General features: G+C 46.3%; 4 protein-coding genes and 1 long non-coding RNA gene across 11 annotated transcripts in view; 2 read left to right on the top strand and 3 right to left on the bottom strand.

Annotated features, from left to right (window-relative positions):
• LOC149349446 (serine/threonine-protein kinase haspin-like) overlaps window positions 1-10,270 on the top strand; it is a 39,090-nt gene extending 28,820 nt beyond the window's left edge. Inside the window, exons 9-10 of the mRNA XM_089575456.1 lie at window positions 2,050-2,146; window positions 10,099-10,270. Coding sequence (XP_089431582.1) covers window positions 2,050-2,146; window positions 10,099-10,270 — 269 coding nt within the window. The remainder of the gene's footprint in view (window positions 1-2,049; window positions 2,147-10,098) is intronic.
• Window positions 10,271-39,820: 29,550 nt separating this feature from the next.
• On the top strand, window positions 39,821-42,668 carry LOC149349445 (uncharacterized). The gene is made up of 2 exons (XR_016290086.1): window positions 39,821-41,937; window positions 42,301-42,668. It is a non-coding gene; the product is annotated as an uncharacterized LOC149349445 (long non-coding RNA).
• A 5,900-nt stretch (window positions 42,669-48,568) lies between these two features.
• On the bottom strand, window positions 48,569-120,899 carry LOC149349442 (uncharacterized). Of its 7 annotated transcripts, none has more exons than XR_016290084.1 (13): window positions 120,659-120,899; window positions 111,727-111,764; window positions 111,620-111,654; window positions 110,781-110,926; window positions 99,935-100,015; window positions 89,890-89,969; window positions 78,446-78,468; window positions 74,098-74,174; window positions 71,755-71,914; window positions 66,956-67,129; window positions 51,955-58,640; window positions 51,335-51,405; window positions 48,569-48,663 (listed from the first exon to the last, which is right to left on the bottom strand). XR_016290084.1 is itself a non-coding variant. In XM_089578388.1 (13 exons), the coding sequence occupies exons 1-12, from the start codon at window positions 120,755-120,757 to the stop codon at window positions 51,379-51,381; spliced, it is 1,026 nt and encodes a 341-aa protein (XP_089434514.1). In that variant the 5' UTR covers window positions 120,758-120,898; the 3' UTR covers window positions 48,569-48,663; window positions 51,335-51,378. The 7 variants fall into 7 exon arrangements, 3 of the variants coding, with proteins under 3 accessions (XP_089434514.1, XP_089434513.1, XP_089434515.1); XM_089578388.1 differs by having other exon boundaries at window positions 58,555-58,640; window positions 120,659-120,898; XR_016290085.1 differs by lacking the exon at window positions 51,335-51,405 and having other exon boundaries at window positions 51,933-58,640.
• On the bottom strand, window positions 67,173-70,297 carry LOC149349444 (uncharacterized). The gene has a single exon (XM_089578390.1). It carries the CDS (start codon window positions 68,926-68,928, stop codon window positions 67,969-67,971), a length of 960 nt encoding a protein of 319 aa, XP_089434516.1. The 5' UTR covers window positions 68,929-70,297; the 3' UTR covers window positions 67,173-67,968.
• Window positions 78,851-82,764, bottom strand: LOC149349443 (uncharacterized). Its single transcript, XM_089578386.1, has one exon. The coding sequence runs from the start codon at window positions 81,945-81,947 to the stop codon at window positions 79,950-79,952; it is 1,998 nt and encodes a 665-aa protein (XP_089434512.1). The 5' UTR covers window positions 81,948-82,764; the 3' UTR covers window positions 78,851-79,949.
• Window positions 120,900-144,179: the final 23,280 nt, after the last annotated feature.

The following is a 144,179-nucleotide window of genomic DNA, read 5'->3' as shown; positions in this document are numbered from 1 at the left end:
GCCGGATGCATACCAGAAGACGACTCGGTTCTGTGTTGACGCTCGCCATTGCATATTTGAAGCCTCATAGAATCCACTTGATAAGGAGCTTCATTCGAATGCTCCACAGGCGGCCGTTTGCTCTAAAACCGTGTTTGATTGTGTGTCGTGAACCCTCCAAAATACACATGTATCAGAAACGTCACTGGGAAAGAGTATATTGGGTTAGGCCGCTTCGTGTCTTAATACACACTGCGCAATAAAGAGATTCTTTTGCTTTTCATCTGCGCATTAAAACGTGGCCAGTGCAGTTGTTTATAAAAAATGCCATTGCTACGGCTCCGAGGACGTTTTAGTATTTGGACATCATAGGAAAGGACCCTGATTAAGCATTTATAGGTAAACGCAAAGTAGTTTTTTACACTTGTGTGCAACCCTTTTTATTTGGCTTTAAACAGACGAGACCGCTATTGAAGAGGCTGAGAGGGCGAACGCGCCTCATCTCTTTTTTTATATTTTATTGTTTTTTTTGGTAGGGGTGGGGGGGGGGGGGGGGGGGCTTGTGGGGCTTCACTTCCCGATGCAACCACCGAGGGTTTCTTGACATTCTGACATCGCACAGAACACGGGCCTCTAGCATTCCGCCTCCATCCAAATGCGACCACCGCGACCGGTACTGAACCCGCGTCTTTCGGGTCAGCAGCCGAGCGCCGTAACCACTGAGCCATCGCGGCGACTCATTCAGACCACTTTTCCTTTTCCTTTTCAGACCACTTCTTTGTGTAATAGGAGTCCCCGCGCTTGAAGCTAGGGTCCTGTGCCGAGCTCGGGCCAAGCTCGGGCATCGGAAATGGGGCCCATGCAGTGTTATATCCTGAAGCCGCAATGGGTTTTTGAGCTGTGTTACGTGTGAGCCGTATCAAAAAAAAAAGTAGCATTTATCGCTTCGAAGAGAACCCACTTCCGTAGTGTACATCGGAAGTAATGTAAAGGCCTACCTCGGCAATTGCTCTACGCTCAATAAGCAAGGCGCTGTCCATCGCTCTAACATGCAGAGTGCTATATTTTGAAGAATCTGGCCTCTGTCGACGAATGTAGATGCACAGAATCTACTTTCTAGGGGCGGGCGTCACCGAAAACCGTACCCTCGTAGCCCATTTTGTGGATGTCGATGCCCTCACAGATGCAGTGCTACCCGTGAGAAGGAAAGACTGCAAATTACATCGCTCGACGTTCGAAAAATGTAATTTTTTCCATGAATATAATTTTCGCAATTTTCTCAAATCCCTGACGATCCGCCCCAAACAGCGGAGGTAAAAAACCGAACGCTCGAGCTCATTCTTAGCTCCGAAAAACTGATGTCCGCAAATTATTCTACAACTGCAGCGTAAAATGATCCCGGCAGGGCGAGTTTAAGAAGAAAAAAAATGCCAGGTTTTACGGCCTGCCAATTGGGCCAAAACAGCGAATGGTCTACTAAGGCTGAACGGCGTAAGGAATCAACTTCGTAGTATATGGTAGTCGCTCCCCTGGCGGCCTATGCGAATCTTGTGCATCCAGGGCTGCCTCAGTCGAAAGTGTACACTTAGTACGTAATTATTCATTATTTATCTTCTTCGTTTGTCTTCACTTTATCTCTCCTCAAGTTTTAAAGCAGCTTCGCTTACGCATATACTTTCACCATAAGCGCTCCTGGCTAATTCGCTGTATTCGATGCCACTGTCTAAAAAAGTTTTGTTAGGTCGCTTTTTTGGGGGCTTTCCATGCCAAGTTTAAAATCATTCGTACATCGATCCACACTAATGCGCGCGCAATACGTGTTCCAATTTCGGTTACATGCGGGAGAAAAATTTTCTCCCAAACGTTTCACCCCACTCCGAGGCGAACAGCAGCGCCTTCAGCGTTTGCCTTATGGTTTTCCCCTCATACTCTGAAATAAGCCCTATACCTGCGCTGAACAGCAGGCGATCGACCGAAGTGAGTTGTTACGACGTACTTACGAGCCCGTTCACCCATAGGCCCTCAAAGCAGCCTACGGGCTCTAATTGTATTCTAAATCTCATTTCGCAGACACAAGGCCTGAGTACACAGACCTGGGGCGCTTCCGCGAGTTCGTCACGGGAGAAGAGGCGATAGCCGTGTTCCGCAAGATGGTCGAGTTGCTCAGGCAAGTCGCCCGCTAGTTTGCGTCACGGGAGAGCCACACCGCCTGCTGGCGCCAGGTTCAGGGCCTATACTGTGCTTCTGATCCTCTTGGCGAAACAAATGAGGCACGGCACGCAACATGAGTAAAGGAAGCATAGTTGTGTCTTTCATTTCACCATGAATTTTTCTTTGCATATAAATTCAATGAACATCATTGAAAATCCCGCTGCGTAGTAAGTAATGTGTCATGCATGTGCGCTGCGTGGGCATGTGCTCGTGTTTACTGTTTCAAGAAAGACCAGCCAACTGCCTCATATCACAACTGTCTTAAAGGTGCACTGAAGAGGAATCTGAACTCGTATTTTTGCCGCGGGAACTCGATCTACACGTTCCGAGCGTTCTTAGAAACTGGGGACTATTGTCCTGTGCGGCCGATTTCCATAATTTAAATCGGATTGAATGTCCCGGCTCCCATCTTTTTTTTTTTTTGAACTCGCCGGAGACAGTAGGAGGAGTCAATTAACCTTTCAGCTATTCTCAGCCAGTCCCGCGGCGGCTTGCCGCTCTGCCATCGGCGGAGTGATACGTTGCGATCGGCGAAAGCAAAGAGTCCACGTGTATTTTTTTTTCCGTGGGCCTAATTTGCGCCTATGTAGTCTGCGACTGGGTTTATTTCTTCACGGAAACCTAAAAAACAAACTAAAAGCGAAAGCGAAGCCGTCACGGGACTGCCTGAAAGGCACTCCACGCGTAGTTGACTCCTCCTACCGTCTGCGGCGAGTCCAAAAAAAGGCGGGAGCCGGGGCGTTTAATCCGATTTGAATTATGGAAATCGGCCGCACAGGACAATAATTCGAAGTTTCTAAGAATGCTCGTAACGTGTAGATCCATTACCCTGGCTAAAAGACGAGTTTAGATTGCTCTTGAGTGCACCTTTAACTGAGCACAGAACACATTTCCTCCATATGTCAAAAGCGTAGCGGTCGTGTAATTTCCTCTGATAGGATAAAAAAAAATGTCCTGTCTTGACAAACTGTACCACGTGCCTCTTGCATACCGGAGCAATGGCGTTCTGGAGCGCGCTTCCGTTTTACGGCCTGAGCAAAGATAAATGATTTCCATCGATAGACGCCGTGTGTGGTTCTAGGCCCTCCTGCCGTAGAGATGGGGTCAGTTCGAAAAGAGCGGCGGCGCGCCGGTGAGCGGAGGGGTCGCTTTGAGATGTCGCGCGCGCTGTCTGCTACTCCCTGCATCCGGAGCGTCAGCCGTGGAGGGAACAGAAACGCCACGGCGTCACCAGACGACGGCTGGCGTGCGTACAAAAACGTATTTAAGGAACACAAAAGTAGTTTTAGCCTCGATCTCTTACGAATTACTGAAAGCAGACGGTTTAGTAGCATAGCATTTATAACCACTTCAGTAGAGTTAGTTCTTGGGCTAGTTGGTATACTTGATTTGAACTCATAGTTTTTCAGCGCAACGCGCACGGCCAAAGAAAAGAAGCCGGAAGAGAAAAAAGACGAACAGCGCTGTGTTCGTCCTTCTTCTCTTCCTGCTTCTTTTCTTTGGCCGTGTGTCGTTTGCGCTGAAAAACTGGGTTCAAATTTATAACCACTACCTCACCCAGGCGCGTTTAGGGTGCGTTGGGGCGAACGGCTGCTGACATGCGCATGAGATGCCCATTCAATAGAGGAAGCTGTTACATCTGAAATTCACATTATATTTCTGTCTTGGCACGTTAAAGAGGCGAAGGCTACTGAACTAAAGCGAGCATTGCCTGCGAAATAAAAAAAAAATCACAAGACAAATTGGTCCTCATTTTTCAAATTCTCTTCCTATTTTTCAATTTACAGTGAAATGGTCAAGATCAGCCGGCTTCAAATATTTAGGAATACACGTCTATGAGCCATTCTGACCCACATAACGTATTCCGATTTTTGTCTTAGCGCTTTTAGTGCTGCCCTGCTTTATCTATGTCACGCACGCGCGAGAGCATGGCCGAAGGAAGCACAGAAGAGGAAGAAGCATGTGCGAAAGCCAGCGCCTTATGTCCGAAGGCCTCTTTTTGTCCTTTTTGTGAGAAACATTTCCCTCAAGCCCTTTTATTATGAGGCTGGTACCAATCGCGGTTTTTTTTTTTTTTTCTTTCTTGAAAGACGGGCATACCAAGCAGCCTAGGCAGCTTTTGAGTTTGAAACACCGCGAAAAAGTTCGTCCTGACTTCATAGCTGTGTAAATTTCAGGGAGCCGGTAGTGCGGGAATTCCGTGATCCGTCATTGAAGCCTGAAAGCTCGTTTTTTTTTTGTTTGATTTTCTTTTATCAAACTGTGTGCATGCCGGGGCAAGCATGTTTCATTACCCGCTTCTAAGTGCCAGATTTCGCATTTAACGAGGTGACTTTAAAAAGTAAATGGGAGTTTTGCACCCTTAAATTACTGCCATGTAAGGTCAAATTTCGGGTGGTCCATGCCATATTTGGGTATGGATCATGTCAGGTTATGCATAATCACATCCCCGATCTTCTGGCCAGAGCCAAATTTCTTCACAGCTTCTTTTACAGCCGCTGCAAAAGTCACGTGACTTTCCAAGAGGTTTCACTCATCCCACGGCTTCCGCCTAGAATGCAGCTAGCTGTGCTTTCGATCTAAAATAGTGGCTCCGAAGGAAAGAAATGTCGCGGTAACTTTTTCGCTTCCCGGTGGACACCTCAACCGCGCTGAGAAAGAAGGGAGGAAGGTGGGAGCGAAAGAAGAAAGAGAGAGAAGAAAATTCGGAAGACGCAATTATGCTTACGTGTGGGAATGCGAAAGTATGTTGTGGACGTTAGACGTAGTTGTTTGGTCGCTGCTTGAGGACTGAGCTCATTTCTGGCGATGAGTATTTTTTTTTCAAAGCATCACCCCACCCACACACACATGCGCTCGTATGACACTACCCGGAACGCTGTGCGACGAACGGTCGCATCACAATTTTGATACAAAGTCTCTGAAGGCATGCAGTTGAGGGTGCATATGTCGTCGGTTCGAATCCCTGTCGCAAGTTATAGCCAAGGTAGATTTACAGTGGTAGCGCTACTTGCATAGAAGCCCATACGTTCAAAACATGGCGGCTTATGGTGTGTTCCTAGCGCCTTCTTCGAAGGGTGAGGTGAGGCATACTAAACAATGTTGCCATAACTAAAAAAAAAATCCCATGACGTCGTAACCACGTGTATTTTGGCGGCAAAATAAACCTTCCAACGCCTCGAGGTTTCTTGCGACACACGAGGTGAGAGTGATGACACCACCAGTGCCGACTACACACCCAATTTTTCTGTAGTCAATTTTCGTTGTGTCTTTCTCCTATGCCCCCGCCTCGTGCGTCACGTTGAATTACAAGGTCTTAACGTACCAACAGGCCAGCTATTTATCTCAATACCTGAGAGATACATTTTATATATATTTATCACTGATTGTATGGGAGCTGTTTTTACATACCCAAGTTTGCGAGCAATGCGTTGTAGCAAATTGTGTTTACGGATTTTTGCACACATAGAAACAACAAAGCAAATTTTTTTCTGAAAGTCTATTTATTTGTTGCAAACCACAACACAGACTCAAACTCTGAATAGCAACAGAATAAGAAGTGGCTCAACTAACCCACGAGACAAGTTGCATGTGCGAAGAATAAGCTCTTTGCCTGCTGCGCATAAACGGCATAAGACTGCTTTAAATAGCGCTGCACTTTTCTAGTGGAATATACGGCTGTCTTTTATAACATATGGAGGAAAGCGATTTTCATCAACACAATCAAAACCTACGCACACCAGATGAGACATACAATCAAGCACTCACACAACAAGAAAGCGAGGGGAGGGATGGGAAAATATGAATAGTCACCTTGCAGTAGCCGGAAACGTTCAAGCAACCACATGCTCCAGGAGACCACCAAGTAAGATTTCAATAAAACAATGACCTCATTACAGATAGCACACAAACAGAAATCGCACCTGAGCATCCGATATTGTGAAAGGGCCGTGACACGTGACGTACAACACTCTCTTCTCTGATCTACAATAATAAATCAATATAAAATCGCGGTATCCCGTCAGCATAACATCTACAAAACTCAATGTATACAATATCCTTTTCAGATGAAATTATCAGTGCTCAGTAACATGCAGGCAGCGTGAACGATCAAGGCAGGATTCATTTCGTGTTTGCAAAGGATAGGTCGATAGATTTCTCGGATTATCAAAGCGTTCCCCAATAATTAGAGGCGCATAAAGCATATGTATTCTTCAAATCAATGCCAAGTGCACTTTCATCACAGTGTTTCTTCACCATGAACCCATATTTCTAGCCCCCGCGGTGGCTCACTGGTTATGTTGCTCGGCTGCTGCTGACCTGAAAGACGCTGGTTCGATCCCGGCCGCAGCGGTCGAACTTCGATGGAAGCGAAATCCTACAGGCCGTGTACTATGCTATGTCAGAGCATGTTAAAGAAATCCAGGTGGTTGAAATTATTCAAAGCCCTCCACTACGGCGTCCCTCATAGGCTGAGTCTCTTCGGGACGTTAAACCCCGTAAAACCAAAACCAAACAATGAATTCTCACGCAGTAGTTCACAAAGTACAGTCAACACAAAGCACAATCATTCACTCCCATTGCAGGTCCCAAGAAATTAATAGAATTCACAACGTAACATACGCTTTCGCACAGACTACCAAGCGAGCATGCAAAAGTAACATCTGATACCTTCAACAGAGATGTTTTAAGACACCTTTCTGGATGGTATAGGCACCCAGTGGCAGCGGCATACCACAGTACCAAAGCGACTGTCACAGCCTACCGTTGCAATGTGACGCCAGCGCAGCAGTTCTCGCTCTGACGCTTTCCTGCCGAGCACCAGTTCTTCGCGTGCTGTGCTCTCTTGTCGGACCAAACCGTCTTTCCGAAGGCAGCAGCGTCAGAGCTCTACGACTGGAACTGTGCCCGGTTTGACAAAAAACAAGCGCGCAGAAGTTAACGAGGGGAACAAGTAGCCAACTGCTTGAAATTAACGCTGATAAAAGGCGATCGGGCGCACACAACGAAGTCATAGGACGTGGACTCCGCGATCAAGCGCGCCAACGCTCGATCTTGGGGACCGCGCACAGGATGGCGAGATACGCCGGTCTGCAGCTAGCGGCGTTGCGGCAAGCAAGCCGCAGAATAATCAAGGTGGATATCATAAAAGCCGCTGCCCGCTTTTGTAAGGGAACACGATCATAAAATTTTTAAACAAGCTTTGTTCTTTCGAACCAAATGTATACAACCAATATTTATAAATTAAAACCAGAAATTATAGTGGCGTCTGATATCCTTAAAAAACCACAAATATATAACCACTTATTTTTCTCTTATTCGTGTCGTCCTGACCGACTGTTTTGACGCTTCGGTTCCACTAGCTCCTCAGATGATGTCGCTGGCAATTCGTTCTAGACCGCTATCGAGCCCCGCCTTCGCGGCAAATTAGAATTGACCTTGAGCAAGCCTCCAGCTTAACTATCACATGTAAACTATATGCAACGAGAAAATGCTATGACCCCAGCCGGAACGCTGTATTACAAACCTGTGCGTTACAATTTCGGTACGGATGTCGGGAAAACTGGCCCTAGATGTGGGTCAGCCAGTGGTGACCGACATATATTGGACTGTCTGAAGTGAAGGTGCTCGGCTTGCTCTGTGCGTCATACGGCCGCTTAATGTCGTCACCCGAATTTTCTTGCCATCGCTGGGATTTTCTGTACCATCTGCGAGTACACACACACGCCGCCGGCTTTTCTCGTAATAAAAAAGTCGTAGTGGAGGGCTCCGGAATAATTTCGACCACCTGGAGATCTTGCACTGACATCCAACACCTCAGCAGTCATGCACACATTGCGGAATCAGGGTGCAGAAGATTCTTATGTGAAAATACTGGAAGATATCTATAACGACTGCACAGCTACTACAGTCCTTCATAAAATCAGCAATAAAATTCCAATGAGGAAGGGTGTCATGCAGGGAGACACGATCTCGCCAAAGCTACTCACCGCCTGTTTACAGGAGCTGTTGCGAGGCCTGTATTGGGAACAGTTGGGGATGAGAGTTAATGCAAAATACCTAAGTAATTTGCGGTTCGCTAATAACACTGCCTTGCTAGGTCACTTAGGACATGAACTGCAAAGCATGATCAATGAGTTATACAGGCAGAGCAGAACGGTAGGTCTTGTCTTAAAGTTAGCATGCAGGAAACCAAAGTAATGTTCAACAGCCTAGCAAGAGAACAGCAGTCCGCACTTGGTAGCGAGGTGCTGGAAGTAGTACTAGAATATGTCTACCTAGGGCAGGTAGTGACCGCAGATCCGGATCATGAGAGGGAAATAACTAGAAGAATAAGAATGGGCTGGAGCGCATATGGGAGGTTCTTTGAGATCATGAATGGCAGTTTACCAATATCCCTCAAGACAAATGTATACAACAGGTGCATATTACCGGTACCCACCTACGGGACAACAACGTGGGGCCTAACGAAAAAGGGTTCAGCTTAGTTAAGGACAACGCAGCAAGTTATGGAAAGAAAAATTATAGGTGTAGCGTTAAGAGACCGGAAGCGGGTAGGGCAAGTGAGGGAACAAACGTGGGTTAATAACATCCTATTCGAAATCGAGAGAAGAGGAGAAATGGGATTGGGGCAGGGCATGTAATGCGAAGGCAAGATAACCGCTGGTAGTTAAGAGTAACGGAGTGGATTCCAAGAGCAGGCAAGCGTAGCGGGGGGCGGCAGAAAGTTAGATGGGCGGATGAGATTAAGAAGTTTGCGAGAATACGATGGCTGCAGCTGAAAAAGGGCAGGGTTAATTGGAGATACATGGGAGAGGCCTTTGCCCTACAGTGGGCGCAGTCAGGCTGATGATGACATAACACAACACACGGGCGCCTTTTGCCTTTCGCCGCCATCGGAACACGGCCGCTGCAGCCGGCACTTGGAAGAATGCCGTTACTTGCAATACATGCAAAAATGCCAACGCTACACTCTCAGACATAGGTTGTCTATTAAGTCTCTTTATTAACTTAAAGAAATGGTCAAGAATTACTGCGCGCGAATGCACATTAAATGACTGACTGCAGCATGCCGCTCTCAAGCGGAGGGCATCATAACACCCGTGTTGGCTAACAGCGCCACCACCAAAGAAGGCGGACGACAAGGGCAAACAGCGCTTGCACAAGCCATAAAACGGACGCCGGCCGTGGTCGGAGGCAAAAAAACATATATATACTATGTCATTTTCTGTTTCGTGCGGAACAACAAGTGCAAGTACGAGGGCTGCCCAATAGCCAGCCGTGATTAGGAACACGTGATTGTAGACTACCACTCCCTAGTGGACGCTTACGCACTCGCACGGAATTCTGCTCAGCAGGGTGTCTTTATGGTTCTTCGCCCACCCACATCACAGCATCCTCGCTCGTCTTTCAGCAGCGGAACGTTTGTGGGCCCACTCTTTGACGCCTCTGCCACGGAGGGGGTTCACAAACGTCCGTATTACCTCCCATTTGTTCGACTTGTGAAATATGTCGCACAAAAACGCTGCTTTTTAATTATTATTGTTAACTGTCGCATTTTTCATTAGTTATTCGTCAGTGAGGATAAAATGCAATAATTTTGATTTAATAGAATCTCTCAGAGAGCGACGTATGACGCAAATAACGAATTCGGTTCAGTGCGACAGAACGAATCTCCATATTAGTATCCATGTAGCGACTGCCGAGCCCTGCAGTGCGGCTGTCGAGAACCGATGTGTCTGAAGCCATTCCTCGCAGGGGTGCTGAGGGCAGTGCTATTTGCAAAATGCATTTCTGCCACTTTCTACCTCGAATAACTCGGTGGTTTTCCCGTAGAAAAATTGGGCCCTCCCCCACCGTGCCCTCCACAATTGAGCTGTCGCCAAAACAATCGGCTCGTCGTTGCAGCAATCGAGCGTCCCGGTTCCAGCCGCTGACGAACGTGCTGTGGCTGCAGCACCTGGCCGACTGGTTGTCACGACGGGACCCGAAGGCGTCGGCCGCGCTCGCCCACTGGCGGCGCCAGCTGACAGCGGCGTCGTCGGCGCAGACTGCGGTGCGGGCCGGGACGCCGGCTTAGGACCGAATCGCTATGCACACCGTGACGACGACTCCGGTGCTGCCCCACGCCTAATATACCATCTGCACTGCAAGTGCAGTGAGGCTGTCCAATTTCCCGTTGCGATTAGTAGTGGAAAACGTTCAACTAGTAATAAAGATAACAATTCAGGCGTCCTGTGAACTGCGCAAATGACGTGACAGCAGCGCTGGTCCTGCCTTTACCTTGCACTCGTTTCCGTCCAAAATGAATCTGCCTGAAAGTACGCAGAGGAAGAAAGATTTTTTCCCACACCATGTCTGCCATGTTTCTACCACTCTCCTGCCAGCGCATCATGATTGGGCTTTATTGGTGAAAGCCAGCTCTCACAAGAGGTAGGACTCAACTTTTGTAGAAAGAAGCCGAAGGGACGGCACCTTGGGCCGTCCAGTGTTGCTCTGAGCGCGCCCAGCTGGCACCACAGGCTCGGGCAGCAGCCTGGCATTCTTCTGAGCGGAGCACGCGCTCTTGAATCTTCGGTTTCGCTATAAAATTAGCCTATGCTCTTTTGCGTGTTATTTGTTTTTCTGCTTTGCGAGACGACGCAACCCAGGCACCTCCCGCTTCCCGGGTAGCAACGGGACGTTAATTCAATGTTCTTAATTACCTTTTTTTTCATGGTTTCTGTAACGTACCAAATGAAAGTTTAAATAAGCTTTCACCAAAGTTAAGTAAAATTTTAAAAATAAAGTACAACATTCTCGGCATAACATAAGAGAATTAGTTGCAAAGTACTGCCAGTTGAAAAACATCCCTACCGCAAGTACAGTGGGAAAGTTCTAGGACGCAGTGCTTGAATTGATTTGGAACGTTAAACTAATGTTCATGACACAACGTACGGTGTTACTATTAAATTTTTAAAATTAATGTCGCCTTCTAATTCAATAATAACATTACTGCAAACTGAGATAAATATTTTATAGCATTTTTCGAATCTTCGGTGCTACCTCGGGTCGGCGGGTGCTCCACCCGGGGTACGAGACTCGCGAACCCGGCAGGAGAGGGGCCACAGGTCGAAGCGACCGAGCAGGGAGCCCCTCCGCCTGGAGGGTCAAGGGAAAAGAGCAGAATGAGCATAGAGTTCCACGAAGAGCATGTGTTGTGTTTTCGAGCTCTTGCTCCCCTCCTAACGGACACTTAGATTTTTTCTTGCAGTAAGCCGCACGACGTGAAACCACAACAGTCTACTGTCATGTAAATATTTAGTACTAAACGGGAACCTACTAAATCAGTTAGGACAAAACTTTTGGTGCTGAAACCCGGGAACCGATTAATCCGGATTATTGACCGGACTCCAGCCAGTCTACAACGACGCTGGTTGTCCTTAAAGGTGCACTGAAGAGGAATCTGAACTGGTATTTTTGCCGCGGGAACTCAATCTACATGTTCCCAGAATTCTTAGGAACTTCGATTCATTGCCCTTTGTGGCCGATTTCCCTAATTACATCGGATTAGCGTCTCGCCCCGAATTTTTTTTTAATTCTCCCCGCACGGTGGGCGGAGTCGACGAACACGTGGAATGCCTTTCAGCCAGCTCCATGGAGGCCTGCCGCTCTGCCATCGGCGGAGTAATACGTGGTAATACGCGAAAGCAAATAGTCCGCGCGTATTTTTATTTCTGCGGGCTTATTTTGCGGCTATATTATCTGCGAATGAAACTATTTATTCACGGAAACCTAAAAAACAAAATAAAGCGAAAGCAAAGCCTCCACGGAGCTGGCTGAAAGGCACTCCACGCGTTGGTTGACTCCGCCCACCATACGGGGAGAATTAAAAAAAAAAGGCTGGAGCCGGACGTCAATCCGATTTAATTAGGGAAATCGGCCACACAGGGCAATAAGTCAAAGTTTCTAAGATTGCTGGGAACGTGTAGATAGAGTTTAGAAGAACTTCTTGTTGGGCGAGTTGGTGCATTGCTTTGAAGGAACCACGTTGCGCTATAAAAAAGACAGCCACAGGAAAAAGCCAAGGAGACAAGGAAAAGCCAAGGATCTTTCTGTCTCCTTGGCTTTTTCCTGTGGCTGTCTTTTTTATAGCGCAACGTGGTTCCTTCAAAGTGTAGATAGAGTTCCAGCGGCAAAAATACGACTTCAGATTCCTCTTCACTGAGGGAGTTAAGACGAGGGGGGGAACGGGGTTGGCGTGCGGTGGCTCTGTCAGCCCCATAGCCATCACCGCTCGGCCCCGCGGGGCGAGGGACGCCCGTAGGTCCCGGCGCCTTCGCGCACGGCCGCGTTCCGGAAAGGCTTCTCTTTGAGTGCACCCAGCCGCCCCCTCACGCCGGAGGGGTCCATTGAAGACGGCAGCGGCGGGGTTGTGAGGGAGGATTACCGGGCCTAATGACCCCGCGCGTATCACCGATACCTTAGAACACCACTTGCATTAATGATAATAGCCAAATTTGTTGTCCACAGTGGACGCCGACGACTGATGCCGGCTGCCGACCTTCAACACGCATGCTCTGCAGACTGGGTCACATCGGCACTCCTCCCTTACTGCACGGGCGTCCTGCGATGTAGGCAGTCATCGCTTTGAAGTCACTGTAGCCAAAACTACACTCAACAGCTATCTGCATGCGCTAAGAGCTGTGAATTCACTCTCCGCAATCGCTGAAACCGCGCACACGAATCCTGCGGACTCGCTAAGCCTCGTCGCAAAAGGGACCGGCGGTCTGCCGTCCACCGAAATTTAAGTATCTAGCAAAAGTTCGCCGAAGCTAGCTCTACGCTACTCCGATACGCGGACGTTGGTCGTGCTGGCGTCGTTGTCGGTTCCAGCGTGACATACCGGGGCTTCAGCCACAGCATCTGCATACCAGACCAGCCCACCGACCGTTGATCGACGTCGTATCGGCCTAGTGTGACCGGACCCTACCGTAAAACTACGTTACTGTTATCGCTTTTGCGGCACTAGTCACTCATATATGCGGGACGGCTGCTCTTGCGATCGCTCGCGAAAGTACAGGGGACAAGAGACCTCGCTGTCCGCATTGCATCAACGAAAGCAGACGACGTTGCTCCGTGTATGCCATAGTCACGTCACGAGAGCAGAGCATTCAGTATGGCGGTCGATACCGGTTAGAGGAGTTTCCTGGTCTCAATTTCGATCGCATATTTTTTCGAATATACAGTGCGCCCTGGGCACCGAAATTTTGGAAATTAAATCAGAGGGTCTTGTATCAATTGCTTAAGCACAAAATTGAAATATGAAGAACGACCCTGTCGTGGCCCCTTAACTGCGTAGTCCACAATTTCCTGTCATGTCTGGCTATTCTTCGTCTCAAATTAGGTCCCATCTCTGTGTGCGCAGACGCTTTTCTATGCCCCGTTTAGCTTCCCACACGTGCAGCAGTTCGCTGTCGGCGGACGCCGGCGTGTCATCCTCCTGTAATATCGTGGTAGCGGTCCTAACGTGGCGCATGAGGGCCTCTGCCCATTCGTGAATATTCTGAATGTTCCCCTCTACACCGGAGGTTTCCCGGATTTGCCTGAATTTATCGCATTCATTTACGCTGGGTCTCCGCGTCTTACTTTGACTCCCCGTTTAAGGGTTAGTGCGAGGATATAGTGATCGCTCCCAAATTTGAGCTCGGTGTTTCTCCAGCTAATCTTTTCCACATGTCACGAAGTTCATTAATTAGTTAAGTTTAATTAGCTAACTTTTAATTATTGACTTCTCGAAGAAAGTGTCAATGCAAAAGTTTTAGATCACCTCGAAAAACTGCTAGTAGTGCTGTTTCCGTCAAGTTACGATCTACGTAGCTTCATTTATTGGGCTTAAAAGAAAGTTGTCACGTGACCAGTTTCTCGCTCACTTCTCTGCCCCAATGTGCACCCAAAGTCTCATCGAAGAGAGGACTTCAGAAAAAAAAACGAATTTTATTCTTTAAGGCGCGTCTTGGGACGTTGAAGTGGCACAGTTGTCATGTGGAAGTTTTTTCTTATTGTGCGGGTTATGGTTAAAGGCCGGTAAAAAAACTACTTTACGTAAATACTACTTTGCTGCAAATGTCTCAGTAAGCTGTTTCTCAAAGTGATCTACAACTTTTCCATTGACACTTTGTTCCCTAAGTCAATAATTAAAAAGGTAGTTAATTAAGCTTGACTAATTAGTCAACCTTGAAGAACGAAAAAAATACTGCAGACTAGGTCACGCGACTCTGAACAACCCTCATTTGGTTTCAGACGGCTAGGACACCCTGTGTTTTTTAAAAGCTTGGTTACAATTAGCTGGGGCACCTGGTATATGTGCACCATTTATGTAACTTGATACTGTTCATGTAGCCAAGATTAAGAATGTTTTGTAGATTTGTGTCTATCCTAGAAGATAGGCAATGAACATTTTTAAATTTCACACTGATATTTTTCGTCTCATTTCTACACCCTTTTCCTGGTTGGTCAGTTTTCGTACAGGTCAAATCGCAATCCAGAAGCGTTGTTCTGTGACCTTATCAAACACAAAGGACATTTTTAATAAATGGACATTTATGCTACCCATTGTGCCACGCAAAGGTTACACAAGTTGAAGCAAGACACATCTTTCTGAAGGCTGTATACTTTTCTAAAGGTTACACTAAAAATCAAATAGTGCAACATATATAAATAAGTAACTCTTACTGCTGTGTTTTTACAAAGGTTAGAAGTGAAAAAGTTACATTTATGTAACCTGCATATAGCAGCACAAATATGTAAAAATGTGCACCCTTATAAAGGTTACCATAAATATGTACAAAGGTAGGGGTGCAGCCACTGCGCGTGAAGCTGGCATCCAATGAACTGGCATGGCCCCACTATGCTAAGCCTATAATGGCTTTAGCATACTGGAGACGTATACCGGCTTACCGGACGCCGGCTACGCTCACGCAGTGGCGCCGCCTGGCCTCACCTATCACTGCACGTATGCAGGCATCGTCCAGTAAACCAGTATACATCTCCGGTTAAAAACACTTTTAAAGGATTGCAACCAACTACCAATGGCTAAATAAGTTTTTCCTCCTCTCCCCACGCAAGAAGACCTTGCCCTATGCAGGAAATCGGAGACAATGTCATTGTTTGGGGTCCATAGCTCTCGGTCAGTCGTTCTTGGCCTGCACAAGAATCCCAAAACTAGCATTTTGGCGCAATTTCATCAAAAATCACCAATTTCTGGCGGCATGCACCAGGTTTGTGCCACAAATGTGCACAGCATTTGCGAATTCTGCATTCGAAAGGCCGATCAGGGAAAAGCAGTCGCAGATATTTATAACCCCCTTAGACCATTCTCATGTAGCTGCTCGAATCTGGTGTTAGGATGTCATATTTGCAGCTTCCAGAAGTGGCTACTTCCAACTTTGCAGTAAGAAATGTCAAAAAAGTGTTACACTTTCTTTTTTGTAAAACATATTTCAGCATTTAAAACCTCACTACAAAATAAACATAGGGCCCTTTGTGAATTTGGGAGATAATCAGGCATTATTTTTAGCGCGCTAGTACTTATAGTCGCCATTCCCCACATTTAGCTGTTGTTTGTCTGAAGCCAGTTTTGTGGCAGGCTGTTCACGTGCTCAATGGGTGGTGGGCAACTTGCTCATGTATAAGGGTGTTTCACATAACTTGAACCAATCATTTAAAAGAAACGGTAAACCGCAGCCACTGAAACCAACGATGCATTGTTTCCCATCATGTGGCGCTCCTCAGAATATTTTTTGATTGCGCTTAATTAGTTACTTAACTAAGATGAATTATGCAAATTTTCAAATATTCATTTTAGTGCCAAAACCACTACATTAGGTTGCACAGCAGGTTTATCAACAACCGATCCAGTTTATTGTAGCATCGTATCTCCTACGTGGCCCTTTTTTCCGGCATCTAAAGAAAGCCCGCGAAATATGAAAAAATAATATGTGACTACGCTCGTGCGCTACTAGAGTTACTGTATACAGTAACTCTATGCGCTACCATATTGCAGCGCTCTCAACGGCACTTCGAGCAAACTGAGCGGGCCCGCTGAACGTGGCGAAGTGAACGGCCGCCGCGCCGATGCGGAAAGTGCTGACGCGCTGTCAAGCCGCTGCTAAGAGCGGCGGCCGTTCACTTCGCCACGGTCAGCGGGCACGCTCCGTTTGCTCGAAGCGCCGTTGAGAGCGGTGCAATATGGTAGCGCACGAGCGTTGTCACGCGGTACTTTTTCATATTTCGCGGGATTTTTTTAGATGCCGGAAAAAAGGACCCCGTAGGAAATACGATGCTACAATAAACTGGATCGGTTGTTGATAAACCTGCTGTGCAACCTAATGTAATGGTCTTGGCACTAAAATGAATATTTGAAAATTTGTATAATTCATCTTAGTTAACTAATTAAGCGCAATAAAAAAATAATCTGAGCAGCGCCACATGGTGGCGAACAATGTATCGTTGGTTTCAGCGCACTGCGGTTTGCCGCTTTTTTAAATCCTTGGTTCAAGTTACGTGAAACACCCTGTATATTGTTGCGAATCTATGTAGTGTTTGTTCGTGCTTCAAGGCTGCCGGCACGCTGCTTTATCGCTCCGTTTGTGATGCAAGCCGCGCCTAGATTTATCTTGATTGATCGCATCTAGACGGAGCCAATTCTACTTTGCTCCAGAATGTTCTATTAACTTTCCAAGCTTTATCTCGAAAGTTCTCTGTCAGCTTTAAAAAGAGCACGGCCGAGAGCGGCGGCCATTCTGTTCGACAACCGCCGAGCACGCTCGTTGTTACGCCGCCGCCGAGTGATTCAGTTCTTTGCGTGCGCGTCAGCTTAATAAAGGTTTCGTTTAGAAGACATTCTCGCTGTTTTCGTCTTCGCCGGACTGCAGTCACGACTATGTGACATCTAGTGGAGGTGCCGACGGATGTCCCTGTCGCCCTCACCCTCTGGGAGCCGCCAAAGCAGCCCGAGCCGTCTCGATGATTACGAGAAAGCAACAGAAGCCGCCCCAACCGAAGACAAAGTGCGAAGCAGCCGTCGTCTCCAGAGACGTTCACCTGAACACGGACTACTGCCGGACCGCACGCGAGCAAAGGACTCGTCAATTCCAATGTCAACCATGGTTACGACACCGGCCCCCATTATTTTGCACCAGCCATGACTGCCTCCCACGTTCAACGCTTCACCAGGCGAGGATCCTGAAGAATGGCTGGAACAGTTTGAGCGTGTCGCCGTGTTCAACAGTTGGGACGACCAGACTAAAGTGAGCCATATTTTCTTCGCCTTGGAAGGACCAGCGAGAATTTGGTTCGAAAACCACGAAGCTTCCCTGGCGACGTGGGAATCATTCAAGCGGAAGTTCCTGAAGCCGTTCTCAAGCAACGTCAGAAAAGAAAGAGCTCAGCTGCTTCTACAATCACGCATCCAATAACCGAATGAAACTGTGACCGCGTACGTAGAAGACATTAAGCTGCTTTTTCGACATGCCAATCCTGACATGACGGAGAAGAAGGTGGAGCTTTTGATGCGTGGAGCTAAGCAGGCACTTTTCTGTGGTCTGACCCGCAATCTACTGAAGACGGTCGCTGAATTCACCAGTGAAGCAGACGCCATTGAGAAAACCTTGGAAACACGAGCCCGACATTTTCCTCGACAGCTCCAAGTGACCTCGACTACCCCTCGGATGGCACAGCGTTCGGAGGCAACCTGCGGGATGCCATCCGCGAAATTGTACGGGAAGAGCTACGTCGCCTGTTACCATCTTCCAACCAGCCACAAGTGGCGACCCTTGAGGAAATCGTCCGCGAAGAAGTACAGCATGCACTTGGCTCCCCGTCAAAGACGACACCAACGGAAGCAAAAGCTATGACCTACGCCGCCGCACTACGCAGTCCTGCGCCCCGACGAGACCCCCCAAGCCATCTTCGACGGGCACCAGCTCTACAAGAATGACGACCCCTTGCTCCCGCCCGCCCACTTTACGAACGACGCAACGGAACAAGGAAATGCGGCCAGTGGGGTACTCCCGACAACCGCCCACTGTGTTTCCATTGCGGCCATGCCGGGCACATACTTCGCCACTGACCGTACAGATGCATCGGCATGCGAGGTTTTGCCATCGACGCCCCACGACCGCTCCCCGGCCAGCGGCCACGGGAAATCGACGACTACCTGCGCAGAGGGGAGTACATGTCATCAAGTCATCTTTCACGCTCTCCGTCGCCGTTCACCGCACGCTTTGCATCACCGATCCGCAGCTACGCCGCGGCTGTCCGAGGAAGGTCCCCTAGCCCCCGTAGGGGAAACTAAACAAAGCCACCTGTGGAAGTCAGGTTGCTTGCCGAGGAAACGACGAAGATCCTCCAGAGACCACGCCATATGAAGACGTCGCACCCACTACGCCGACGCCGCATACAATGGCAACCTCGACCATGACGCGAACCGCATTCAAAACGACGCCGTCATCAAGAAAAGCTTCGACCACAACCCCACCTACAATTCACCTACCCGACGAAGCCACTGGACACTTACAAAGCTCATTTCATTGCCGCTCTTTTTCCTTTTTTCCCCTTTGATCCCCTCCCCAACTGGGCATCGCCTGGTTAACCTCCCTGCCTTTCCGTCCATTTTTTTTCTCTCTCTCTCTCCCGACGAAGCCATGACCCGACGCCAAGGACGACGTGCAACGCCAGAGCCAGGATATCCGACTTAGAAGTGATCATCGACGGCCGGAAAGTCACCGCTCTGGTCGACACAGGAGCCGATTATTCGGTGATGAATGGACCATTCGCTGCACAGCTGAGGAAAGTAACGACCGCTTGGGATGGCCCAAAAATTCGCACCGCAGGGGGCCACTTCACTATGCCATCAGGACGATGCACAGCGCGAGTGACTCTCAAGGGACATACCTAACCCGTGACCTTCGTAGTGCTACGGCGATGTTCGCGCGAAGTGATCTTGGGCAAGGATTTCCTTAATGACCATCAGGCGATTATCGACCTATGATCCAAGCTGATCACACTTTCCATGGACGAGGCCATCCCTTCTATGAGAACTTCGGAACATCACGTTGCACTAAGTGTCCTGGAGGAACAAGTGAGTGTCCCATCCCACTCAAGCGTCATCGTCACCGTAGGCGCCACGGAAGCGAACAACACTGAAGCCATTATCGAGGGAAACATGCAATTGCTTCTCGACCGAGGAATCTGCATCGCAAGCGGCATCGCACAATTCCGCAAAGGACAAGCGGAAGTGCTGCTAACTTTAGCGAAGAATACCGGCACGTTAACAGAGGAACGACGATTGCGTTCCTCGACGAAATATCCGACGTACAAGACTTCCTCGCCCTCTCCGACCCATCCATAGAAGATTCGTCTGGCCAAAAGAACTCGCCCACTTTCGACATAAACCCAGCCCTGCCCCGGAACAAACAAGACCAGAACCGCAATCTCCTCCGAAGCTACAGCGAGTGCTTCTCGTCATCACCGAAGGTCCGACAAGCGCCGATTGCAAAGCATCGCATTATAACTGACCAGCACGCCCAACCTCTCCGCCAAAGCCCCTACCGAGTATCGCTGCGAGAACGACAAGCCATCCGGGACTTGGAAGAAATGCTTCGTGACGACGTCATCGAAGCAAAAAGCCCCTGGGCAGCACCGGTTGTTCTAGTGCGAAAGAAAGACGGCTCACTTCGATTCTGCGTTGATTACCGCCGCTTGAACATCACAAAGAAGGAGGTCTACCCCCTCCCCCGCATCGACGACACACTGGACCGGCTCTGCAACCCTAAGTATTTCTCATCCATGGACCTCACAGCGGCTACTGGCAAATTGAGGTCGATGAAAGAGATCGCGAGAAGAGTGCATTCATCACTCTGGATGGCCTCTCCGAGTTCAGGATGATGCCATTTGGTCTCTGTTCCGCGCCACCGAGATATCAGCGAGTAAAGGTACGAACACACTAGCAGCAAAACGCGCGGCATGCCGCTAGCGGCGCCACCCCCGCCGCGAAAAGGACGGCCACACTTGCCGGCAAAGAGTATGCGGGTAAGCGCCGCCGCGCAAAGCTGCCTTCATGCCAAACCGGTCGAGGTCTGTGATTCTGCAGGAGCGCGCGCGGCACCGGTCGCCGCTGGCATGTAACTTTAGCAGGAACCAAGAGGCGGCGACACAGACGCTCCCCACGTGACAAAGCCGGGCGCCCCTCATTGGTCGCCCTGCTCCACGGCACGCGGCAAACCGCCGAAAATGGCTCCTCGACCATTCGCTGCGCGGCAGATCAACCCGCCACCGCGGCAGGTTTCGTGGCAAGCGGGTGGCCGCCGCCGGCGTGCCGCGCGCGTTTTGCCACAGTGGCCACAGTGCCACAGTGGCCAAAGTGGCAGATTTGTCTGGTTAGATGATGGCGTTGGCTTTGCCTCGAACTTTGAGGAGCACCTGAAGTCTTCGAACAGTACCCCAATCAACCAGTCTACATTCATCGGACGAAGTATGTCCTTTACTGGATATACGGATATCCGTGGGAGATCCACCGATGTGCAACGGCTCTGGCATGGACGTCCAAGAGAGGTACAAATATAATTATTTAGACTGCTGACAGATATCCATCTCGGATATCCGCCGGCGGATATTTTGAGGATATTCGCAGGTAATGCATTCTTCCCCATTACGAGCCAAGCCAGAACTACAACCACCAATTAGTGCACCTCGCAGGGCCAATGGGCTTATTAAAAGCCCGCAAAATGTCTCAAATCGGACATACGCCTTGCCGTATGTAATTTTCATGATTCTGTAAAGCAATCAACGACCAAAATGACAAAGCATATCAAATTCGGGATGATTTTCTTATGACATAAATGCCGTCTTCACTCTTGACGAGGAATTCATCAAGCTGGCCATACAGATGGTTAACGCAGCAGGAAGGATACTCTACAGACCATGATGAATTTGTAGCCAAACTGGAGACGTCTTCTGCAGAAAACAGTGCACACTAAGTTCAGAATAGCTAATCAAATTTGACAGACCACAATCAGTTCTGTGCAGTAACTCCACCGTGCCAAGTAAGTTAGTCAACTGTAGCTGCATGAGCATGTTTACATCTTGAACAACTCGTAAGTTGTAAGAAACAGAGGTGAAAATATTTTTTCAGTGCAAAATATTTTGCGTTTCCAAAAAAACACTGAAAAAACAAATGCCTTACTGCAAAGAGCTTTGTACCAGTTCATGAAAAATGTGTTAACATTGCAAGACACCACAGCTACTCCCACAGGCAGTCACAACCATACTGATGGCCTAAAAAATTCAAGTGTGAGAGTAGGGATCCTTACCACACAGTTGCAAGCTAGCTAATGACTTAGGTTTCGCACAAGGCACACTCATAGAGAAAAGTTTGCGGGATGTGGATTTCCAGAAAAATATTTATTTTGCATTGCCGCGCAGAAATTTGTTCAATAAGATCGAGTACCCATGTCCGCTCATGATTCTAGGCTTTTGATTAAATTGCTCTGGCTAACAGCCCAGAGACAAAATTTTACAAAGAACTCTCATCCCGCAGTTTTATCGCAATTATGAACCTATGCGCAATTGCCTGAAGATTGACACCATGCAATTACATACCGTCTCAACTTTTTTTCGCAAATGCTAGAAACATGTTTGCGGCAGCTAATGCATAGTGCTTGTAACTTCCACTCCAGTGCAAACAAATTGCGCAACAGAGTACAACTGCGTTAATGTGCTTTAATCCTCCCACAGCAACATCCTGAAAGTAATTTTCAAGCACAGTTACTTATCTCGCAAGTGATAACACCAGGCTGCTTCTTTCATCCAAAGCAACAAAGCATCGGCGTCTCGGCAAGGGGCCAGGTGCATTACGAGACCGGAGCTTTTTCACGAGAGCTTCAGTAGCAAACGAAGGTCTTTTCGAGCGTGTAGGTGACACATCACATATATAGCACAGCCAAGCAACCACAGAACGAACAAACCGCACATTACAGCAAAAGTAAAGGTCGAGAGGAGCACCACGCGGCGAAAACCAACGAGACGATCGCGCCAGAACTATTGACTGATGGATTGGATCAACTTTTAGGCCTATCGCTCTGCCGCGGCCCCTGGTAGGACTTCAGTCGGTTTTGTTCTCATGGAAGGCTGCATGCATGGCTACATGCCTTGGTTACCTCGAAGGAGTGCTGCAGGAGAAAAGGGAGTTAGTTAATTGTGAGCACTAGGGCCACAAAGTCAATTGGTTTAATTCTGGCTCTTTTACATCAACACCATAGTTGATTGATCTTAACCATTCTGAATATTAAATTGGTGGTAGAAATGTGATTGTGTGAATTTTGTCATTTGCAAAATAGAATGTTTTAAAATTTCTTGTCCGAGGGAAAACAAAATATACATGTCATGTAAGCTCACATCGCAAGAGGGATATTTATGGATACTCTTCGGACATCCGCCGGCAGATGTTCACGAGCCATCTGATAACGAACATCCCTCGGACATATACAATCTCTGATGCGTATATCCGATAATGGTCATCTGTAGCCATGCCCTACGGACATCCCAGCCTGGCACTGGAGATTCGGACCTTACTCGGACCTACCATGGTTATCCGTGGTTGACTGGGACTAGACGCAATCAAATCATCTGGCCTAACCTTGAAAGCAGAGAAGTGATACTTTGCCTATGAAGAGCTGCTGTTTCTAGGCCACATCGTTAGCAAGCAGTATGCCCAGACCAGCAGAAAACAGCTGCTATCGCAATGTTTCTACCGCCGACCGATAAGAAAGCTGTGCGCAGATTCCTCGGACTCTGCACATATTACCGACGATTTGTCAAGAACTTTTCGCGCATCGCCAACCACTGACCATCTGACAAAGGCAGACGTGCCATATAAATGGGAAGCACCACCAGTGGAAGCCTTCAAGGAACTTCAGCATCGTCTACAGTCCCCACCGATCATCGCGCACTTTGATGAAAACGCCGAGACTGAAATTCATACAGACGCAAGTAGCGTGAGCCTAGGCGCTGTCCTCGTTCAGAAAACCGACAGAGTGAAGGTCATTGCATACGCTAGCCGTTCCCTGTCCAAAGCCGAAGGTAATTATTCGACAACTGAGGAGTGCCTTGCCATCATCTGGGCTACATCGAAATTCCGCCCCCTACTTGTATGGACGACCGTTCAAAGTGGTCAGCAATCACCACGCACTGTGCTGGCTCGCCAGTTTGAAGGACTCCTCTGGCCGCCTCGCTCGATGGAGCCTGCGGCTCCAGGAGTTTGACGTCACCATTGTTTACAACTCCGGATTCAAGCACTCTGACGCCAACTGCCTGTCACGAGCCCCTATAGATGCACCACCGCCAGACAACGATCAGGACGCCTTCCTGGGACCCAACAGCTCCAGCTCTTTTGTACAACAGCAACGCGCGGATCCCGACATAAATGCCACATCGAATATTTGGAAGGCAAGGTTTCTTCACCCCCCGCCTCGTTCTAGCGAGGATTGTCTTCATTGTTTACAGAACGATGTCCTCGTGAAGAACTTTGCAGCGAACAAAGCCTACCTCCTTGTTGTACCTGCAAGTCTGCACAGAGTTCTTCAGGCCTCACACGACGAGCAGACAGCTGGACATCTCGGGTTTCCTAGCACCTTCCGCCGCATTCAAGACAAGTATTACTGCTCAGACAATACCAAACGACCTGTGGACGTCCTCAAAAGATACAAACGTCCTCACGCTTTCTTACTGTGTCTCTAGGACGTCCTGGGGACGCTGCCTAGTCGAGGGTCCTAGAAATGTCATCTCGAGGACCTGATGAGGACCCAGTTACAGACCCTTTTTGTTGATTGCGGTTGTTCCTACTGCCTCTACGTAATTAGTGCGGTAATTGATGCGCGGTAATTAATGCGCTAACTAAAGCACACAGATTAATTCCTGACAAATTTGTGCTTCCTTGCTTATATCTACCGCGCGGCTAAACCTCCCACTTTTCCTTTTTATGAGAAAGAGCGCAACAGCTCGAGTTGGGCTGCGCTGTGCGCTACAGCGAAGGTTTACTGCCCGCGCCGCGACGCGTGAACATACACGCCGCAGCACATGGTCAGTAGGCGTAGCAGGCGCAAGCAGGCGGGAGGAGGAGGAGGAAAACTTTTATTTCTATTTACAGTGAGAGGTCGATGGGGCGAGCCGGAAGGGCCCGCCCCTTACAAACACTAGGAGGGATCCCTAGTCCGGGATCCCTGTAGCTTCCGCAGCGGCCCGGGCTCTAGCTACCAATGCCTGTTGGGCATGGAGTTCGGAGCAGCCGCGCAGGGCAGCTTCCCAGTCCTCTCGAGTGGGGTGGAGGTGGGGTGGCTAGGCAGGATTGGAAGGGCATGCCCACACCATGTGGTAGGTGTCCGAAAACTCCTCCTCACAGTGTGGGCACGCGCCCGAGAAGGAAGAATTGAAGTGCTTAAGTACTGCCGGGCACAGTACAGTATTGGTATAGAGGCGGAGAAGCCAGCGCTCCTCCACCCTGGTGAGGCCTTTACAGGGAGGGGGATAGAGACCATGAAAATTTTGATAAAGAGAGGTGATCTCTTTAAAGGTGATGGCCGGATTGAAATTGAATTCCGGATCAGGCTGCGGATGAGGCGACGCCCGGTGAGTAAGCGCGCGGGCGGCAGCGTCGGCTGCCTCGTTCCCCTCAAGACCCGCATGAGCCGGAGCCCACACGATGGTACGATGGGTCGGAAACCCTGTGTATTCGCATGCGTGGAGAATTTTGAAAGCACGGTCTGGAATATACCCTTGCTCAATATTGCGGCAGGCGCCCCTGGAGTCCGTAATAATGACTCGGGACTCTGGATCTGCGGCGGCCAGTGCAATGGCGATCTCTTCCGCAAATGTAATGTTTGGGGCACGGAAAGTAAGGCCCTGAACTGTAGTGTTTTGGTGGATGACGGCCGCCGTGTACCAACCCCCATGGTGTGGGCCGGCCGCATCCACATAGAAGACACCTGGCTTATGGCCATATTGTTGAGAAATAGCCTCCGCCCGCGCGAGACGGCGACCATCATGGGTGTCTGCAGTCATGTTCTTCGGAAGGGGTCGCACCTGGAGTGCAAAGCGCCAGGCTTCAGGGATGCGGACCCGTTCTTCTGTATGTGTTGCGTAGGATATGTGTAAGCGGGTCAGAAGGCGGCTCCCCGCAGGTGTTTTGCTTAGGCGCAAGTACTGATTGTTAAGATGAGCTTCTCGTAACTCCCCAAAGGTGTTGGTCATCCCCAGACCGAGGAGACGCTTGTTGGACGTCGTTATGGGGAGGTCGAGCGCTCTCTTATAAATCTTGCGGAGAACTACTTCCAAGGCATTCTCATCGCATTTGCGTAGGTGGAGGTAGGGAGCCGAATATAAAATCCGGCTGGTCACGAATGCATTGGCCAGCTGCAGGGCATCTTTGCATCGTAGTCCCCCCCTTTTATTGGACACCCGGCGGAGCATCCGACCCACCTGGTCCCCCACCTTACGTAGCTTGTTTAGGGTAGTGTCTATCTTGCGCCTATGATGAATGAAAAGCCCCAGTACCCGGATCTCCTCGTGTTCAGGTATCGGTCCGCTAAGTAGGGAAAGGGCAATTTTGGTTGTGCACTTTGAGTTGGGGCGTATGTGCACAAATTCCGATTTGCTCGGGGAGCATTCAAGACCACAGCGACGAGCGTATTCGTCCACAATAGCTGCCGCTTGTTGCAGGTTGGTCTCGATGTCTCCAACCGATTGTTGTGTTGCCCAGAGGGTGATGTCGTCCGCATACAGAGCGTGCTGCACACCGGCGACCTCTGCCAGCTGGGTAGGGAGCTTCATCATGGCCAGATTAAATAGTAATGGCGAGAGGACAGCTCCCTGTGGGGTCCCTCGTGTGCCAAGTTGATATGGGCCATATTCTGTGTCTTGCAGCCGGATATAGGATTGGCGATCTGTAAGGAATTGTTTGATATAATTGAAAGTATTGCGCCCACAGTCTGTTTGCGACAAGGGGGATAGGATGATCTCGTGGGTCACATTGTCGAAAACTTGAAATCAGTCGAGCAGGCGGGCGCGGTGCTCTCCGCACGCTAACACGCGAGCAGCGGAAGAGCGCACTGAGGTTCCGGAAACATGATTTCCTTTCAGTTTTTGTTTTGCACTAATCGAGAGTTGGTCGCGCATACTGTCTGTAGTATTGTTTGTTTGTATTATCAGTAAGATATAAAACTGTTATACTTTCGAATCTCTTCGGATCTGTCGTTTAGATCTGCATCTTTGGGGTAGCCAGCCTTGTGCGCTACGAAGCTACGACCACCGCCACCTTTCAATCGGTCAAGTCCAGTCAGTTCAAGCCAAGCCAATCCATGGTATACTTCGGCAGCGAAGTCAAGGTCAATTGAAATAGGTCGCGAAGCCGGAGCTCGAATGCGGTCCAGAACCAAGTGCTAGCGACATCAAATTAGTGGAACTAAAGCGCCAATATGAAATGAGTGGACAGACACGACTAGAAGAGGAAAATAATTAGGACATATTTTGTGTTTCGAAAGCATTCAAAAACAATTGCAATGATTCCTTTTTAAAATGTTTTGTGTGCATTTTGTTAGAAAGTATAGCGCTTGCTTTGTAAAAATTTTTATGACAGCGTTCGCTCAGAGCAGCGGCAATGGCAGCGGGACGATGCCAAGGTTGACGGTGCTCTGATGTCATACCCTTGTCATATCTTTTGACCATTCTGCTTGCTTTTGTTTGAAACTCGATTCTGCTAGCCCTACTTTTTCCTCTTTGCTTGTTGCTCGAGTTCTTGGTGTGCATCGTTCGTGTACAGTTTCCGCTTTTCCCTTTTGCCAGCGCTTCTGTGTAGTTTCGTTCGGTTGGGTGCGGTTTTTTAAAAAGAAAGGTGAATTGAATATTCTTAACTTTTTCTTGATTCCCCATTGTGTATGAGTGCTCCTCGATTTTGTTTCATTTATGTGCATTGCGTTTGATTGTATTGATGAAGATGTCTGTCCTTTGCATGTTTTAAAGGAAGCCCTAATTTTGCTAGGAAAGTGCAGTGCTGCTTGCAGTGCATTTATGGCATTTATGCACACCAGGCAAACTACCTTATTATTATATTTTAAACTTTCCTCACGGATTACATCAGCACTGTGTTTTTGTGTCACTAATCAGATTCTTGTGTACTGTGGCTTTCAACTCGTTAAATCATCACTTTTATTAAAAAGATTGCATCACTGTCCTTTTCTGTGTGAGCACAACTCAACACAGTTCTACCACAGCCCATTGCTTCCAAACTTGGGTGCTCAAAAACAGCACCCAAGCAAGGAGTCATTACACCTAAAACTAATGCGGCAGTAACATAAACAACTGCGCATGTTGCCACATTAAAACCCTGACATTCAGCGCGACACCTGAGGCGAGGACGAAGGAAAAAGGCACAACGAGAACTGACTACCTAAAAATAGCGTTGGTGGTCGGCACTCGTCGTGTCTTCTTTCTTCGTTCTCGTGTCGGGTGTCGCGCTGAAGCGCCGCGGCGTTCAGCAGTTTATTTTTCCCGCCAAGCAGCACGTGGCGCTGACGTCACGAATATGACGTCACTAAAACACGTGACTGCGACGTCGCGTTTTTGTTTTAATTATGACGTCACTTTTTAGTTCTCCATGCATTTCGATGATGGCGCTGGCTGCGCACCATAAGCCGCCATGTTTCGAACGTATGGGCTTCTATGCAGCCTACGCTACCATAGTACATCTACCTTGGCGAAGTCGCAGAAAAAGTTATGGAGGCGACGCCGACAAAGGTGAGATGCTTAATGTTCTGCCTTAAATTTGTTTTGAAAGGAAAACTTGCGAACTTAGCAGTCACCACCATAAGCGAAACTGCTTGTTGCCTGCTCGCGGTTTTCTTTTGTTACACATGACACCACGTTCGCGCCATTTTTGAGTCATACCACCAGACACGGTGGACAAAGCTCTGATCGACAGTTCCGCCAAGAGAGGAAACTACGTGTTGACTCCTGTTTTTAGCTGCTGAACTTGGAGCGAAATGAACTACTAGCAAGGCCATCCACTTCGCGTCAACTGGAGCACCCTGCAACGTGCGTTGTGCATAGAACCCCTACATCGCGCGAGCCTGGTGCGAAGAACAGGCACTTGTCAAGCGAACTTGGGACAGACAGTCTAGAAGTGGCTTCTAGTGTGTCATCGGACAGTTACAAGCACTGTGGTGTCAAGGCAGCCTGCTCATCATGCTCCGTCAGTGATAGGTCGGCGTGGGGCTGGGAAGCTGCGGAAGGTATTCCCGGCGTGGACGGTGTTGACATGCTTCCTGCACCCAACTCCAATGACAGCAGGCTTCTGAATTGTATGAACGGCACTTCCACGGAAGGCGGCGTAAGTGATGCTGATGACATCACAGAATTCAGGCAGAAGCTACAGATCTGGACAGTGAAATCACAGTCATCTCACGCCGCGGTGACATCGCTGTTGAAAGTCATGCTGCAGAGAGGCTTCGCAAACTGCATTCGAAGGAAGTCCGTGTTCACAGCAATAGTAAGTTGTACTGTAGCTGCTGTTGGAGCAGAAGCAATAGCATGTTACTGCTGTATACCGCAAGTATCCAGGAAATATCTTGAAAGCATTGATAACTTTGTATCGTAGCATTTTGAGACGCACTGGTTGGCCTAGCAAGAGATATGTCTGCCACTTTTCACCAATACTGCTGTCCCTACCACTTTATATATCCTCTCTCTAAGATGTTAATACGAAATGAAATGTGTTTAAGAACCGTTATCACATCTACTAAGACTGTAAATGAAAAGTTCTGTTTATTCTGTGGCCAGATCATTCGATTCAACAAATTGCGTAAAGGGGAGGGGTATCTTTCCAGGTGAAATTGCTTCTTTAACTTGTTTGTAGTTACTGTAGGAACTTAAGTATTATGTGCATGTATCCAACATGAAAAAAATTCTGGCTTTACTAAACAAGAATTCAGGATGCTATTAAAGGCATTATATATTTTTAATTGTGCGAACGCTTTGCACATATGTAGTAAAATACAAAAAGCAGAAGCTGCTAATGTTGGCCTCGAGGTGTATTGCTTTTACCAAGATTGATTCTTTTAGGTCAAGACACCGAGATTCACCAAGCTGAAGAATTGGAATTTTCTCTGAAGCACGAAATGAGCATTGTAGTCAAGTGTAAACATAAATATTTATGAAGTATTATTTTTGTGTTGTTCCTGCTAGTGTTTCTATACTAACTGAACTGATGCATTACGTGCATTCTACTGAGGTTGCTCAATCTCCCATCATGACACTCTTCTCTTCCCCTTCCCCAGCGCAGAGCAGCAGGCCAGATATTCAACTTTCCGGCTGGCCTCTCTGCCTTTCCAAGCAGTAAACTCATCTGTCTGAAACTCATCTTAGCCAGTTTATTGAGGACAGCACTTAGACCTGATCTTTTCTGGCACTGTGTATGCTAGAACTTGCTGCCAGTTTCCTGCATTGCACACTTCATCTGCATGTGGAAATTTAGACAGCTAATATAGGAAGCTATAGCCAAGCTGTACAGTGGCAGCTGTTATTGTTCAAGGGGCAGTTAGGTGTAGCTGTACATGTAATGGAGCTTAAATATGAGGAACAGTTCATAATGCTGTGTGAACTGCAGTGAGGCCTTCAATGTGGTGTCCTCAATATGTACTAAATTAGTCCTTTGTTGCCCTTTTTAGGACATCCTGAGCATGTCCTAAATTCAGACAAATGGCCTGAAAATGTACTACAAAAGGCCTAGGGTGCCCTTTTAAGGATGTTCTCAAAACGTACTGGGGCCGGACAAAATGACTTGTTGAGACCCATTTGAGGATCATTGAAGGACGTCCTGAGGACAACAAAACATTCTAGTGGAGGCATCCCGAGGACATTTTCAGGATGCCTCAGCGTTGTCTGGGTGGCCCCGACTGTCTGCCGATGTCGCACATTATGTGAAAAACTGCCGAGATTGTCAGGGACGAAAGACCCCTCCAACCCGACCAGCAGGATTTGTGAACCCCATTGAACACCCCTCAAGGCCCTTTGAGCAGACCAGCATGGACTTGCTTGGCCCTTTCCCGAAATCAACGTCTGGAAATAAGTGGATCATTACAGCGACCGACTACCTGACCCGCTACGCCGAGGCTACCTAACAAAACAGCAGCAGGAGTCGCCAAATTTTTCGTGAAGTACTTTCTTCTGCAGCATGGCGCCCCCGATGTGCTCATCACTGACAGAGGAACAGCATTCACGGCGGAACTGACGCAAGCCATCCTGCGTTGCAGCCAAACCAGCCACTGGAGGACAACTGCATACACCCGCAGACCAACGGACTGCGAGCGCCTCAACAAAACCAGCGCCAATATGCTCGCCATGTATACCAATGCCGAACACAATACCAGGGAGGTCATCCTGCCTTACGTCGTCTTTGCCTACAACACCGCAGTGCAGGACCACCCAGATAACGCCTTTTAGGCTCGTCCATGGTAGGGAGGCCACGACCATGCTAGACGCCATGCTGCCCAATGTTACCGAGGAAGATAACATCGACGTCGCCGCCTACCTTCAACGTGAAGAAGCCCGAAGACTTGCCCAATTAAGGATCAAAGTACAGCAGCGAACCGACGCCAGACGCTACAACCTACGGAGACGCAACGCGGAATACAAGCCAGGAGATCGAGTCTGGGTTTCCCATTCACCGCCGAGGATTGAGTGAAAAGCTTTTGCGCCGCTATTTCGGCCCGTACAAGGTTATTCGTCGGCTAGGTGAAATCGACTATGAAGTTGTCCTTGACCAAATGACTGCATCCCAGCGATGCCGCGCACGACCAGAAGTAGTCCATGTCGTCCACCTAAAGCCCTATCATGCATGCTAAAGGATGCAGTGTTTCCACATTTGGTGTTTATTTTTGCACAGTCCGTTTTTAATTGTTTGTAGCCACATCGAGTCGATGCTTCTTTGAGAGGGAATGCCGCGAATCTTTGTATTGTTTGTTCATGCTTCAACGCTGCCGACACGCCGCTTTATCGCTTCGTTTGTGACGCAGGACGCGCCTAGATGTATCTTGATTGATCGCATCTAGGCGGAGCAGATTCTACTTTGCACCAGAATGTTCTAGTAACTTTCCAAGCTTTATCTCGAATTTTCGCTGTCAGCTTTAAAAAGAGCACAGCCGAGAGCGGCAGGCACAAGGTAGATGTACTATGGTAGCGTAGGCTGCATAGAAGCCCATACGTTCAAAACATGGCGGCTCATGGTGCGCAGCCAGTGCAGTCTTCGAAATGCGTGGACAACTAAAAAGTGACGTCATAATTAAAACAAAAACGCGACGTTGAAGTCACGTGTTTTAGTGACGTCATATTCGTGACGTCAGCGTCACCTGCTGCTTCGCGGGAAAAATAAACTGCTGAACGCCGCGACGCTTCAGCGCGACACCCGACACGAGAACGAAGAAAGAAGACACGACGAGTGCCGACCACCAACGCTATTTTTAGGTAGTCAGTTCTCGTTGTGCCTTTTTCCTTCGTCCTCGCCTCAGGTGTCGCGCTGAATGTCGCAGGTGTAGCGCTGAAGCGATGAAATGTGACGCCGCCAGACAGGTTATCGCTCGCACATCGTGCAACTGCACACCTCTTTTTTGCGTACGGGGGCCCCACGGCCACAGACGATGCCCTTTTGGGGCAAAAGCGACAGAACCGCACCCAACCGAACGAAACTACACAGAAGCGCTGGCAAAAGGGAAAAGCGGCAACTGTACACGAACGATGCGCACCAAGAACTCGAGCAACAAGCAAAGAGGAAAAAGTAGGGCTAGCAGAATCGAGTTTCAAACAAAAGCAAGCAGAATGGTCAAAAGATATGACAAGGGTATGACATCAGAGCACCGTCAACCTTGGCATCGTCCCGCTGCCATTGCCGCTGCTCTGAGCGAACGCTGTCATAAAAATTTTTACAAAGCAAGCGCTATACTTTCTAATGGTGTCTTCGACTGGTCCCTCCCACGATCCCGTTCGGATTTGGCAAAGTGAGAGCCGCTCTAGCTTCGAGCGCATAGCGAGACCGGTCAAGCCGAATGGTCTGCAAGTTTTCAGAGCGAAAGCGCAGGGAGCAGAAAAAAGACGTAACTTCCGGAACCGCCACACCGCCGTGGCGCCGCCGCTGCCGCTGGTGTCAACGGCAGCAACGACGGCGGAAGTGGCTCTGTCACGTGAATACATCTCTGGGCCGCTCCGACTTTTTTCTCGGAGCGCCTGAGAGCTCTCCGAGTTGGAGGCAGGCGCTCTGAAAGAACCAGCCGAATGCAGTCAGAGCGTTTGATTTCGACCAGCCGAACATGCGGCTGCATCTCAGAGCGCTCTAGAGCGATCTGAAACGACCAGTCGAAGACACTATAACAAAATGCACACAACTAAAACATTTTAAAAAGGAATCACTGCAATTGTTTTCGAATGGTTTTGAAACACAAAATATGTCCTAATTATTTTCCTCTTCTAGTCGTGTTTGTCCACTCATTTCATTTTGCCGCTTTAGTTCCACCACTAATTTGATGTCGCTAGCACTTGGTTCTGGACCGCATTCAAGCTCCGGCTTCGCGACCTATTTCAATTGACCTTGGCAGGCATTCCGTTCCACGACCGCTGAGCACGCTAGCTGCTACGCCGCCGCCGAGTGATTGAGTTCGTTGCGGGCGCAAGTCAGCCTAAATAAAGAGTTTCATTTAGAAGACATTCTCGCTGTTTTTGTATTCGCCGGACTGCAATCACGACTATGTTACAATATATACCTAGCAACCTGTACACTGTATCCGGTGGCACCTCATTTTACCGTAAGAGGCTGGTCAAGAGCAACCTGGGTCGCACCGTTGCCCAAGCAACCCGAAGTCCCACTGATGTCAGCACCTGCCACAGAAGAGCAGTGGCGCATCTTAAAGGAGTATAGACACCTAATTTTGGTGGCATGTTTTCTTTACAATGATGCGGTCGCAAGCAACCTAACAGGCATCGATCTGTTATTATCAAGCTAATGGATCATCATGAGAAAGCTAACATACTGGAAAACTGCTCGAAACTAAAAGACACCGACTACTCTATTTCAGAAGACTTTTCGCATACCACACGGCAGATATGGAAGAATCTCTGGGAAAGAGCCGCAAAGATTCAAAAAGTGGGTCAGAAGGTTAAGCTAGTCTACAAGATAAAAACTGGTGAAGATCTGTTCATTTGGGATGATGCTAGCAAAGAATCCCGAAGTGTAGCAGCCGGATTAAAAAACAGTGAATAATGAATCGAAAGCAGTCAGAATAAATCGCTAAGATGCATTCAGTTTAATGCACCAGAGCATTGTGAACAAGTCTGAGGATTTGTAAAGCATAGCAGTGGCACATAAACCGAATCATTATAAGCACCGAAACCTGGCTGCACTCTGATATCTGACGAATTACACCACCAGGATACAGAAGAGAGGACTTCTCGCAGTGGTGGTGTTGCAATTCTTTTTCGAGAATCTTTCCAAGTAATCAGGCTGCCTGACATACAAGGAATTGAATGTGTCCTTTGCAAACTAATTATGAACTGTCTTGGTGCGTTTTCCTGCCCACCATGCAGTGACGGTGTTGAGAAATTTAATGAATTCTTATGTACTATGAAAGCACAATCAAGTAATGTACTGTTTGGTTTACTGGGGTTTAACGTCCCAAAGTGGCTCAGGCTATGAGGGACGCTGTAGTGAAGGGCTCCAGAAATTTCGACCACCTCAGGTTCTTTAACGTGCACTGACATCGCACAGTACACGGGCCTCTGGAATTGCCTTCGTCGAAATTTGGCCGCCGCGGCCGGGATCGAACCCGCGTCTTTCAGGCCAGCAGCCGAGCGCCGTAACCACTGAGCCATCGTGGCGGGGAGTAATGTACTGTTGGCTGAAGACTAACATGCCACTCATCGATTGGGACAATTTCCAGAGCTGCTTTGCACATCAGCCAAACTTCTCATAGACATTGTACTTGATAAGGATTTAACTCAATTAGTAAAGCAAGCAACACATATACAAAAGGATAAGAAATTCATTCTTGATCTTTCATAGTCCTGTGCTTCACTATTTCGAAGGCATATCAGGCCACGTTATGGTATCTTTAAGCATTCCATTACTTCTTCCAAAAAATAAAAAGTGTGTTGTGCCGAACTTCTGGCATGCTAATGATAGAAAATCTGGCAGAAAACCTTGGTTTTCTTTAAGAACCTTGTTCTAAATTGCATTTCGTGCCTACCCAGGTAATTAATTACTCTATGCACCAGCAGCCCTTGGATGATGAGGGAAGTTGTACACATGGGACGAAAGATTAAGAGTTCGCAAAAAATTTCGGCGAAGCCAGTCAGCAGTTGATGCAGCTAAACTGTCTGATATGAGCTTGAACTTAAAACAAAGCATCAAAAAAGAAGAGAGTATCACTTTAGCCTATCCATGAAAAACTTTCTTGTTTCGTCCCCAGCAATGTTCTGGCCGTTATCAAAGAAACCTGTGTACAGGGTAGTCTGACAGCAAACTGATTACTGATGCGACACAAATTGCTTAATCTTTCAACCGTTTTTTTTTGTACTGTGTTTACGCACGATGGTAGAAAGCCTCACTAACTCAGCTTGTCCACCTATTACTGATATTTCTAACTGAAGAGGGTGTTTTCTCTCTGCTTCTCAATTATGATGCAAAAAAAGACGCCGGGAATTGACATACCAATAAGTTTCTTGTGAGATATGCCAAATGGTGTTCCAAGTACTTAACGCTCATATTAAGAGGTCTCTGTTAAGCGCCGTGCTTCCACAGGACTGAAAGCACGGAAAAATTATTCCCATTCCCAAAACTGAAAATTCTTTACTTAGCTCATATAGGCCAATATCTTTATTGCGTACTTCAAAAATACTTAGAACATACTTTTTGGGCATAGCCTTCCTGGAAACCAATCCCGTAAAAGCATTTGACTGCATCTCACACAAAAAGTTTTGCTAAAAATAAAGAATACATTGAAAAATGATTTACTATTGGTGTGGGTACAGGTGTACCTATCATCTCTATCTAAGTCCATATCAATCAGCATTGCATGTTCGAGCCCAGCTTTGGTAAGCTCTTGTATCCCACAACGCTCAGTACTTGGGCCATTGTTGGTAAATTGGTTTTTGAGGAAAGAAAATGGTGCAGTATCTGTCCCACATATCTCGGCGGACACCTGAACCGCGCCATAAGGGAAGGAAGGTAGGAGTGAAAGAAGAGAAAGAGGTGCCGTAGTGGAGGTCTCCGGAATAATTTCGACCACTTGGGGATCTGTAACGCGCACCGACATCGCACAGCACACGGGCACCTCTTGTGTTTCGCCTCCATCGAAACGCGGCCGCCGCGGTCGGGTTCGAACCCGGGTACTCCAGCTCGATAGACGAGCGCCTTACCACTGAGCCACCATGGCGGATCTCGGGCCATTGTTCAAGTTTTACAAATGACATTGTTAAAGAAATTCCTGTCAAAATCAAGCTGTTTGCTGACAATTATGTACTATATCATGAAGTACGGACTCCTGCTGACCAGCTTTTGCTTAATGACGCCTCGGCTAAAATTCATGACTGGTGCTCAACGTGGCAGATGAGCATTAAAACTAAAAGTTTCAATGTCTACCACACGGAAGCATCCATTAAATTTTGCGTATACTATTAATAGTCGTCCTCTGTCTACTGTGGATAGCTACAAGTACTTGGGATTAACGATTAGCTCTGATCTACAGTGGAACAAACATTACTGAAATTTGAAAAAAGGTGTGAAAAAACCTGACTATATAAGGTCTCTACGGTACTTCACGCAGGAAATCAAGTTACCAGCATACAAAACCTTTATCCAACCTGTTATAGAATATGCCTCTGTTGTGTGGGACCCTTATACTAAGGAAAACATCAGAACACTAGAAAATATTCAAAGTCAGTGCGATTTATTTTTAATTCATACATCTGGCAGATGCCCCATACCAACTACTTGAAAAAGGAAATTTGGAGTCTGCAGCTCAGGAGATACCACGAGGCTTAAGTACATGTTTATGATTGTTCACAAGTTGGGAATTAACAGCAGCAAGTACCTTGAGCTCGTCCCGAGTCGTTCAACATGATCCTACCATTCTTTACAAGTGAAGTACTCATGCTGCACTGAAACAAGAATTTTTTTCCCCATACTGTGGGAATGGAATGTTCTGAAAGCAAATATTGTAGAGGCTTCTACTGTGGAGTTTCATGTCTTTGCTTAATTCATCCTTTCAGCATTCAACATTTTTTTTCTTTCCCTCACAGCTCATTTTGACGAAGGTGTCATCTAATATTGTATGTTCTTTTTCTCGTTCATTTCCTCTGTATTGTGTAGTTTCTTCTCGACAAAGTGTATTTTAGACCCCACGCCTGCTTAAAGGGCCCCAGAAAGGGGTGTCTGAGGTTGGAAAAAAAATGCTTGCATTATGTAGAGCGTAGGCCACCGAACGTTCATGCCGCGTAAAATACATCAAAAGCCAGCTGATAATTTACAATACATTTTCAAAAACTACCGCTCCCGAGCCTCGCGGCGACCAGCGGCGGTGAACTTCCGCCCGAATCCGTACTCATTACGTCATTTTAGTACTCTTCACGTCCCCAGCGCAGGACTATCACTGGTTCGAGGTGGCAACGTGAAATCACGCATTTAACAAACTAAAAGCTCTAGATACTTCGCATTCTTACTCTTTTCGGAAATATTTCGCATTTCAGCAAGGAGAGTTGTCGTTTATATGCATGTTTACGTGGTTATTTTGTGTTGGATGTCAGAAATTAGTACTGCACTTCCGGTTTACAATGTTGTCTGCTCGTACCGCTTGTGTCACTCCACCGGCGCCGCCGCCGAATCGAATCGAGGTGCGATTTGGAGTCACCGCACTACTGATTTCTGTCGTGACCTCCGTCGCATGTGCAATGAAAATGAATCGGCCGTGCTGTGCCCTTGGTTTCAAAGGCAGGGTTCGGCAAGATGTTGCCCTTCGGCACTGTCTGCCGAAAGATGGAAGCGAGCGAGCTGTCGTCGTCAGGATTCAGCGCCATATTTCTGAACGGCATGTCCTTATAAACTTGGCCGACGCGCCGCACCGATCGTCGCTTGCGAACTGCCGCCCCACTGCAAGCAGGGACACACGGAGTGGTGAGCATCGCTGCACCACTCTACCCAAGCTCCGCCCACAACCGGTGTCGCACTTTGCTGCCGTGCAGCAGTGCCTGAGCGCTGCTTGGGATGGTTTACAAATATCACAAGAAAAGACAAGATCGCCTTGTTATCAGAAAGACTGCTCGAGCAGCGACAAAGCATGCCTGCTTATATGTTGCGAGCTTTCGGCAACGGCACCGCTCGCGGGCGCTCCGTGCGACGAGCTCTGCTGCTGCCGTGGTCGTCGCTAGGCCTTAGCCTCTTTCGCATCGAAGCCGCAGCGGCCGGCGCTTCGGAAGTCGCCTGAGCTATAATAAAAAGGCTTACTCTACACATCGCTCTACAGTCAACCGCATCATCTCACAATAAAGTAATAGTATGGTCACTTTCCGCGACGCCTTTAGAAGCAAAGCGAGCGGGCACCAGGTGAGCCGGACCCGAACGTCGGGCCAGCGGCAGCTGCAAGGCGGTTGTGGCAAGAAGTTTGCCCGTATCACAGTCATTACCTTTACCAGCAGCTCAGTATTGGTCAGCGATCCTCAAAAATTACACATTTTTCACATTTCTTATTCCAGGGTTTATTATTTACATCAAGAACAGACTTTAGCTCGTTTTTATGACGCCGGAAGACGGGATCCAGGCTGGCTGGCATGCTCGGCGTACCTCACGTTCGAGCAAGAAAATACAAAACAGCCATGACACCAGAGAGGATGCTTCCTAGATTCGAGCAGCGACAATATGCCTATTCAAAAATGGATCTTACGGCAGAGACACCACCTGCGGCAACGCTGCGTGTGACGAACTGCACGCTGGTGCCAGGCTGCCCTAGTCGTCGCTAGGCCTAACTGGTTTCACATCGAAGTCGCAGCTGACGGCGCTTCGAAAGTCCCCTGCGCTATAATAAAAAGGCCTACCATTCACATCGCTTTACTGAGAACTCGTCCCGCAATAAAAGATATGTTCGATTCCCACGACGCCTTCAGCAACGGAACTAGCAGACGGCAGGCGAACCGCACCAAGTAGCAGCAGCACCAAAGTGGCTGTGGGATGAAATTTGCTTCTATCGCAGTCATCACTTTTACCAGCAACTCGGTATTGGCCAACGATCGTCAGAAATGATGCATTTTTGACATGCATCTACCCCAGGGCTTGCTATCGACGAGAACAAAAAATACTAGCGCGCTTTTCAGTCGCCGGCGTGGCTCGACCCCGAGCGCGCTGTACATCATGACGCTGCCGCTCTCCGCGCTCGTATTGGCTCTCGCCTCTCGTTGCGCTTGCCGCGCGCGGTTCGCCGTTGACATTCAGCAGGTTGGACGCAGGCGACGAGCTGCGATTGGTCGTTGCGACGACGTTCGCAACGGCGCACCGCAGCTAATCGCACACTTTTCGCACATGTGTCCCCACCTTAAGGCTGAAATCCCATTTCGGCACTCATCCGCAAAAGTCATTCCTTCAGCTCGGGGTCCATAGTTCGAGAAGCCGCAGCGACGGTTGCGAGACACAGGTGAACACAGCAGACAGCGGGAAAGCGAGCGAACGAAAGAGCACGTCAACCGGAAGTAAACAAACCAATCTCGTCGATGACGTATTTGTGGGCGGAACGTGGTCCCGGCCTGTAATCTTATTTTTTTATGGTTCGCTCTGGTATACCAGTGGAGAGGAAAAAGGCTGGTGGTCATTTTTAATAGCCATTATCTCTGGTTCCACACAAGGTACATCAAAAATTTTTGCGGTAGGATGATGGATCATTCAATGTCTATCAGTATTTCGACTTTTCTTTGCCTACATGGCCACCTTTTCAAGGACCCTTTAAGGCTTTGCAATAAAGCCAGCAGTCTCATGAAAGTAAATAAGATACTACTATGCATGAATCAGCATGAGGTTTATTCGCCTACGAGCGCTAAATATTTATTGATTTTTTTGTCGTGCTGTTTCGGTTTCAACAGCCTAACGATGGTTTCTATGTAAGGCATGAAAAAACACATATAATAGCTGCTTCATCATTTTAATTCACTGGAGTGCCAAAGCCAGGCCACGAAACACAAAACGTCTTACAAACGTCTCGGAACAGCTCCAAATGACTACAAACGTCTTGCGCTGCGTTCAAACGTCTCATAGATGTCGACAAGAAGAAGTTTCCTCTGCGACGTCTCTGAAACATCTGCAGTCAGATGTTTGCTGTGAAACTTCTGTGAAACATCTGCAGTCAGATGTTTTCTAGACTTGTTTCTAACACATGGAACTTGAGACCACGTCAAGGAGACGCGCCTAGCAATCAGCAGAGAGTTGCCGCCGTGGATTAAACATGCTGGCACATAAATTAGATGGCTCTCCTGCTTGACGTTTCGAAGAGCAGGCGCGCCGGTGCAAAGACCGCTCTTTGTATTCGAACACTGAAAGCGCGTTTTCTCCTACAGAGCCCGAATCACGTTCCACATCGAGTGCAGCTAACCCGCCACTCGTAAGGCTGGATTTAGGTAACATATAATGGCCCCGAAAGCCGACGGTAGTTACGCGAGCGAAAAAATTTGCTTCATGTTGCGAACGCCTCTGTTACGCCTCGGCTAGCTGGCGGCAGCACGCGGATTGACAGGCGCAGCGTACGCTGCCTTCACCGCCTTCCCGCCGCCTTCGCCGAGCTCGCTCGCGCGCTTATCACTCGCGCGCTTATCACCCGCGCGCTATCGTGTCGGCAGATCTTGGAGGCAATAATCTTTCTTGAGTCACGCCGCAGCTTGCTGCTTGGTGTTGCTCCGCACGGTGGCGATGCAGGCTAGTTTGCCAAAGTGGTTTTAACCGTTTCAAGCAGAAATAAATCTTAGTGCAAGCTACAAGTGCTTAGTTTTACATGAAAGTATTAGATTCAGTTTTTTTTGTTCTTTGATGATTTGTTTATTTTTACGTTTAGGAATTTAGTACTTCATTTGGCCATTCGGCATGATTCGGCGTTGCAGAGGCTAGCGATAGCTACGCGCGCGAAGTGGATGCTGCGTACGTTGTGCGTTTCGCTGCGCACTTTTTTCCGCGCTGGTTGGCATTTCACACCGCTGCAGTTCGCAGTTTCCCCTTTTTCTGCGGTATCGTTTACTACCAGTGTTGCACTGAGATGTGAACCTCGTTTTCCGCAAAAGCAAGTAGCCTTCCATCTCTTTTCTGTGGTGAAAGTGTCGGCCTTGCTTTAGCTAAGCCTCTAACGCGCCTGATTGAACGGTCGGCTAGTGTGCCACTCCTTTGGTTTACAAATCACAAAACAGTATCAGCCAGTTCTTTACATACCAAAGTGCTATTTGAGCTTTTGTTAAGTGGATACAGCTAGGCTGCTCTCGCATGCGAGTTGCTTTCTTTACCAAGGCGGTGACAAGGTGAATGTGACAAAGCTTCAAATCAACCAGCTTTGTTTAAGCGTACGTTGATAAGGCGCGAATTTTTTCCTAGACACTGATTAAAGTCTGTGCTCTATTGCATTCTGGCACGGTTTTATTCTTGCCATGGACTCTCATCTGGCCACCTGTGTGCTCTAATTCTTGCTGTGATTGCCGTCAGTGAAACTCGCGTTAAAATGGTTATCTTCACTAAGGTATTTGTTTGGGCTAGTCGGTACATTGTTAAAACTGAAGGCACAGCGCACGAAGGACCTGTCCTGTCCTTCGTGCGCTGTGCCTTCAGTTTTTGGTTATCTTAACTGCGTTAAGCTTTTATTTCATTACGATTGAGAGCCCCGGCACAAAGGTAGTTTACTCAGTGGTGCTGCTCTGTATGTGTGCAGGCTGTTTGACAGTGCAGTGAAGTACTACGGCTCTTTGCAGGCATGGCAGCTTTTATTTTTTGGAAAACCATTGCGCCGTGCACAGCTGGCGTTGTCCCTGCTTCACTGTGTGCATTTCGTTTTGGGTACAGGCTGTTCAACAGTGGTTTTCAGAGGACCTCCTTGCCTGCTCAAATTCTCAATTTTTGGCAAGCACACTTTGCAGCTGACACCTTTTCTTTCACTTCATGATTTCTTGTATAGGTCTAGGCTCTTTGCTAATGTTCATTCCACAAGCCCCATTATTTGTTTGTCCTTTAGAACCCCAACTGTTGGCAGGAGGAGCAAGGACCTGGTCTAGTTTCACGCAAATTAATCGCAGCACCTTGTACTTGGTTGTTCAGAAAACTTGGCCTGGAGATTGTTTCAGTTCTGAGGTGGGAATCTGGATAAATGCTTCTTGTGCAGTGGTGTAAGTAATCTCTTGCCCGCTGTTTGAGCTTCATCGTACAGATTAGAGAGGGCTTGTTTGGCAATGCAGTGTTAGGAACCTTATACACACACACTTTTGTTTGTCTTATCTTTCAGATGTGCCCCTGTGTGGCTGTCAAGGAAAGGTCCAAGATTTAACCCATCTCTGGTGTATACTGAAGTGATGCAGGTATTACCAGGACAGCAGCATCTCTGCTATGTTTTCGTGCGACGGTGCAAGATGTCAACCATCAACCACTTTTGATTCAGCCACATCTTGCAGGTAAGAGAGCCTGTTTGCAAGATGCAGCTTAGGAGGTTCTGTGAGTACAGTGTGCATCACAGTAAGGCAGTGCACTTGCTATTGACTGCTTGGCTTTCGGTGTCCATGCACGCTGTTTGAATTTTGCTTTTGTTAAAGGCCTCCAGTGATTGACTTGAGTTTATGGTGAGCCGTAGCACTCTGCTGAAATGCCGCTTGCAATGACATCATATGCATATACGTTTTTGGTTAGCTTATTTTATTGCCTGTGCTGTCACTCCTTGCCATTTCCTGGTCTTATTTGCTTCCGACTCCTCATTGGCCATTCTACATGCACCTGACTGACTGTGCTTTTGGTTACTCTAATATTTTTCACTTCTGCAGGCTGCTGAACAGAGCTGCATTTGACTTCCCCTTGTTACCGTCTAGTTGGCATTCTCCTTGCAAGAAAAGCGATGTTTGGAACACCTAGCGAGCTCTTCATTGCCGTCCACATCACAGCAACTTGATCATCAACGCATCCGTTGTGAACAAGGCCTGGGGCCGAATGAATTTTTGATTTAACAATTGGTTGCTGCTCGACACTTTCCCGCCATCCAAGTGTAATGTTGTAATGTCAGCCAACCCAGTGAAGCTACCTCCTCCATGGCTTCTAACATTAATTTCCTGGTCCCTTTCTTTTTTTTTGCGTGGGTGTATGCACTGGATTCAATAAAGAGTAACGCAGTGACTGAAAACTGTGCTAGCACATGCATTTATGGCTCATTACTACAGCCATACATCCCTTGTAATGTGGGCTTATTGTTCGGGTCATTGCAAATCAGCTTTGAGTTCATTTTTGAGTGTATTTTTAAAGCTTTAGAGGGTTTAAAGGCAGCACTAAAAATCAGTCTTGAAATGCGTAAGATATTACAGGCACTCATTTCGGGAAAAAAAGGAACGTCTAAAAAAATTCTAGAAGTTCTACCTCAGAAGTTTTCTAGCCGTATACAAGCGTAGCGTTAGCAGAGCTAATAGAGGGCTAGTAAACATCTAAGTCTAAAACACTGCTTAGATGAAACTTCTTCTAGATGTCAAGCTTTTTTTTCCGATACTTTTTTTAGACGTCTATTAGCGCTTTTTGTGTTTCGTGGGAGCCCTCCTAAGAGCCTTGGAATAACAACGAATGTAGAAGCAATTATATACCTGCAGGTAGCAGCAACTATCTCTCATTCATACCGTGCCTGTGCTATACCTGCCCACTTTTGAGCGAGCATTGCGAAAATATTCAATCACCTTAAGGCAACCCTGAAAAACAATATTGCTGCAGCAGGATGCCATTAGCAGGCAGTGCATATCGATGGCAGCACAAAGGAAAAATAAATGTATGGCAGCAAGACGTTCAGTGAGTATCCATGTTAATAAGGTGAGGCCACTCCCTGGATAAGGGGTGTGAATTGATCAACAAGAAATAAAAACACCGCTCGGTGGCAGGTTTATGGCACGTGGTAGATTCTGCACTGTTCCTTCATATTTTCGCAAAAGCACGCTGCATTTTCAAGGTCCCTTTATTATAAAGTTTTTATAGCCATGTTTACATGAATGCAACATAAGTAGACTCGTCCATATTTTGACTGTCATCTACCGATGGGTGAAAAAAGTTGGGCGAGTTTGTACATATTCATTATTCACAACAGGACAGGAAACACAGACAAAAGGGGAGTATAGACAAAAGTGCTGACTTCAACTGAAATTTATTACGGGAAGGAGTGTGTATATATACATCTTCAAAAAAACAAACGGAACCGGCATACAAGGCGTGAACTAATGCACACGTGTCCAACAAAAATATCGCTATTCTGCACATCACGTGGATATGGTCAATCTGCAAACGTGTCAATGAACGCGAATTCCTTATCATGCAGATTCATGGTGGTGGTACTAACACACGAGTCTCCTCCTTTCGATACGCTTCTGCGAGCTCTCGGGTCACCACCTCGATGCCTGAACAGCACCACCACCTTGTCAAGGAGAGGCAAACATCCTTGGCATGAATGGCAATGCTTGGCTAAGTTCCTGAAAGGCCAACTTAAGAGGGAACGAAAATGCTCCCGTAATCGCCTATTGATGAACCTGCCCGTTTGGCCTATGTATGTTTTTCCACACGTCAGCAGAATGCTGTATACTACGCCAATGGCACACGAGACATATCTAAACTGGTGCCGGACGCCACAGCCTGTATTAGCTCGTGACTCAGCCCTTCTATGGGCCCATGCACAGATCTGGCCAAGCTTTGTTCAGTTTTCCCAGAGTGCTTTGCGCGGCGAAATTTGTGAAAAGGTCCACTCTGGAAACACTTGCATAAGCCTTCTGTAATGGTGTCACAGAATGAACTTTAATTCCTCAAGGGTGCCCACCTTGATTGATAGTGCAATTTAGGACGCGTCTAGTGTTATCTTCCTCAAGGCAGTGTTGTTTTTGTTGTTGGACACGTGCAGACCTTGTATGCCAGTCCGTGTTTCAAGCACTGTTGTGAATGTCTTCTACCTTTTTGCACTTTCCCTCAAAAAGGAGACTAGTCTATTCCTGTCGCATTCACGCAAATGCGGCTTATGAAGTCATCTTTTATGGTTTTGATGTGTAGAATCCAGGTAAAACCTTACTACCCGACAACAAAGGTACCAACAGCAGATATGCAACTTTAAAACCAAACATGCAAGACCAGACCCACCAGTTAACAACTCCTGTGAACTACCCAGGGGTGGAAGCAGGCTCCAGCTTTTTGGAGCAGGCACGGGAGCAGCAAAAGTCTTATTTTGGAGCAGCTTTGGAGCAGCAAAAGTCCCATTTTGGAGCAGGTTTGAAGCAATTTGTAGGCTATTTCGGAGCACTTTTGGAGCAGACAGGCGACATTTAAATGCGTATCTAGTGAAGCAGCGCAACGGCACAAGGCCAAGGGAAGAAGAGGACAAACAGCGCTGAACTGACAACAAATGTTTATTCCGCATGCAATCAGCATATATATACTTCAGCACCTTATAGAAGGTGCTGAAGTATATATATGCTGATTGCATCCGGAATAAACATTTGTTGTCAGTTCAGCGCTGTCTTTGTCCTCTTCTTCCCTTGGCCTTGTGCCGTTGCGCTGCTTCACTAGATATGTCAGACCAACTCGCCCACCAGTTCATGTTGTACAAATTTAAATGCGGCTGAGAGCAATTTTGTTTGCAACTCGTCCGAAAACTTCATAAATATTGATCATCAATCCTACAGGCCAGAATTCTTTAAAAGGAGTGTAATTGTTCTGAAGATATTTGCTAGAGTTCATAAAAAAATAGACATGTGGCAGCTACTACCAACAGTAGTTGCAGTAAATTAGCTGTTATCAATTTCAGTTCAGAAAAAAAAACATAATGGCGACAGTTCGTCAAAACCGTCAAAAGAGTGCAGCAGAATCTCGAATATACTATGTCAGCACCGAAAAAAAAATCAATACCCGCCAAAAGGTGGATTTTAAAATTCGGAAAATTGTCGCAGCCAAACCAACACGAAGGTACATAATTTGCGCCCTCGCGTAAATGCGCACCAAGGATTTATTACCCAAGCGTAAATGAAAAAAAAAAATGCACTAGCATGCACGAGGGTGCACGCAAGGCAGCCTGGGGAAAATCAGCGCGAACGCGTTGCCGTGTACGGCTGTGGAAGGTGCGAGTAGCGAGACGGCGGCGGCCGCACCGCTGTGAAAATGTAACACCGTAACTGGCCAGGCCAAGCCCAAGAAACGTCAACTGCGTGCAGGGTACGAGCACGACGGTACCTCGCACGACAGGTAGTAAGCCTGGTGTCCATACCCTGGCAGCTCCACGTGTAAGAAGTTCGTAATTCGTTTGTTAAATTAGCTCCGGTAAATCAAATTATATTCGCGCGCCGTTTACCCGTCCCATTCGCACTGGCGGTCGCTTTCCAGGACAAGGTGCCCGGAATCCTAAACAACCGAGCCATTGTCGGTTCGGTCTGCCACTACTCAGCCGGGCCTATCGCGAGGACGCCGTTTTAAGGCCGATTCACACGACGGTCCGTTCGCCCGCGCACTACGTGCTCATGCGTGAGCACATTGAGAGGCGCACTGTCGGCCCGCGGCCTGGTTGGCGCGCCTCTCAAAGTGGTGACGCATGAACACGTAATGCGCGGGCCGCGGGCGAACGGACCGTCGTGTGAATCCACCTTTAGCGCCGTTTATCTCGTTTTTTCTTTCCTCCAAGAGCGAACCTAACTGTCAATGCGAATGCGATTGCGTCCGTTTCGTAGTGAGTGCCCAGTGTTGCCCAGCCGACAATAACACTCGGCCAAATTTGGCTCAGTATACTTGCAATGGGCGTAAATTGCTGTTTAGGCACAGCTTGGCGCAGGAGATCAAATTGGCACAGCATGGCGCAATTGACGCAGCACTTCCACCCCCGACTACCCCATCCACTGCCTGCAGCTGCTGTGGCTTGTAATTGTATGGACGTACAGCTCTAGAGCAATTTGATTGAAAATGGTAACTTACAGCACCAAGTTTCGGGCTCAGTGCAATGAGTCAAAAATACTAACTTGGATGAGTCGGTGCATGGTCAAGGACCTAAAGCGAACACAAAAAATGTAAACCTGAATGGAAACAGCTTTGAGCAGATTGTCAGCACTTGCTCTATTTGTCTCTCAATTCTGCCCTCTTTCTATGCCAATGGCCACGATATTCCCACCACTGAACAAGTGGTCAAAAGCAGGTACAAAATTCCACAACTGTTTCTGTCAAATAGCACTCACATGCACTAAACTTACCTTATTTGTCAGGTTCACTTTTGGAAATGGCATAAATTAATTCAAAATGATGATGTAGTATGCATCAGGATCAACCACGAGAATGTGTATGTGAAAATGCCACTAACAGAGTTCCCAGTCAGCAGGTTCTTCGGCAGACATCATGCATCTTGACAAAAAGATTACTTTTCGAGCTAAACATAGTGTGAAATCACTCATACGCTCACCAACACTAACCAAGAGCATTTTCACCTACGTATGTATGTAAATAAAAAAATTAAACATTCATGACTGGGAGTCGAAACCCCAGCGACACAAACAGATCAGCTTCACAGGCCACTATGAGAGCACTAGGCTATCACCACAGCCAGTCACGCCTCATGTTAAACCAACTCGCACTATGCACTGCACACAGTCGTCGACCATCTGCAGTGTGAACAGATCAGATCAGCTTATCCTCAATCGGGGCTAACCTGGGTCCAATATCGGTGTCAGACGTGCAAACAACCCAGCAAAATCATGAGCTAACCAGGCTAAACACATGCTTTCATACGTCTACTCTGTTTAACTATAATTGACGATTGATTTTTCAGACTCTCTAGGGATGCAAAAATGTACCAGAAATCGAATTTTACTGAAAAAATCATTTAACTTATAGCCAATATGCCAAAAGAAGGGGAACAGTAATTTTGTGCAAATTTTGAAGCTCCTCATGATTAAATCTCGCCGTGCATCGTGTACACTGCATCATGTACTGCGCATCGTGAAGTGAAACTGCTGCGCTAGCATTACGAAAGGCCTGGAACAAGAAGGTGAAGATGGCGAAACAATAAGAACCGTCAAACGGTCGAAGCAAGTGCTCCATCGACGTTGGCCTTTGCAATCAGCCTTTTTCACAAGATCTGTGCCCTCTGGAGTGGCAAAAATTCGTCTGCTACTGGTTGAAGGCAAACGCTTGTGGGAGATGCAGGAGCAACCTGGTTCAAATGGACAGCTGCTGCCATCTGTCAATAACATGAACTGCACATGCGCAGTAGGAGCTGACGATTTCGTTTTCAACCAGTGGAGCAGAAGAGGCTTGCATGCACAGAGCGGCCTTGTGAAAAAGGCAGATTAGGCCCAGCGCTTAGAGAGAAAAGAGACATCAATGCAACATGCATTCTGCAATGGCTTGCACGAGCAAAGTCTTGCCCATAATGAAAATGCCAAAATGCCAGCTGTTGACAGTTTTACAATCAAGTCAGGGTTTCGGTGCAGTTTTGCCATGGGTACGCTGACCTTGCTTTGAAATGCACCATTTTCTTCTGTGCTTGCCATCTCTGCAAGGCCATACTCCCACGCACTTTGCAGCTGCCTCTTCCCGTGTCTGTTCCAAGCTTGTGGAGTGGACGTTCAAAAACGGTATGAATTCGAAACCACACAGGCTCAATGTGCAGACTCGCGGAGTATTTCATCCCTGCACTTTAAGAGGCTCCCTTTAAGATTGAATTTCCTTTTGTCTGACCAAGTTTTCAATCGCCTCTGCAGTTTGAATTAGCAAGGTTCCACTGCACGTATAAAAAGGCGGCTTGGGTATTGGTGGCGAGTGCAAACAGTGTCCAAAAAATCGAACAGTCAGTTGTAGTGAATTTCAGGCACTCTTAACATTGAGTTTATACAGGCCACGTCCTGGTGCCACAAAAAAGGCCAAATAATCAAATTGCATGTTCGAAAAACCAGGGATCCAAATTTTCGGTCGACAACTGTACTTTAAAACCTTACCGATGTCTCAATCTTGTGCATCAGAGGCACAGAAGTGCCAGCTACTTGAACTATCCATTGCTATTTCAGTATAATGAAAGTGCTTGTCTGGAGGAACGAAAAAAGGAAACAATGCTGGCATGAAATCTTTACTTCACGAACTGCCAAATGTCAAAACATTAACAAATTTCCAAGACAGGAGCCAGCCTACTTGTCATCATACAGGACCTGAAAAAAGAAAAAAAATGTCAACTCAAAACCCCAAATGCACAAGCAAAACAGTATAAACTTGCCATAATACTGTGCCTGAATGTGCTGCATTGAAAAATTTAATGAACTCGTACCTCAATGAATTTTATAATAAGGCTTTAAAAAATTAGCATGAAACTAACAAAACTAAATACCACATGAAATTAACACTGATTTGGACTGACAAGTGAACACTTACAAAATACCGTAAAAACCCACCTATAATACAAGGCTTTCTTTCCAGATTTTCCATGTCAAATTTCCCTTTAAATGCAGATAAATTCAATTTTTACCCCAAAATCCACAGTTCCAGTATCTCCACCAAGCTGACCTCCAAACATCAATGCTATCGGAAGGAGGATAACTGCACTTCACATGTTGAGAACACAAAAGCAGTGCTTGGCACCACATCAAGCACTGCTGCATGGATTGAATGAGGTATGGAGAGCTTGTAGTTACTGTCACCAGACAGCTGAAATGGCCCTCTCCAGCCACGTTTTACAGTTTGAACATGATCACTTGGACCAACATTACTGACGAGCCCATCAGTCGTACTTTCAAGAAATGTACTTGCCAGTACTGAAGACAAGTATCTGTGGAAAGATATATCTGACAAGGGACACTCACAAAAGAAACTTCGAACAACTATGACCATTAAAGCAAGAAATGCAGTGCAAATAAACGCTCTCAGTAAGCTTTCCTTACTAATATTTTGAAAACTTGGTTTCCGATCTTGATATCCCCAAATTGTACCTCATATGTGGGTCTGTATTATGAGTTTTTACAGTATGCTCTGGCTACAATTAGCCAATTCCTCACAGAGCTATCATTCTGAATTTTAGTTAAGAATGCAACCGGTAATACTCTTGTGATGAAAATACATTTAACTCACTCTTGATGTATTGCGTCATGCATGCAAGTAGTTAGTTACATGCACCATTTGAAACATATAAGGTGCAGAGACTGCATGTTAGGGCATATTCAGGATGGCAGTACAGGTTTCCACCCCCATTCTGAGATCAAGCACAGTGCAGCATTAACAAGCGAGGCTTACAATTCATGCCCATTTCACTGGGGAAGCAACACTGCAGGCCACCTCAACTTTCAGTGTGGTGAACACTTCATACGAAAATTGATATCTTTTTTGCATCTGCGTCAATAGCAGAAACTAAGTGTGCAAAAGCTTTAATGGGAAAAGTCTGAGTGTTCTGAAGTGGCCAGTGCCAAGAAAGTAAGCAAAAACCTGAAGTTTCAAGCCTTCAGTCAATAAAGTTGCTCCCTCATTTGAAATGGAGAAAAAGAAAAAATACACCAAAGCATAGAACAGAACATACATACTGAAAAAGTGACTAGCACGGACATCATCGCTGTGGAAACAGCAATGACAAAACATTCACAAGCAGGGAAAAAAAAAGAGCACAGAGAAGAAAAGATGCAATAAGAAAAATTCATGAACATGGACAACAGGTGTCATGAAAATAATGCAAAAAAAAACCTCTGTTGCGTGAACAATGGCATCACTTATCTCGAACAGGCCCTTCAGATCATTTTCACAAGTTTCCTTGGCCTTTCAAAAGTCACGGATTTTCATCACACACTGATTAGGGCTGTGTACAGTAAAAGCTTGTTAACTCAAACTTCAAATAACCAACAAAAATGTTCAATTAACCCGAAAGTTCAAATCATCAAATGACCCCAAAAAAACTCAGCAACTGCTTGCATCATGGTAATTTATTTAGTGAAAGACTGAGGAATGGGTGCCTGCTTTTGAGATAAAAATGGCAGGGTAGCAGCTATTTTTCCCGTTTTCATCAATGCTTCTTTGCGTGTACACTCTCGGGGGCGTCTAAGCAGAAATGCAAAATCCTAAGGACCTCCATGGCATCCTTCACGTTTAGATGCGGTGGAGCTCCACTGCTACCGCATCACACTGCTCACAAGCGGCATCATACGATGCGGTGGAGCTCCACCGCTACCGCATCACACTGCTCACAAGCGGCATCATACGATGCGGTGGAGCTCCACCGCTACCGCATCACACTGCTCACAAGCGGCACTGTCGCGCGTGAGGAAGTTTCACCGCAAGAACTGCAAACGGCACGTGACAAGCGTGCAGTTTCGGCGCACTGGAGGAACGGAACCACATGCAAGTGAAGGGAACCCTCAGCTCTGCTGAAACGTGGACTTCACGTTGAAGTCGCCCATCAGTACAGTGTAATTCAACCCACAATCTGGCACTCCTGTAAACATGCTCTGCTGAGCCACTTCTTTACATGTAACAGCATTAGACCAGACCCCTTTCATAAATGTTAACCCGGCTCAACTTGAATGTTGCATGCCCCTCTAATGGCAGGACTGTAGATTTTAGTAATAGACTATGTAGATGCAGTCTGAGTGCTCTACCAAACAGAATGTGTCATGGTGAGTACAACAACAACACGTGCACCTGTGATACACTAGCATGTGTGTTTACTGTATAGCTTTTTAATCCTCGGATTGCTGAAAGCCAGTGACGCCACATTGGGGCAAAGCGCAACGAGGCAAAGCTGACCTAATGAATTAGGAAAAAGAAAGTGACTATGGGGAGAATGGTGCAAGACCACAGTGGAAGAATGGGGACCAAATTTCTCAAGCACAATCAAGTGTACACCTGTAGTGAAGTGGCAGCACTTGTGGGAAGTGGTGTCCCTCCATTTATATGGTAGCTGCTAGGATTATGCACTGCAAAGACACACCAGAGATGTATAATGGTAATATGCAGAATAAAAGCATAGCTAAAACACAACTGACAAAAAAGCAAAGCTGAGAGAAAACTGAGTGACAGTGCAGTAATGGTAGCATGCCAAAGTAGGGTTGGAAGGCGGCTGATTAATCCAGAAGTTTGAAGGGAGTGCAGCGACAAACAATTCAACCACATGTACAAAAAGAGGAGGTTTGGACAGCCCAACGAGCATTACATCCATGCATCATTAGCCACTGACCAGAGGGAGAGAGGGAGGAGGACTGCAAAGTCAGCAACAAAACAGTTTACCCTGAACAAAACTGCAAAACATTATGATGGCAAAAAAAAGATGCGGTTATGGGACACAACATATAAGAGAAAGAATTTCAAAACTGACAAAAAGAATAAGATCCCACAGAGCAGTAAAACAAAACAACACAAGGGTAGAATGTGAAATAAGTAAACAGATACGATCAAAGACGAAGAAAAAAATGAGACCAAGGTACCAGGGAAGCGGAGGCTTAACTGTGTAGGTGACGTGGTCTGACCTGGCAGAGCATTGGGCTGTAAGTTGACCGCTGCAGGGTTGACATGCTGCTGAAGATGTGGGTGAGCTTCAGCCACACACTGCCTCTTCGTGGATGCAGGGTATCATCAGCTGACCGCTTCCTTGCCTGGTGCACGCTTATGTCCGCATGCACCAATACCCCATAGAATTCTTCTAGGAGGCACTGGCCTGGCTTGCACCCCTCTGGCAGTGTACATTCCTGTTCCCAATTGTACCAATTATCTTCACCCCCAAGGCACCAGATAATGTGTGCACAGCTTCCTTTCTTCATGTATGCCTGCTTCCTTGGAATTCTTCTGGAACAAGGAAACAAGATCAGGATACCTGGAGGACAGCCAAGGAAGGCACAAATTTTTGACACAGAAAAAGCTCAGAAGGCAACCGAAGTCAAAGCCCAAGGGTTGGTGCACAAGCAGCAGTCAGCTTGCAGAAAGCCACAGCATCCATTATAGCTGATCCCAAAAAAGCCAAAGGAGCAAGAATGTGACAAGAAGCAACCAAGAGAGTAGGTCAAATTCACAAGGGTTGGCAGGAGGTGCACGAGAAGCAGCTTGCAGAAAGCCACAGCATCCATTATAGCTGATCCCAAAAAAGCCAAAGGAGCAATAATGTGACAAGGAGCAACCAAGAGAGTAGGTCAAATTCACAAGGGTTAGCAGGAGGTGCACGAGAAGCAGCTTGCAGAAAGCCACAGCATCCATTATAGGTGATCCCAAAAAAGCCAAAGGAGCAATTATGTGACAAGGAGCAACCAATAGAGTAGGTCAAATTAACAAGGGTTAGCAGGAGGTGCACGAGAAGCAGCTTGCAGAAAGCCACAGCATCCATTATAGGTGATCCCAAAAAAGCCAAAGGAGCAATAATGTGACAAGGAGCAACCAAGAGAGTAGGTCAAATTCACAAGGGTTAGCAGGAGGTGCACGAGAAGCAGCTTGCAGAAAGCCACAGCATCCATTATAGCTGATCCCAAAAAAGCCAAAGGAGCGAGAATGTGACAAGGAGCAACCAAGAGAGTAGGTCAAATTCACAAGGGTTGGCAGGAGGTGCACGAGAAGCAGCTTGCAGAAAGCCACAGCATCCATTATAGCTGATCCCAAAAAAGCCAAAGGAGCAAGAATGTGACAAGGAGCAACCAAGAGAGTAGGTCAAATTCACACGGGTTGGCAGGAGGTGCACGAGAAGCAGCTTGCAGAAAGCCACAGCATCCATTATAGCTGATCCCAAAAAAGAAAAAGGAGCAAGAATGTGACAAGGAGCAACCAAGAGAGTAGGTCAAATTCACAAAGGTTGGCAGGAGGTGCACGAGAAGCAGCTTGCAGAAAGCCACAGAATTCATTATAGCTGATCCCAAAAAAGCCAAAGGAGCAAGAATGTGACAAGGAGCAACCAAGAGAGTAGGTCAAATTCAGAAGGGTTGGCAGGAGGTGCACGAGAAGCAGCTTGCAGAAAGCCACAGCATCCATTATAGCTGATCCCAAAAAAGCCAAAGGAGCAAGAATGTGACAAGGAGCAACCAAGAGAGTAGGTCAAATTCACAAGGGCTGGCAGGAGGTGCACGAGAAGCAGCTTGCAGAAAGCCACAGCATCCATTATAGCTGATCCCAAAAAAGAAAAAGGAGCAAGAATGTGACAAGGAGCAACCAAGAGAGTAGGTCAAATTCACAAAGGTTGGCAGGAGGTGCACGAGAAGCAGCTTGCAGAAAGCCACAGAATTCATTATAGCTGATCCCAAAAAAGCCAAAGGAGCAAGAATGTGACAAGGAGCAACCAAGAGAGTAGGTCAAATTCACAAGGGCTGGCATGAGGTGCACGAGAAGCAGCTTGCAGAAAGCCACAGCATCCATTATAGCTGATCCCAAAAAAAGCCAAAGGAGCAAGAATGTGACAAGCAGCAACCAAGAGAGTAGGTCAAATTCACAAGGGTTGGCAGGAGGTGCACGAGAAGCAGCTTGCAGAAAGCCACAGCATCCATTATAGCTGATCCCAAAAAAGCCAAAGGAGCAAGAATGTGACAAGAAGCAACCAAGAGAGTAGGTCAAATTCACAAGGGTTGGCAGGAGGTGCACGAGAAGCAGCTTGCAGAAAGCCACAGCATCCATTATAGCTGATCCCAAAAAAGCCAAAGGAGCAATAATGTGACAAGGAGCAACCAAGAGAGTAGGTCAAATTCACAAGGGTTAGCAGGAGGTGCACGAGAAGCAGCTTGCAGAAAGCCACAGCATCCATTATAGGTGATCCCAAAAAAGCCAAAGGAGCAATTATGTGACAAGGAGCAACCAATAGAGTAGGTCAAATTAACAAGGGTTAGCAGGAGGTGCACGAGAAGCAGCTTGCAGAAAGCCACAGCATCCATTATAGGTGATCCCAAAAAAGCCAAAGGAGCAATAATGTGACAAGGAGCAACCAAGAGAGTAGGTCAAATTCACAAGGGTTAGCAGGAGGTGCACGAGAAGCAGCTTGCAGAAAGCCACAGCTTGCAGAAAGCCACAGCATCCATTATAGCTGATCCCAAAAAAGCCAAAGGAGCGAGAATGTGACAAGGAGCAACCAAGAGAGTAGGTCAAATTCACAAGGGTTGGCAGGAGGTGCACGAGAAGCAGCTTGCAGAAAGCCACAGCATCCATTATAGCTGATCCCAAAAAAGCCAGAGGAGCAAGAATGTGACAAGGAGCAACCAAGAGAGTAGGTCAAATTCACACGGGTTGGCAGGAGGTGCACGAGAAGCAGCTTGCAGAAAGCCACAGCATCCATTATAGCTGATCCCAAAAAAGAAAAAGGAGCAAGAATGTGACAAGGAGCAACCAAGAGAGTAGGTCAAATTCACAAAGGTTGGCAGGAGGTGCACGAGAAGCAGCTTGCAGAAAGCCACAGAATTCATTATAGCTGATCCCAAAAAAGCCAAAGGAGCAAGAATGTGACAAGGAGCAACCAAGAGAGTAGGTCAAATTCAGAAGGGTTGGCAGGAGGTGCACGAGAAGCAGCTTGCAGAAAGCCACAGCATCCATTATAGCTGATCCCAAAAAAGCCAAAGGAGCAAGAATGTGACAAGGAGCAACCAAGAGAGTAGGTCAAATTCACAAGGGCTGGCAGGAGGTGCACGAGAAGCAGCTTGCAGAAAGCCACAGCATCCATTATAGCTGATCCCAAAAAAGAAAAAGGAGCAAGAATGTGACAAGGAGCAACCAAGAGAGTAGGTCAAATTCACAAAGGTTGGCAGGAGGTGCACGAGAAGCAGCTTGCAGAAAGCCACAGAATTCATTATAGCTGATCCCAAAAAAGCCAAAGGAGCAAGAATGTGACAAGGAGCAACCAAGAGAGTAGGTCAAATTCACAAGGGCTGGCATGAGGTGCACGAGAAGCAGCTTGCAGAAAGCCACAGCATCCATTATAGCTGATCCCAAAAAAAGCCAAAGGAGCAAGAATGTGACAAGGAGCAACCAAGAGAGTAGGTCAAATTCACAAGGGTTGGCAGGAGGTGCACGAGAAGCAGCTTGCAGAAAGCCACAGCATCCATTATAGCTGATCCCAAAAAAGCCAAAGGAGCAAGAATGTGACAAGCAGCAACCAAGAGAGTAGGTCAAATTCACAAGGGTTGGCAGGAGGTGCACGAGAAGCAGCTTGCAGAAAGCCACAGCATCCATTATAGCTGATCCCAAAAAAGCCAAAGGAGCAAGAATGTGACAAGGAGCAACCAAGAGAGTAGGTCAAATTCACAAGGGTTAGCAGGAGGTGCACGAGAAGCAGCTTGCAGAAAGCCACAGCATCCATTATAGCTGATCCCAAAAAAGCCAAAGGAGCAAGAATGTGACAAGGAGCAACCAAGAGAGTAGGTCAAATTCACAAGGGTTGGCAGGATATGCCCGAGCAGCAGCATGCAAAAAGGCACAGCATCCATTATAGGTGATCCCAAAAAAGCCAAAGGAGCTCCAATGTGACAAGAAGCAACCAAGAGAGTAGGTCAAATTCACAAGGGTTGGCAGGAGATGCCCGAGCAGCAGCATACAGAAAGGCACAGCATCCATTATAGGTGATCCCAAAAAAGCCAAAGGAGCTCCAATGTGACAAGAAGCAACCAAGAGAGTAGGTCAAATTCACACGGGGTGGCAGGATATGCCCGAGCAGCAGCATGCAAAAAGGCACAGCATCCATTATAGGTGATCCCAAAAAAGCCAAAGGAGCTCCAATGTGACAAGAAGCAACCAAGAGAGTAGGTCAAATTCACAAGGGTTGGCAGGAGATGCCCGAGCAGCAGCATGCAGAAAGGCACAGCATCCATTATAGGTGATCCCAAAAAAGCCAAAGGAGCTCCAATGTGACAAGAAGCAACCAAGAGAGTAGGTCAAATTCACAACGGTTGGCAGGAGGTGCACGAGAAGCAGCTTGCAGAAAGCCACAGCATCCATTATAGGTGATCCCAAAAAAGCCAAAGGAGCTCCAATGTGACAAGAAGCAACCAAGAGAGTAGGTCAAATTCACAAGGGTTGGCAGGAGATGCCCGAGCAGCAGCATGCAGAAAGGCACAGCATCCATTATAGGTGATCCCAAAAAAGCCAAAGGAGCTCCAATGTGACAAGAAGCAGCCAAGAGAGTAGGTCAAATTCACAAGGGTTGGCAGGAGATGCCCAAGCAGCAGCATGCAGAAAGGCACAGCGTCCATTATAGGTGATCCCAAAAAGCCAAAGGAGCTCCAATGTGACAAGAAGCAACCAAGAGAGTAGGTCAAATTCACAAGGGTTGGCAGGAGATGCCCGAGCAGCAGCATGCAAAAAGGCACAGCATCCATTATAGGTGATCCCAAAAAAGCCAAAGGAGCTCCAATGTGACAAGATGCAACCAAGAGAGTAGGTCAAATTCACAAGGGTTGGCAGGAGATGCCCGAGCAGCAGGATGCAGAAAGGCACAGCATCCATTATAGGTGATCCCAAAAAAGCCAAAGGAGCTCCAATGTGACAAGAAGCAACCAAGACAGTAGGTCAAATTCACAACGGTTGGCAGGAGATGCCCGAGCAGCAGTTATAGCTTGCCAAAAGCAAAAAAAAAAATCAAAGGAGAAAGAACATGACCCACGAAACCAAGAGAGTAGGGAGGAGCAGCAAACAGCATCACCAGTGAGAATAGTCGCACAGGATAGGACAAAGTTATTGCATTCCGGTCCCCCACATATGAAAGTGTGCGAAGGGAATTGTACACATAAGTGCACATGATCCATACCATGTGCTGGAGTCACCGATTAAATCTGGGGTTTGGTCCTCTCCCTGCTTTGCTGCAGTGCTGATAGTGGAGACCAGCCAAACGCATTGGTGCTGGCCTAGGGGTGATGGACGATGACTCACTGGCCACCCATCTCCAAAAACCTGCAGCTTCAAACAACCTTTCGCCATAATGCAACAAATGAGACAAATTCTAATGAAAATGTATGAAGCAACGCCTGCTTCGTTCATTACTGCCACAGTAATGCTAGTTCTACACATTCGGCCTGAAGGCCCAATGTGTCTGCACCAAGTAAACCTAATCTTCCATTGCAAACATTAAATTCCTCTCACTGTCTGGACTGTTCAACCCTAAATGCACCACCACTACTGCACACACAGCTTGTCACAAAATGTTGCTAGGCAGGCGAGCACTGGCCGAAACGCACTGCTGCACCTTCCAGTGGAGTACACCTGCTGTCAAGACCTTCGTGTGCGCATGTGCTTCCTTCTGTGCAGTCGCTATATCATTATTATATATTATTGTCATGAACCCGGCATTAAGCTCTGGCATTACTTTCATTCAGAACTTTTTCTTAAATGCAATAGTAGACAACTTGTTTGCGATGCACATTTTGCTGGCCAGAGTTAGCTCGTCGTTTCAGTCAGCTATAACAGCTCCATTGCCAACTATTGCACTATGTACTGCTGCTCCTCTTCCTCCCATGGCACAACAGGTCCTTCTCACAGAAGCTCTCCTCGCAGAGGCTCCTTCTGATTTTGGCTACCCACGAGCTGCTATGCCTACTGGGCATTACTCTTCCTCGCTGACTTCTCTTGAAATGGCTCTACTACTGGTGGTTTCACAGCTTGCTTCCCATCTGGAGAACGGCCAGCTGCAACAGCTCAACATCACGGGGCTTCTGGGTGCACAGTCTACTTCTTAAACTGCTGCTGCACATGTAAGCGCTGCCATTTCATGTGTCGTCTCCATTCTGGTCAAGCTCTATTCCCTCTTCCACAGGAGCCCCTTTCTCTGCTGCCTCCTCCAGGAACTGCCCACTGTCTTGTCTCTGCAGCACCAGGTGCTCTGTCTCCTTTGCAGAATGCCCCTCTTGTGGGGACCATGCACTATGCACATTGTCGGTCTGAACTTTTTTGTCCACACACATTGTCCTCTGTGCTTGCACTTGTTCGACGAGGCCAGCAGAACTGACCCTGAATCGACAAGAGCTGTGAAGAGGCATGCTGCCAGTGTCCTGGCAAAAGTGTGAGAGAGGCTCGTCCCTGAAAGTGAACTGCACGTTCTTATCTGCCAATGTAACAAGTACATCCACAACCGGAACCACGTTGCTGCTATGTGGCCTGTCCTGAAGCCAGTCGATTATCACCTGTGCTGACTGCTCCTCTGGATTCCAAGACACACTGGTGCGATGTCCCTGGCTTGCAGGTCCTCGCACTTGTCCTCCACTAGTCCCTGCAAGTGCAAAAAAAATTTTAAAAAGTTGATAGATTTTTACATGCAGACGCTGCTAAAAAATTTTCAAACTAATTGAGATTCTGAATAAGCCAACTTTGAATTACCATATTTACACAACTGTAAGTCAACTGGAATGTAAGTCACCCCCCCCCCCCCCCCCTTTATCCCATGTCAGGAAAAAAAAAAAAAACAGAGGTTGCTTGAGCTTTGCCTTTAAAATGCAGTAGCGTTATCTGGCTGCTTCCTCCTATCTTCAGCCGCGATCAGCAGTCGCGATCAGCACACGAAAACGTATTAGTCACTGCACTTGAGCCAACATCCTCACTAGCGCTGCCACTGTCATCGCTGCTGCTGTCCCCCAGCATGTCATTCTAAAATCATCGTCCCCCGAAATCCCACACTTTACAGACAGCCACACCATGGCGCTGCACAGAACAGCTGAAAATTTTGCCTCACTGCAGCTACCACACGTGTACCACCCATTCCAAGACAATGAACTTGCAGCCCGGCATGCAGTTGTTCTTTTCTTCGGTGCAAATAATGACAGCCATCTTGAATGTAGCCATGAACGAGCACTGGATGCTTACTGGATCCAGAGCACAAATGATGATTGACGAAGCACTACCATTAAAACTAGTAAAACGTGGCTGACAGTCGTTAAATGCATCAAACAGAGCCAAGAGAAACTATGCGTGAGCGACGTCAGCTCTTCCATCAGCTACCGACACTCCCCAAAAGTGCTGCCTTCTGCCTGCCAAGCGGTGGTGCAGCCACTAATGGAACAGTAGCCCTTCCATCAACTGCTAACACTCCCTTGAGCACCAAGTGCACAGTTGAAAGCAGAAAAGAAAAATCCTTCCAAATGTGCACGCAGAACAGCTGAATGGTACTGAGTAGAGCTGCAGAGCAAACAAAATTGCAACCACTCTGTAGCATCAGACCTCTCTTGTCACCCGTTTATTCATGGTGCCATGTTTTGGTTTTGATTGTGAGTTGACCCCCCTCTCCCCCTTTTGGATCTTCAAATAAAAAGTCTACAATTGTGTAAATATGGTAGCTAGGCTTTACTGCACATCTGCTGAAGTTCTTCCCCATGGTAAAAAAAAAAAAGAAAAAGCAGCGATGCTAACAAAAGAAGCCTTTCAGGAGTGCTTTCACAAGTGGATCCACTATCTGCATTAATGTGGACAGCGGTGATCGTATTTCCCCAATTCAAACGCACAGCTTTTTTTTTCAAGAAAAAAATCAGCAAAAAAATGACATGCATGCTAAAATCTAGTACGAAAATGCAACGACAGCAGCAACACCCTATTGTCATAGACATCAGAAAATGGTGGCTTGATATTTTATTGTGTGTCGACATCATGGTCAATATCACCACATCGCATACCAGTAGGCCTTGAGATCTGAAGGGTTCCAACAGCAGTGCTGCAACCTGGACTTGATGAGCCCAACACTGAAGCGTCAGTTGCAAAGACTCACTGAGTTCGCTACAACGCCAGGTTAAAAAGAAAACACGACCTTGCGTGAGGAAGCAAGTGGCAATCGTGCCGCCTCACGTGCAATGTCCCTGAATCTTGTGTGGGTGATTGGTGGAAGCAAAGAGATGGGATTTTAGCGAGAAAGTCAGATTGCAAGGGTTTCAACAGGCCGGTTTCCACAAACGCCAAGCAACAGGATGAAATGTGCCTCGCTGGAGGACTTTGTGGGATGGGTGAAGGATCCTATCCACCATGGTCAACAATGCCTTCAAGAAGTGCAGAATATCAAATGCCATGGATTAGGCACCTTCATTTTCAGTTAAAAGTGAATACAAAGCGAATACCGCATTTACTCGCATAATGATTGCACTCGCGTAATGATCGCACCCCCAAATTTTGTCGGCAAAATTCAATTTTTTTTATTCCCCGCATAATGATCACACCCCGAACTTTCCGCTGCAATTTGTTGACGATGTCGAGTCTAGCCAACGATGGTCGTACTTGCTATCTGTCTGACAGATTGGACGTGCAGATGACCATCTTGCTCTGCCAGCGTTGCAGCGGCAGCCGCCTGTTGGCTGACCTGCAGTCACACGGGCAGTCTAAATGCGGTTATGCTTAATTGCGGATACCACACTTATCTGCGGTAATCTCGAATCACGGTTCGCCGTTGTCGCAAGGCTCGCCACCGTTTCGGGTTGCGGTGCGACGAAGTGACGCGGTGATCCGGCTAAACTTTATTGTTCTCGTAAATAATAAGCCCTGGGATAAGGGAACGTAAAAAATGAATCCTGCTTGAGGATCGCTGGCTTGTACAGAGTTGCTGGTAGGAGTAATAACTGCGATACAAGCTAGTTTTACGTTCGCAGCCGCGTAGCAGCTGCCGCCATTGCAGCGCGAGTGACCCGATCTGCTTGCACGCCAGCTCCACTGCTAAGGCGTCGCTGAAATCGATCGCATATATTTCTTTTAATACGAAACAATTTGGTTATCACTAAGGCAGCACTATAAGTAGAACATTGATTATAGCGTTGATCAGTTCAAAAGCACCGTCCACTGTGACTTCGATACGAACAAGCGGCGCCGGACGTTGCTGTTGAACGCTGTTGCTGCGCCATCGAACGAGATCGAAGGCTGCATAAAAGCGCTGTTGATGCGTTGCTCTTGTAACGTGATTGCGAAGAAAGTACGTTCTTGAAGCAGGCCAGCTCGTGCGCTTTTCGCACTCTATCTTCTTACCCCTAAATTTGCGTCAGTTTTTTGAAAAAAAGTGTGATCATTATGCAAGTAAATACTGTACTGTTCAACCATTCATTACAGTTTCACAAGACAACTGGAATAAAAATTAAAATAAAAACAAATGCTTTCCAACTTGCTTTAGGCAATGTTCAAACAGCGGCAAGCCAAAGCCATCCCAGCCTGAAGCCCTTCCCATACAATTCTTCACATGCTGCTGATTTTAAATACAAAAGCTGTGGACACTGTTTTCAGACACTCAAATTTAGGATGCACCGCGTCTAATGCTGAAATGTCTCTGACTCATACTGTGCAGCACACCATCACGTGACTGCACGGCACACGCATGTTCGTTCCACTGCTGGAGGAGGCCTCGAGTCGCCCACTACGCGAAAGTGTCAGCGAAGGCATTGCGCAGGCACCGGAAGTGGCATGCCACCGCATACTAATCAGAGGAAGTGGTAGCCGCAATTTCTGCAATGGGCCCTTGCGTACACCAAGCTCGCAACATTGCATGTTGCACTGCTCCAGAAGGAAGCACGTTGTATGCCCTGTTGCACAACCAGGTGCACCACTGCGTAAAGGCGCAGGGTGCACCTATCTTTGGTGAGCTGGTTTAAATGCAACTCTTTCTGTGGTAAGTACTTTCACCTAAACACACGAACAGGTAGCACAGAAGCGCGGGGAGGCATACCACAATGCCAAGATCATGCACACATGAAAATGGCAGTGCTCTTCAAAGAGAGGACTGATCAAACCGCTTCGTGGTGCCAGCTTTCTCATCACAGTACCCGAAATAACTGACGTTTCATCACTATAGACATGGCATGCGCTCGCTGAGGTGGCTTCACCACCAAGCTGGAGAGCCGCGAGGAGAAGCCAACTCTTTGAAAACCTTGAGGCCATGAGGCAAATGGAGCACATGAAAAAAATTGGCTGTGGCTTAACTAAGGTTAAGCCTGGATAAGTGAAAAGCTCTCTCTGCTTTTCAGCCAACTCCCAAGCTACCACTTCTGGATCAGTGTTTCTGCGCCGTCCGACTGTTGCTTCTTCTCCTTCCATGGTGAGTGTCTGCGCCTGTTCTATGGGCAAGCGCGCCTTATATACCCCGCCTTTCAAATGTGCACTGCACACGGCTGCGGCGAAAAGTCAAACGGTGGCAAGGATGGCTGCCTCTCACGCGTTCTCGCAACGCCTTGCGCAAGAACCTTCCCCTCTTGGGACGGCTGCGGCAGCAGCGGCCACCTGCGCTCCACGTGACGTCGCTCGGTTTCGCGCAGGCGCAGCTGTGGCTAAAATTGATCACGGCGCACGCCAGACCCGGTGTTGACGAGCCTAGTGAAGCTTTTCGCTTAAAAAGTATGAACACAGAAAGAAGGCGGCGCAGATCGCTCAGAAAGGAAAGCCAGTAAAGCACAGTGAGGAGTAGAAAAGGAAAGAAAAGGGCATGCGTTCGTAGCACGGCAGTGCAAATCGCGGGGAAGCAGCGGCAAAAAGTGGAGGCGCAGCGGAACTGCACAGGCGGTTCTGCCGTGCTTAACTTTCTCGCGGGTGTTTAACTGCTTCCTTTTAAATGATGCTGAACCCACAGAAGACAATTCCATGATCATAGAAAGCTCTGGCTTTCACATGGAATCAAACTTGCTTTATTTTTGTAGCCACGTATTCGTGTATATGCGGTACTTCCAGAAGACATAAACGATGTCAAAAACATGATTCCATGTGACCACTGAAAATAATTACCACATGAAGGGATGATAAGAGCAGACTAAGGTATTTCTGAGTGTGTTTTATAAACCAACACTTCGTGCTTAGTAGTGCTTCGTGGCTCAGAGCATAGTCTGAGCCACGCCATCACCAAACACTGATATAGCAAAGACCCTGTATAGTTAAGAATTTTGCTGGCCCAAGCTACTTTACTACAGAGGGGCTCTACTGCAGTTCTGCATTTTTATCTCTTTTGTCGTCATCACCTTCTGGGCCACCCATTCGGCGGGTGCAGCACAGTTTCAGCCGCGGTGTGTTCGCATCTATGCTGTCTGGGCTTTGTCCATCCACATGAACTCGGTGACGTGCTGAATTGTGCAGCTATTGCAGGCTCAGTTTAAGGATGCGTTCGCTACGCCATGTGCACGACGTGTGCCAACATCCACAGTGGTGCGAATACGCACTACTAGCACAGCGTACATTAGACCATCGACTGCTTCATGCAGCAGCTATTCCTGAATTCTTGAACTTCAAAAATATTCAATATTTCCACATATTGCTATTCGCTTCGAAGCCCAAGTCAAATACCGCATTATTCACTTAGATATTTGAAACGTTGGAATAATCGCAAACCCTACCATGGATTGCACCAATGATGAAATGAAGGCACGTGCGAATATTCGATCATTTCGAATATTCGGTCGAACAGTAAAGTATTCGAGATTTGATTCGATCCAAATGTTTGGTATTATTCATCTCGAATGAATAATAACTCTCACTGCGTGTGAATTCAATTCAGAGTACCTCCTTTGGGATGGCACTGTGGTGCACACACAATTAAAGCCCAGACTCCATTCCTGGTGCCTGCGTTCCTGCGCGTATGCTAGAGCCGCATGCTTGAGGCAATAGATGCGAGCAGGCGTGCATCAATGGGAAGATTTAGCATAGCACGATGCACTTCTGAGCGCCGCCACTGTGCACGGTTGATTAGTCATGACAGGGCAGTTGTAACAGCTGGCCGCCGCCTGGCGCCTTGTGGCGTCCTCTGGGCGATCTGTGCATGCACAGTGGATCCCCGCGGAAGCGGACTGCGCCATGCTAAATCTCTCTCTAAAAGGAGGACGCATGGCTCCCTCGACTTCCATGGAACAAGTCTGAGCTGACGGTAGCTGCCGTAGGCATCCTTCTCCACGTGAAATTTACTAAATAAGTGCGACAGAGCGAGCACCAAGTTCTCTTGAACCACGTAGCAGTTGGACAACACTGGCGAAGTTGCGACCCATAACGACAAACCGACGGTCACGTGCTTGCTCATAACTGAACGACTGAACTGCGCACTGTGCATGGTGAGCATAGGGGAGTGGGTTGTTCAGGCTGGGGTGCAGAGGGGTGAAGTCACAACAGGGGGATAAAGGCAACAAAGGCCTGTGTGCTTCCCTTTTCTGTCTAGCTACTGCCCGATCGTGGTGGCTTCACCACAATGTGTCACAGCTGGACATGAGTGAGGACACGCTTTGCTCTACACCGACCATGTGTGCGGCAGTTTTGCAGCAGACGACGGCGCTTCCAGTTTATGACATCACTCAGGCTGTTCCAATAAGGCTGCCAGTGCCAACGGCAGCCAGTAACTTCTAATAGCAATTTCTAGCTCATATGCACATGTAGAGCCCTACTTCGTTTTTAATTACGCATAAAAACCTCATGACTAGTACCTGCAACGTAAAACCATGATTCGTTTGTAGACCACGTCATAACCCCTTTAAGAGCAGCAGTTGCAACCCCCCACATACAGGTCTCATACCCAACTGATATGCCGGCACCGCATGCAGGTTGGCTCCCTTAATTCACAATGACAATTTTCACAGAAAGGCGACTCAGCTTCATGAGTATGAGAAAGTTTCAATGCACTCTCTCTTTTTTTCATGTTGTGCCATTTAATCTTTTTTTTGTACGACAGAAGTATTCGAAATATTCGCTTCGAAATTATTCAAAGAAAATTACTATTCGCTTCGAATTCCCTTCAAACCAAAAAACTATTATTCACGCACACCTAATGAAATGCTCTGGGCCATTTAAGAGGCCTCTGGCAGTGATGAAGAGTGATGCCGATTTTGCCCACCAGATGGGGAAAGACTGGTGTGGCACCGTCCACAGTCGCCGGCCGAATTTTCGGTCTCGGCGAGACTTGCAAAATGATCTGACAAACCAAGTTCGAATAAATCTGTGAACTTAAAAAAAAGTTACTTTTCTCCAAAGAACCAGCTTCAAAAATCGCGAATGATATTTTGGACTTCACTGAGGAACCATCAGGCACCTCACAGGAATGTGTACATAGTGAAGACTGATATTTCGGACTCCACAGAGACCAAAGGCTAGAATTTTCAGAATAGAAGACACTCTTATTGCTGTACATATTTTAAAACCCATTACAGACGTGAGCAGACATTGCTGTCAGAAACAACTGGCCCTTCGCTGCCATGAAAGCACCATCTTAGATTTAAACAGAAGCAATTGGATAGCCGGCTTGGCTTTTTGTTCCTCACAGTTACCGCTCGAGTTAACGGCACAATTTTTTCAGACTGTTCGATTATTCAGACCATTTCTTGGGTCCCGCTGAAACCAAAAAAAAATTGGTCGCTAACTATAGTTTTTTCCCCCATTCCTAAAGTGGCAACTTCCAAACCCTATACCTCAAGTTCTCCTATAGCCGGAATAATCATTTTACCCTTATTACATACCTTGTATCAGAAAAAAACCAATAGTGCACATTTTAACTAGTTCCCTTCAGCGAAATTCCTTAAAAACTCACAACAAAAAGCTTCCATAACATATTACATTAGTGCACAAGGACATGTTTTACATGAAATTAAACAGCATATTATGTCACACACAAAAATACATTACCTGAAGGCTTCATTGATAAACATTTTATTATAAGACACTCTACCCCCCCCCCCCCCATACACATCCCAAGTTCCTTGGTTTCAGAGCGTATAAGTACCATGCATAATTGTGTAATGAACAAACTTTTTTTTCAGGCAAGTTGACACCAATTTGGGGGGAGGGTTCATTACGCGGGAAAAAATAAAGAGTCAAGAGATTTTTTTGGGAGAGTCGAAATTTCATATACGCCCGCCCACCCACCTGGTTGTCCATCATCAGCAAAAGCACGTGAAGCACACGGTCAGATACATTCATATTGCCGATGTTTAGCACCGTGCATTTCGAAAAGCGTATGCTGCATCACGGCAAGATAGAGCGAACATGCTTAACACCGACCCTAAAGGTCAGGTGCGCATTTTTTACACAAGGTTCAAAAAATTGCAGGACGGTGGCAAGTGTGTAATGCAAATGTTTAAACCTTAGCTGTGGTCATGGGTTAGGTACTATTTTCACTCGCAATTTCGAGCTCCAAAGCAGATCGCTTGGCTCTGAAGGTCCTGCTTCCTTCATCGCATTTCAGTTGGAGGATGCTTTATAAGGTTCTGGTTTAAACTGCTACTCGTCCTCTCCGATGCTCAAGTGCTTGTCGGCTTTCTAAGCATACAGTAGCACAGCTGGGCAGGCAGCAGCGCTTCTGTCAAGGACGCATGTCTTGGTGCTTTGCCAAGTTCGCCTGCCCCTCACCCATAAACAAACCCCCCCATGATTTTATGGCGCAGCATCTTGGCGCGCTGCCAATGTCCCCACTGTGGACGAAAAGCCAAGCTTATGGTTAAAAAATGAAATAAAAAAAATAAATCCCCACCGACAAAAGTGGGGGCGGGTTCATTATGCCAGTAGGTTCATTGCGCGAGTATATACATACTCGCTTCAATGCTTCTGCAGACTTCTACACAAAGCTAAGAAAAAAAATGACGAAAAAAACCAAAACTGCTCAAAACCAACCAGGTTGCCTGAAGGTCATCTGCTCGGCCTCGTGTCCGGCTACTGGCAGCTCCAGTGATCTTTGCACCCTTTCATCACGTGGTGGAGACGGAATGGGGGAGAGCATTCGTGGGATCTTCATCGCAGCAATCATGGCTAATAGATGTAGCTCAGCAAACTGGTCCCCATCTTCACCTGCAATAAACCATGGCAATCAACTGGTTCCTGTGAAGCTAACAAAGACAAGAAATATTGAGCAGGAAAAAAATGTGAGCAGTACAAGCATATCCACTATACTAAAAAATTTGGAGAACAAGATCCACTGCTCCTAGCCTTTTATTATTCGCACATATGCTGAAATAATGACTACCGTTCATGACACTCCACTGCCAACACCAGAACAATAGACCAGAAAAGTTCTGTGTAAGCATGGTCTGTTGTAGCAATGAATTCCTTGTATAATCTGTAGGGCCCAAGTCACCCCTCTTATTTGGAGCATAAGGTTGCGCAGGTTGAGCACACGTCAACCTCTTTCATCTTGGGGCCAGCAGGTGCACATGAGCACATGAGCAGCAAACCCTTTGCCGGCAGCACAGTGAGCCGGCGCATGACCTCAGCAGCGGCTAGATAATGGCCAAGGGAGCAGCACACTAGGGGACTTAGCACGGCAGCCGTGCACATCGTGGTTCGAGCGGCGTCGCCCAGCTACCGCTGTGCCTGGCCTATGCCTGGGGATTGGTGCCCTACCAGGCTGTGCAGCGGCAGTGTACTGGCAGCATAGAAACAGCACTGTGGCTGACTGGTTGCGAAGTCCACAGCCCTGTCACTAGCATCACGCTGAGCTGAAGCAAGCTTCCTCACGAGACACTCCACATCTCTTTTTAAAAAGAACATCAGTGGTTTGTCAATTTGCTATTCCGTGAGGAATTGTTTCAGAATCATCGCGATGCCGAGAGCCAAGTTCAGTTTGGCCAACAGCAATGGGTCCTGACAAAATTTGCAGAGCTGTGTGAATGATGCACACTTTGGAAAGTTCACCTCTTTCTTGCGCATACTTTTTTCACATCACCCCACAGCACAATGGCACGTTCGATCACAACATTTTCTACCCAGCGATGAGTAACTAAGTTGAGAGGAAATGTCATTTGGCCTGGCGCATCATGAAAAGTGGCACTGAGGCTTGAAAGAAGATTCTCTATGCCCCACTTGCTGGCAACAACACCCGCCCTGTAAGCTTTATGTATTGTATGCAGTCTGCAAGTGCCCAGGTCCAAACACTGAACTTGATGGTTATGCTGCAAGTATTCCTGCATTTCCCTAAAACACTTTAGGTTCACATTGGGGCCATCCATAGACAGCTGGACAGCTTTCGCCAGCGGCGAATCTGCCAAGGCAGCCAGAAGCTTCTCTTGAAGGTCTTCGGCAGTCGAATGTTCCATGAACACCGACCCATAATATCTCGTGGTTACACACTCGGGCATAGTACTCCAGAACCGAAAATGGATGTCCATCTGTTTTTTCTGCAAGCAGTCATTCAAAGACTCATCAAACAGAACGGTGTAGCCATCAGACTGGTCTAATTCGCGTTGTAGGCATGAGAGAAAAAATGGTCTCAGACCATGGCACACTACGTATGCAGATCCTCTTTCACTGCAGGAAACTGACTTAGCGATTTCGCTATCCGGGAACATTTTCTTGAACAATTTCCCGTTGATGAACGACGTTGATAGAGCCGGCTTGATGCGTTGCTCATGAGCAATTGCTGTCAAGTAGTTCCGCATGGTACTATGCGCCGTAGTCGCTTTCGTGTTCGCAATGTGTTTTGCGCTCTTCATATGACTTTTGAGGGCCGACTCACCCATTGATGATACATCTAAGGTTTTACCGTATGTCTTGCACTTTGCTCGATGAGAGTTTGACGTATCCGGAGAAATCCACTCCCTATAAGCAGCACTGTTTAACCACGACTGGTGGAAATTGCACTTTCCCGGCATATTGCAGCTACGAACGACGCGACAGCAATTATTCGTGCACCATGCTTTCCCACAACGAAGGTAGGCTTAGCTGCGGTCATTGCCGCCACTGTAACCAACTGTAACCATGCTACAGCGTTGTGGCTACAGAAACAGATTGGACTGGATGCGCTGGTTGGCTCAAGTACATAGTTGCCAGGCGTTCAAGAAGCATCCGCTAAAAACCGGCTGAACGAAAGCCTATTGAAGAAATTCAAGCATATTTAAGGACTTAAAAATAATTAAGGTTTTTCAAGGCCTTGAAAATGCTATTTTTAAATTAATTAATTCCAGGGTCCGCAACAAACCCTGCGTATAGTGAAAAAATAAAAGAACAAATGCGTAACAGTGTACGCTGGAGAAAGGCTGCCCGCTTGCTTCCAACACAGTTTAACATGCGAAATGCCAACTAGGCCTCTTTCATAACATCACCATTGTTTTTCTGCACCTGCCACCCTAGCTAGCCAAAGGCTGAATATGTATGCCTCAGAGCACTCTGTTTCGTAGCTCCCTGTGGTACGGCATTGCGGCACGTGCATAGCTCAAAGCAACACATGCGCAACAACGGAATCCCAAGACCAGCAGAGATCAGAAGCAGTTAAACGGCACACCTGCCTGCCTTCCATACTTGCGTGCATCTCGGTTGACTAGATTGCGGCGAAACGAACTGCCATTGGCCATTTTCACATTGCAGCACAGCACGCTGTCAGGGATTACCGGAACTCTGCTCTTATGCTATCTACCGCTCGACCAGGAAAGAAATCACCATGGGTGAGCTGAAGAAACGGTGTGCAGTTCAAAATTGTTCTTAGCGAAGCCGATCTGTGCACATGAATCATTTTATTTCATAATTTTTTCTCACACGTGGAACTCCACGCACCCTGCACGGAACGGGCACTGGCAACAAGGCGCGTACTATCCGTGGCCACCACTGCTCGGCCATAACTTACTCAGACTCCGCGAACAGGTCGGCTCCACGACCCCAGTTCCAGATGGTCAATTTTATAAACAAAAACTCTACGTATACATGGCAATAATACAGTAATCTGTACCTAATAAAGTAACAAAACGGTACCTATTTCTAGCCAATTTCTCACAATTCCTGGCATACCTCTTTGAGCATTGAGAGTTGTCTCTGGTCATGCAATGCATCCATGGCGCCGGTCACATACTACGCATCCATTGTTATTGCGCAGCGGTAGTAAAACAAAAACAACTTCTGCCAAGCCATAGCCAGCAAGAGCCAAAACCTAAACTAGGTCTAAGCTTATCGTGCTATGTCTGCTGCGGGGCACAGGGTGATGCCAGTAATTATTCAAGGCGTGATTTACCACCTAGCACGCGCAATGGCGCCAAGAAATTGTAATGGCACAGCACGGCGCAAGTGAATTTCAGTCCCGTTTGTGTGAGCATGTTCGTGCTGTGTTGTGGTCGTAGCAGAGCAGCTGCATAATTTTTGTGCATTGTAGAACGCGCATTGTCAAGGGTTCAACGAAAATTCACCTGGTCAGGCCTATACAGAAATGAAGGGTTCACAGTCACTGACCAAGCAAAAAATGATGAAAGACGTTTTGGAACCCATATGGGTTCCTTGATAACAATGAGGCAGACAAGATGCGCAGGTGAAAACTTAAGGGCAAAGCCTGAGACATAATGACTGTGCAGATTAGAGGCATGCTTCCTGTCATGCAGTTCATGGTCCCGGTCATCAATTCGACACCATGAATGATGAAGGAAGGATTGGATGATGGGTGAAGGATGAATTTCACACCAGCGTGACGTCAAAAATAAGGATCCTATCGCATCAAGTGCGCTTGCCATGCACGTGAAAAAGTCAGGACACCAGACTGACTGGGACAATGCAGCAATTTTAGCCAAAGAACAAAATCTGAAAACGCTGCTTCTCCTTGAATCCTCCTTCCGCCAATCGACGAACAGAATCATGAACCGCACGGACGGAAGCATGCCACTAATCTACATACAGTAATAATAGTAATAACAATAATAATAATAATAGAGATTTATTCATCACAACGCTGAAAACGATGAATCTACACACAGTCGATGAAAACGATGAATCACCGACATCTACATACAACTATGAAAACGATGAATCTAAATACAGTCATTGCATCACAAGCTTCAGCTTGAAATTTTCACCTGCTTGTCTTGTCCACCTCATTGTGATCAAGTAATCCTAACGGATTCCTAACATCTCATTCTTTTTGGCTTAGTCGGCGACTGCAAACCTTTTTCAGCACATGTGTTGGCATAGCCATGCCATTAGCAATTTTGTCTACTGTCCCATGCCTAGCTCAAAGTAACATAGCATTAGAACAGTCACAGCATTAACTCTCTTAACGCAGAGGAGCGCCAACATTCGCACAGTGTTGCACAAGCGTGAGCCCTGTATTTAGTTTGAAACGCAAGGCTGGTGAATTGGCTTCCCTGCATCACAGCCAGGCCACATGGAAAGTGATACAGAGTGAAAGCTATCGCCTTTTTCACCATCTCCGCGACAGCTGACATGAGCACAGGGTTGTTACTGTAAGCTTACAAGCACCTTCATTGCTGCTTCCAGGGTGCTGTCGACGGATGCCAGAAGCGTGAATGCCTGCCAACTCCCCACAGGTCATGGACATTGCCAATACAGAGCACCTACATTGCACACAGACTGAGTGTACATTTTTTCTTGCACAAACGGCTAAGTGCACACAGCGTTGGGCTGGCACTACCTCAAGAACTGGCCTCCTGCCACAGCTCATATTGAGTGCAACAGTGCCTTCACCTGGTGAAGAGCTGCCATACCTGAATTGGGCAGTGCAGGCAATTCAGACATGATAGAAGTGACGAGTTCTTCCCGGTGGCTCTGCTCATCATTTCCGCTTGGGCAGGCTGCAAAAGGAGTTGGCTGAGGAGCTGCCACAGTCCTTTCCCGTGTCAACTTTTTAGCTGCCTTGAGCCAATCCTGCAAAGGTACACAGGAGCAAAGTGGTGCAGCTAATGTTTTTTTTTTAACAGCCAGCACATGGAGCTGACTTAAGAAAAAAAGAAGGTTCATCTCCATGGACGCAATACATTATCACCATTGGCTGCACACAAATTAACTGTAAAAAGCTGAAGGCAAACTTTTAATTTGTCCATATTTTGGTATTTCTTGATGGAACAAAACCTATCAGAATGCACACATGCACACACAACCATACAACAACACTAAGGGGAAGGCTCGGCGCACACTGTTCGCTACTTCTCCTCCCTCACGATAGAATGCTGGCCTACTTTCGCCTCCATCCACACCTACCCTCTGTGTGCCGAGATTTTTTTGGCCCTCCACCTCCGACACAGTTGTCTGGTTGACATGGCTGCCATGTTATCGGCTTCACCTTCCACATCCCTCCACCAACTGCTTCACTTGGCCCTATCCACCTCTTCAGATTACTGCGGTTTCGTTTAACTGCACTAGTTCTCGACTGGGAAGGTGGCATGCATAAGGAGCTGCAAAGTATCGCCACCCCATTCTGCCGAAACAATGATCAGCATAGCAGGTGGCACTAGCTGACACTGCTCACATATCACCTCATTTGCCATTAGTCTAATGCATTTTGGGCAACAGTAATTATTTCTCCAATTTGCACATTGCCAATATTAGTCTTGAGTGCCAAAAGCTGCACTTATGACAGTTAACATGTTTTTGTCAAATCCAAGGAAGAGAAGGTTGAGGCGAAGCCAGAAGACTGCCACTCTTTGCACAAAGCTTACAGTAGTAGCATAGCTATGCACACACTTGCATGTTACGATAAGCTTCACTTCTTGCTTTGTATCTTTCATATATATATTCTCAAGGGAACAGCAATTCTAAGCTGGTGAACATCACAGCACAGGGGTCAGTATTAGGATTTTGCGAATATTCAAAATTTAGAATACGAATCGAATATGTTTGATAACTGGTTCAATTCGAAAATTTCTGAATATATCAAAATTTGCAAATATTTGCAGCAACCTATACAATGCTGACATAAATTCAACTGTGGCAAAATCACAATACCTGGGCAAAATATCTGAAGATAAAGTTTAAAGCGCCAGGAAAACAGTAAAAATACATCCTCTTCGCTTTCTTCTTCCCTGTAGGGTATTACATGCCCTGATCACATTTCTTCATGCCAAATTAAGCAAGTGGGCTTTTCCATATAACACCTGATGAAAACAGGATAGCCGACTACCCGCTTCGAACAACCACAAGGAAGCGTGCGGTTTTTATCTGTGATCCGTCCATAATGCGTTCCATACCAAACAGCCACACTCATGGCATTCGTCCTTTGCGGCAGATGGACTACACCATCTTGTTTTGGTCAACTACGATAGGTGGGAAAACCCCCTAGCAAACTTTTGCACGGGGCTCCCGAAGGGGCAAGCTGAGGTGTCGCAGCACGGCAGGGGATCGCGTAAAAATCCCGCCTACTGCCCGGCCGAGTATTGTAACCTGTGCACGTGAGCGTAATGGCAGGTGTGACAACGACCAGAGGGCCCTGTCGCTAGGCCACAAAATAGCCTGGCCATGTAGTTTCACTTTCCAAGCTTTGCCGCTAGCCGGCAGCTACGGCAGTTGGCCCACGCATTCGCCAGTCAATCTCCGTGCTCATCACAGGCTCTTAGGAAGCACGGGGCATTTCAATACTCAACCTTTGGATATAACTGGGTATTTGTTCCAGTACCCTTTAATCCGAATTATTAGGTTTTACTAGCCATCATGTTATTTTCAGTTGCCAGTCGTGTCAATTCATGGATTTCATTTTGTTGACCTTGCACGACCAGATCCCAAGTTGTATACTGTTATGCTCTCTCATCAAGCAGTATACATTTCTGTGCACATCACTTTTTTTTTTTTGCATGGTGTTGAGTCAATCATGTTTGGTTTATTTCAACTGCAAAGACCATACACTATTTAGAAAAAAAAAATAATGGCAACAACATTTGCCTATTTATCTTTTCCTACGATATTTTTTTCATGCTGAACAGATATTCAATTCAATTTTTGAAGCCATTTTTCTTTCATGTTCATATTTGAAAATACGAATATTTGCCCGCCCCTACTTTTCACCCATCCAACAAGCCTGGCATGAAGATATATTGAATACAAACCGTTCAACATACCAATGCTCTCTTTTGAGTCCTTTGTTGCTCACCCCGTCTTTGCCTCAATCTCTTGAGTTCCTCCTCCAACACAGGTGCTGCATAGCAATGTAAAATCAAGCACCAATACTGACACCGGTTAAACCTGCACCCACTGTACACCACTTACAACACAGTACTCATGCACCAACTGAAATTTCAGTGCAAAAGCTAGCCACACTTAGAGTGGTCCCCTAATCACTGATCTCATTTAACAACAAGCTGTACAAGGTAACACATGATCATTTCAACAGGTGAGGTGTGTTCCCGGAGTCAGTGCAAAGGATCGGCTGTGTTTTCTATCACTTATTCCACTCGTTCATTTGTGCTTCAACATCACCGATTGTACTGCATCATCACAAAACAAACGCCCCTTATAAAAGTAGTCCATAAACTTTATAGACTGTGAACAGACGAAATATCTACAGGAATGCAGTAGTCTGCAAGATGTCTAGATAGACTATCTATAGAAAAGTCTACTGAAATGCATGGCCATAAACCTAGATTGTCTAAAGGATGTCTACAGTATATGTACCGTCTATAGACTAGTCTATAAAAGGTCCACAGTTTATTGACAACAGTCTATAGAATTTGGAATTTTTGTAAGAGATCACAATGTCCCTACTGTATTTCGAAGGCGTTCTCACACGAAATGAGAGCTGCAGTGCAACCCAAATAACAATGAGATGAGGCTTTCCAGGAGCACGCCACATGATATGTCGAGACACGCGGTACGCATAGTGGCATGTATCAGTCGTTTCCAAGCCCAATGGCAGCCTTGTACATGTTGTGAATAAGATACAGCCATCTACTCAATTGTATCGGTTTCATCGCATCGTTGTGTGGCAAAAAAAGATTAACATACAATGACTGATGTGCTGAACTCATCCAAATGCATGTGAAATTTGCAGTAGCACATACGCACAACAGCGAGCCTATGCCGGCGAACTAATCATGACAGCGATTACTTACCTTTTGGGGTTGTCTATTTCTGTGCTCCCATCATACACATATGCACCACGTGCTGGTTGCAATCAGTGATGTCGCAGCACAAATAAATTAATGAATAAATGATGTCAGCATGCACAGTGACCGCTGTGAAACAGGCAAGCAGTGGAAGATAATTGAAACAAGTATCCAGCAGATCATTTTCTCACGATTCTTTGCGTTGTCTTCAGAAATGCACCTCACCTACAAAAAGTACCCAGCCTGGATAAAATAAACTACTTGAGCAGGCACACACATTTAAGTTTTGAGTCCACACTCTGCATAATCACAGTCACAAAAAGATGTTGCAGCCACAACCCGATTTTTATGCCACCAAACAGTGGCCCCAAGTTTTCACAAGAGTACAATCCCAACACGCTAAGTGCACCTGTGCAATGCTATTCTACATTCTCTATGTTCTGAATTTATTTTCTTTCAAAACATCACCCTTTTATTATGGTTAACCTTTGTTGTCCTTTCCAGACTGAAACGAAGTATTCGCAAACAACAGATGTGGTATACTGCTACTGCAAGTTTAACAAAAAAAAAAACTTTTTTTCTCTCCACCTCCAGACATGAAGAAAGGGCCACAGTGGTGGCGGTGGCCCCAGTCCTAAGAGGCCCCACCCCTGGATCCACCTTGAATTGTATGATGGCCCCACACAACCACACACACTCTGCAGAGCTTCCCCTGCCCCCTAGCACACCATGGCCAGCAGCACACCATGGTTATGACTAGGGGTTCCCCATTTCGGTTTAAACTGAAAGAAAATGATAAAAGTATGCCAAATTCACTTTCCAAAATTCGGTTTTAACCAAAAAAGGTTTATATTTTTGGCTTGCAAGGCATAGCTAACTGGCTGCTGAATACAAGTTACGCTCACTTAAAGTTGATAATCAACTAAGTATGGATGCCAGGAGCACGATACGAAGATGGTATTATAGAATAATCAACGCAGTAGTGCGATTTGAACTACTGCTTTGCTAGCTTGAGTGCCTCTGCAGACCGGGAAGCGTCATCTCTGCGCTGTCTTCTCGCTAAGCGCTGTTTCTTCACTTGCACCTGCTTAGAGCAGTCAGTCTGTTTATGTCAGTGTCTTACATACATTTGATTAACCTAATAAACATTCGAAGGGGTGTCACAAGTATGTTTGGCTACCACGACGACGGAGCGCAGTTGCATCACTGCATTCAAAGCGCACACCGTGTGATGCCCCGCCCTCGCGCTCAGTGCAGCGTGGCAACTATATGTGACAGCCAGATGACAAAAAGTGAACCTGGTTCTCAGAAGTAAACTTCCACTTCTGTTTTTGTCTGCCAGCTATCTCATTTAACTTAAGTTATTTTTTTTTAATAAAGGTAGCAATTTTTTTTTACATGCACAGTACCATGTATTACAGTCTGGATGTTAATTACTGGTAAATAAATTGGTCAAATGTCATTTAAAGTCTATCTCTGTATTTTTGTCATCCTGAACAAAGAGAATTGCTATGTTAAGTCATCGAAAAAGGTCACTATTTCATTCGTTGAAAAAGAAAAACCTAAAGTAATCCTGAAATAAAAAAATTACAAAGTCCATCAAATTTTCAAAAAATAAAAACCGAAAAGTCCAACCCCTAGTTACAACATACACACAGCAACAAAACAATGCTAATAATGATGCCAAAAACTGCAACAAAAATCCTTCAAGCAGCTATTGCTGGAAAACTGTGTTGCACCATCTGCCAGCTTGAAAGCTGAACCTGCAATGGCCATTTTAGAAAATGACACACTGCTACTATTTCTACAGAATGCAGCTTATCGTTCAATACAGGCTTTCCCATGCAACGTTCATAAACAGAAAAAAACATACAGACACAACTTCTGAACAAAATGCCAGAATGAAGAGCATGCCTGATGTACCTGGGTTCATAGCAAAGCAATCACAACCAATTCTTAATTACTCCAGACACTGGAAAAAGGTACACGAATAAGAGATTACACATACTAAAGTTTTAGTGTTTAAGACAAAGAGTAATAAGCCCAAAATGCTGCCTTGCAGCCCTTGCAGCCCATGGAGACTGCCTGAAAGGGGAATTAAATTAATATTCCAAGTGAAGGGAATCATATCCTGAGCACTATATAAATCAGATTTCTTCAAAAAGTAGACAACTCCCTTAGTGTCTAAAGCAATCAAAGATGCTTCCCATGCCAACAAAATTCAGTTCACCTCTGCAAAACTGAGATAAAGAAATTACATTCATTGCATACAGCCCACCTGCATTCATTAAACGAGATATTAGACTTGAGATTGTAATACTACTACTTCTCAAAAAAAAAAAAAAGGCCGTGCCTACTGACATCCATACCCTTTCAACTAAGCACTTACATGGGAGTTAATACCAGTCACACAGCACTTCTTGAAGCACTTTCCAGCAAAGGCATCTCAGTTCACTAAAGGAGTAGCTACACAACTGCACAGTGTAGCTCCAAGGGGGAACAGTAATTGAACTTCACCAACGCCTGCACTGCACAAGGTGTGCAGTCTCAAAAATGACGACTGTTTATGATTTACGGGGGTTTAACGTCCCAAAGCGACTCGGGCTATGAGGGACGCCGCAAGGAAAGGCTCCGGAAATTTCGACCACCTGGGGTCATTAACGTGCGCTGACATCGCACAGTACTCTGGCCTCTAGAATTTCGCCTCAATCGAAATGCGACCGCCACGGCCGGAATCGAGCCCGTGTCTTTCGGGTCAGCAGCCGAGCACAATAACCACTGAGCCACCACAGTGGCGGATTAAAAAAATGAAGTGGGGTATTTTGACAGCTTCCTTAGTCAGCAGGAGCAGGTTTCGTTCATCACCCTGGCCACCACGAGCACAATGTGCTGCTGCCACATTTTTACTGTATATATATATAATTTATGGGATGTCTGCAAGCAACGTTAGCAGCTTAGATTTTCTGTTTGGTTTTAGTTCTCTACGCTGGCGCTCAGATCACAGCTTCTTGAAGATGGCTCCTTCAGTCTTCAAAGGACTGTTACCTTCCATCCCAATGACTTTCACTGCGAAGGCACAACTCTTATGCTCTGTAGCTGCGCACCATGCACCTTTGAACAGAAGAACCCACTTCTCAAAGGCCTTTGCAGTGCCAGTGTGACAGGGGTATAAGCAACCAAAAAACAAGAACTTTAACAGAGGCTGACGCAAAAACATTTCCTGTAGGAATGCCAGGCTCCTCCTCCATAAGCAATTCATGAAGTGAACTGCCATGGAATGAGGCAAGCATTCCATCTTGTTTCTGGCCAGGACTACAGACTATGGCACAGCTCCAAGCAATGGGCAACTGCTCTCCACACTTACCTGCCTTCTTCGAATTGTCGATGCTGCAAGAGAGAAACAGGACCAAAATGAGAACTCTCTTCTTTATAATTTAATGCGAGGGCAACAGTCTATACCCTAAAACAGTGCAAAGAATGCGGACAATGACAAGAGTGGACGCACACATCCACTCGTGACTGTGTCCACTGTACATTTTAAACATGCAGAACCAACTAGCCTGCACCTTTACCCTTTTAATAGTTGACGTCAGGCAGACTACACTTAAGGGGAAAAGCGGCTCAAAAATTTTTCAGCATATTAGAAATAACTTTCTGATTACTCTCACAAAATTTCATTGTTATATCTACAGAAAATTGTTTTTGCATATATATTTTTCCCTTTAATTGAGAAAAACAAAAGGCTGCAGAATTATGAAAGGGCGACAAAATAATGGTTCAACATTTATTGGTTTCCTCATGCCATGCTGCAGGTCAAGACATTAGTTTTTTTTTTTTTCGTAAGCACAAATTCTAATTTTGAATTGCTGCAATACGCTGTTCGTTGACGTATCTAGAGAAGAAAATTTCATACCAAAAATTTACAAATCACAAATCTGAAAAAAAAAAAAAAAAAAGTCTTCACCTGCAGTATGGCCCTAAGAGTGCCACAAAACAAACAGGGTCAAAACAGATAAAACAGTCGTGAAGAAATCTGCACCACAAGGTGAGTACCTGGGCAGAAAATTATAACAAAGAAAAATGCCTATTGTATGAGCGCTTCCCCGCAATGCACAGCCAGGTTCATGAAACAATTTTTTTAGAGTACTTCACGGTTGATTTTCGCAATGGAACTTCGGGACAGGATAAAAAAAAAAGGCATGAAAACAGATACAACAACTACCAAAAGTTAACTTTTTGGTCATTTTTCGGGATTTCAAAGCCGCATCCCCCTTAGACTGGCTCTTAAGTACAATTAAGGGAAGACACAGGTTTTAAGGGGGGAGGCTACCTTCGAACACCAACTTTTTTGTTTCTTGAGATAACTGAATGAAATTTTCAGGGTATACTCATGGCATAGACATATGAATAACTACAAAGTTTCATGGAGCTACGTACACTGGTACTCAAGTTACAGGAGTATATCAGAATGGTTCACATAGGTTTCTTATGACATGCCTGGAGAACTTGCAAAATGTGTTAGCACTGTCAAATTCATTATGAAGATTCCTGAATAGGTACCACAGGGCAAGACAGAGCCCTTTTTTTTAATTTCCTTGCTGAAAAGTTTTAGCACAACATTGAATTTAGTGTTACTAATTAGACTTGCATTAGCCTAATTTTGATTGCTTATAATAAATTCCAGACTCAATAACTTGAAAAAGTGGGCCTGTCTTGCCCTCAGAAATTTATTCAGGCACACAATAAAAAAAACCTGGTGGGAATCTGATTAGCGGTTCCAGAGATACTGCTTGCATAAGCAGCCACACCAGGAAAAAAATTCATTTCGAGAAAACGGCCCTTGAAGTTTTGAGACAACATTTCTGGGTCTAAAATGACCCCGCAGAATAGTTTGCGGTGTCTTTGCAGGCTTTCTTTCTCTGCCGCCTCTCAGTCTTCGCTTGACCTCGCTTCTCAGCCTTTCCCATGCGCAGGGCATCTTTTTCCACGGCTCGATGGATGGCTAGGTGGCCAGGTGTGAGCCCCGCAGACAGAGAAATTTCTTGGGTGGCCCTGTGGTTTCCAGCATTGTACCGCATCACTGCATCATTCAGTGCTGTCTCCACTGCAATCAGGGATGCATGCTGCTCCTTGGGCATCAGTGACCACAGAACAGAATGAAATGATTCCGATGCATTTTGAGTCTTCGCTCCCAGGCACCGCTGAAGAAGGGAAGGCTCGGAGAGGCGCTGATAAACAGGCAGCATAGCCTCAGCGACATAGCCTGGCAGATTGTACCTGTGCCTTGGTTGTGGTAAGCCATTTGCCTCAGCAGCCTTGTGGCGGCACCATGAGCCAGTGCCCTCTGGGCATAGGTCATGGTGAGGCTCCGCATCGGTGGATGTGATGTGATGGTAGGACGCCATCACTGCACGCTGCATTGCTGCCGCGTCATTCGAGTTGTTTCGCAAAGCCCAGCCATAGTAATCCGTCAGCTTGTCGATAAGAGCCTTTGTCAGCCTTCCTTTCCCTCCCAATGCCTTATCACTCTTTTGCACTAGGTTGCGCAGTGCAGCCCCCATCCTTTTCTGCACATGATTGAGGCATTCTTCTTTGACAACTGGGACTAGCCCATAAACATTCTCCTTCACAAGGGCAGAGTAGGTGGCACTGTCTCCATCGGACACAATCGTTGTATAACGGAGGTTGTGCTTTGTCAGTGAACGGGCGAAAAGGATCAAGGCTGCCTCGACCTCCATCCTTCCAGACTTCGCATCGGTGTTTTTTTGGCAGATGTGCTGCTCACGCCAGCTTGAGTACTCAGAGTCTTCAGGTTTGGGTCCTGTTTGACACCCGAGGCACTGGTTTGAGAGGACAACTGCATCCAAGATGAGGCCAGTGTGATACTCTATCACTGCCCCAACTCCAATGTGGGATGTGTGTCCGCGCTTGTGCCAGGTGCCATCATAGACCACAGTAATATCTCTGGTAAATCCTGGGTCCATTCCCTGGTAAACCTTTTTCACAGCAGCTGCTGATTCTGAATAGAAACTCTCCATGCGTTGAGTCTCTGGGCCCCTGAATGTCTTCTTCAGATGTTCCTGGTATGTCTTGTGATGAAGTCCTCTGTGAGATACATTCATAGCAGCCCAAAAGTCATTTACAGCTGTCTGCCCCTTTCCAATTTGCTTCATAGCCATAATGGCTCGGATGTTCACCTCAAAAGCGTTTCCTGCGTTCTGGCGTGGTGAACTCCAAGAATTAGCAATAATCCCACAATGTGGGCATACCAACTCAAGCTTTGTAGCTAGTCCGAACTGGGTACCTTGTTGAATTGTCAGTCCAGTTGAAAGGCAGCGCTCGCACAAGGTTTTGGAGAGCAGGTGGCCGAACATACACATTTGCACAAGGCAAAAAACCTCATCTTCGGTAGTAGCAGCGGCAGGTGCGGGATCGGGCGACATCGCTTGAAATTTTCGTAGCGTCGCGGGCGTGGCACCAAGTTTGTTTTTCACAGCATTACGTTGTGCCTCCGCCGCCTCTATCTCCTCCGGCGTCAGAAAGTGCGTTTTCACGTGCACGGTCGACGATGCGTCATTGCTCACGGCGACAGACGCGAGAGAGGGTGCCGCGATCGCCGAGGTTGATGCGGTCGGGACAGCAGGCACACTTGAAACGCCGTCTCCTTGCATTGCTGACTCGGAAGGTACGGCGCTGGAAGTGGCAACGCAGACTTCTTCTACCGGTGTAGCAGAGGCAGCACTGCAGGAAGCGTCTCCGCAATCGCCGGCAACGCGCTTTGCCAACTTCGCCATGCGGACGGCATTCATAGAACGACGCCGCGCACCGAACGCATGTTGCGTTTTGAATTTCCGCTTAGGGACCATCGTGAACGAACGCGCGACGATCCGTAGGGTGCACAAAACCGTTCAAAACACGCCACAAGAATCCCGACGGTAGCGAAGACAGCGATCTCGAAAATGGCGAAGAGTAAAGCGAGCGCACAAAGAACGCCGTCAACGGAGCGAGCAGCAGCAGACGATGCGCCGGGGGAGAGACCACGTGTCAGCGTGCCCAGCAGCCAATAGCAGCCACGCTCTCCCCCGCGTTCTCCAGGAGCGCGCGCTTCGTCCAATCACAGCTCGAATTCGAGACGCGGGAACTTCAAACGCTGCTTTGAGGCCTCCAATCTCGTGCAAGCCATGCTTCTACCATGCCGCGGCCGCCGCCGGCGAAGGCAACACGGGAAAGGGAAAGCATTCACAAGCAAAACAAGACCAAGATGGCGGCGCTCGGTTCAGCGGTATGGAAATGGTGCGCGCGCGATGTTTGGTTATTTTCGCCGTTCGCTCGCGGCTCGGGGGCTGCCGTGGCCTGTTGTAAATCGAATTAGAAGCAGTTCCACGGCGAATTAGGCGTTAATAATTACAGGAAAGGTAGTTTACAACACGTATAGCCGAAATATATACTTTTTGAAAAATCGGTTTTTTCGCGATTTTTCGACTTTTGAAACCCGCGTCCCCCCTTAAAATGAAAATGAAATTAAGTGTGCATTTCTTCCTCCTGTTTTAAAAATATAATTAATTTCAGTATATCTCAATTAACTGCCATCTTATAGGAAAAACAGGCCTAATTAAATTATTTCTTATGGGTCGTTATGGCGTTTCCCCTCTCTGTTTCTTGGTTCTGATTGAAATGGAGCTGTAGCCAAAGATCTGTCATGTTTGGTTTGGTTTATGGGGTTCAACGTCCCAAAGCGACTCAGGCTGTGAGGGACGCTGTAGATAAGGGCGCAAGAAATTTCGACCACCTGCGGTTCTTTAACGTGCACTGACATCGCACAGTACACGGGCCTCTAGCATTTCGCCTCCACCGAAATTTGACCGCCGCAGCCAGGATCGAACCCGCGTCTTTAGGGTTAGCAGCTGAGTGCCATAACCACTGAGCCACCACGGCGGCTCATGTGAAGCTATGCTATTTATATTGTTATTGAGGTACACCATTAATATTATAATTAACAATAATTATGAACTAATTAGGTGGCACTGTTCACAAAATTTGATATGTCAGACACAGCCAGAAAAAAATTGCATAGCTTAATAGCTCAGTTCTTTCTGAATTCAGTGGCATAAGATTAATTGCAATTGCCCCATAAAAATGCAACAAAAATGTAAATAAGGCCATTCATGACGGCAAAAAACACGACACCAAGAAAATCGCATTTGAAATGCGTGTGCCAGCCATTCAGAGGCCGCTGCAGAGACCTCAGAAAATGGTGGAATGCTAAGAGGATTTCACAATAGTGGGCAACACCAAGAAGTAGGGAAGAGCGCCGGCTTTCGAGCAAGACCAAGATGGCGATGGAGAGAGGGAATTCCCCTCTCTTCTTCGGCATATTTTACTGGCCAATCTAATAAGGGAGAGGAGGACGGAAGGGGAACGAACCATGAGGGTGGACGGAGGAGGTTCTAACACAGGCATGCACAACCCGAGCCGCAGAGGGCGAGAAGGAAAGAGGTGAACGGAGGAGCGCAGCCAGAACGCCCCTCCTGTGCTCAAGTGGTTTGTGAGCCGAACAGAGCGTCAATGGCCATTGGATATCAGGCATGAAAAGGAAAATTATGTGTGCAAGGGAATCAAGTGCAAAGAACTGCAATAAAGGGGAATGTAAAGAAATGTGCATGATGTGTCAAGTCATGCGAAGGAGGAAGGAATCGAAGTCTAATGTTGCACATTTCTGTCAGGTTCACCCGCCGATCGCCCGAGTTGCCATCCCTATACCGACCACCGTACTTACTCAATTCTAACAGACAATTTTTTTTCAGGAAAAAATCACCTAAAAATGACATGTGCATTAGAATCACATAGACAATGAAACTACATCAGCAACACCTTATGGTCAACTGCATCACAAAATGGCTTGGCATATCTTGCGCGTTGTAGATGTTGAGAAATTCATGACGTCACATTATCCAAATTTAAAGCACCAATTGACAATCAGTACTGGGACGACATATACAAAATTCAGGATGTAAATATAGCTTATGTTGTATTTATGTATTTATCAAGAGCTTTCTAAAATGCTATAATGAAGCCTTCGCTCTCCATGAAAAAAAAAAAAAAATCCCAAGAAATTTAGGAAACCCTGGATGACCAAATCCCTCCATGAACGTATCCGCAAAAAAAAAAAAAAAATTATCATGAATTTGTTCAAACCCGTGATATAACGCAGTTTAATAAATTCAAGGCTTTCAGAAACAAGCTAAACAGCGACCTTAAATACACCAAAACCAATTAGTATGTCCAGCGTGTCTCCAAAATACGCAATAATTACAGGAAAGTCTGGAAAGAACTCTGCTACTTACTTGATAATAACGTGCCATGTAATACTGATGAAATAATCACGCCCGAAGGAAAACTTACTGGTTTTGACTTAGCAACAGCTATGAATGAGTTTATTGTGAATGTAGCACATTCTTTTGTTGATGAACCTGACCATTATACCACATATCAAAATCTCATCATGCCCATACCGAATTCGTTAACGCTTACCCCAACGACACCTAATGAGGTGACCATGTTAATACATGACATTAAAAACAACGTATCAGCTGGATACGATGACATAAAACCTATCCCCTTAAAGTATGTGTCCGCGTCCGTATCACAAGTTCGAGCTCACATCATAAATCTCATGTTCACAACCGGCGTATTTTCGGACGACCTAAAGGTTCCTAGAGTCTGTCCGATTTGCAAAGGTGGCGACAGAAACGAAATTACTAATTACAGACCCATCTCTGTTCTGCCTATTTTATCTAAAATATTTGAAGGCGCCATCAACCGCAGGCTACAAAATTTCTTCGCCAAAAATACTATTCTCCTCCATAAATTAAACTGTTATGGTGTGCATGGAATTTCTTAAGGCCTGTTTTCTAGTTACTTAGATAACAGTTTTCAGTATGTCCACATTAACTAAAAAAATTCAGGGAAGCTCGCCATCACACAAGGTGTGCCACAGGGCTCAATCCTAGGGCCGCTCCTATTTATAACTTACATTAATGATATATCTAATATACCAGATTCAACAGACATGGTAATGTATGCTGATGACAAATATTTTTTTCAGTGAGAGCTCTGTGCACACTGGAAGGCAAGGCAAATGCATACCTGAATAACCTTCAATGCTGGTTGTAGGCAAACGGATTAAATCTTTTGAAGATGCACTACATAATTTTCAGGCCTATTAACACTATAGAACGGCATCTGCTTAATATTTATTATGCTCACACTGCGACTGACAGAGTTTCCAGTCACAAATTTCTTGGTGTTTGGTTCAGCGACACGCTTAGCAAGACGCTGTCCTGGAATACACATATTTTGAAACTTTATATTTGCACTTTTTTTACTCCAAAATCTTCCGGTAATTACGAAAAATTAATTACGATACAAAAGAAAGCACTGACAGCAATTGAAAGATATCACGGCCGACCACAAAACCTCTCATCAATGCCACTGTTCCTCAAACACAGCATTCTGAAGGCAGATCAGATATACTTCTTCAGACTATTTCAATATTCACAAAAACCGACTATACAATTCCATTCCTGACAATTCTTCGACAACGTACCACTTCCGAAAGCAAACAAAACTGGTTCCTAAAATCCGGTCCAATTACAGTAAACAGACACCACGCTACCAAGTTCCTACAGCCATAAATAATTTATTGCCACCTCATGACTTCAATTCTTCCACATCGTGGTCCAATAAGAACCTTAAACATTACTTAACAAGCAGTAACATTCAATTTCCACAATACTTCACTCGAGATTTCCTTAGTTACTGTGTGTATTGCTACTTTGTTTGATGATTATGTGTTCTGATGAGTAAATCTTGATTGTGTTGCCTGTTCTGCGAACTTTATGTAGAAAAGTGTGTGTTGCAAATTGTTTTTTGTGCATTATTGTGTTACAACCTGCATATACGTTCTCTTTTTTCCCTAACTTGTATTACAAATAAGATTTTTTCAAATGTTATTTTTTGCCACTGCATTGCCAACTGTGTATGGGTGCTGAGGCCTTCGTCAGGCAAGTCAGCCTTTTGCCTCAGCTCCTCTTTCCATGAAAGGAAATAAATTGAATTGAATTGAACTGATATCGCCGTATCACCTACCACAGTCCTGGATACCGATAGGCATCGCGAGCATCTTAAATGTCCCGTCAACAAGGCTTAAACTAGGACTTGAGCAACACGGAAGTGTCAGTTGTGAATACAGTGAAAGCTCGTTAATTCAAAACTCGATAATTCGAATTTTCGGATAATTCGAACTACACTACTTGGTCCGGCCAAGCTCCATAGAGATCTGTGTATAAAAAAGCCCGTTAATTCGAAAGCGAGTCGGTTCCGTTACGGATAATTCGAACTACGCGCCACCGCGTCTGGGCGGCTTGGCACACAGCATGTGGCCAAAAAAAAAAAAAAGCACCTCCTCCTCATAGTTAGCTGCGTACGTCCTAAACGGGGACAGAAGATGGAACTAGATAAAACCTTGGAAAAGTGGGTAAAACTTAAATGGCACCATCACCGGCGCGGTGGCGGTCGGCACCGGAGGGTAGGGAGGGGTTGGCGACCACGCTGGCGGCTGCCTACCCTCTTTTCCGAGCAACCTCCGGAACTCGCATCTAAATACTCGTTAATTCGAGCCCTGTTAATTCGAAAATACGGATAAGCACTGTCAGCGCGGTCCCAGCCAACGCCCATGAAGGCTATGACTTCGGACCGGACCGGCGCTACAAATTACAAGCGAAAAAGTTTTTTTTTTTTTCTTTGCGAGTGTCGTCCATGCTTCCACCCATCGGTCGGACGCCAACAGAAGCACGCGCTCAGCGCGAACAAGACGCCGGCTTTTGAGTGACAGTAGACGGCGTCCGCCCCAATCGCCCATGGCACATAAGGCGAACATACTGAAAACGAGGCTTGTACAACCGAACAAGCGCTGGCACTCTGCCAAAGTTCGCTTCCCCCTTGCTGAAGCTAACCCCCCCCCCCCCCCCCCCCCCCCCCCCCCCCGGCCTAAGAATCTGAAAAAAAAAGCGTCAGTCGTTAACGCTTCCCTCCATTTGGCACCGTCACGGCCCACAACGCATTTCTTGGCCGCGCGCCAAGATGCTGCGCAGCGATAAGTGATTTTATCGCTGCGCAGCATCTTGGCGCGCGGCCAAGAAATGCGTTGTGGGCCGTGACGGTGCCAAACGGAAGGAAGCGTTAACGACTGACGCTTTTTTTTTTTTTTTCAGATTCTTAGGCAAAAATCGGGGGGGGGGGGGGGGGGGGGGGGGTCATTATGTGAGTGGGTTCGTTACGCGAGTAAATACCCTACATATACCGTAATGCAAATGGAAATGGTTCTTGTCGGTTTTTTCGCGGCCATTCGATAATTCGAACATCGGATAATTCGAACTTTTTTCCCGGTCCCGTGAAGTTCGAATTAACGAGCTTTTACTGTACTTACGAAGTTCGATATGCTGCTCGGTTAAAAAAAAAAAAATTTTTAAATGGCAGTCTTGTGCATGGAGGCAAGTGTCAGTTGAGCCGCCTCACATGTGATTGGCGGAAGCAAAGACGGGACTTTTTCCAGCACGCTGACCCGGAAGGATTTCAAAGAGCTAAAGAAGTGCTTGTTTCCAGAAATGCGAAGCAGCAGGGTGATGCATGCAAGACTTTGCAGGATGGGTAAAGGGTACAGGATCCCATCTGCCAAGATCATCAAGACCTTCAAGAAGTGCGAAATGCCATGTGGCACCAAGTATGAAATGAGTTGGGCCACTGAGGGCCACTTCTCAGGTCATGGACGGGAAGGAAGAAGCATGCGGTTACTTCATGCGCTCCGTGCTCTGGATACACAGCTTGTTTCCGTGCGCATCTCTTATGCCGCGCTGGCTGCAGAAAGGCACACAGCAGCATGCCGGCATCAGTCCCGACTATAGCTTGGAGCAGAGAGCCAATGTCACGGAAGACGGCTAGGGCACAGAGACAAGAAAATTGCGCTTGTTGAGGCTTCGCCGAGAACCTTCCTTTTCAATCCGGCAGGCATATGCCCAAGTAATGGTGGATGCACTGCGATTCGCGAGCCACACACCAGATGGTGCTGAATTTTTCTAAAGGGTCTATTCCTGCGTACTGGCTCATTACTACAGCCACTGTACCGCTGATAGTAAATAAACAATGCACTAAAAACTGCCGGCGAACCCTCGCAGCTGCAAGCGGAGGGCATACAAAACGTGACGTCATGGAGCGAGCGGAGAGGCCTTGAGTAGTCTAGGAGGCTTTGCTGCGACGTACCAATGGCAGAACAAGCACCGAACGCTGAGCTCTTGAAAGCAGTCACCACCTGTCATCTGTGTACACAACGCGCACAGATGTGACCCCACCATACTGGCAATCAAAAGTCGATACGAAGCGACTTTTAATTTTTTGGACATTTTCACGGTACCTATAGAGTAAAAAAGATCAGTCGTCGACTGTAAATACAGTAAACTGCACTGCTCTAGCATGAGTTTGTTACGAAATTTCACATAATGAATTTCAGCTGTACTGAACTACTTCACTACAGCACAAATGACCGGACAAGAAAGTTCCTGTTCTCTCTTTCTTGTCCCGTTGTTTGCGCTGTTTTTTTTAAGATGTACTTCACTATACTTTACCTGTTTGCTATGATGAAGTTTGACTATATTATGAAGTTTCTCAATACCCCAACTGAAGCGTGTGTACTTGTAACCTTGATTATAACCAACTTGCTATGCCGACAAACTATTAGTAGTACCAAGTTCTTTTATGTCTGGCTAACACAAAACTGCTAAGAGAAGAATGTTTATGACTGCAACGAGCAAACACAGCTGGCACAACTCGCTGTGCTCCAGCGCGATCGACGCCTTTCCGTGCCAAATGCAGTAGCCTCCCCACCTTTTGCTTTCACTCTTACAGTACTACATGAAGTGGCCCCATAACTGCTCTATTCATAATCGGCATAAAACAAGTGGACGCAGCAAAGGCATCGGCCGAGCAGTACACGGTCATCGTTGTCCCTCATTTGCTTGTGTTATTCTGGCAGACATGCGGTGGGGGCGAGAATAGGAACAGCAAAGACTAGAGTTCGCTTCCTAGGGCAATGCTGGCTGGGCAGACCGGGAGGGCAGATAGATGGATAGAAGAATCGCCTCTAACACCCACTTACCCCACTCTCCTCCTCCCACACATAGTGGCATCTTGGTGGCGGCAACACAATTGTGAATCGTTTCCCCATGTTTACGACTTCGGGTACCAGGGGTTTATTGTGATTGTTTGCTATGCAATTTCATCCAGATTTATTTTTCATTTTCGTTTCCGTCCTGCATTGTCCTTTTGAATCTTCACAGGAAAACTTCCATGCAATAAAAATCGTGGAATTTTATAAATTTCGTTATATATCCAAAGTTAACTGTATTTTAAAACTTGCGTCAGACTAACAATACACTTCATTTTCACAAGGACCTTTGATGGAACCCTACATGCCAATCAAAATATGCAAGCCCCTTACAATTTTTTTTTTTTCCTAGGAGGCAAGAGAGTGATTCTTTACTGCTTCTAAGTGCAATAGCGGAAAAAAAAAAAAGAGCACTAAATGTGACCGGCATCTGCCTATCACTACATAAATTTACAACTAGGTATTTCTTTGAAACGTGCAGAAACAGTGAAACATTTTCCATGGCTACATTATCCAAAGAACTGCAACATGCCTGCACGTAGACAATATTTCTTGCATGGCACTCGTTTAGGTAGGACAGCGAGCCTTACCTCAACTTGGCAACAGCAATCTCCCTCCTAGCAGCAGCTTTCTCCACGTGCATCATCTCCTCATGCTGTTTCAAGCTTGCCTGCAAGTGTGCACATCAAACAGGCTTCAGTGCATGAGCACTTGGGTTGTTCAATAGCATCCTCTAGGACAGCGACATCTCACTTGCTTCCACAAGAGTCAACCAATTCACACCTCAATTCTTTACTGTGCTGTGTGAATTTACAGTGCAGACTACAATAGTGCAGCGAAAGCTCGTTAATTCGAACTACACTACTTGATCCGGCCAAGCTCCATAGAGATCTGTGTATAAAAAAGCCTGTTAATTCGAAAGCGAGCCGGTTCCGCTACGGATAATTCGAACTACGTGCCGCCGCGTCTGGGCGGCTTGGCACACAGCACGTGGCCAAAAGAATGAAGCACCTCCGCATAGTTAGATGCTGCGCACGTCCTAAACGGGCACAGAAGATGGAACCAGATAAAACAGTGGAAGAGTGGGTATGAAGCCTAAATGGCGCATCACCGGCGCGGCGGCCGCCTAGCCTCTTTTCCGCGCAACCTCCAGAACTCGCAACTAAATACTCGTTAATTCAAGTCCTGTTAATTCGGAAATACGGATAAGTACTGTCGGCGCAGCCCCAACCAACGCCCATGAAAGGCCATGACTTCGGACGGGCGCTACAAATTACGTGCGAAAAACTTTTTCTTGAGAGTGTCGCCCATCCTTCCCCCCACCAGTCGCCAACAGAAGCACACGGTAAGCCGCGATCATGACGCCGGCTTATAGCATCATTCGCTGCAAAAGGCGTTTGCTGCTATCGTGCGTTCCAATGATTGAGTGGCAGTAGACGGCGTCCGCCCCAATCGCCCATAGCACGATAAGGCGAACCTACTGAAATGAGGCTTGCACAACCGGACAAGCGTTGGCACCACTGATCTCCACTAAGTGGCTGGATGCCGCATTCCTGCTTTCCGAGACGAGCGCGAGTGAAGCCACCGGAAGTTGGACGGCTTGTCCCGGAAGTCGGGTGTCTGCTGTGTATTTCAATACAAAAAGTCGCGTCTTTCGCCCTTTCGTTCTAAGTTTTTTGCGCTGTTCTTGTGTAATGTCTGCTGTTATATGAAAGGAACAAGCAAGCTGAACGCGAGAAATGTGAGCATTGTCTACAGAACTCTAATTTCAGAGAAACCGAAAAAAACAGGCCTGCAGGTCTCACCCTGCCGCGGTAAAGGAGTACGTGCATTAAACACTATGTTCTTGTCTTGTTCTTGCCTTCCGAGCGTGAAGGAGAAGTAGTGGAATGACAGTGAGGCTAGGTTATCTTAAAACCGAATTTTCGTGCAGCAAAGAAAAGGCACAGCGCGAGAGGAACGACTGACAAGAAAGACGAATGCTGCAGTGCGCGTGAGAAGCACTCTTAGAAGTCAACTGCACCAAGCACCACGAATAAAAGCCCATTCAGGCTTAACTTGCTACAATACGAAACAGTACAGTCGCGAGCAAAAAATATTAGCACAGATCACTGGCGATCAGAATTCGTATATCTCACCACGTGGCGCTGCGGTACGCAGACCTGTCAAACGGGCCGTTTCCATGTTTGCAGCCTAGGGGGGGGGGACGGCAGGAAGGAAGCTTTATCAAGCGTGCACCGCCCGAGCATTGAAGTGCCTACCCTACGTGACTGTGCATGCAGCATTTATTTTAGCTCGGTTATCATGAGCAAAGATGGCTTCTTTTTATTACTGTTTTTTTATGTCCGCCATGGTCTATCAATAGGAACTCGCGGGAATAATAGATGATAGCGCTGCTTTTTGCCAGTAATTTTGCTTGTCCGTGGAAGTCCTCTGAACCCCCCTAATACTGTAGAATGGGAACGGCCCGGCACTCTCGTTATCAGCCTCTTCGCCACCCGCAGCGCCACGCGTTGTCATTCCGGCGCTCTGGTGTTCCGTCATGTGTGCTAATCTTTTTTACCCGCGACTGTACATGACACGCTCTGTCGAAAAAGCAGTACCATACCTTTTCAGACGCGCAAATGCGAACCAACCAAACACCATCGACACCTAGCCCTCGCTCCGGTTTTGTCTAAACATAATTCGGTAAAACGGTCACTGCAAAGTCAGCTGCCTGGTGAAGGTTTCCATCTATTCTTTCTCAAATTTATCCCCCATTGATAGCATGACTTGGGCTTGAGCGCAGGAACATGCATCACAGTAAAGAGCGGTGTTGGCGATGGCAGCGACGGGACGACACAGAGCTAAGCAGACCAGGCTTCATACTTGCTGTGTGTAGCGATGTCCTGTCGACTGCTAGTGTTGCCCCATTGCAATGCAATGGGCCCTTATTTTTGAAAAGTCTTTCCCGAAGACTTCGCAGCTCTCCTTGCTCGGTTGACGGCGCAACAGGTAGGCATCGTTATGGAAAAAAATGAGAATGGCGAAAAGACAAAATGCTAAGTGGGAAAACAAAACTGGAACTGAAAAACTGCTGAGGTGCGATTTTGTGCACTGCCAAAGGCTGACTTCCGGGACAAGGCCGCTTACTTCTGGTGGCTTCACTTTCAGGCGCTCAATGTGCCATCCAGCCCTCTAGTGGAGATCAGTGGTTGGCACTCTGCAAAGTTCGCTTCCCTCCTTGCTAGAGCTACATCAAGTAAACACACGGTGATGTTATCGCTGCGCAGCATCTTGGCGGGCCGCCAAGAAATGCGCTGTGGACCGCGACGGTGGGAAACGGAGGGAAGCGATAACGACTGACGCTTTTTTTTTCATATTCTTAGGCAGCAATCGGTGGTGGGTGGGTTCATTATGCGAGTGGGTTTGTTACGCGAGTAAATACAATACATATACCCTTATGCAAATGGTTCTTGTCATTTTTTTCACGACCGTTCAATAATTCGAACTTTTTTCCCGGCCCCGTGAAGTTCGAATTAACGAGCTTTTACTGTACTACAATATTAAATCAAGGTGCTAGGTCTATATCTCGCAAGCTACGGTGCACATTTTGTGAAAGTCCCACGCATACACAGACAAGAATGCTATAATGGGTTAGTCCTATGTATATAGAGAAAACTCGCAAGGTGGAGCAAGTTCATTAAGGGAGTAATTATTCAATAGCATCCACATGAGCACATCATATTGCTTCAAAGGAAGGCTCTACGGCATTTTTAGAATCTTGGTGGTAGAGGAAGAAAAATCCATCCTGGTCCGAGCATTAAACCCAGTAAAGTAAAACCTCATTAAAACGTACCCGCTTAAACAGTACTTCCACATTAAAAGTAGTGAAGTCCCCGACTCAGCGCCCATTGAACATAATGCATTTTGTATCTCCATAAATCGTACCAGCTTATCGCGGTCGTATCGGTTAGCACATACCATTTCAACTTTTCGTCACACTCGTGCGCACCAATTTACGGTGGTAGCACCAACTCAAAGGACAGATACCACCAACGGGACGGCAAGCCACAAAGCCAATGGCAAATCGGAGCCAAAGTCAGCCGCAATAATCGATGATGATGATGACAGCTACAACTACTGCCATCGCTACAACTACTGCACGGCAAGCCGCAAAGCCAATGGAAAATCGGAGCCAAAGTCAGCCGCAATAATCGATGATGATGATGACAGCTACAACTACTGCCATCTTTTGAGGTTTTCTTTACAGCAGCAATAACTACCTATGGCCTCTGCGATAGCGCGCCGCCGGAGCCGATCACGGAGGCCACAAACTACCGCAGTGGCACATCTGCCCACATCCCGTGGCGGGCCCGGTTTTGGGCCAGTCCGCCAGTGCCGCCAACTGACAGTGATGAGTACGACAAAGAAAGTGTGGATGATTCGGGCCCAACAGTGGAAGAAGCTGCGCGAGCTGTAAACATCATGCAGCTGTTTGCCGAAAAAAGGGGGCTGCTGTTGTCGCTGTCACAACACTGCAGCGTCAAACCGAGATTACTGACTAAGGACTGCATGTTTTTTTTTTTTTTTCCTTCTTTCAACCACTACTGATCTCTGGTTTTTTTTTTTGGCAGGTAAGTGGACGATTTTATGCTACTACTGTTAAGCGTACTGTTTAGTACGTACTTCTTCAGAGTTCCGGCCAACTACGGTTTAAGTTTCACTGTACCACCTCTATTAAGGTAACCACGGCCCCGCTGATGTGGCTCAGTGGTTACGGCGCTCGGCTGCTGACCCTAAAGACGCGGGTTCGATCCCGGCCACAGCGGCCGAGTTTCGATGGAGGTGAAATTCTAGAGGCCCATGTACTGTGCGATGTCAGTGCACGTTAAAGAACCCCAGGTGGTCGAAATTTCCAGAGCCCTTCACTACGGCGTCCCTCATAGCCTCAGTCGCTTTGGGATGTTAAACCCAGATAAACCAAGGTAACCAGGATAACCAGCAGATGGCACAGCGAGGCTGAATATACTAGTGCGCCTCGATGGCCAGCACTGCTTTCAGGGTGAGGACACCGCTCTAGATGGAATGTTGGGTCTCACTCTCCAGTTCGGCTGCAATGAGCGCAATGCGGCCACAGGCAGTTTCGAATTGAAAACTGCCGCTGCCACATGGAATCCCCCACATCTGATGTTTGCCAAGAAAAGGGGAGATCATTTAAACAGTGAATCTAAGTTAGTTATGGCAAAGTACATCATCTTTCGCAGCTAATTTGTCAAGAAACTCAGCATCTTGAGAACCGTCGGTACATTTTAAGATAAAGCGTAGCATAATCCAGTGCAATCTGCTGACCCGGATACTCTACATTTCGATTACTTTTTCAACAATCAGGATTACTTATTTCAAGCTGCTGCTGCATATTGTAAAGACTGGCATACAGATAGCTTCTTGCTTGCCATTAAGTCAAGTGCGAGAAGTCTCCTCTGACAGCTAATTTCAGTTATTATCAGGATTAAAAGTTAAAGTTGTGCACTGTACTGCTGCCCCTAGCAAAACTTGTTCTGGAATGTAAATGCTTCGCATGCCTTGGAGTTGTCCTTCGGTTTTTAGCCATCTCGCTTGACCTGCGATTCCCACTTTTTTTCTGCGCGCACTGTCCCCAGCAAAGTGAAATAGCTGCTGTCCTTTTCTATAGGCGGATACAACTGAAGACCCCTCAAAGGAAGCCCTCCAAGCCATAATTATTCCCCACTCATCTGCCACCCTCTGTGGTTTCATGCTAGCAGGTCCAAAGGGATCGGTCAAGGGGGAGAATCTGTCGACCCCATTGGAGGGCTCATTTGATGAGCCCGGGAACACAACAGCCCTCATAGCTTGATCCCTGACTGCTGCATCACACAAACAACTCGAGCTCACTTCAAGCAAAGGGGAGTGGCCCGATAGGCAAAATTGCCCACTTTCTCCTTGGTTTTGCATGTTTCGCGCTTTCATTGCCGCCTTTATTCTCCCGATAAGAGAGCGCCTCATTGCGCGTAGCAGCCTTTCTTCTCCCCGTTACAGCTGCCTTCGGTACACATCATACACATCCAACCTTGTGCATTATGCTGTCAGAAGTCATGCGTTTTGTCCACCACACCAGAAGCACGTGCACCGATGAGGCAGGCCAGGAAAGCTGAAAGGGGAGAGTTAACAATCTGCCAGGCCACATCAAAATTTGCTAAGCGCTTTCTTCAGAACCTGACGACAGACGTTTCCCAGAGCATGCTGCCACTGGTAAGCGAATATATGAAGCTCTTGTTGCTATATTTTGTTCAGTTTATTTATTTTATCTGTATGCCACGAAACTTATTTTAACCCGCCCACCCCCTCCTCTGCTTTGCGCCAGCTCACTACAATATCCTGGTGTCACACCTACTTGCTGCGCGTTAATAAGAAAAGAAGTTGTGGCTGCGTGACGCCAACAAAGGGATCCTTTTTTACACCAGTAGTGGCTTATTTTTCTTTCTCTTCATAATGCTTTTAAATAAACCATCAAAACCATTTAAATAAACCATGGGGAAAAAAGGCTCAGAAGAATCGACTGTTGGGAAAGTTGGTGCATGACTCGACGATACAAAGCGCAGGAGTGGACAGGACGAACGAACACTGACAAGGCGTTTTGTCCGCGTTCATTCGTCCTGTCCACTCTTGCGCCTTGTATCATCGAAAAAAAGGCTCCTTTGTCGGCGTCATGCTGCCACATCAGACAAATTTGTGACGCGTGCCTCTGGGATGGCATGTCAATTGAGTTTACATTTTTTTTTGCCTTTTCTGATGACAGCAGCGGGGATGAGAGTGACCCGTGTCTTTGTACGCTATTTATGTCAAACGCGGTTTTCCAAGCAAGCACAGGGCCATACCTTAATTAGAGGTCTATTGCCTTGCCCCACGACTATGGAATTAGGCGGCAAGCCAGCGTCTCTCGGCAATTGAAGCAGACATTTCAGTTATATTTGGGTAGTCACCCTCCGCGCTGCTAACATACCAGAGAAACTTAAGGCGTTGAAAAGAGTCCTCATGTCCGAACAAGAAATGCAGCATAATTCTATGGAATTCAGCAACTGTTATACTTCAGATTACGACTACTACAAAGTATGACCAAACAACCGCAGCGCTTTTTTCAGTGCAGCCAGTGACTGGGGAACACAACCGTCCATCATGAATTTCAATTGCCGCGTAGCTCGGAGTGACTGTACCATGCATAAAAAACGCTCAGAAGTGCCAGAACATTACTGCCACGAGCAAAACAACTATGTACTGCCTATCTCTCTAGTTGAGTCACATTATTGCAATCACCATGCAATAACACAGAAACCATGAACATGCACAGCGCACAGCACGCGACCGGCGTGTGGGACCCAACATGCCGCCATGAGCAGAAAACGGCAGCACGCGGTGGTACAAAGGGTGTCCCCACCCTGAAAGCAGAGGTAAGCGGACATCCAGGCACCCTAGAATGTATCCTTTGGTGTAGCCTTTGTATGCAGCAGAGTAGTAATTTGGGCCCGTTGGTAGTTCATGATGAGGAAGTTAGAGCGCAAAAAAACAAAGTGGAGACGTGGACGAGAGCTACATGCTACAGAGCTACGAGAGCTACAGTATGCAGAGCTACAATGAACTACGCGCACTGCAAAAATTAAAGAGAACAAAGCTATGAAAGTGTGGCCCTGTTTTGCGCATAGATTACACCACCTTCCCAAAGAGAACATGGAGAAATGGCTTGCATTAGGAGCGGGTTGAACTTTGTGCTGCAGCTCCAAGCTGCATTTTTGTAGTATACAGACATTTGCATTCCAGAGGCACCAACGTGATATAAGCAGTCATACTGGTAGCCTTTTCACCTACACAAGCAAGCCTTTGCAAGCAACCAGTGAAACACATGCAAGGCTCACAGCCATACAACTACAATGTGGTCTGCTGTCCAAAAAGTATGTTGGGACAGGAGAAAAATATTGAAAAATAAAATTTCCCAGCCCGTGCCAAGGCAGCCTGTGGCTGCCTTGTATATGTGGCAAAAATTACGTTTTTTAATTGGCTAGGTTGAATTTCCCACCACTTTCAGTCGCGTTTGGATGCCACCATTTTGAAAATTTATCAGTGTAAACAATCACAAGTCAAAGCTGGGAGCCTGTAACACTGATAAATGTTCAAAAAGAAATTTAAGAACTACTGTATAAATGCGTGTAAGGGCTGCACTTTTTTTTTTCCATATTTGAGGGCCAATTTTCAGGGTGTGGCCCATACATGCGATGTACGAAAAAAATTCAAAGTAAAAACACCAATCAGGGAATGAGCGGCATTTATTCTACATTCAATCGTTATTTACGGAGTCTTCCAACTCCGAGCTGGTGCTGTGCTTTGTTGCATGCTCATCCCACAAGAAGTTGCGCAACATGTCTGCTGTCACACACGTAGCCATTGTTAAGAGTTTCCATCACATAGTAGAGCAGCTCTTCTTCCAGTTCGGGAAACTTGCATGGCTTGCCTTGGAAAGCGTGTTTTTTTGCAGCTTGTATTCCTCAATACACCCTTTTGGTCACACCATCAGCAGACTAACTTCTCGGCCGCATCAAATTTCCTGCTCACCGCACACTTGCCGCGTTCGAGATCAAACTCCCAACTGTGTAGCTATTAAAGTGCTCGCCCATCGCGCTCAAACTGCAACGCTCAGTGGCAGCACACGAAAGCCACAACCATGGTGAACTCACACGCTACCACAACTCCCGTGCCTTTGACAGCTGCTGGAGCTGGTGATACTGATGCCAATATGGATAGCGGGAGCTCACAGCGGAGGAAAAGTTGACGATAATGATTATCCGCGCCTTCCAGGTACCGTGAGCAGTACCTGGAAGCTCCTGTGCAAGCACGGCCTCCGCGATGAAGTGCACCGTTGCTCGCAGACGGAGCCGATCACGGAGGGCACGGCATGTGCATTTAGAAGGCTATTCCCGCATGGGTGGTGAAAAGTTTGGGTGCGGCCCTTACACGGATCCTTTTGAAGCAAAAGCTTCACTACACCAGGTAAAGCCCAGGTCACCGTGCTTGCAGATTTCACCTTCATTTGACCTTCAGATAATGCAAAGGAAAAGAAAGGCACATAACCCCCTGGGACAGTGAACACCTTAGTCGCGCTTAAGCTAGGCAGCGGTAGTGGCAGATGTGTGCTCCATGTGCTAGAATTGACAATGTTTTGGTAGAAACGCGGCACTGAAGCCATAGGCCGTCGGCGTTCAGCGTGCTCATTGACGTTGGCGTTGACAACGTTTTGGACCCCAATGATTTTAAGGAAAGGAAGTGTGCATAACTGGCTCCCTGGGTCAGTGGATGCCTGAATCGCACTTTTGAGGTACGTGGGGTGGTGCGAGAGAGAGATGTGGGCTGCATGCGTTAGCACTCACACCATTGTAGCAGACACGCGGCACTGCAGGAATAGCCCGCAGCGTTCATTAGATGAGCAAACTCTCGCGATCAACCATTAACAGCCACCCTGCCAGGTGGCAGGGTGGGTGCGCTGCCTAACCAGTGTCCGGAACACACTGAACGTTACAGACGCCAAGTCACGTATATTTGCCCGATACGCCATAGCTTTCACTCTCTAACCAGGTTCAAGAGTACTTGAACCACACATTTTTTTATTATTATTTCCTTCGGGAAAACAGGATGCGGCCCTTACATGCATTTTATAGGGTAATTGGTCCACACAGAAATAACAGCATTTTTAGAATCTGCACAAAAACTGCAAAAGAACGCAAAGTTTATTTTGGCCAGAAAATAAGGAAAATGGTTTCAAGAACAGTGTCCCTCCCTATTAAGCTGTACTACCATTCAGTAAGTAATCTTTCTAAGCTCCAAACAACGATGGTTTAACGAGGTTTTGCTGTATATAAGCAACGGAGCAGTGCGATTTGATGCACTGCTCCACTAGCTTACATGCCTCTGCAGACCTGGATGCATAATCTCCTCGCCGCCTTCTAGCTAAGCACTATATTTGTTCACTATCATCACCCATTCAGGGCAGTCAGGTTTATCAACTGCATGTAGGACAGTGACACTACACAGTGCATGGGCATCATGAAAAAGGGTCATTTCTGGCTACTGCTACTACTGGATGGAAGTTCCGTCGCTGCCATCAACACACATACACCATGTGATGCCTTGCCCTCTCGCTCAACCCATCTCAACAACCCAACAACATGTCAACCTGGTCCTTAAAAGTAAACTCATGTGCGTTTTTGCCTGCTGGCTATCTCATTTAGCTTGTGTTATTTTTTTGATGATGCCAACAATTCCTTTTACAAGCACAGCTCAAAGTACTACCGTCTACACATTAATTACTGGTAAATAAGCTGTTCATGAAGACAAAGACACAGAGATTGCCACTAAGTGACTTTTAAACCCAGGTTTGCCCCATTAAATTACTGAAAAAAAAGAAAAAGGGCAGTAATTGATTCAGCAAAAATAATATTCACCGAAAAAAAGCACAAAACTTGAAAGTCTCCTGAACCTTAAGAACATAAAAACTGAGAAGTCCAACCCCTACATATACTATATCACACTATACCAAAAGCCCAACCCCTACATATACTGTATCACACTGTACCAAAAGCCAGAGTTCACCTGTAAGCGAAGAAGATCAGCCTCCGCTTTCTCCCGTGCTTTTCTGCACCGGTCTCGTTCTGCACACAGGTCTGCAAATACCTGTAGAAAAAGAGACCACAATCCACATCAGCTTCTTTCAAAGCAAGTGACAGTGCTCGACTTGGCACTCATGCTCTTACTGCCAGAGTACCAAAACCAATGAGCAACAAAAGTGCACAAGCGAAGTGAGCAGGTCATTGACTCGGTCCTCCTAAAGCTAGGAATTATTACTCACCGTTTTGCCAAGCAATTTTCATTTGCCTCCTCCTCTAAGGCAGCATGGCTGCATGAACATCATAGCTCTACAGTATATTCTACCATCTATGGCTGTGGCTACCAAATTCACTCTGACAGATGTAGATTTATTCTGTACACAATCATACCTGCCAACATGAAGGCCTTAAAATTCGTAAAACCTTCGCGAACAGCTGCCGCGGTGGCTCGGTGGTTATGGTGCTCGGCTGCTGACCCGAAATACGCAGGTTCGATCAGCTGAATTTCTTTGGAGGAGAAATTCTAGAGACCCGTGTACTGTGCGATGTAAGTGCACATTAAAGAACCCCAGGGGCACGATTGCGAGTCGCTCAAAATCGTCTCAATCGGAAAGTGTCTCAAAAAGTCTCATTTGCCCCGTTCCTATTGGTCGGTCTTGACCAGCGGCCATATTGGTTTTTTGCGTCACCGGCCGACGTCATAAACGTGCAGAAGTGTTGACGTTGCTCACCTAATTATGCGAGCCGATTGAGACGATTTTTCGGGATTGGAATGAGTGGTCTCAAACCGCTTGAGACAGAAAATGGCGGTTGTTTACATGGCCGGTGGCCGCGCGAGCAACGGTGTAAGAGGGTGCATGAAGACTGTTTTGACGTGCGGGACGAGTTGTTTCGGCGTTTTGACATAGGAAGGAGCACAATGGTTGTGCAACGAACTCGCCATTGAACTTGGAGGTGTGCGGGTGAGTGCGCGGTGAGTGGAGCGGCAAGTGCCTGTGCGCGCCTTCGCCGCCGGTGGGTTTCAAGACACCGTCGGAAATGAAGTAAACGTCGGCGTAGCCCAACCGACTGTGAGCAAGTGTTTGCGGTGAGTTGCGGAGACCACTGTCAAAGTTAAGTCGCAGGAGGTGCGCGCTTTGCGGCGAGACCCCAAAGACAAGGCGGAGGCGAAGGAGGACTTCCTTCGCATAAACTTTCGCCACCGCAGTATCCCCGGCGGCGTCATCCGAGCATCATCCGAACGGAACGGCAACAACACGAATATCAAGTGCTTAACCCAAAGCGGGCGGCATGAGTTGGTTACGAGGCGGAAGAGTGATTGTTGCCGCAGTGACCGGGCGCGTGCCGGCTTTTAATTCCCGCAGTGAGATTGCAAGCTCCCAGCAGCTGCACAGATCTGCTCCCGTGTGTCGGCAGTTGCTGCATTGTGATTATTCATGGTCGCCGGGTATTTTCTGAACAAAAATAAATAGAATCACGCATCGCCCTTGGAGCACATTTGCCATCGATAGCAGGCTAGGTGAGTTCACACTGAGGTCGCGCGACAGGCTTAAATCGATTTGTTACGCTCCCTCCCCGCTTTAAATGTGTTTCGCAAACCGTAACTAATTGACCGAAATCGGTCGCCTAGAATACTAGCACGACGTTTGCAACTCGCCAGTGTGATCTGAGGCTTGCCTTAGCTGCCTTCGCCGGTTTTCGAGCCAAGCGCTCCTTGCAAATTGATCTCAGCAGACCCGTAGCAATCACTGCCTTTAAATAGATTTTTCCGCGCACTTAAGACATCCGCACAGTACCTTGATTCTATGTAGTGCGTAAAAAAAAAAAGGGACAGCCGTCATTCAGCTGATTTTTTTTCTGGCTGCCATGTTTACGATGGCTGAGTATGTGCGTGGAGGGATAAGGCTGAATCCATGGCTGAATCCTTTGAATCAGGCGGCAGCTCACGCCACCTAGCCGACGCTACCGACGCTTTTCCAGCGTTAGCGCACCCTCGCGGCAGCAAAAGTGACTGAAGAGCAAACTTAATTGCAAAATTGAGGACGCTTCTTCTTTTGCTTCATGTCGTTGAGTTTGAAACATAGTTTGTTAGCGAAATAAAACATTCTTCAAATTATTAACGGCGTGCTTACAGCAAAACTTTAGCATACGGTCCCTTATTGCGCAACTAAATGCTTCCTGGGTGGAACCCTACTATTAGACACCACAACCTCGCTGCTAATTGGTTGATTCCGCGGTCAACGACTCACGGTGTCGTCATTTTGACGTCAGAGTCTCAAAATTGAGACAATAACTCGTAATACCGTCCCAGGTGGTCGAAATTTCCGGAGCCCTTCACTACGGCGTCTCTCATAGCCTGAGTCGGTTTGGGACGTTAAAACCCCATTAACCAAACCAAACCAGCACACATTTTTTAAAGAAAATTGTCGCATTGCGTAGCTTCTTTCGACGCGACAGCGTTGGAGCTTCACACGTGGCGTCGCATGGGACAAAACGCAGAAAAGGCGAACAGCACATGACGAGCGCGTAATTTCGGCGCGCTGGAAGAATGGAAATACCACGCGGATGGAATCGAGGGAAGCGCGCATTGGTTTCATAGCCTTGCCGGAGCGACATTTAAGACGCCTTAATAAGCAAACAAGCAAACAAAGAAAATGTCTGCGACAACGCAGTCGTCATTCTCAACGGCATGTAGCTCGGCTGGCTGTCTGAAAAGCGCAGCGGATAGCCGCCGCAGCTCCGGGCTGGCGGCGAAGCTCCGAAAACGAAACTATGCGGCGACACTGTATCGACCTATCGCCGGAGGCCTGCCGATCGTCAAAGCACCTGCAGTGGCGCGCATGCCTGAGGGGCGCTGGAAGCAAGTTAACATGCAGTTGAGGCCTGAGGAAGAATACCTGGGCGATCTGTTAGTCGAGCAGGTCATACCGTTACATGGCGGCACCACTTCGGGAGCCCGTGGTATTTTTTTTAAATTTCAAACGTTCTTCGCAGATAAAATTTATGTCACGTAAAATTTGAGGCACGATTCGTAAAACTGTAATAAGAGTACAAAAATCGTACATATTACGGAAAATTCGGAAGAGTTGGCAGGTATGCACAATAAAAGTTGCCACATGAACAGATGAACATGAGTGGCCAAACCGTTATCAAGTCTTCATTACAAATAGGGGAGAAGTTTTCGGTTGGAACAAAAAAATGGTAAAAGTATGCTGAATTCAATTTCAAAAATTCAGTTTTAACCAAAAGAGGTCTGTATTATTGGCATGCAAGGCACAGCATGCAAGGCAAGGCTGTTGAAAGCAAGTTATTATATTCAGTCAGTTGAAAATTATCTAAGCAGGTAAGCCAGGGGAATGATGCAACGATGGCATTGTTGGATATGCAGCACAGTTGTGCGATTTGAGGTACTGCTCTGCTAACTTACGCACCTATGCAGGCCAAGAAGCATCACCTATTTGCCGCCTTCTAGTTAAGCACTATCTACTTACTAGCATCACCTGATCAAAGCAAATTGTCGGTTAAGTCAGTTAATCAACTGCACATAGGACATTGACATGAAACCGCACATGGGTGCCACGAAAAAGTGTACTCTGGCTATCGAGATGATTGAGAGACAGTTCCGTCGCTGGCATCAACACGCAGACCACATGACACCCCGCCCTCATGCCCGCCTAGCGCAACAACCCAATGATAACATGCCAATCTGGCTCTTAGAAACTTCCACTGCCGGTTTTGTCAGCCAGCTATCCCATTTAACTTCAGTAACTCTTTTAGCGACGATATCAATATTGTCTCCATGCACAGTTCCAAGTATTACCATTTTCACATTAACCACTCGTAAACAAATTGCTCAGGATATAAAAAAAATCCCAGACTTAAACGAGTTGACCGCACAGAACTGCTACATTAAATGACCGAAAAAAAGTATTTCATTTGTAGCAAAAAACTTGATCTTTTATTCTAAAAAAAAAAACCAAAAAATGTTTCCCAAAATTTTAAAAAATAAAAACTGAATAGTCCGACCCCTAGTTTTAAGCTGCTAGACAATCAGCAGATCAGGTTCACACTGTCTGCTGTACAATATCAGAACAAAAAGCAAAGCTGAAGCTAATGTGCTCAGCACAAATAAACTCCAGAAAGAAGCCTCCCAGTTCCAATGTCCCACAGCCCACTACAGGGCAAAGCAAACCAGACAGTTACGCCATGCAGCGCATACCACTCACTGCCTCTTGACACAAAAGAAGACTATACCACAAAATGTAGACTACTAACACCTCCAGCTGCACCAGGCTAGTAAACAGTATCTGGTCTCCTAGTCCAAACACGCAGCCCAGAGGGACTTGACATTTCAGCCTTTATTTCAGTCACCCTCCGATGACCTATGGCTGCAAGTAAGGTTCCTTGATGTCTGGTTATCCCAGTCTACATCACAAGCTGGCTTTACACAAGGGCCTAAAAACTTAAAAAAATAAAGTGAAAAGAAAAAAAGCAAGAAAAATTTCTTAAGAAAGCTTCTGACTTATGTGCTTTGATTTTTGGTGCTTTATTTTTGTTGTTACTTTTTTTTTTTTGCTTTAGACCCTACCTTCCTTCCTCCACCCCCACCCTTTTTAGACCCACTGGACCGCGAGAGACAAGTCTGCTAATGTGGCCTACACAGTGAGACGAGCTTGAGACTCCTGCCCTAGAAAATGCAGGTCATGGTGGGACCATAGTACAGTGTGCACCAACTTGTAAATACAACCACAAAATTGGAAGGTCCAATTTCTACAGCGTGTTATCACTATATTCGGTTTATCCTTACACGAGCACAACATATCTTGTAACCGTGGCACCAGCAGCATCAACCAAGTCAAGGCTGCTTAATCTGTGTGAATCTGTGACTAGGGCCTGGCAGACACTGCATACTAGTCTTGAAGAAACCTTACCAGAAAAATTAAGCCCTGAAAGATGAAACCTTTTTATCAGTGTTCAAACAACAACCATATGAAATTTTAGGAATTAAGCACATTAAAGAAATATTTACATTTTCTCTTGCTTTTGTGGCACACGGAGTTTGCTGATCACAGTGGGCACTGCACTGACTTGTTGCATGCACAGTGAAAGCACTCTTTAGACCGCCTGGAATTAATCCCCAAATGAATCAGTAGCAAGCACGTTGAGAAAATGTTGCAGTCTAAAGTGGGCCATTGCTGCCACTATACAGCTCCAACATAGAGCGCGGTATAGGGCATTCCCACAGGAGAGAGCTTTTTCCCCTAGTAGCATGTGCGGCGCACGCAGTGGCATCAGCCTCCTAGCGGGGTGGTGAGGTTTCCCTCACCCTGCAGAGACCCTCCCTGAATTTTTTCCTGGAGTGCCAGCAAACTTAGAAGGTCATGCTCAGCAAGTTTGCCTGTGCTCTTAGCTGGTGGTGGTTGAGCATACCACAGTGACAGAGAAGCATGCCAACTTTTCTTTTCCTCTCACTGGTAGAGCAATATAGACTACAGGGCAAAACCCCACACAAACCCAGAATATTCATTAACAACGCCAACTATGGCATGCTGACTGCCCAAATGCCCAAGGCAAGCTTCCAAACTTCAGAGTCTGAACATTAACAGGTGGCACAGAGAATTCGGAGCACAAAGTGGTGGTGAAGGCAAAGTACAGAAACTAATAGAACCCGGCTGCAATGGAGCAGGCAGGCAGTGCACACCGAGCCTCTCATCTGGCAGTGTTATTTTGACTTCTTTTTCTCCTGCCCATTCTACTCTGTCACCTGGGAACAGTGACGCCCCTCTCAGCTCTCGGCCACTCATGCACATGCCAGAGCAAAAAAGGCAGCTCTGCCATCTGGTGACATCACCCATGTCCCAACCTAGTGGGCTCCCCTGTGTGAATATGGCAAATAAAATGGCCAATTTGGTCAAAATTTTCAGTTTCTAGATTTATTTTTTTCATAACCCTCAGGTCTTCACTTGTCTCTCAACAAAAAGTTATAGTGAAGTATGTAGTACAAACTTAGAAAGTCACGTTTTATAATCTGTGGTCATCGAAAATTGAGCAAATCGTGCTAATGGTCCCAGGGCATTGCGAATTCCGTAGGTTTTCAGATGACGAAGGACAGCCATCTTAATATCACCACAAAGAGAAGAGATGAGAAATCAGAGGTTCCGTTGGTTTCAATGCAACATTTCTCTCACCAAAAGCAGAAGCATACAAGGCAATAGATAAACGAGGCAAATGGGGGAATAAATTTTAAGGTCGATTTTCTCACCTCTCACCTCCTTCGCGATTGCTATCACTCATCCGTTCATTATTTCACAACGAATGACAGGAGATTGATTCTGCACTTGGCGCATGAATCCAGTGACATCGTGTAGTGCAGTAATGCCCTCAATTCTTTTATGTGCATATGCAATAGTTATGAAAGTCATTTTTGTAAGAAACGCTTTCATGTAAATAGCAATGCTGGACCTTTTATTTTCGAAGGTATTGCAGAGAGCAGGGCTTTGAGAACATTCCGACATAAAAAAAACTTCTGCATTTCCTCCTGAATTATCCAAAAACTTTAAGGCAGAAAGCTGGGCTAGTTGGTGTTTGGATTGAGAGGACATAGTAGTAGCGCTAAAAAACAAGGACGACAGGGTAGAGAAAGACAACACAGGCGCAGTGTTATCTGTTGTCTTTCTCTACCCTGCCGTCCTTGTTTTTTTTAGCACTACTACTATGTCCTCTTATCCAAAAACATAGGGATGACTTTATGACAGCAGTAACTGTAACTATTCAACAATTACCTCAGCTAGCTTAAAATAAATCCAGTTCTGAAATCAGCATAAAAAGTTACATGTCTATGCCAAATCTGGCTGCATGTCATTCATAAATAAAGAAATTAGTTTTAATTGCTGCATCCCCCCTTAAGGGCACCCACATACTTTTGTGTCCATTACAGGTCACAGACATCACATGCCAAGTGAGAGAGCTGTAGCAGTGACAAGGTTCCCCTCGACCACCTCCAGGTAGTGGCTGGGTCGCTGCTATAAAGAGGCAGTACAAGGGGATCCCGTCTGAGCAGGCCCACTAAACAAACTTCCTCCAAAAGTTGTGCCTCCCCATTATGGGTACACACACTACCAAACACAAAAACAAGCATGTCCCCTCCATCACAGCTGTGGTTCTCTCAGTTGCAGTCACATTTATGAGGGAAAGATGGGCTAGCCTCTGAAGAATAGTTTGCAACAGCACTAAGGGTTCTAAAATTAACCAGAATAATTAACAGCATCCCTTCTGAACTGGGTTGATGGTAGTTGTCACCCAGTCATCAATTCCCAACATGCTAAACTTCTTCGAATTAAATGCTCTTCCCCTTCTTCCCCATTCCTCTAGTCGCCTCTTACTTGCTTCAACTCTTTGAAAGTTGAGCCTGCCCCGGCTGTTCCTGAATGCCAGTGCATCTCTAATCGCTGCAGTAGACTCATTATGCTCTTATCATTTCTCTGGCTCCACGGATGACATTTGCTGTTGCTGCATGCAAGACAAACTTTTGCTAGCACCCAGCACAGGACTCAAAAAGTAAAGCCCTTCCTTTGGAATTGTCGAAAGTGTTCCCTTTTAATTCCAGTTTAGCTGTTTTATTGATCTCCTTTTCTTTCCCTCTAATCTTTGTATTCTTAAGGAAGCCACATAGTTCTCCTCCGTATAGTCTTGGCACTGCAGTGGCACAAGTACCTGAACACCTTTTTCTCCATCTGCCTCAACCGTTCTTCATACTGAGACTTGCATCTGCATCATGCACTTGGAATTTTGACCACCCCATATTGTACTACCTCATTAGTTCTGCTCCCATGTGTGTCCAAAGCAAGCCTGCCGGCTGTCCTCTGCTTTATCTCAGCTATAGAAATTGTGGCTCATCTTAAGCACACAAGAGCGCTTGCAAACGTCGACCCTTCAACGTCATCTCACGCATGCCGCGAGATGCATGTCGAGTCCACCATTACTAGATTATGCACAGCAGCACCATGTGCAGCAACGTCACATCGAACACTATTTTTGCTTTCGAGGCCCCACCTTGCATCCCTGGTTGTACTGCTCAAGGTACAGTCATGATGGTGACAAGCTGATTTGTGCCTTCCCACAGTTAGCAAGGCACACGAGATGAGCACAGAAAAAAAAAACGTGCTTATGAAAACTGCCCTAAAGTCTCAGCATATGAAGCGCATTAAATCAGCCAGGGGTTGGACTTTCCAGAATTAAGTTTTCGAAACTCGATTTTAACAAAAAAAAAAAAAGTGATGCTCGTGTTGTGTTGAGTTTAGTGGCGTATAAGGATATAAAGCTATCATGTGCCAAGCTCAAGGTATAAGAAAATTGTTTTCTGCAGAATTTTACTAATGTGTGAAAAACATCAGTGGTGTAGAGGGCCTAAAAGGCTAGTTTGTACTTGCTAGTAATGGTAGTGGAAAAGAACTTTAATAAGGGCTTTACAGAGGGTCAGGTAACCTCAGCGACCATCCTTGACTGGGGCAAGAATCTCGAGGCTCCCGACCAATGAAATAACTCAGCCTTCTCAGGAAGGAGAAAAGTGGCCGAAGTGTTCTGGAAAACTCAGTTTTTGCTTTTATTTTGTTTAGTTTTTTTATTTCTGTGCCTAAATAAGTCGCACACAACACAGCCGCAAATTAAGCCCATGAAATTAAAAAACATGCGTGGCTGACTGCTTTCACGAGACTTGCGATTGGCAAGTGAAAACTGTGGGGACAGCAAAGTAATTTTTATTACTCTTTATGGACACGGCATAATAGTTCAATAAAGCCGCTCCATACATGTGGTTCAGAGAATATAGAGAGATTTAGCATACTGGAGATGTATTAGCGGAGATGCATCGCGGTTTTACATACGGAAGCTGCACATGCACAACAGGCGTACGTAAAACCGGTATGTGTCTCCGCTAGTACGTCTCCGGTATACTAAATCTCCCTTATAGCAGCGAAAAAACAAACCCGAAGCAGTCTGACTGTTTTCTCCTCATCTGCTGCCACGGGGTGATGCGCCCCACCACCTGCTTTGACGGAAGTGCAAGTCTTGTTGCTTTCCTAGTGGTGCGTCGGTGATTACGGCTCCCATTTCTCGAAGGTCCCGTGTCTTCCCCAACTTAACGGTTTTGCAGTCTTGCAACATCCATAGATCAACACTTTCTCGCGTAATCTGCGGGATGCCATCATGTTTTGATGCAACTGTTGTTCGGTTCGCAAGCAACCCGCACATTTTTCGTCGAAGATCACTTCACGTATTGCTATATATTACTCCGACAATGGCCGAGGGGCAAGCTGCCGCACGACTGGCTGAAAGGCACGCCACGCGATGGTTGACTCTTCCTACTCTCTGCAGTCAGTCAAAAAAAAAAGGAGACAGGAGCCAGGACAATAATTCAGAGCTTTTAAGAATACTCAGAGCACGTAGATCCGAGTCCCCGCGGTAAAAAGATGACCTCAGAATCCCCTAAACACTCAGCATTGGCTCAACTACCAGGAGCCTCTTTTTGCCGAACAAAGCTTAGCCACACATAGCTACTTGTAGGTGCTCGAGACCGTGGTGGCGCACTGCCACCAACATTCCCCTGTGGATATGTTCCTGCAGATGCCCCTGAGGAGAAGCAATGCCTAGTGGACATGCTGGCATTGAAGCACCTCCCACCCTAACCACATCAGTGTGCCCTGCAACATGACCATTATTTTTCCCTGCCCTCAACAGGTTGACTGCACGCCACACCAGTCTGCACAGTTTCTTTGTGTAGTGCGCAGTGGTTGGGGGTTACTTACCAGCATCTCTGACTACTTTAAGTAATCGTAGAGTTCATCCTATGAAGGCAGCATGTTCCTGAAATTCAGTTTTTTGCCTCTGTCCCTTGTTTTTTTTTTTTTTGCTGTGCTCAGCTCATTCACAGACTCGTTTATTTCAAGTACTTTTTGTGGTCCTAATGACTTTACCTCGGACGTGTTTCGGTGGGCTACACGAAGGCATCAAGAAAGGGCAGCAGAACACGATATTTGTTTGTAGTGCAGCCAAGCAGTAATGTTAAGCATTCAGGGGTACAGTGCCTGCAGGATGATAAGGCAATGCGGACAACCAATGGATCGCAGCACGATTTGCAAAGAAGCTGTGATGAGAAATGTATCCTGATGGACCTTGCACACCTGGGACAACACAGTAAGCTTCCAACCACCCTAGTGAAAACTAAGTACGACGACAAGTCCCTCAATCACTGTAAATGCTAGTAAGGCACCTCCTTCAAACATGCACAGAAGCTAGCACAGGTGCCACTTAGAATAGTGCCTAAACAACAGCGGACAGCCCTGACCAAAGCTGCTACTAATGATTGCAGCAAAGTTTCCAGGTTGAATTTTCTAAAGGGTCCACTGAACAGTGGTGCCAGTCTTGCTGAGCACTGCAAGAAGTGTGGCCACTACCCTAAGCTTAGGAGTGGTAGTGTAACTGGCCAAAGAGAAACTAAACTTGAGACATATTTTGGAAGCTGCAGTCACAGTGGGCAAGACTCTCACATAAGAGCAGCCTTGGTGACACTTGAAGGTCAACTGCAACGTAATTTTGCTTTGGTTATGTTGGATGCACCATAACTACCCGTACAAAGTTCTACGCTGGCAGCTTATCAAGTTCTCTGCTCCACAGCATACCAACAAACATGCAATTCAGGTGATGAGCCTTCCACTGGTATTAGTAAGCATTGTGCACCAATTAAAAAAAATGGTCAATTCAATGAGCATGTTGGTAAGTTGCCATGCAACAACATTTCAAGCAGTATTTCCACATTTCTAAGCGGATAGACCTACCTTTCGCCGATTATCAAGCCTTTCCAGAGCAGCACAGTGTTCACGCTGCAACCTTGTGTTCTTTTCTTTCAAATTTTTCACTTTTTCCTCCCTTTCATCCACTTCCTTCTGCGTTTCTTCAGCTTTCTTCTCCATTTCTTCAGTTTCTGCAAAGGAAACAAGCACAAGGGCCTCTCTGTACTACAGACAAAGCAGCGATTCCAAGTTTCTTAAAACTGCACTCACTGGTACTTCAAAAAGCCAAGCACACACAGCGCACATGCTCATGAGTGTCAAGTACCTAATGGCTCACATTCAGCTCCTCCCACAACACTAAACCTATGAATCAATGCAGCAGTTCATCACGAAGGTACACAACATATAGAAGTGAGGTGAAGAATTTTCACAGGCATGCTTGAAATAAAGTTTTGATTCCCAGTAATGATCACCTAATCAGTGATAATGCATACTCACTGTGGGCACCCCCCCCCGTAAGATCAACTAACTCCTACTTTACAAACACATCTCTTTTTACAAACACATCTCAATGCATTTTGCATTGTGCTATTTACTCTTGCGTTTGTAACCCCCCCACTGTAATGCCGAAAGGCGCTGTGGGTATCAGATAAATAATAAATAAATAAATAATTACGTGTAAGGAGCCCTTAGCTCAAGGTGGCAGTTTATCTACAACATGATAGCGATTTCTAACCATGACTTGAGGCCTTCGAACAATTTCCTAACCACTGCAGACTTTTTCCATGTAAGACTCTCTGCTATCCATGGAACCACTGCACCTAAACTCTCATTTTCTTTTATTTACAAGCTTTCTGAATCACTGCATGCAAAGAAACACATACCTTTTCTTAATGCTTCTAACCTCTCGAATCTTTCGCTGCAAAAAAAAAAAGGCACATGGTGTCAGAAACTCAGTCTCACCCGAATGTTCCACTCAAGGCTTACTTACCTAGCTTCTATAATCTTCCTTTTAAAGTCCATATAACTCTGTAGCAGAGAGAGAAAAACATAACCACGTGAGTACCTCTTCTTTCTAGTTACAATATCCCAAGCCACCTAACACAGACGCCACGTTAATCCCACACAATCCTTGTCTGTTAGAACCAAATCGCATCTGTACAGCTGCAGGTGACAACAAAAATGTGAACAAAAGCTTCAGAGCCAACCTGCTGCACTGCATCGTGTACTGCACTGCTTGCATGCTATCTGTTATGGCATAGTGATGTTTTTGCACTTTCGCACGCAACCCAAAGTCCATCTATTAACTTTATCAATGTCATGTTATGCACACATGAAAAGTACCTTTGCTGTTTATAACGGAAGATAATAAACTACCGCCACATCTCATGCAGTGCATGAGACAAACGAGAGCTATATATGAGGCATGGCCTCAGAGGTCAGGCATAAAGGCCAGGTTTGCTGAACCTGCCAGGGCCCTGGGCATCATGCTACATCGCGGCACTGAGCCCTCCATGCACCGCATACCGAACATGGCAGCATGATAAGTGGTGTGTATGGTCCCTGTTCTTAGAATAGTCATGGAAGAAAAATATGGCAGACCCTATTCGAACTTCGCGCCAATTATTCAAAAAGTATAAGAAAACTTGAAGGCATATTCGAATCGTTTCGAATAATTTTGAACATACACTATTTGATTCGTTCAAATTATCGAATGGGGGATATTTGATTCAGTATTCAAAATTTCCAAATATTCGCACACCCCTAGCATTAACCCATTAACGCTACTGTGTCATACCCTTATAGGCAATCTTAAATGTCCTCTCCAGATTTCTTTTGTTGATTTTCTCGCTCTTTCTAGATATATTAACATTTTTCCAGCAGGAAAAGATGAATTTACTGGTGAGAAAATCTAATTTAGAAGCCTTCCCATCAGTTGATTCAAAACTAGTGATGTCCTTACCGAAAAGGACGGGCTGCCATCGTTTTGAAGTGAATGGCAGATAGCCCAGCCTCAAGGATCAGTGCTCGAAAATCCGTGTCAACGTATGTACGAGGGTTGACCCAGAAAAGAAGGTTCTCAAAGATCTCCAGCCACAAGGAAGGTGCACTGCTGCGCGCTGCTGTTCCCCCACTCTCGATTCCCCCCGCTGCGCTGCTCATTCTTGGCTCGGCAGCCGTCTGATATGAAGGTTCCCATTTTGATCTCGCCAAGTGCGAGATTCGTTCCATAATTCGCTTTTATGCATGCCAAAGGGACTCCACCCATGGATATTCGTCAGTTGACAGAGGTGTATGGCAACAAGTGCATGTCCGTTCAGCACATCCGAAAGTGGTGCAGAGAGTTTAGTGCCGGTCGGAAGGAAGTACAAGATGAACGGAGTGGAAGACAGTTTTGGAAGCGATTATCGAGATGGTCCAACGCGAAGTGCTTCAAAACAGCAGAATCATTTCCGTGAACTTGTTGCTCAGATCCCTGGGAGTTCTTACAGTACAGTGAAAAGAGCTTTGACTGAAAAATGGGGTATCACAAGTGTTGTGCTCGATGGGTACCGTGGCTGTTGACATCAGGCCACAAGGAGAAACGCCTTGACTGTGCTCGCCAATTTCTTCAGAAGTGTCAAGAGGATAAGGAAGGATTATTGGACTCAATTGTAATGGTAAACGAAACGTGGGTGAAACAAAACAAAAATCCAAATAGTGCCATCACCCAGGGTTACCAGTTGCAAAGAAGTTCAAACAAACTCCTTCTGCTGACAAAGTCATGGCCAGTGTTTTTTTGAGATCGTAAGGGGATATGCTGATTGGTTTCATGGAAAATGGGATAACAATAAACTCGGAGTTATTGAGCAACACTAAGAAAACTCAGGCAAGCTATCCAGAACCACTGGTGAGGACGACTGGCAGCCAGTGTAATGAATGCTTCTTCACAACAACGCCCGACTTCACGTCTCCCGTCAAACCCAGGAACTTTTGACAAACTTTGGGTGGACTGTCAGACCCCACCCACCAAACAGTCCAGACCTCGCACCTAGTGATTATCACTTGTTCCCCAAGTTAAAGGAACATTTGAGTGGCCAACGCTTCTGGAGTGACGATGAAGTCTAAGAGGTGAAACGCTTCCTTAACGGATTCGCGGTGGAGTTCTACCGACATTGGGATCCAGAAATTGGAGCACAGTCTACAAAAATGCATAGAAAAAGAGGGTTTGTTTGTTTGTTGGGGTTTAACGTCCTAAAGCGACTCAGGCTATGAGGGACGCCGTAGTGAAGGGCTCCGGAAATTTCTACCACCTGGGGTTCTTTAACGTACACTGACATCGCACAGCACACGGGCCTCAAGAATTTCGCCTTCATCGAAATTCAGCTGCCGCGGTCAGGAACCCGCTTCTTTCAGGTCAGCAGCTGAGCGCAGTAACCACTGAGCCACCGCGGCGGGACAGCAATTGTGCAGAAAAATAGAGCAAAGTTTCCATCTTTCCAATGATGAAATTTCTATGAGAATAAACAATGTTGTCTATTCCTAAAATTGATAGGAACCTTATTTCTGGATCAACCCTCATATTTTACCTGAGAAATCAGCCAGTGCAGGCAACACCTGTACATAGTTTCTGATGTCTTTTCTAGCTTATAAAAGGCCCATTTTCAGTAAAAGTGGTATATTTTAAACCTTTTTAATACCTTAAAGGCCCACTGGGGGTATTACATAAGGGGTGGGCACAAAACAGTCAATTGAACAAGTGATGTTGAAAAAAGGTTGGTGACAGCTTCGGCGAATGCGGATGGGCATGAGATGGTAGCGATTTCATTGGAGAGGTTGTTCCAGTCTACAGAAACACGGTGAAAAAAAGAAGCGGCACAGGTAACAGTACGGGCACGTGGGCGAAACACTTGGAAAGGATGACGAATGTGGTGGGATATGCCGGCTGGCGGGGCAATGTAGGGAGCGCAGCGCAGCGGACTAATGGTATAGGCAGAGGCTAGAAATACGACGACGAAGTGAAAGGGGCGCTAAACTGGATTCCGCTTTTAAAGATGTCACACTAATGTCGTACAAATAGGAGGAATGAATGAATCTGGCTGCTCTGTTTTGAAGTGACTCGAGCACATTGATAAGATAAACTTGATGAGGGTTCCAAACTGGCGATGCATAATCTAACACTGACCTGACAAGAGATTTATATGCTAGTAATTTTACCTGTTGTGGGGCGTGGCGAAGATGACGTCGTAAAAATCCGAGCGTTTTATTAGCCGAGGAAATAATGTTAGTAACGTGTGTAGCCCATGATAAGTTGTTACACAGCGTGACGCCCAAGTATTTGTATGATGGTATCTTTGTGATGAGAATGCAGCTCCCTACCAAGGAAGGCTGACTTCTATTTGTCCTCAGCGTCCCTTTAAGAATGCTCACTGGAGATGTTCCGTGTCATCCACTTGACCACTATCGCGTGTACCACACTGACAAAGATCCCTGGAGCAGGCCTATGTGCGATCCTTTGTACTGTGTTAGCAGTAGGACCCTCCACAAGCCTCTGCCCACCAGAATCCCGCAGTGAAAGCAAATTCAAAGATGCAATGGGAAGGGGATTATTGTAGCACTTGTAGTGGCCATTTAGCCATTGTTTGTTTGTCTGAAGCCTGCTCCGGGTCAGGCTGCCCAACGGTGTGCATGTGTGTTGCCCACTGCCACCAGGTTGTGAGCAAACTGTCCGCCATGGTGGGTGGCAGTTAAATTAACAACTGGTTGCGAGAGGTTGCTCGGGAAGAACAAACTGGGTTGCAAATGCGCCACCGATGGCAGCACCTGCTATCGCAGCTCAAAAATATTCGATTGAGATTTTGCAATCATCTCATACATAGACAGTTATATTGAGTTTAATGCCGCAAAAGCAGTTAAGGCTATGATGCTCCAAACACAGGGTTAGAGTGTCTTGTGTTAAAGGTGAACATGGGTTGGAAGTAACATCGATTGCAAAGGAATGTATTCATTGTAAAATGATATAAAAGATTTTTTCTCAGTCCAAGTTTTGTACAGGAAAACTGGGTAGAAAAACGTTCTTTGGGTGGATTTTGATAAATTTTATAAAAACATTGTAACATGCAGACAGACAAATATAACGGAGCACAAATAAAAACATCCATATATTTACTCAATTTTCAGGTATCTAACTTTAATACATTTTATGTAATTCTTAACCAAAGTTGGCCAAAACGGCAGAGCACTTAAGCGTGGAACTCCACTTCTCCACCAGTAATAATTCAGGGGGCACGTTGTTGCTGCTGCAGTGTTGCTGCTTGTGTCACTGATGTGTGGTCAAGATGTTAAGCTTTGCCTCTAAGAGTGGAACGCGACAGAGTCTTGCAACGCTGCCAGGGAGTCCACAGAACGCCATCGCCCGTTGGGCTCTACGCCTTGCTCGTCGGTAAATTGTTTTTTTGAGGAAAGGAAATGTATCTGTCTCGCATATCTCGGTAGACACCTGAACCTCGCCATAAGGGAAGGGATGAAGATGGGAGTGAACGAAGACACCGTATTCACTAGACGCGCCTTTTGTTCATTCGAAACCATCGAGCTGGCATGGTGGAGTGGTAGCGTGCTCGTCTCACACTCCGGAGGCCCTGGTTCGATTCCCAAAACTCGACCAATTTCGTACTCGGTTTTAATTATCTATCTGGTCTGACTACAAAAGTTAATTAGGCAGATTGGTTAATTTAGTAATTAACTGAACTCAGTCCCACTTACTCGGAGCATCACTATACCATCCCTTTAACTGGTTGCATGGTTACTGGCTGAAGTACAATTGGCCCCGTTTGAAATTCGAGCGCTGTGACGTCACGACCATTTCGACCAATTGAAAAGCATAACATTTCTGTCGACAACTCCTGCTTACAACAATGAGGTATTAATAATAATCTTAATAATCTCCTTAATAATCTCCTTAATAATCTCCTTAATAATCTCCTTAATAATCTCCTTAATAATCTCCTTAATAATCTCCTTAATAATCTCTCTTGCTTCAAAATGTTTTTCGGGAAAAAAATTGCGGATGGCTTCTGTCCAGTCATCAGGCAACAATATATAGAAGTTTCAAACGAATTCTTTTGATCTTATGTGGAGCCACCCAACATAACTTTTTCTGTTCAATGGAACTGTAGAGAACTGCTGAGGAATTAATGACATAACACTTATTCTAAGGCCAATGTTGTCTGCAACTTTGTCTTCAGGAAACCAATCTCAGTCCACAAAGTGTGAATATCCTGAAACATTAAAAAACTTTTTGACGCGGTCAAAAGCAGGCAAGTACACTATTAGGAGGAGTTGAAATTGCGCTTTTGTGTGGCACGTGGAAAGCGCAGCATTCAACTGCAGCGCATAGCTGCATCAATCCTTGTGCAAGCAGAAAAGGACTTTGCAGCTAGTTTTATATTGCAGTACTATACTTCTCAACTCATTGTAGGCCATGGTGCAACGCTTCCTCACACTGGAGGCTGCAATTGACCTTTTCTTCAGCCTTCCCCATGACGAACACGAAGGTGTGTCTGTAAGCAATTGCCACTTGATGAAGATGGCAATATTATTGACGAGGAGCACGTGAACGAAAATGACTTTTCCGATGTTCCTGATGATGTTTGCGGGCACGTTGAAGTTATGCAGTGCTGCCATGAAGACGTTCATTTGCCTACTGCATGTTCGAGTCCTGAGCCACAACTAAAGAAACCAGCACGGAGGCAGTCAACTGCTGGAAAGGGGCGCAAGTCTTCAAAAAAGGCTAGAAAAACAAAAACCCCAAAGCGCTCAATTAGAGCAGTATGGGGTGACCATGCTATGTTCGACAAAACAGTTCCCAGAGAGAACCCTCCGTTGTTCCTAGAGGCATTTCCTGAGATAGCGGACATGAGCCCATTTATGCTGTTCAGCAAAATTATTTCTCTGGAATATCTTGGTTCACTGGCCGAACTGACTGCAAGGTACGCACTCCAAAAGGGGGCGGAGATGGACGTCACAGGAGCGGACATAGAGCAGTTTTTCGGTCTCTTACTTTTGAGCGGATATAACTCCGTTCTATCTAAGGAGTCGTATTCGAGCACCGCAGAAGACCTTCGTGCGCCTTTAGTCGCGATAGTGATGGCCCACAATAGGTTCCGGCAGCTGAAGAAGTTTTTTCATATAGTGGACAACGCTTAGTTGAAAGCAGGCGAGAAGATGGGCAAGATATTTAGCCGTTTTATGACGAAATCTCCAAATGTTTCTGCCAGTTTGGAGCGTTCCGCAAAAGCCTCAGCATCGACGAGTCAGTGGTGCCCTAATGGCTACCACTCGTGCAAAATGTTCATTCGCGGTAAACCTATTCGATTTGGGTGTAAGATATGAATGATGTACTCTTTGAATGGGTACCCCTGTGCAATGGAAATATATTGCAGGAGAAACGAGAAGGACAAGAAGGCACCTCTCGGGCTGAGGGTTGCTAGCAATATGGCATTTGTCCTGTCCGCCCCTGAACAGCACGAAGTCTACTTTAACCACTTTTTCACTTCGCACGGTCTCCTGACGAAACTGGCTGACCAGGAGATTCGAGCGACGGGACTATACGAGATACAAGAACCGGTGGTTGTCCACCAAAGAGCTTGAAAGACGTCGGAAGAGAGGAAAGAGGTTCTTTCCACTACAAGTGTGGCAGGGTGGTCTACACATGCAGGAGGAACAACAATGCAATAGTCACAGTTTCTTCAAACCACCTCGGCCATGAGCCTCTTGGAACTGCGAAACGCTTCTCACGACGCACAAACAAAAAGGTAGACATTCCTCAACCATATCTGATCAAAAATACAATGAGGGCATGGGGGCAGTAGATGTTCTTGACCGCCTCCTCCGAAGTTATCGTCCAAGACTTCGAAGCAAAAAATGGCAGTGGAACCTTTTCAGCAATGAACATGGCTGTCTTCACAGGAGAGCTTCACAAAGGAACTGATGCCGCCATGATGCACATAGCATTTCGGCAGGATGTCGCCATGTCCTTGCTGCACCTCAAGCAGAGAATCACTGTGCTGCCTGGACCTCGGGTTCATCCGAGACGGGAGGATAGGTAAACTGATGGCCACTTGTGACGGAACAGCGCAAAACACCGGGACAAGAGACAAGCGCTGACTTACAACTGATTTTTATTTCGAAGAAACACTGCTTCTTGTACCTTCTTCACCCCCTCAAAAACATATTCATCACAACCATATCGTTCAAGTGTCCAAAAAATTACAACATACGACAAAGAATCACAGATTTATAATCACATTTTCAACATGTCAAATTCTTGTAGAGCTTTGGCTAATCACAAAGACCAGTTAGTCCGTGAAATAATCTAGGCAGCTTCGATAGCAAGTCTGCGCGACGATTGTGTCAGCACGCCGTCTGCTGCTTTGACAAAGAAAGAGTTTGACATGTTGAAAATGTGATTATAAATCTGTGATTATTTGTCGTATGTTGTAATTTTTTGGACACTTGAACGATATGGTTGTGACGAATATGTTTTTGAGGGGGTGAAGAAGGTATATGAAGCAGTGTTTCTTCGAAATAAAAATCAGTTGTAAGTCAGCGCTTGTCTCTTGTCCCGGTGTTTTGCGCTGTTCCGTCACAAATGAATAACCAACATGCCCAAGCTAGTGTCCTGGCTGATGGCCACTGCATCTCAGCAACTCAGGAGAGGTGTGCAGAGTGCAAGAAAAACATGAAGAACCAATGTCAGCCGTGCGAAAAGTGGCTGCACACGAAATGCTTTACAGTATACCATGGCTTGTGAAGTGTTCACTGACCTACAGCAAGTCGGATTAAAAAAATTTTTCGCAAGCATTGTTATAAACATTTATACTTTTGAAAGGCCTTGTATGACGCTTATAATTATTCTTCTGTTAACATCAGTAAGCAATTCCCATTTAAAAGTCAATAAAAGTTGTTCCAGACAAAATTTGTTTTTCATATGGTAAACGCCAATGTTCCAGAAATGGAACATGCGAAAAAACCTACTAAGTCTTTCTGAATGCGGCTGTATTATTTATCATAGGTAATTTAGAAGACCAATGGAAATTATCAACATCAATTTCAGTTTTTTTATTACTGCTTCATAGTGCGGCGCTTAAAAGGTTAATGCAATATTTGCATGCACGGGGCCTAATCAGAGCAACGGGCGAGTTTCAGTTGGCTTCAATATGTTCAACTGTATATTAACTGTACGTTTTCCTGACTGGAAGTAAAGTGAGGCTTGTTAAATTCGCTAAGCCATAATACAGGGCTTGTTGGTAATTTATCTTCTACGGAACAGCGCAGAAAGGAACACGACACGAGCCCTCGTGTTCTTTTCGGCGTCCGTGTCATTTTCTGTACTGTTCCGTAAAACAATTTTTAAACCTATTCTGCCACAAAGTCCTACAAGTGCGAAGCTTTCTCTTTCTTTTTTTTGTTGTTGTTGTTCTCATGTCTGAAATAGCCCATCTAGGCACCGAACTATGTTAAGCCCATCAACACAAAGCACACTTTCGAACGCGGCGCCATGACCGGGAACGCTGACAGGAGCGAAGTCAGAAATTTTACAAGTGGCAGCCTGAGTAAAGCGAGGTTTCTAACTTTTTCGCAAGACTGTGATCCTAATATATATAATAATATATATATATATATAGTAATAGTGCCAAGTACATCAGTTGTGCAACTTCCATCGAACACTTCTTTGTCTCACAGAGCCACGATAGGCCACGACTTGCTAAGCCGAACATTGGCTGTAAATTCAGCGCACCAAGTTAAACCCCATATGAAAGAGTCATGCAGTATGATTAATAATTTCAAGCTATTTACGGCGTTCAATAAAATAAAGGCGAGCACATCGATCAGGCTGTATAGCTGGGACGCGAGTTGCAGCGGCTACATCACAGCTCACTCACCTGCATGAAGAATGGACAAGCCTTCGCGGTCGCCACGAATTCTTCTAAAGTGAGCTTCTTATTGTGGCCAGAACCTTGACCCTGATCTTGATTTTCCATAATGCACAAATGGTCCACAAAGCAAAATTCTACGCAACTAGTGCAGCAGAACAAGTCAGCGAGCACAGGTCCAATAACGCGTAGTCAGTTACGTGCAGTGCCGGGTCGGAAGCGCGGAAGCGTCCGAATATATAGCCAGCTGGACCAGAGTTGCCAGATGCCGCCGAGCAAATAAGAACTACCCAAAACAAGCCCCAAAAAAGCGGCGCGACTTTTGCTAAGAAGCCCAAAAGAAGCGGACGATAACAAACTTTCTCATTCTTGAAAATTGTTTAATTATAGTATCCAAAAATTGCAGAAATACGAAGGGAAGGTGATCAAATTACTTTATTTTGAACAGCGACGATATCCACGAGAATGATCAAAAACACTCATGTACTTTTTAACATTGTCCCCACGGTAGCCTGCACCCTGTTCATTGCGCGTTTGCTAGTATACATGAATGAAGTTTCTTGTTGACTCCTTCCAGCGTATGTTTAATTTCACGGCTCAACTACACACAGTCATCGTCGGTAGTGTTCGACCCATCAGAAAAATCCTCCGCATCCACATCGGAACCATACATGTTTTTAGAGTTGAATAGCTGCAACATTTCTAATGTCGGTTGAAAGTCCCAGCAGCAAACACCTCAAAACTCGTTTGCCATATTTCGGGCACTTCGAAGCCAATTTGCACAAACACCGGCAACACACTACGACACAGACAACCACGAGTGCTGGCAAGGCGTCAAATTATTGATGAATGGAGAGGGACTGTTTCGTACTTTGTGACTCCTGCTACTATCGCGTATATTTAACGACAAACGCGTGTGATGGGCATTAAAATAACAATATTTGCAGGAACAGTGCAAGTAAGCCCCAAAAAACGCGACAAGCGGCTGTAAAAATTTACAAGCGACTCGGTGAAAAAAGAAGCCCAAATTCGCTTATATTAAGCGGAACTGGCAACCCTGAGCTGGACCCAACTCCAAGCCTTCCCTACGCCGTCCCTAGCTGAACCAAACTTGGCGCTGCATATTCCCTAGCTTTTGGATGGATGAATGATGGATGGATGATAATGGCTTTACCTTTTGTACCGGGCGGTAGCTTTTGCCACCTAGCCTATACTTCCCCCATTGTTAATTTATTTTTATTTTCCCTTTCTTTCCCTTTCGCTCTTACAATGTCTAATCTGTCTATCCTTTTCCCCTCGAAATTCATCCCTCCCTTGATTTCCGCCACCAATCCTCCAACCTCCCCTTCGTCAATGTCACGCTTTTCCCAACGTTACTAGAACCTACTCAGTTTCGCAGCTTGTCCCCATACCGCCCAGCGGAGGAGAGTGTCCCAAGCGGCGGTCACGAGAACTAACGGCGCTGCAGTCGAGTCTTGCTCCCTGCCGGGCGCGTCGTCTGCTACACGCAGCGCGGAAGCGTGGAGCGGCCGGCACATATGAGGTTTTGGCGAGCTGCATTCGCGCTCTACATGGCTGCAGTAAAATAATACTTCCATTACGGCAGCTTTTGCTTCGAAGCTGCGTGTTATCTTGGAGAAAACGTTTGTGTGATGCGAAATTAGGCTGTTAATATTGTGAAAAAATTGCAAAAACGCTGAAATGACTGTCCGTGGAGTCATCGTTGGGATACCCGCTATTGCATGCCGGTGCAAAGCAGGTCAGCATGAAGAGGCCCGATGTCACAAAATACTAAGACAAAATTCAGAGGCCACTTTGATTATCTAAAGTGCGCGAGGCGAAAGCCTTTACACGCAACTTTGGCCGCACGGCCGTTGGCACACACGAGGTGGCTATGGGGCGACTTGGTTTGGCTAGCCATAACAAATTGGGTCGAGACTAATTAGTCATGACCCATGAATAACTAGTCATGATTGATTAATTACGAACTAGTTATGTCCGGTTAATGACTGGCTAGTCATGACAAACCAGTCATGACTAGTCATGACTAACCAGTCAACTACTAATGGCTGGTTAATGACTAGCTTGTCATGACTGCTTAATAACTAACCAGCCACGACAATTAGTAATTGGTCATGGTTAGTCATGATTAATGCGTCATGACTAACCATAACTAATGGCTAACCAGTCATGACTAGCCATGACTGCTTAATGACTAACTAGTCATGACTAACCAATCATGACTAATTTGGTCATGAATTGACCCTTGACTTACTACTCATGATTGGTTATTGACTAACTAGTCAAGATTGCTTATTGACTAACTAATCATGCTGGTTAATGACTAGCTAGTCATGACTAACCAGCGATGACAAACCAGTCATGACTAGTCATGACTAACCAGTCATAACTAGTAATGACTGGTTAATGACTAACTAGTCATGATTTATTTATTTATTTATTTATTTATTTATTTATTTATTACCTCAAAGGCCCCGGTTGTGGGGCATTACATGAGGGATGGGCTGATTACATGCAGATTATATAAAGATTACAGACTACATAAAGATCAGGATACATAAAGATTACAGGATACATAAAGATTACAGGATACATAAAGATTACTGATTACATAAGGATGGCCTCAATCTTTTTCTTGAAGTCGATGCAGTTGACGATGAGTACGGCTTCCGGCGGCAGATCGTTCCAGTCCCGAGATGATATGACAAAAAAAGAACGGAAATGAGATGTTGTTCTTGCAGCGGGTGGGTATAGGGTCTTGATGTGGTTGTTGCGGCTAGAAGGACGATGAGCTGTTGATATGATAGATGATCCTAAAGGTGAATGATAGAACTTGTGGAATAGGCATAGTCGAGATATTTTTCTTCTAGTTTCAAGGTTAGGCAAGGATGCTCTGGATTTTAAAGAGGACACGCTAGTATAGTAAGAGTAGTCACAATGAATAAAACGGATAGCGCGGTTTTGAACTTTTTCAAGGATTATAGAAAGGTTAGATTGATGAGGATCCCATATTGCTGACGCGAATTCTAGTTTAGGTCGGACGAATGTTTTATAAGCTAATAATTTGATAGAAGGGGAAGTAAAACGAAGATTTCGACGTAGGAAGCCAAGGGTGCGGTTAGCGTCATTAGCGATGTTCGTGATATGCGAAGACCATGTTAGGGTATGAGTTAAGGTGATGCCAAGATACTTACAGGAAAGAACAGATGATACTTCAGAACCGAAAAGAACATATTTTGAGGGAATATGGGATTGCCTGCGATGAAAAGAAAGCATGCATGTTTTAGTAATATTAAGGGACATTAGCCAATGCTTGCACCAAGTTTCGATTTGGGTTAGATCAGTTTGGAGGGTGTCAGAGTCTGTTCTGCTGGTAATAGGGCGGTAGATTACACAGTCGTCGGCAAATAATCGGATGTTCGAGTTGACGTTAGAGGGAAGATCGTTAATGTAGATTAGAAAAAGCAAGGGTCCAAGCACTGTGCCTTGTGGTACACCTGAAGTAACGGGGGAAAGAGGTGACGATGATTTGTTGGCGTAGACAAATTGCTCTCTGTTGGTCAAAAAATTTTGTAGCCATTTTAACACCAAGGGGGTAAGGTTAAGACGTGAAAGTTTTAGTAGTAATCTTTTGTGGGGTACCTTATCAAAAGCTTTTTCGAAGTCAAGGAAGAGCGTGTCAACGGGAATGTTTAGGTCAAGATGAGAGCTAAGATCATTAACAAAAAGGGCTAGTTGGGTGTCGCAGGAAAGTCCTTTTAGAAAGCCGTGTTGGTTAGGATGAAAAAACTTGAGCGAAACTAAAAATTTAACGATGTGAGAATAAATAATATGTTCCATTAGTTTTGAACAGATGCTCGTAAGAGAAATAGGGCGGTAGTTTTTACATGAAAACGATGAACCTTTCTTGGGGACTGGAACGATCTTACCGATTTTCCAGTCTTGCGGAAGCACGCCTGATGATAATGACTGTTGAAAAAGATGGCACAAAATGACACTAACCACGTTTTTAGTATTTTTTAGCACTTTAGAGTTCAAGCCATCAATGCCAGATGACGATGACACTTTCAATGATTCAATTAGTTTCCTAATACCATTGCTATCGAACAAAATGTCTGGCATAGCTGGATGATCGAAGACAGGGAAGTGCGGTAATTCGCCGTCCGGTTCGTTAGTAAAAACTGAACAGAAAAAAGAATTTAGAACGCGACAGACATCATGTTCCGGAATGAGATTATGGTCCTCATCATGTAAAGTAATAGGTGTGTTGCGTGAAGGATTAATGGATTTCCAAAACTTGTTCGGATTAGTGAGAAGCATAGAAGGTACTACTGATGAAAAAAAGGAACGTTTAGTTTGGTTTACCAGAGATTGGAATGTTTTTTCAGCACAATGGTACTTTTTCCATGAGCAGTCAGTGTTCACACGTCTGGCTGTACGGAAAAGCCGTTTCTTCTTGTTATTAAGGCGCTTCAGATCGTTGTTAAACCACGGTGACGATGATTTTGCTGTGATCGTGATAGTAGGGATGTGCTTATCTATTAGTTGATGCATTTTGTGTATGAAAAGGGACCAGTTAGTTTCTACTGACCGGCTTGAAAAGTCATGGGCGAACCACGCCCCAAAATCGGTTAGTTCTGTGTTCATGGCAGCGTAGTTACCTTTGTCGTATAATGTAAGTGTTTTTTTGGTTTTCTTCAAACTTGGGACTTGGAATGAAAATGTGTTTAGTATAATGGAGTGGTCACTAAGTCCGGGTAAATGAAGTGGCGTAGAAACTTTATCAGGGTGGGAAGTGAGAATGAGATCGAGAATGTTGGAGGAATGATCAGTTTGCCTAGTAGGTTCAGATACGACTTGAGACAAGCCAAAGGTTAGGCACGTGTTAACAAAGTCACTTACAATGTTATTTTTTGATGTAATGGTGGGAAGATCGGACCAGGTAATGTCAGGAAAATTGAAGTCACCATAAAAAAGAATGGGTATGTGCTGATAGGACGTAGTTATCACGCGGAGTGCTTCGTGTAAGTGGGCAACAAAGGAATCAGTTAGATCAGGGGGCCGATAGCAAACACCAATGATAACAGGAGGGAACGAGGCATGACACTTAATGAAAAGGAGTTCGAGAGGGGAATCAAGTTTAATCTCGGAACAAGGATAAGAATGATGAACACCTATTAGTACACCTCCTCCTCGCCTATTAATTCTATCGCGTCTAAAGATATTGAAATCAGGAAACATGGAAGTTACTTCGGAGTCCGCTACGGTTGAATTTAGCCATGTTTCGGTTAGTACAATTATGTTGATCTCCGTAGTGCGTATAAGACTTGAGAGGGAATCTAACTTCGGTACAAGGCTGCGAATATTAGTGTAAAGAATGGACAAAGGGCGGAGCTTAGGCTTTTCCGGAGGATTACGTAGTAGCTATGGGGTGCGGGGAACAACTTCGTTTGAAATATGGTCATAAATGTAGGTAGTGCTGCCGATGATTAACTTATTGTAGCGGAGTTTGTATTTTTCACTTTGTGATTTACCAAATGCAAGTAGCTGTTTACTGGCAGAGAGGGTAGTTTTCGAGTAATCTTCCGAAATACTGTAGGAACTGTTCTTTAGTTTGCTAGCAGAGGAAAGAATTTTCTCTTTTGTTTTGTAGTGAGCAAAGTTAACAATGATTGGTCTGTTTTTGTTGGCATCAAATTTTCCTAATCTGTGACATCTTTCAATGTCTGTGGGGCTGATTGTTATATCTAGTTTTTCTTTGCATACCGTCGTGATCAAGTTTTCAGATTCAGCCCATGTTTCAGGGTTGGTGTCTTTTAATCCAAAAAATAATAAATTCGAGCGGCGCGCCCTGTCTTCGTAATCCACCAGCTTAGACATAATGTTTGATATTTCACCGGCATTGTGCTCCGCAAGTTCCCGAACATCGCTGATATCGGTTTTTATTGCGGCAAATGTTGCGCAATCATCTTCAATCTTTGCTAGTCTGGTTTTTATTTCCCCCAGCGCTTTGTCGTTTTCAGTTAACGTGCAACGAATTGTTTTCATTTCTGACAACAAAGATGCTTGGCCAGATCGCAGTTCTTGCAAAGCCTCCATTATGTCAGAGTTATCTTGCGGAGCAGCGCCGCGGGTGTTGGGACCCGGGTTAACCTCAACGTCACCCGACAAGATCAGCAGTTGACGTATGACGCCAACACATTCAAAGGTAATTGCGACACAACACTGTGGGCTCGGCAGCACTAGCAAGGCCGCATAACGCGTACGCCGCGCAAATAGCGATTTATAATACCTCACCTGCACGACAAAGAGGCGATGTAGGTGAGTGTACGTTGGCATCGTTGCAGTGCTGCCGAGCCCGTTAAGCGGCGCGGGCGGTGATGCAGTCCTTAAGTAGCTTGCACGCTCTGGTGACGTAGTCATGCTGGTTATCGTTGGGAGGAGGGTGGGCGGGTAGACTGGAGCATGCGCCGTACTCGGGCAGGAACCAAAGTTGGCGTCCGTGCAGTATTCCGTGGTAGGCCGGCTGAAGGGGGCACGAAGAAGGCACTGTGCCGACTCGAGCGAGCCAGCTGACTGCGGTCCGGCCGGGATGGAGGACGGAGGGTCGGAGTTCCGGGGACAAGAGACGACGTTCCCGGCTGAAGAGTGCTGCCGATGGCTCCTCTCGCGTCAACACCACCAGCAAGCGGACTGAAAGGCACGAGCGCGAACATCAGCATCTGCACGACAAAGAGGCGATGTAGGTGAGTGTACGTTGGCATCGTTGCAGTGCTGCCGAGCCATGATTGCTTAATGACTAACCAGCCATGACTAATCAGTCATTAGTCATGGTTAGTTGGTTAGTCATGACTAGTTAGTCATTAAGCAGTCACGACTTGTTGCCATTAGTCATGGTTAGTCATTACTAACCATGACTAATTGAAACAAGTCATGACTGCTTAATGGCTAACTAGTCATGACTAATTGGGTCATGTCTTGACCCATGACTTTCTAGTCATGATTGGTTATTGACTAACTAGTCATGAATAGTTGGTTAATGACTAGCTAGTCATGACCAACTAGTCATGTCTGGCTAATGACTAGCTAGTCATGACCAACATTACTAGAACTTGGTTCTAGTAACATTGGTCATGACAAAACAGTCATGACCAACCAGTCATAACTGGTTAATGACTAAATAGTCATGATTGCTTAATGACTAACCAGGCATGACTAATCAGTCATTAGTCATGACTAACCAGTCATGAATAATCATGACTAATGGCTAACCAGTCATGACTGCTTAATGGCTATATAGTCATGACTAACCAATCATGACTAACTGGGTCATGACTAATTAGTCATGACCCATGACTTACTAGTCATGATCGGTTATTGACTAACTAGTCATGATTGGTTATTGACTAACTAGTCATGATTGGTTAATGACGAACTAGTCATGTCTGGCTAATGACTAGCTAGTCATGACCAACATTACTAGAACTTGGTTCTAGTAATGTTGGTCATGACAAAACAGTCATGACTAACCAATCATTAACCAGTCATGACTGGTTTGTCATCGCTGGTTAGTCATGACTAGCTAGTCATTAACCAGACATGACTAGTTAGTCAATAACCAATCATGACTTGTAAGTCATGGGTCAAGTCATGACCCAAATAGTCATTAATGGTTTGTCATGACTAGTTAGTAATTAACCAGTCATGGCTAGTCATGACTGGTTAGCCATTAGTCATGGTTAGTCATGACAGATTAATCATGACTAACCATGACCAATTACTAATTGTCATGACTGGTTAGTTATTAAGCAGTCATGACAAGTTAGTCATTAACCAGCCATTAGTAGTTGACTGGTTAGTCATGACTAGTCATGACTGGTTTGTCATGACTAGCCAGTCATTAACCAGACATGACTAGTTCGTAATTAATCAATCATGAATAGTTATAACCACTCATAACTAGTCGACTGCTTAATGACTAAGCAGTCATGACCAATGCGTCATTAGTCATGGTTAGTCATGGCTAACCAGTCATGACTAATGACTAACCAGTCATGACTAGTTAATGAATTTAAAGGCTTTCGCCTTAAAATTAACCGAAAAGCAGACGACACGTACAAAACGGCTGTCGCGAGCGCTCTCTTTAAAAAGGCCGCAACAGGGCCAGCGAGCCGCACCGAGCGGCGACGAGGGAGCAAGACTCGATCGCAGCGCCACTAGTTCGCGCGACCGCCACTTGGGACAGCTCTCCGGGCAGAGCTGTGAAACTGAGTTTATTCTAGTAACGTTGGCTTTTCCCATCGACTCGCCCGTCCTCCCCAGTAAATCCCAGCGCTATCTCTATGGCCGTTGCTGCCCCCTCTGGGAGGGCTGGGCGGAGTTCTGCGCACCGCAGAACCAAGTGCTCTATGGTCTCCGTTTCCGTTTTACAAGCAGAGCACAAAATATCCACTTCTTCAAATTTGGACCTATACGTTTTTGTTCTCAGAGTCCCTGTCCTAGCCTCAAAAAGCAGTGAACTGCCCCGCGAATTCTCGAATAATCGCTCTTTTTTGATGTCCTCCCAAGCAACCACAGATATCCGTCGGACGGACGAGCTAGATCCGAACGCCCTTGGCCAAGATCGGACGTTCATCGGACGTACGAACACAATCCGATTTCGGATATCCGTGTTCGTACATCCGCCGGACGTACGGAGAGTGTCCACTTTTGTATATCCGCATGAGACGAGGTGGACGTCCGAAAGATGTAAGGTCGAGTATTTTCCCAGGCCATGAGTATGGACGTTTTTTATTTCACAGAAAATTCGAGTCTTTCGTGTATGTATGCTGTTTTATTTGCATCAGTTGGAGGGTTTGACGCCACTCCTACCAACGTTACTAGAGTTTGTTCTAGTAACGTTGACTCCTACCTGCAGTGCAAGAGCCGCCAACGAGCTAAATTTATCTAAGAGGAGAAGCAGGTGTTGCAGAATTTTGCAAGAACTCAATTAGAGGAGTTGCGCGACATGCCCACTGTTTTGCTAGCTAAACTTGCCATTGAAACCATTCGTAAGCATCAAAACTCCCGTGCATTCTGCTATCACCATCATCATAGATGTCAGTTCGCGGTCAGACCAATCCAATCCATCAGTACGGCTCCGTAGCGCTGTTGTTATGTCGCGTTACAGTGACTGTAGTCGCGTGGTGTTGTCGCGCAGATCTTTATAGCTCTGTTATTATAAAATGTGGCTTTGTTCGGTCTGTGGACGAAAGTTGTATGTAACTTAAGCAATTCGAAAGATACGGGAAGCGCCTGAAGCTCTTCTGGAACACCGGAATCCCGTACTGCGTCGACCTTGGTGTAAAGAAGGCTTAGTGCACATGTGATTGCCTACGAAGGTATGTGTCCAGTACTCTTCTTGGAACTTTGCTTCTAGGACAATGCAGCATGCTCATATAACATTCGTTCACAGGACAGTGGGAGCAGTAAGCGCGAGGAGATGGCTTCCCCTAGTGTGTGCTGTTCTCACACTTTCGGGAGCCTACATCACACAGCTGCGGGAGCCCTCAACTCGCGCGACTAATTCCCACTCCTCTTCAAAGTTGCGGGACGGAGTGTTTTCGCATCGTGTTAATTTTTAAGGCATCGCTATGTTCACTGTGCCTATATAAAGAGTGACAACGCGCGAAAGGCAGACCATAGGAAGCACGTGAGGTCGCAGTGGTTCGCAACGGAAGCTTTGCGGCTTTCTGTGCACAGTCGCGTACAGTGCTGCGCAGGTTAGTGCCCTAAGGCCCATGAAAATAAATAAAGCACAGATACATTGTCAAATATGGTGTGGAAAAGTGAGAGCTGTTATTGCCTTATATTTATTGAGGTGTTTGTTAAAGTACATTGTCTGTTATACTTGCAGCATTAAACACTTCTATTAATTGGTTCCAATGTTTTTACTTGGGCTACTGCATTGTGCCATTTGTTTCACATGACTGATGTTTGCCGCGTTCTTTTTTATTTCAGAAATCCTGTGGGTGGGAAGATTACGGATGTGTGTCCCAAGCTTGCAACATTTGAAGAGTCACATTTAAGAAATTTTCCGAATGTAACCCATTGCTCTGCTGATGTATCATCAACCACAATAAAATATGCGCGCTATGCATCAAATTGTTTTTGGTTTTATTGCATTGCGCGGAGTGAAAAAAGCACGCATGCACCATATATGCGAATATTCGAGAAAGATCCGCCAATGGACGTACTCAACTGGGCGTCCGTCGGCGGGCGAACCGTATACCTTTGGCCACCTTTCGGACGGCCGACGGACGTCTACCGGCTGTGTGCGGATGTTCAGCGGACGTACAGAACATCCGAAATAGACCTCTGTCGGCCGTCCGAAGGATATCGGTGGTTGCTTGGGCTGTTTTCGTGTCCTATATATGCCTAGCGCCGATTTTTCCTGCATTCTTTCTTTCCACATCTTTCTTTCCGTCTCCTTTACGTCCGCTTTCACGTTAGTCTTTTGTTGCGTCCTATCCCTCACCCGTAAATACTTCGTTCTTAGCTTTCGGGTTCTATTAGTCCATTTTGTGTTAATACTTTTCATGTACAGATACTTGTACACCTTTTTTGCCCACCTTGTTTCCTCCATTTGAGTTAGTCTCTGATCATATTTCAGTTTGCTGATGGCCTCCCGAACCTCGAACGACGCCCAACCCATATCTCCCTGGACTCCCTCATTCGGAGTGTTCCCATGGGCTCCCAAGGCTAACCTTCCTACACTTCTTTGTCAGACCTCTAGCCCTGACTGTACTTCTGATTTCATGCACAGGACTGCATTTCCAAATGTGCATTTTCAAATGTTTACGACATGCGTGGTGTGCGTTTTTGAGGTTTTTGTACGCGCGCGAACTTTGGTTTCGGTCGTTCCCACATGGCTTTGTGAGGAGTGAAGCGTTTTGGGCTCTCGTCTACGGCTGTGCCCGTCGGTCGAGACCTGCACATTCACCTCTGTGCAGCGCGTCAGCCTGCAACACGCAGGTTTCACTGTTGTGTGTACTTGGGGAGCAATGACGTCCCTCCTTCGAGGCCCAACGCAAGTCCGCAGGGGGACTGCGACATCTACGTGGACGTAGTACAACGCTTCGAACTTCTGCCGATTATTATCATTTCTCATCGTAGGCCCCGTCCTGCAGCTTCTGCGCAACGTGGCCTCTGTGGTGCTCGTGGTTTACTACGCTGGAATTCACCACGGCGGATGCTGAGGCGAGCCGTCTCTAGTTAAACCGCCGTCGCACTGCTCCACCGCAAGCTGACGGCTACGCTTAAGCGGATGCCGTCTGTGGTCATCTTGAACCCGGACGTGAGTGCCGACATGTATGTCTTGCTGTACACCTTGTGAACAGAGCACAAAAAGGTAAGTAGGCGAGGGACCAGACGAACACAGTGTGGTTTGCAACACTTATTCGGCATACAGGGAATCGACGGTTATTCATGGCTCAACAAAAACAAACATTCGAGGAGCAGAACTTTCACGGCCGCATACGGCCGTAACTGGCGGCCGCATCTGCTAAAAAAGAAACCGAGTATATATTGCCGTAGTTTACGTCCCCTGTTGCAGTCATCTCAGCTTGCTATCCTTTCCTGCGTCACCTGAACTTTGTATTTTTTGGAAGCAAAACAGTCTGCTAATTGAGGAGTGCGCCCACAGGTATTGCTTGGTTTTAGTTTGGTTTGGTTTTATGGGGTTTGAGAGACGCTGTAGTGGAGGGCTCCGGAAATTTCAACCACCTGGGGTTCTTTAACGTGCACTGACATCGCACAGTACACGGGCCTCGAATTTCTCCAAAGAAATTCAACCGCCGCGGCCGGGATCGAACCCGCGCCTTTCGGGACAGCAGCCGAGCACCATAGCCACTGAGCCACCGCGGCGGCTACACACAAGTATTGCAAAACAGTCATCCATCATGAGCAGTTTCGTACTCTCTCAACGTACTGCTTGCAATTATACTAACTGCTTGCTGTACGAGAAATGGGGAATGCTACGAGTACTGCAGGGCGTAGGACCTGCGCTGCAACCTGCAGTACTCATAGCAGTGGGTACTGCAGACCTGTTTATGATGTGTTTGTGAGCTGTGTCTGCTCCTCATAGTCTGTTGACATCTGGGGCTCTTTGATGTGCACTGACATCATATAGCACACAGGCATTTTTGCATTTAATCTCCACTGAGCTTGCCGCTGCTGTGGCTGAAATTAATCCACAGCTCTCCACCGCGGCATCTCTTATAGCTCGTGTGGAGCTTTGGGGTGTTAAAGCCCACGTGGCAAAGATTAATCACATCCACTGACATTATGCTGGCCTGCTTCAATATGTCTACCATTGGCAAGCTGGAAATCTTGGTTGGGAAGAACAATTGGGAAGGATATGGGGTGTCATGGAATTTCACTTCCCTGCAAGCTGTGTCCCTGCAAATGGTAAGGTATTTATAAACTTGTGGTGCAGCTGCGTCTTGATTGCTTTGGAATAGTCACCCCACAACCATGTAGTGCTGCATGTTGCCACTCGTCAAATACTTTTCATATAGCCAAAGCACTCACAGGCCTTTGCAGTGCCCCTTCACCAAAGCCGTCACCACAGTACCTGGTTCCATGTGTGCACAAATACAGGTGACCATGTATTGTCCAGCTTGCCACTGTTCTCAGACTCTCAGGGGCAAACTGTTCACCTCTGAATTGAAGATGTCTTATGTGTGCTGCAGTTTGCTTGTGGTCCACATTGCCAACAGTAAACTTCCAAGAACATCCTACAACTGGCATCAGATGACAGGCAGCAAGCACCTGGTGTGGTACCCATGGAGCTGAGCAATCATTAGCGCATTTACTGAACGTAACGACAACACCAGCTCATTACAAGTTGCAACCCAATGCTCAGCTTGTCTGCAGTTATGCTTACACCAAGTTTCAAGTTACTGACAGATGTCCAATACCCCTGATGGCCTTCTAAAAAGTGAAGCCTTCAGCAAGGAATGTTGTGTTTGTGTACTGCTATGAGTATTTCAGCGAGAGTTGTTGTCGGGCTAGTTGGTCAGATTCTTCATTCGCCATTAGTTTTTTGTGCAAAAAGATATGCTATGAGTATATCCACACAATGCTGATCATCAGTTATCGCCTTTCTTGCAATCTGCACAGACCTTGACCTGGCTTCGCACTATGTACAGATCAGCCAACCCAGGCCACTGTACTCAGGCGAACCATCGCAGCCACAGCCATGTGGGTGCCCTTTCCAGACTCCCTTGTTCAGGCTGATAAGGTGTGAAGCTATTCATTCATCCAAATGAGGGCAGTAGCAGACATAGGCTACTACTTCTGCTGGAGCTTTCTAGCCCACCACATCATCTTTGCAAAGTGAGTCTGCCTCCTGCTGCGAAGTAAGCCTGCTACTGTGCCCTTTTGCAATTTTATGATGCGCATGTCTTTTTTCCAGGCCAGTCATTGACTGACACTGTTTGCATCAAGTTTCTTGGAGGGGGTCACCTAGCATCTCGGTGCCTAATGGAACAGCACCATTTCCTTACTGGCCTCCCGCACTGCATAGTAGCCTTTCAGAAGATCTTCAGGGCTCGCAGCTGGTTTGTGCGTTTTTCTCTACCAACGTTGCACAACTTAATTAGTACAGACAAAGTGGTACTGGAAAACATGTTCTGCTATGTTGGCCGTGAATGCTGTGAACATACAGAAACATTCTGAAGTACAGGCCTGGTGTTTGCGTCGTGAATGGTGATGTACTGAGTCATCTACTAGTGTGGTCTTCTGCGACCCTGGAGTCTGCAACTGTCTGTCCAACAGAAAGTTATATGCTACAGAAATCCTACTTAGGAGTACAGTCTGCCTACTCTCTGACTGAACCAACTGTAAAGGATTGAACCCTAGCAAACCGTTTGGACAGCCTTTCGCTTTGCAGTGACACATTTGATACAGCTTTGAAGCTATGTTTATGGTCAACTGAGCTGTGTCGCTGAAAACTGCATACCGCTGGGTGCTACAGTTAAAACTACTCTATTTTTTTAGCATGCCGTCCCACAGTTGCGTTGGAAGGGCAATTTGGTGTCTCGAAAATTAATGTTACAGCTAAAAGGCATATCTAGCGGCTTTCTGCAGATGAACTACCACTAGTCTATCATTGGCTTGTATGCCAGGATCCCAGACTTGTTTATGAAGTCTGTCATAGCTAGTCATAGGCTATGACAGGCTCAAACCAGCCTTAGGTTTTTTAGGTACACTCCTAACATCCTCAGTGCTGAAATAAAGGTATTTGAAATTTGTAATCTGTTTCATCAGCCCCAATGTTACCTTAGCCATTTCTTTAGTAGCTGCAAATGTTCTTTCAAATAGAGTTTGTAGCATTTTTTAGAGGTTGGCACCACTTTGTCATAGTTAATGGTTTTGTAAAATGTATTAAAGCTTTCCAAGCATCCACTTGCCCCTCAGAAGCCATAATTTGCAGCCCATTTAATGTTCTCTAGTGGTGGCCTGCCCACTTCATTGCCTCTTACAGTTGCCTAGCCTTGGACAGCTTTGCACACCACCATATCATCCTGCATAATGAAGCTGCCGCGGTGGCTCTGTGGTCATGGTACTTGGCTGCCAACCCGAAAGACGTGGGTCCGATCCTGGCTGCGGTGGTTGCATTTCGATGGAGGCGAAATGGTACAGGCCTGTGTACTGTACAATGTCAGTGTATGTTGAAGAACTCCATGCGGTCAAAATTTCCGGAGCTCTTCCCCTTACGAAAATGGCAGATATGGGCCAGATATATTTTATATATGGCTGTATATACTCATATATGGGATCATATACAGTTAAATAGGTCCATATATGGTCGTATATACGACCAGATATGATCATGGGAAACCTGATATGCCGCAATATACGGCTATATATGGGTGTATAAAACCACAAATACGGGCAGATACGGCCATAAGGTACCTTATATAGTGCCATATACTGCTATATATAGTCGTATTTGCGTGCTTATATAGATGCTCTTTCTTTATATGGGGACCTTTAAATCCTTATATGGAAACAATCTCGCATATATGGAACATATCCGACCTCATATATGGGATTCTTGTGCCATATACTTCCGAACTTGAATAATAAACTTTGTGTCAAACATGATATTATTGGTTAATTAAGATGGTGAAACACACCGCACAACAAGATATTAAGCTTTTTATGATTGCGGCTTCAATCAAATCAGACTGCTATACGTAGCGGTGTTTAATTAATGTGAATTAAAGTATAGTGCTATAAATCACATTAAAGTTTGCTATGATTTAAATGCACTAATACATGCATATATGCGCTTTCTATCTTCGGTGGACTTCGAACCTTCCTGACGCACTGAACCTTCCTGACTGGGTCTAAATAAGTGGATTACAAGTCCAGCGAGTTGGTTGCGATCGAAATCATAGTTTCTAGGAACATTGATAGATTATAGAGTCCCGAACGTGCAACAAGCGCTTGGGGATCGAACTCAGCCCCTTCGCAAACGTGATGAATACTCAAACCATCAAGCCGGTGGTGCGGTGTACGTTCCTTCTTTGGGCGCTATTCCCCAAACCTATGTCGTTCTTAAGGAAGGGAAAACCTGCATTGTTTGCGGTAATGCCAGACAATAAACGTTTGCAAAACCGCTGCAGCATACAGGCATTTCTTGTCCAGGAGCCTAAATAACACATCGCTGCTTGCGGCACAGGGATGAAGATTAAAACGCTCTAGTATAATTGTCAGAGAAAAAATACAAAATGTTTGGAAATTCATCTATCTAGAGTTGCCAGCAAAACGTTAACAATGCAGACGAGAAAAACTCCACAGCTGCACGCAAATCTTTTACCCATCGCCTGTTCCGCGCTGCCGAGTCTCCGTGGTGTACTGACCAAGCTCGCCATTCTACTCCGACTGTTGTGCCACAGCTGAACAGTTTGTAAAAAATCTTCTGCAAATAGTTTTTGATACTATGCGCGTTGGTCTGTTTCTTTTCACCTCAACTTTTTCTTCCCTTCATAATCCACCCTCCCCTGCCGGCCGATATTCAGATGCCAGTTCTGAGACCGGCAGTCACGGGGAAGCAAGACATACTTTATTTGCGTAATAAATGAGTCGCCGCTGTGTCCACGGTCAGCCACCACTCACGGCAAAATGTTCCTTACCCTACTGAGCGAGAGATGGCGCTGCTGAGGCGGTGAAAAAGCGGACCCTCGAGAACCCCCCCAGAACAGCAGAAAAGCGACACATTGCCGCCTTCGGCAGTTCTCAGTTAGAAGATAGCTGGCGGGTGGCTAGTCCATCCATGTCACTTTCTCTCTTTCTTTCGCTCCGGAAGGCACGCCGAGGGAACCAGAGCTTGGCAGAGGGGCGCTACAAGCGCGAGTGAAAAGCAGCGTCTCCCGCGACTCCCCACAATTGACCGGGCAGACCTGTCACCCCTCCCATTGAGCCCTTTCTCTTGAAAAAAGACCAGTTCCGCACATGTTTTGCACGTGTTGGACTGCCTGGAAATCTGTTTGCGCTCACGCTTGCTTTTTCCTTCGTGCTAGAACGCTGACGAAATTAAGAGGACTAGGAAAATGTACAAGGGCGATAGAAAATAATGTGAACAGCATGTTGCCTACGCACTGCGAAACTGGAATTCATGTCTGTAGCGTACTTATGTTCGAATTAGGCGCCGCGCTGTTCGCATTTCCTTCTATCGCGACAGTACCCTCTCAGGTGTAGGTTTCAAGAAAGGGTGGTCAGCCGTTTTTTTTTTTCTGCGCCGACGTGAAAAAAAAAACAGAACTGACAGTGCATCAGGTCCACTTCGTGGAGCAGATTGTTGACGAAATCGTCGTTACCGTTGATGCGAAATGTGTGTCGCAAGTAAATGGCAAGTTTATTTAAGACGCGGAATTCGAGCTTAATACCTTTTTTTTTATGGCAGGGAAATTTTCGCAAAATACTTAATTTTGTTGGGTAGCTGAGCAGTTCGATGTACGCAACTTTCTTTGCCAAATAGTTGGAATTTCATTACGTTTTTCGCTGAATAATAACGAGTATGTGTTTATTTGGACGTAAAATAATGATAGGCGAGGCTGAAAAGAAAAACAAAACACGCGCGAAATGTGTTTACCAGATGCTGACTTACGGCTAACAGAAAAAATGCTCTAGTTTGGTCAATCACTACGCAGTGGTTGGTACATTTAATGTAATGCCGATTGCAGCGCACGTGCATTCCCAAAACAATTTATTTGCAGAGCCATCTCTCATATTCAAACGCTCGCTCATATGCAAGCTAATATCTTTACTACTTTTACTTTGAGACATTTTTTACATCTAGCAAAATAACTTCGGAAATTGAGCCGGGCGTCACACAAAGGAACAATGAGGCGATCACTGACCTTGCCTCATACGCGTCTGCCTAACGCAGCTGTTGATGTCAGCCTCCAAAATATTTGTTTGAGTTACCTGACCGGCGGACGGCTTTACTGGCAAAAAATATTGTTTCCTTAGCGCGAGCTGTACGTTCTACTACGACTAAACACTGCATGCTTAGTGAATTACAATGAAAATTCGTCAGAAATAATACACACGCGCAACATACCAAACCAATTTAGCAAGAGAAAACCGCCTACTTCAGCTTGCGCACAGAAGTTATCCAGGCTTGCCGTCTCTCGTTCTCAATCATTTCACAGACAACAATTCCGAGGAAAACCATTTTTGAATGGGAAAAAATGTATGAACGCATTTTTTTTATACACCGGAAGATTTCACTATACCAACCTCCCGTCGACATGCTTGCATTGTTTTTGTTTTTTTCTGTCTTGCTATTAATGTTTTTGTTATCGCTCGATGCGAGCGATGGAAAAGTTCTGCAAGATTTTGCGACACATCGAAAAGATTCACCATTACCTCCAAAATTTTCTCGGCAGTAGATTACAAATTTCGAGTATTGAATTTTTTTTTTCAGGAATGTGGGATATATGTCCAGGAAATCTATAGAGTTCCACTGGCTGCTCTTGGCCGTTGATGTTGTGAGAACTATTGTGGCAGCACCCGACACAACAATACGTTTCTCCACTCCCTCAACGTCGCAGCATTCCAGTCATGACTCACAACGAGCGGCAACCCCTCTTTTGTGCACCCACGAGCAGGACGGCACGTGCTCACAATGAAAGAGAGTGTCAGCAGCGCGAGCAGCACGGGTACCAGTCGAGGCGTTGCTGACTCCATGCGCTCCGCCCGCGACGTGCCCACACAGAATTTCGAAAATGGAAATGACAAGCAGTAATGAAAAAAGTGCAATATAATCGCTGTTTTACATTCGTTACAAGTCCGGATAGTGAAGCTGGCTGACTGGCTTCAGCATTGTAGTGAATTAAAACGAGGACGCAGCGATTATATCGCAGTTTTTTATGCCTCACTCACTGACGTCCCACTCATAGTTGAGTTATTGAACTCAACTAGCAAGAGAAAAAATCGGTAATAAATTATTTAGCAGTTGTAGGAGCACCACGTGGTACTCCATGTATAATAATGCCTCACGCATCATTACAAAGAAGGAAACACGCACCCAAAAGTTAGGTGTCCATACTCCTTTAAGTGCCCTTGCAGATTGAAGGACAGGTGTCTAATTCACTCACATAATGAAATCAGCCGCATACCTAACATCCACATACATAACATGGTCGGCTGGAATTGCGAAAAACGCATCGTTACTACACACAGACAATGGTAGTGCTATATACTAGATGTCTTCAGGATGAACACTGCTTTGTTTTATGTACATGTATTCCGCTCAGAGAAGCATTGGTGTAAGTAAACAAAAAAACTAAGCATTTCTTGCTGAGTACGTTACAGGACTTTTGTGTTAGGTATTTCCTCAGGGCATTAATTTAATTAGGGACAGCAAAGGAATTTGGCCGTGATGTATCGCATTGTGATGGTAAACATCAGGAAGGGTTTAGCGATGTAAAATTCAATAAATTACGTAACAAAATGTAATGTACTTTATAGCTTTTTTCTATTGATCCAGAAAAGGGTTTTAGATGGCGGGAATTCACCGATATCAATATAAAAATTTTAAATCCGCTCTATGCAACGTGATACAAACCCATACAGAAAAACTTATGAGCGAAACATCGTGAAAAACTGCATAAGCACGCTCAGAAAAACTACATCGTACCCACAACGCGCACGCACGCATGTAAAAAAAACTGCCCTAACCCGCTGAACCACACAGATGTATAAAAAACCGTAGTCTGAAACTAAAAATGTCCTCTCCAAGAACGCCCCCAAAAACCACTGCCTATTACTCAGCGCATTCCCTCTCTTTACACAAAGAAACAAAACAACTCCTAGGACTCCTACCAGTGATGGCACCTTGAAAACACCCCAGATTATGTAAATCCGCTCCCAGTTTGCACTCATGAATTTAGCTCCAAAATAGACTCCGTTCCAGTGGACCCTCATATGCTTGCGCAAGCATGCATGGTCTCCATGAAAAGAGATGAAATTTTAATTTTGATATATAAACACAGCAGTTGGCCGAGCCTCCCATTATTAGCGAAGTTTGTTTACGGTTTCGGAGGGAATATCTTGGCGCTCTCCTAGCTGACTGCAAACTGAACGAGAGAGCAACGTCCACCTCCCCCCCCCCTTCCCTGTTACCCAGATGACGTCACTCGTGCTCGCCAAACCGCAGCGCATGGTGCCTATACTTAACTTCGACATCCCAGCCGGCTATTAAAACCCCATTCGAAACACCATGAGAGAAAAAAATGCAATGTAAATTATTTACTGGTCACATGTTAATAGTCCATTTTGTTCCGTCTACAGCATGGCAAGCGAACAGCGCATGTGAAAAAAACAAAATATTTTGCCTGTCTACTTTCAACTGTAGTGCAGAACTAGCCTGATTCCTGTGTCTGGGTGAAGGGTCTACCGAAGTACATATTTTTAAACTGGCTGCAAGTGAACACCTCTCTGCAATGTAGAAAAAGAAGGCGATATGCGTGTTCGCGTTTCATTCCGGCTGGATTGTACAGCCTGAACCTTATAATGAACCTGACGCTCACGATCCTTCTGTTTGCTTCTTAGTATGATGACTCCCCATATTACTGCAAAAAATACTAAATCAGAGAGGGATAGCTTTTGTCTCTAGAATTGAAGTCCACTGTGCACGCAACCAGACCATATCACGGCGCTTTCCGAGCTCTCCAGCGCCGTCATTAGCTGCTTCGATGAGACCCTTGCTTTCGACGAATAAGCGCTAGTCGGCATTGTTCGCGTATGTGGTCTCGGCTTTTGTGGAGAGCGAATACACAAGTTTGGCGAATGCAAATGGTCATAAGTGAAGTTTTGGAAACTGTAACCCTTAGCGGAGGATTGCTGATATCGCAGAACATTCGTCCTGCGATATCGAGATCGTCCTGCGATCGAGATATCGTCCTGCGAGAACGAGCGGGAAGCACCGGTGTCACCCGGCATGCCGAGCATTGCTTTAGGGTGCCGTCAACAATCGACCACTGGCGCCGCTCGTGGATAACAAATGAGATCATTTTCGTCGATGCGATTAATCGTCGAACATGCTTCTGGATAAAGCAGTTCAGCACCGAATATTTGTGGTATGGAAGAAGCGGATCTACCACGACCGGAAAGCGCCAGTTCTCCGGCTATCGACTGTTTCGTCGCAATCATCCGGTCTTCTTGCAGTGATCATGCTGTGTAAACAAGTACAGTTACAATCCGCGCATCAGAAAGGGAATATTTAACATAGCTTGCGTTTTATGCCATACAAACGATCACACGTATGCAGACAACGGTGGTACTGCAGTGCAGTCGACATTTGTGTATTCCCGCTGAAATTTCACGCGCACGCTGTAAATGCTGAATGACGAGTCATTAACTTGAAGCACTAAATTAGCGACAACGCAAGCAGTGTGTTAACAAAGAGGAGAAGAAACAAGTGAGCAGCAGATGTCGAAATCAAGAGGGCCGAAACAGTTGCGGGACGCGGCTCTGAGGCAAGATAACGGCCACCGCCAATGACAGGGGCGGTCTCTGTTCGCATTTCGTGAGCATTTGAAACCGTCGAATGTCGGCCGGACGCCGAAGAGTGCTCAACTTTCCGCTAAGATATCTTTTTCTCAATTTCCGCAAAGCTCCGTCGACTCGAGTGGCGATCGGTTCGACGGGATTTCAAGCAACGACGCAGCAGGGGTATCGTTAGTTATATTTATTTTGATAAAGATACACGCGATATAAAGCCCCATCTCGATGGACACTTCCAAGGCATACACGCGAAGCGCCTGCGCGCCCAGCACGCGCCGCGACGGGCGTCGAAAAGTGGCATGAACCTCCATGCTCCTGGTGCTGGCTCGCTCCCTCTCGGGAGCCGACTGAAAAAAATGTCAAGCCGTGAACAAGAGATGGTTGGGGATCTGCAAGGATTCCAAGAAAATTTAGGGGAGGCTGAAAGAGCTTCAAGCCATGAAGAAAAGGAGTCCCCGAGAGCCCCCGCGGTCCTCCCATTGTTGTAAACCGGACCCTGCTTCTGACGCGCACGTGAGCGCCCGTGCGCAGGTGCCGATATCTGACATGCACAGATATGCACAGATATCTGCTAAGGAAGGCATTGGTGGCGCCACCCTTGACTGTCGTCTGTTGCACAGAGCTAGAAGCCGGACTCTGCAGTGTGCTACGCACTTTCCTGCCGGGCGAGCAATTTCCGGTTATACCCGTTGTTGCATCCACTTGTTTTCCCTTTGAAATCATGGTACAGCGCCACACTTGTGCGTTTTGAGGAAGAAGACACTTTTGACGTCGTTAAAATGACCTGCGCCAAGCATGCATGGGATGATGAGCCATCGGAAGGATCCAGGGTGCAAGTGAGCGGGAAATACCAAGGTTTCTGTGAACCTGCAATCATCAATGTTTCAGGTAAGCGTGAACAACCATTTACTGTTTTTCCCGTATTGCTTTGTTGTTTACCTTTGTCAATGCTGTCGGCAGTTTTCGATGATAGGGCTATAAATTAAGCTAAATGGTATCATAATGCATGATTTATTTGTAAGCTGGGCTATGTGCAGTCGGAGAGTAATCTCTCATTTTTCAGTAGCGAAATTTTTACCGCCACCGAGTTGCGTTCCTGCCAGCGGTAGTTCAAGTGCATGACATGAATTGTGTAACGCAAAAAACATAGACTAACCTCGCTAAGCACATTGCGGGGCTAGTTAGGGATGTATTTTCTAAGTAACGAGACGTAGACAGCAACCTGTTATGGATTCTCTCATATGCACGTATCAGGAACTGAACCCTTTTCATTGTCGTAAGTAATAGTGCTAATTCTATTTTAACACGGGATCAGCATTGCTGCGTTCTGTTCTGCGTATTCAATTAGGTTACAATGGCCCCATTACATTTGCCACAAGGCTTGCGCTCTACAGCTAAGCAGGAGCAATGGAATGAAGAGCTGGTACGCGTTTTATTTCAGGTGGTTAGTGCGAACGAACGTGTTTCAGAAACAATTGGCGTATACCTGTTTCTGTTCGCGGTTGTGCCAGGAAACTTTAATGGTAAAGCCCGGAAAAAAAAGCATGAGACTAAGCTTTTAAAGGGGCATCGCGATGATTTGCTCTGTACCAGTTAATATTATTAAATAGATTCATCATGCGTTCCAGAGACCAGAGCAAAATGAATTATTGAAATCGGGGCATGCAAGCGAAAGTTATTTCACTCTGAAAATTCGAAATGAAAAGCTCAGACGAAAACGCATTCCACTCTCCCATTTCACTCACCCAGTACCGACATTGGGCGCTACCAATCAGAACCGCGCCTAGCGCCCACGCAGCGGAAGCGTGCATGCAGTTGTTGCTTTGTCGGGGCTGTAGACAGCCGCGCATTTTGACGGCGTCTTCCCCCCGTGTACGCGACGCCGTAGTAAGGGCAGGGGTGACTAACGACAAAGGAAGCTCCCCGAAGTTTCTTTTTTAGTCGGACTGTAAGGCTGTCAGCGGTAGCCCCCCTCCCCCCCAAACTCGACTCCCGTCTCCTGTCCGGCCTTTCTCTTCACATTTTGGGCAAGGTGTGTCGACTGGCTTTTTTTTCGCTGCCGTCTTGGTATGGTCACGGCCGGTCTCGACGCGCGCGCTTTCTGGTCTGAGCCAACGCTTTTTGAACAGCGCTGGACGCCATGAAGGTTTGAAGCGAAATGGAAAGTGTCGCCCCTAGCTGTATTCTTGTTAGTTTTCGTTCGCTTTCCCTGCTTCTTTCCAGTTTTTGTGCCATGCGAAAAAGCTTGCAGTACTCAGAGACATAATATTTTGGATCCATTTCGCAAGTATGAAGGAACAATATGCAAACTGGACGCCCAACCAATGAGAAAGGCAGCACCCTATCTAGATGCCACCTCATTTCCGCTGCCGCAAATGGCCGCCGCGTTGCGACACCATCGGCTCGAAACAAGCATTTCTAGCGAAGATTAAAATATCAAATATTA

This window comes from Amblyomma mixtum, chromosome 3 (assembly GCF_055824585.1).
Source record: "Amblyomma mixtum isolate Tamu chromosome 3, ASM5582458v1, whole genome shotgun sequence".
Lineage (NCBI taxonomy): Eukaryota > Metazoa > Arthropoda > Arachnida > Ixodida > Ixodidae > Amblyomma > Amblyomma mixtum.
This window is presented reverse-complemented; position numbering and strand designations above follow the sequence as displayed.

Coding starts and splice junctions, on each gene's coding strand:
- LOC149349444 (XM_089578390.1), bottom strand. CDS start 68,928: ATGCCGGGAAAGTGCAATTTCCACCAGTCGTGGTTAAACAGTGCTGCT.
- LOC149349443 (XM_089578386.1), bottom strand. CDS start 81,947: ATGGTCCCTAAGCGGAAATTCAAAACGCAACATGCGTTCGGTGCGCGG.
- LOC149349442 (XM_089578387.1), bottom strand. CDS start 120,757: ATGGAAAATCAAGATCAGGGTCAAGGTTCTGGCCACAATAAGAAGCTC. Junction 110,927..111,619: donor GTTAGAAGCATTAAGAAAAG/GTATGTGTTTCT, acceptor TTTCCTTTGCAG/AAACTGAAGAAATGGAGAAG. Junction 51,406..58,554: donor CAGAGGAGCAGTCAGCACAG/GTGATAATCGAC, acceptor GTGTCTTTGCAG/TGCATAATCCTAGCAGCTAC.